The following is a 123,848-nucleotide window of genomic DNA, read 5'->3' on the forward strand; positions in this document are numbered from 1 at the left end:
ATATACGGATGCTGCCACATCATACGTCAGTTTCTGTGAAGATGTGTGTCTACCAACAAAAACCTTTTGCACATTCAATAACAACAAGCCATTCACATTTGACGACTGCGTTCGCGCCTGCGCGCCATCGCACTCGCAAATCTGCACAGTCGAGCACGAAAAATAACGCATGTAAAATTTATTACGAGTAGAAAAAATAGATATTGAAAGACGTCGCTTATTTTGTGTAGTCTTGACATTAATTAACAAGTTTATTTCATAAACGTTTTTAACAAAACAAGCCTGCTCCTAAACAATCAGTAAACAGCAAGTTAATTGTACTGAGCATGTGTGTGGAAGTGATGCCAAAAGCGCATGTTCCGAACTGCTTCACTTACTGCCAGAGCATTTACGTCGAAAGTCATCAACATAATGAGCCATGTCAAAGCAAATGCAGTTACGTCAGGGGTGCTCAATGCGTCGATCACGAGGCAGTTTTGGTTGATCGTGTGACGGCGAGCCCAAAAAAAAAAGAAAGATGTTAGACCATCATCCACCTCGTCGCTTGATTCAGGTGTGGCCAATACGTCGAGCACACGTACATAAAGGCGCGTTCTAGCAAGCTGGCCTCCAATTTACAGCAGTCGCGGCGATGCGCGTGTGCTCCCCCACTCCCTTGCCCCGCCGGTCGATCGCAAAAGGCTGGCTGCTTGAAAAGTACATTTTAGGAGGTGGGTGGGTGAAATCTGGGCACCCCTGAGTTACATTGAAAACATTTCTGGGATATAACACAGGTAATGTTTCAGTATCTAACTATAATGAATATGAGATTGTGATTTACTTTGACTTGACTTTAACTACTCTGTCCAGATATCTAAATGTGAACGGTCATTTTCCCTGTGGTACGCGTTATCTTGAAGTGAAAAATTTTCCTCTCTTGATGCTTTAGGAAGATATAATCTACTGCTAGCTTTCATCAATGGATTGACAATAGATGCCGGAAATTACGCAAGATTATAACAATACATCACGATGAAATAAAATGATCTGATTATATGAATATTTAGTTTTGAAATTGAATGTCTATTGACCTCTAAAAATGTCTGTCTCAGTCTGTGCAGTGTCAATCTTCTTCTTCTTTATCTTTCGGCCTGTCCCGTTAGGGGTCCCCGCAGTGTGTCATCTTTTTCCATTTAAGCCTATCTCGTGCATCCTCCTCTCTAACACCCACGGTCCTCATGTCCTCCCTCACAACATCCATCAACCTTTTGTCACGTCCCATCGGAACGAGAGGTAGGACCCAAATGCAGGAACTCGGAAGACGCAAGGTAGTTCAAGAAGAGACACGTTTATTGTATGCCGAGATCGGGGATCGAGCAGGCAGTCCGGTGCTTCAGCGGTTGTTGGGGCGTCGGGCGAAAAGAGCAGATGAGTGGGCAGGCAGTAGTCGGTACACGGGGAAACAATCAACGCAGGCAGAAGTGTCAAGGAGTCAGGCTTACAAGGTTGGTCAGAGAACGGACGAAGGTCGGTACACACAGGTTCAGTCAGGAATACGAGGGTGCTGGAACGGGACATAAAGCTCAATGAACTGGCCGCGGACCAGTCGTCACCGGGTCCTATATATACAGGGATGATCAGCCCGCATGAGGAGCAGGTGTGCGCCTCCCAATCAGCGCAGCCGCGCGGGCACCCGCACAGCTCATGCTGAAGCGGCAGGATCATGACACCTTTTAATTTGGTCTTCCTCTCGCTCTTTTGCCTGGCAGCTCCATCCTCAGCACCCTTCTCCCAATATACTCACTCTCTCGCCTCTGAACATGTCCAAACCATCGAAGTCTGCTCTCTCGAACCTTGTCTCCAAAACATCCAACTTTGGCTGTCCCTCTAATGAGCTCATTTCTAATCCTATCCAACCTGCTCACTCTGAGTGACAACCTCAACATCTTCATTTCTGCCACCTCCAGTTCAGCTTCCTGTTGTTTCTTCAGCGCCACCGTCTCTAATCCGTACAACGTGGCCGGCCTCACCACTGTTTTATAAACTTTGCCTTTCATCCTAGCAGACACTCTTCTGTCACAAAGAACACCAGACACCTTCTGCCAACTGTTCCATCGGATTGGACCCGTTTCTTCACTTCATTACGAAGTCTATGCAGTGTCAATAAATTAGGATTATGGTATTAGGTAACAACTACATACTTGGGTATATCAACTCAGTTATTTTTAGAGCTCGAGATTCCATCCCTAATCACACCCGCAACTTTATATCTGCGGGCATGACTGGTGGACCACACCAGTAACTTTATATCTGCGGGCATGACTGACCACACCCGTACATTTTTCAAATGTGAGTGACTGATGGTTCACTTCCAGACTTTGGATAGGCTAAAGAGGTGGCATATCGTCGTGGGGATAGGGCCCTGCACAATCGCTCTATAACTACCTGACTAAAGAAATTAACACCGCAAAGAGACACATTACAATCACTAACCAATTACAAGTGACAGTCCTCCCTAGTGGACAACAATAGAAGGCTTGTCGACGACCTCAACAGCATTTGAAAAGGACACTTTCACCCCACACACCCACATAGTTGCACCACCGACCATTCCAAAACCTCCAACTTCTGCGTTGACCATCCATGAACAAAATATGAGACGCATTTTCAAACAACGAGTTTTTTTTTTTTAAAAAAAAAAGGGTTCTCTGTCAATTAACTTATCTGCTGCTGTGTCAGCCTTTCTCTTCAGGCAAAAAAAAAAAAAAAGTTTGGGAACCACTGTGTTAAGCCGGTGTATTTTCCTTTCATTTTTATTTTACGTACGTCTTAAAGTTGAATATGTTTTGTTACTTTGGCCTTACACTGAAGGAGCACTTCATTTTTCTTGTATAAAATTGGGACATTGTATTGTTCATTTTGTATGCAGTAATAAACCGCGTTTTTTGTTCATCCCATTTCCTTCTGTCTTGGCGTTCCATGTTGCGCCTCCCTACTCCATGACTAGGCCATAACACGCGGCATGAAAAATTCATTGCCAATTCTTCCGGTGCATGTGATGTGGGCACAGCTGGGCAGTGTCATTCAGACACAAACAAAGAAGAGCCTGGCCTCCAACTTGAGCCATCCCTCTTTGATGCTGGTTTATCAAGATTTTTCAATGTCCTCCCAGGTGTTGGTATTTATCTGCGCATACCGCATGTCCATGGCCAAAACACCGGATACATCTTTGCGTGAGAAATGCAGGGATACTTCCCAAAGCCGTACGTTCAAGGATCAGGGTGTTGGGGGCTCTGTCCTCCCATTTAACATGTAGAAGACTGTAGGCATAGGCGGCCCATACGTCACTGCTCTGAAGAGATGTGGACAGGATATAAGCCTGAGAGATCGGTAGTATGCTCCTTTCGCTCAACTGATTGTTGTTGTATACTCACTTGTTGAGCTTTGCAATGACAACAGCTGCCTTGGCAATTCTGCACCTGCTCTCGCTATCATGTTTTTGTTCACAGTGAACCCTATGTAGGAGTCATCCACAACCCCTAATTGTATATTGTCAATGGAAATGACAAAAGGGGAGTCAGGATCATCCACCATGGTTTTAGTTTTCTTGATGCTGAGTGTAGCATGGTTTATCATCTATGCCTTCCTTGTTATGCGATCATAGAGCAACATTGTCTCCTGACAGCAATTTCAGGTGTTAATGCAGGAGTGACCTTTAGTCATGGTATGTGGGTGGTCTTTGGCTTCAGCTTCACTGTACTTGCAATGAGAGAATGGTGTATATTGCAGTCGGGATTGTGATAAGTTCTTGTATGGAGAACGTTTTTGAGGTCCACTCTTCCGGTGATGGTAACATCTAGCTGGTGCCAGTGATGGGAGTGGGTGTCCAGCAATTCTTCTGTCGATCTTGACACCAAAAGTAGGAGTTAGTAATGCAGAGACCATGATAGCGGTAGAGTTCCAATAGCCTCTGTCAATTTTCATGGACCTTGCCAACGCCAAACTGGCTGGGACAAAATTTGTTCGTTTGCCAAACTGCAGCTTGTTGTAAAGTGAGTTCACTGCTACCATCTAACTCATATTTAAAAAATAAAATGTGTCAGTCGGGTCACTCGTACCCTTAAAGCGTCACTGTATTTATTCTCAAGGCCAAGAGAAAGTTAAAGGGTTCATTTGTGCTCTTTTTTTTTTTTACTGTTTTTACAGAATTGTTCATGTCCCCAGTTAAAAACATAATTTGGAACAGTGCAACATGTTAACGTGACAATGTGATACATGTACGCAGTAAATGCTACATTACATTAGATTAAAAATATGTCGACTTGTAGCTGTTAAAGATTAACCACAGAATAAAAAAAACTTTTCCATTCCCATTATCCACACAATAATAACAGATACAAACCACCTGCTGTTCCCAACACCTCAGAAAGCGAAGCAGCTCTTTTGAATGATTTAGCTTTGAATTGGGTGCCACACATGCATGCAGACACAGGTGCACACACACACACAAACACACGCACATGCAACCACACACACACTAACTTCTGAGATAGAGCAGTGTTACCTAGCAACAAGGTCCCACCCTCGATGGAAAATGAGCTGCACTTGTTCGTGTTCATGGTGTTGAGAAATGAAACTGTCCAGGTAAATCCAGAGTACATGGTAGCAGACAACTTTGAGTGTGAAGGCACTCAAAATGTGATCGAAGCCATTAAAATATCCGAGACACCTCTGGGGGATAAGGGTCAACACCCACACTTTTCCTGCTCTTATCAACATCCCCATTATGGTACAGGCCCACCCCACATTCTCCACACAAACCAAACCAAACCAACCAAAAAAAAAACAAAAATACAAATGGCCTTACTTCCCCTCAGTTGATACCCACAGTGGAAAAACTAAGTTCATCCGGTTTGCATGTGTATATTTGTGTGTGTTTGTGGATGTCTGTAAATGCACAAGGGATTAAGGGCGTTCGTATGATGGCGAGATTATCAAAACTGAGCATTGACAGTCAGCCTCACCATCATCATCTCCCTCCATCTTCATGTTGAAATCATCATATTCAGATATAAATAAATGTATTCCTTTTAATCTCATGAACACAGTGGTGGATTACAGTCAGGCTGTGGCGGGATTTGGAGCAGACGCTCTGAAGATGGATGAGGCCAAAGATGTTGAAGATCATTCACTGTGTGAGCAAATGTTGCTGGAATGAGATAAAAGACATTTAACGCTATGAGACACACAATGGTGAATGAAGACACACACGTACAATCATGTGCGTATGTTGTGTGTTGTCAGAATATCAGGGCAAGGGATTTCACTGAAGCCTGTTTTACTCAATCGGACCCACGTGTTGACGGGATTACATAACTCCTCATTCCCTCCTCTGACTCTTTGCCATTCAGTCGTGTGTATGTGTGTGTGCATGCACATTTGTATGTGCATGTGTGGCACCAATCACCACTTTGAACAGTGTGCACGTGCACAATACAACAATCAGATCAGCCCCTTCACAAAAGTGAACACTAAAACAAGCAAGCACATAAAAGTTTGAGTGGTTCTCGTCTGTCAATTTATTCTTTTCTATTCAATTTATACTTAAATTCATGAAAGATAAACAAATCCCCATGATCATCATGGATCAACATCACAATAAGGTTCAGGTGCCATGGACCCCAGGACCCTATCACCAGGTTCTTGACGTTTACCGCTGCAACATCTCTAAAGTGGTGAATCATAAATTGTCTTAGTTCACCTGTTATCACAATTAAGCAATAACCAAAATGTATCTTTGATCATTTTTCTATGACAGTGACATATCGAAGGCGGCAACAATAAATCCAATTCCACTAGATGCCAACTGATTGGTGTATCTACTTTTTGGAGGTTCAAATGAGAATGTAAACAGGCTTTAATACTGTCTCCTCATTCACATACTGGTAATGCAAGAGCGGCAGATACTTAGGGTTCAATATCTTGCTCAAGGACAATTCGACATGGTCACAAGAGCTGAGGATTGAACCCACACGTTGGGGAGATGACCACTCTACCACCTGAGCCATGTGGCCCCTTAACACAGGGACGTATTAGCCTTGGTCCAATAACGATTGGGGAAAACTCTTCTGAACCACACTGCTTGTCACAAAGCATAAAAGTTACAAAGTGAGACCTCAACGAAGTGTAACTCCAGACTGCATGAGAGTTCACGCGAAGGACACCTTTGCAAGCCTGCAAATTGGTTACCATGGGAACAGCAACCTCATTTTTTTTTAAATTTTGGTGGGAGGGTGAAAAAAGGAGGTCATCACATATCTATGTAACTTTCCTCCATTCATATAATCTACACCTCCGCATGTGCACACTAACTAACACACAGGATAAATAATGTGGCGCTAATTAGACTTGAAGGTTACTTCAGGCCGATTAACAACAAGACTTCACGAAAAGCAGCTGTGTTAGTGAGTACTTGTGAGCCAGTGATTGTCATATGCAGGAGCTTGCCTGGGGGCATGCGCACATACCCACAAAGATACACGCCTCCCTCCAAATTTAGTACGATACAGAAACAATCTTACAACTGCAGTAACAGAGCGGCAACGCAAAGGAGGTGGCAGGAGAAAAACATTGGCTGAAGGTCAGCAATGAGAGCAGATGGTTGCCAGCAGCGACCAGGCAACGTAGACAACATCTACCCCTCTCAGCACATCTGCTCTCCATGTGTTTGTGTGTAATTGACATGCACTAAAGCACTTTAGATATTGAATGACTGACATGAGGACAGATCTCAGGGTGTAAGGTAACTCTCAAGTTGGCTGCATGGCGGTCAGTTGACTTCTAGGACATGCCTGGCATCGACTAACATCAAACGTTCTGCATGTGGACACAGGACAGTATCGTTCATGCATTTTCTTCTGATAATCCACGGTTGGTCTTCAAATCGAGCAGTTTTCAGCAGGGAAGCCTTCTTCCCAGTCCTGTTCCCCAGTTTTTATGGGGGGATCACATGGGTTTCCAAGCCAGCCATGAAACATAGTTTCTCTTCCATGTCCTCGGTCATCCCTGGGGCCTGCTCTAAGTAGTACATGTCTAGAACACCTCAGCAGGGAGACGTCCACCAGGAGGTATCCTAATCCTAAATAGGTACCTGAGCCACATCATCAGGCTCCTCTCAATGCAGAGGAGCAGCGGTTCTACTTTGAGCCCCTCACAGATAACAGAGCTTCTCATCCTATCAATCAGGGGGATCCATGACACCCTGCAGAAGAAACTAATTTGTATCCGTGATCTTGTTCTATCGGTCACAACCCACAGCTCGTGACCACAGGTGAGGGTGGGAAAATAAATCAACCAGTAAAATTTCTTGATCACGACAGACCAATTCAAAGTATGTACCGACTTGGCAATAATATACTTGAACTCTTTCACTTCAGCCAGGAGGTTATCACCAACATGTAGTGGGCACACTAACTTGATCCTCTCTACACTTGACCTCAGATTTCACTGTGCTGCATCTTATCCTAACAGCTACAAACTTGGCCCTGAACCATTCTAGCAAAAGTAAAAGACACAGTAACAAATTGATGAAGCCAAAAGAACCACATTCTCTCCAAAAAGTAGAAATGTGATGCCAAGGTCACCAAACAGGACCCATTTGATCTCTCAAGTTCTCCACAATGCCTTAGTTGCCTGTTCTTAAAGGTTTTGAACATAATCAGTCACAAGGGGCAGCCTTGGCGGACTCCAACCTTGGAATTGAAAGTCACGTGTGAGGTGGTTTGTGCAGGGGTCAGCCAGTAGAAACTGTTCTTTTTGTAATGAAATGACACACTGCAATATCTTCTTTTTCTTTCGGCTTGTCCCATTAGAGGTCGCCACAGCGTGTCATCTTTTTCCATCTAAATCTATCTCGTGCATCCTCCTCTCTAACACCCACTGTCCTCATGTCCTCCCTCACAACATCCATCAACTAACTCCTGAGCTTTTCCTGTCATAGTCCCAACATTCAAAGTCCCTACACACAGCTGTATGATCTGTGCATTCCTTTTCTTCTTCTGCCGATTAAGCCACTTTCCTCCTCTTTTTTTGTCTTCGACCTACATTATCTGAATTTCTACCCACGCCTTGCAGATTAACAGTTCTGGGGGCGGGCGTAGGAAGCCCGGGCCACAACCTAACCATTATGGAATTCATATGATGAACACTCATATATGTTTGGCGCAGTTTTACGCCGGATGCCCTTCCTGAGGCAACTCTCTGCATTTATCCAGGCTTGGGACCGGCCGACAGGTAGCTCAATATTGCAGATAGTCAAAAAGAGGACGCAATCAAATAAACAAAGTCAGCACATAAGATAACAGAGGAATTACAATAACTTAGTTTAATGAGTTTCAATTGGCCCAAAACGTCCAAAGTAGTTGCAGAATGTGCTATGGCAGCACAGCATACACACCAACTCACACTGCAATATGACATCCTATAATTAATATTACCTCTATATTCCCTCAAAATAACCAGATTGTTGTAATTTGAGAATCCACAGATGACTTTGGATGAGAGACGAGGGACCCCCGATACTGCGGAGCAGCCAACTGTACTCTTTTGGAATGTGGGAAGAAATCTGAATACTTGGAGAAAACCCACGTATGAACATGCCAACTCCACACAAAGAGGGCAAAGGTAAGATTCGAATCACATTCTAAGAGCTGTGAGGCACATCTGCTAACCACTTGTCAACTTTTTTTTCTGCATACAGGGAAAATTCCTCCCTCTCTTTCCCTATTCTTTGTTGTTTTCCCAGCATGCTGGAAGGTTTCAGGGTGACTGTGAGGTCAAAGGTCACCTGACAAAACCGTTATAACGTATCTGTCTTTGCGTCACTTCGCAGACACGCACCTAAATACCTACAAACGGTGAGACGAACATCCAGCTCAAATAATTAGTTCTCTGGCGTTATCTAGTGGACAGATTGTGTAACACATCAATTTACCCCCCTTCCGTCCCCCCATTCACTCCTCCCACATGAGCAAAAAGGAATTGCTCCCACATGGAGTCACAAGTAAAAAATAAACTCAACGTAGTTGTTGGACATCTGGTTGGATTCTCTGTCCTCTGATGCTGAAGTCGAAGCTGGTTTTGATTCCTGGAACTGATTGTCATGCCAACAGCTGCTAGTGAGCGTAGGGAGGAGAATGTCAGTGACCTTCAAAAGAGTTTGTTGTCCATTAAACAAATAATCTGAGCTCTTATAAATATGTGCATTAGTAGAGTTGTAATTTCTTGTCTCAGAGAGATTAAAATAATGACGAGAAATACATTGTCATAATTTAAATGACTAAATACAACATCCCCCCAGCAAAATTATTTATAAACCTAACCATTAGATTAACAGAAATATAAAAAATTATGGGGACAATGCAAGATTTTCCACAGCAAAACCATCCGAGCATGCTTTCATGGAGGTTGGTTTGTGATTTTGCACACACTCATAGCTCTGTACTGCGGGGTTAGGAATCAGGTTCTTTTTCAAGAACAAAGGCCTTTCAGCCAATAGCTCATTTATTAAACAGTTATTATTGGCCTCTTCATGCCATGAGAAATCAAAAAGCTGTCAATGCCGGATGTTAACTCTAAAGTGTGGCGTCATTGTCAACATGTTAAGAGTGTTAATTCCAAAAAATTTAGCAATCCTCAAAGCCTCTTGGCTTCATTCTTAAATACAAAGATACTATAAGTGTGTGTCACCTACAGCATAAAATTGGATATGAAAGCAGCATGAAAAATGATTTATTTACAAAGATGTTAAAGCTCATTTTATAATGGGACAGTCTGCAATAATTTAAGAATTTATTTAGAATTGTAGATCTGCATCACAGCCCCATGACCATATGAGCAAATCAAAGATGAACACAATAATAAACAGTGACATTCATAAATCTATTAACTGAACTGTTTAAACTGAGCAATGTTTTTTGTAAATGTAGTTTAGACTTTAGACTTTCCTTGCTCTCATCAAGTTGCAGGTACGCCAAATGAAGTGTCCAACCAGTGTACTCATGACCATCCAAGTCAAATTAAATTTTTCTATACTGTCTGAACCAAAAAGACTCCCAAGAACTGGCAGCTGTGATGTCTCTCCTCCATCTGTGAGGTGGAAGTCAGGGTACGTGTTTTTATCTTGGCTTCCTCGCTATCTTTAGTTGTAGTGGACGGCGTAACATTAGCCTATCTGTCATGGAAGCGGATAGTATTTTTAGTGTTGGGTGGGGGGGTGCAGTCCGGTGGAAACAGCTGCTAAAAAGCCCTCACACTATCAGCGCCCTTTCTCCAGAATGCATCTCTCTCTCCCAGGATCCCAGACAATGCCTGTGTCTGACGCACACACTGGTCATTCACTTGTCAAGGCACAGGGAGACAAGCAGGACAACAAAACTGACCACTGACTTCCCTCCTTTATTAATCGCAGAAAAGTGAAGAATCTTTCATCATCAGGGAAATTATCAATTAAAGAAGGGACACAACATCAGCAGAATTCAAATGTTACCGGCCTGAGAAGTGGGGACCATAAGGCCCTGCAGGAAACATCTCATAAGAAAGGTAAGCCTAATTTGTGGTATTTCGATCTCTAACATTGTACATAACAGCACTCCTAGGTCATAATTTGCCTGGCATGTGCCCACACTCAGCATTCTAGAGCGGGCACTCTTTTAGCCACTAATCAGTTTGCCAGACACATGGTCAGCTCACTAGTCCCTTTTTATAGACACACTACTTTTCTGAGTCACACTGCCAACTGAAACTGAAAGACCTATTAAATTGATAAACATTAAAATAAGCAAACCATTAAATTTTAAAGTTGTGTTAATTTCCCATTAGATCTGATTTTCTCATTCAACGACAAAAGAGTGACATCATGGACATTTTTGGAGGCGCGCCTCGGGTTTTGGGCTACCCGCGACCTGTGGTGGTACAATGCGGTGCTGATGCCACTCTTAAGTGCCAAATCGGCGGAGAGCCTCGTCCTGATGTTATATGGGAGTGCAAAAATGTCCAGATCGTCACTGAAGGACGCTACAAGCTCTCCGAGGAAGGAAAATTCTACCTGTTGAGCATCAGTGGTGTGAGCGTGATGGATGCTGGCCAATACATTTGCAAAGCCAGAAACAGTGTCGGGGAAACTTATGCTGCAGCCTCCCTCAAAGTTGTGGAAAAGGACAAGCAACTGGAAAATAATGGCATCAAGCAGCACAAGACAGAACATGGGCATGTAAATGGAGTCAGCAACTTGGAGAATGGAGACCACAGTGAAGAGAACGGAGCACAGGATGTTGACTTCACATCTGATGATAGACCGAGGTTCCTCATCAAACCCCTATCATTGCGAGTGGACAGAGGACAGGACGCTGCCTTCTCTTGCAAGGTTTGGGGCACGCCTTTGCCAGAAGTAGTATGGGAAAAAGATGGCAAGAAATTGAATGACATCTTTGAGAGCTCTCACTTCTCTATTAGCGTTCAAGACGGAGGATGGTTCCAGCTTAAGGTTTACCGAACACGCATTCCTGATAAAGGCGTCTACACCTGCAAGGCCATGAACCGCAATGGCGAGGCCCTGGCTGGGGCCGTCCTCCTTGTTGACCCTGTGCCAGAGCGAGGGGACAGCACAAAGTCCAGCCATTGGTCACCAAAAGACAGAGGGGGGAAGCTCAGTTTGTCAAAGCTCAGGGAGGAGCCACCGGCCAGTACAACAAAGGTCAAGAAGTTTGTCGTGGCAGAAGGGAAACACGCCAAGTTCCGCTGCTTTGTCACAGGGAAGCCCAAGCCAGAGATCATCTGGAAGAAGGATGGATCACCCCTCGATCCTGGGAGGCGCCATCGCATATTTGAAGACAGAGAAGGTTATTACACGCTGAAGGTTTTGTATTGTAAAATTCAGGACACGGGACTGTATGCGTGTGTAGCATCCAATGCTCTTGGAAACACTCTCAGTGCCGTTCATCTGTCAGTCAAAGGTAAGATACAAGTGATTTAATCATGATTAATAGTGAAATGTTACATTAGTTCATCTAGACAATTGCTCATTATCTTTTTCTAAAATATCAGTTGCACTGATTTGTTTCTCTTACGTCAGTGTCTCTATTTACAATCCATGGATTTTAATTCCGCTTATCATAGGAAAGCGAAAGCCTATCCCAGCTGCAATTGAGACGTGGGGTGCACCTTGGGTTAGTCATCTATCAATCACTGGATTCACATATAAAGACAGTCATTCACACTCACTTTGGCCCACATTCAGAATTTTAAATATTCAACTTAACGTACACTGTAGATTTTGGACCGTCGGAAGGGAGGAAGTGGACTTACTAGTAAACAAACTTACGCAAGCAAAAAGTGAACTTGTAAACTCCACACAAGATGCGGTTCAAATCCAAATACATACATTACATGGAAAGGGAAATGTGTGTTGGCACATCCATCCATTTCTTTACCCCATATTCTCTTTAGTGTCATTGCGGACCTAGTATATCCCATCTGACCAACAACCATTTTCACTCAAATTCACAGTTACAATACCTATACAATGTATACTGTAGCCTCTCCTGTGTGCATGCTCATTTGGAAAGTCCAACTTCCTCCCACATTCCCCCAAATTTTATTTTAGGTTAATAGATGAACATGTGAATGTGATTGACTGGCAACTGTACATTCTCAGGTGTAGCCTGCGGCCAAACATAGATAGATAGATAGATAGATAGATAGATAGATAGATAGATAGATAGATAGATAGATAGATAGATAGATAGATAGATAGATAGATAGATAGATAGATAGATAGATAGATAGATAGATAGATAGATAGATAGATAGATAGATAGATAGATAGATAGATAGATAGATAGATAGATAGATAGATATAGATAGATAGATAAAATCTGGCCATTGAAAGTTGAATAAAATATGGTCCTCTCTTTGGTCTTGAGGTCCACATGTGAGATTTAAGCATCCGTTAAAAGATGTGGAGGCAAAGGAGAGGAATGTTGCTGTTCTGGAATGTGAAGTTCCTAATGAGTCAGTCCTGACCACCTGGTACCGTGAGGATGAAAGACTGATGCCCAGCAATAAATATGGGATTGAGCAGCAAGGCACTAGGCGAAGACTCACCATCAAAGATGTGGAAATAGACGATGACGGAGTGTATTTCTGTGAGATGCAAGATGGGGGAAAGAGCATAGCAGAACTGTCAGTCAAAGGTATTCGCCATCAGGTCAATTTTTTTTTTTTTATCTCAGTGAGCATCATCATGATGATATCGAGCGGCCTCATGAATACTGGACTCACAATAACTGTTTGGTCTCTCAGGTAAAATCCTACGTAAACTTCCGCGAAAGGTGGAGGTGTTGGAGGGTGAGAATGCTACATTCTTTGTGGAAGTAGAGGACGATGACATGGAGATCCATTGGTTCAAAAATGGGCAAAAACTGCATGAGACACACCAGACAATTCTTAAAACTTTTGGAAATACTCACGTTCTTGCCTTTGTTAATGTGGTCCACCAAGACTCAGGGGTGGTGACTTTTGTTACTGGACGATCCAAGACATCATCACGTCTTAAAGTCAGAGGTATGATGTCACTTTATGTATTCACACTTTGTTTCTTTCTTTGTGGTGGCCTGGGAAAGTTCTAAAAAAAAAACAAAAAAAAAAAACGTTATTCTTTATAATGACAAAAAAAGTGTACAATGTGTATGCATCTGTGTGTGGGAGGGTTGTTCCTTTTTCTCATGAACAAATGTTGGAGGTCTCCCATTTTATAACCCTGGCAGAGATCTACAAGTTCTTTAGCTATTTGAGGTATTTGATTGAAAGAAAAGCATTTTTTTTCTGTTACAATCCCCCTTTTCTTGAAGACACAAGACACTGCCCACCAATCTGTCCGCTTGGAGTCAAAATGGATCTGGATGGGCCAAATGGCGCTGTGCTATCCTGGGTTCCTGCACCAAACAACCAGACAACTCGCTCCATTTTTGTAGTGGAGAGACAGGAAGTGGGCTCACAAGAATGGCAGAAATGCTTTACCTCTGAGAAAGCCACCTCCACTGAGATCTCCAGTGACAGTGTACCATACAAGGCAGACTACCGCTTTAGAGTCTGTTGTATCAACAAGTATGGCCGCAGTGGCCATGTAGAGTTTCCCAAAGCTGTCCATCTGGGTAGGATGCACTTTTTTTCTGTGGGTAAACAAAAGAAGCTTATGACAAAATAATATATGAAATCTGATCAGAAATCGTGATGTATCGCTCTTCATTTAGTTCCAGGGACAAAGATTTGCAGTCCCCTTCAGGACCTGGAGGTTACAGAAGGAGAAGATGCTGTCTTTTCCATCGTGTTGTCAGCCTCACTCGTTGGTACCTGGTTTTTGAACAGTGCGCAACTGCAAGACGGTGGAAGATACTCAGTAAAACAGTCCAAAACACAGCACACATTGGTTATCCATGAAACTTTCAGTGCAGAGGACAAGGCAGAGATCACATTTATTGCCAATGGGTTGCGAAATTCAGCGACGCTCATGGTTAAACGTACGTGATTGTTATTGTCAAACTGAGCCTTCTATGAATTCCTGATGTTTTGTATGTGCTTATGCCTTTGCAGCCGCAGTCATGAAATTCAACCCTTTGTTGGAATTTGACAGTACCAAGAGGGTACAGACCGGTGACATCTTTGTCCTCTACTGCGAAGTATCACATCCTTCAGCTAAAGTATGTTGGTACAAAGACGGTGAGGAGCTCCAGATGAGCGATGTCCTGAACATTCAATCAGATGGGAATATGAGGAGAATTGTGATTCAGTCAGCTGAGAAACATCATGCTGGAGTTTATACGTGCCAGACATCAGGCGATGTCATCACATTTATGGTTGAAGTTACAGGTAAAGTTTCTGAACAAATACTATGTACTTTTTAATGTGTATACTACAACCTATAATTAATTTTCTGGAGATTAACTTTAAAATTTAAATACTGTCAGCACATCACTATCATTTCTGTGTAGTCCATCTTTGCTGCGGATGTTATTTTTCTCTCTCTCCTCCTTCTTTCTGTCCCGTATTAAACCATCAACCATTTGGTGGCATTACCCCAAAAATCTTAACACAAACTGCATCTCTCCTGTTCTGGCACTATGAAGTACAAAAATGTCATATACTTAGTACATACATACTAAGATGCCAAGGAAGACGGAGAAAAATGTGCATTGGAACATCTAACTGGGACCTTGGGGTCTTGGCCTTCCCTACAATGATCATTAAAAGAGCGATACATCAGTGAAACCTTCCTCCTCTGTTGTTCCAGGCCCTCCTGTGGAATTCATTCCAGGACCTGAGGAAGACCTTCATAAAAACAGCATGGAGCTTGACCCTGTGGTGCTGCTCTGCCGTGTCTCCAGAGAGGATGCTCAAGTTATGTGGTAAAAAGACAAATTCATCTGGTGCATCTTTAGGCTCTGCAATGTTATAATTTTCTTGATTATTAAATTGTCTGTGGGCGGCATTTTGGCCAACTGGGTAGTAAATTTACCTCACAGTTCTGAGGACTGGGGTCCAAATCAAGCCTCGCCTTTATGGAGTTTGCATGTTCTCCTTGTACCTGGGTGGGTCTTCTCCGTGTACTCCGGGTTCCTCCCACATCCCAAAAACATCCATGATAAGTTAATTGAAGATTCTAAATTGCCCATAGGTGTGAATGATTTTTTTAATTTAAATGTGCCCTGCGATTGGGTGGCGACCCCCTCAGGCTGTGCCCCATCTCTCCCCTACAGTCAGCTGGGATGGGCTCCAGCACGCCTGTAAACCAAGTGAGGATGAGCAGAATGGAAGATAAATGGATGAATGAAAGTCACCTGTTACTCTTTTATTCACACTGTAAGTCTGTACCTGATATTATCTGGTTCAGGTACAAGGACGGTTGTCAAATTGAACCCAGTGACAACATCACTCTACAGACAGAGGGAACCCTAAGAAGGCTGATTATCCGCTCTGTTGAAACCTCTGATGCAGGCAGCTACACCTGCCAAGTGGAAAACAACACCATGGAGTTTTCTGTCAATGTCAAAGGTGTGTTGCAGTGGGGAAAATAGTGTGACAGAAAAAGAAAAGGTTTTTATTCAAACAACAACAACAAAAATATCCGTAATTCCCATAGAACCCCCAGTGATGATTGTGGACCCTAAAGATGACGTCATAATGGAGCGATACATTTCGGAAGACATTCACATGCAGTGCGAGTTGTCCCGCACAGGCGGAAAGGTGCAGTGGTTCAAGAATGGTGAGGAGGTGGAGGAGGGCGGCAATATCCAGCTGACAAGAGAGGGTCCCTACAGATGCCTGACCATCCTCCGCAGCAAGGTGGAGGATGGGGGGGAGTACATCTGTGAGACAAATGGGGACTCTGTATTCTTTCAACTGATTGTCACAAGTAAATACTCAAATTTGACTTAACAATACATATACTGCATGATTAACATACAGGTTCCACGTTCTTTATACATATTTTCTTTATGCACCAGAGCCTCCCGTACGAATCATTTCCCCCACTGATTCGGAGCTTAAAATCACCCACCTGGCGTCCACCAAGCTACAGCTCAGCTGTAAGATCTCGTGTTCTGACGCTCATGTCACGTGGTACAAAGACAGTCTGGAGGTAGAGGAGGGTCCAAACCTCATACTGGAAGTGGAGGGGGCAGAACGTCGGCTGGTTATTCCTATGGCCTCCATAAAGGATGCAGGAGAGTTTGTATGTGAGACTGAACATGACTCTGTTGCCTTCATGGTGACAATTAAAGGTAGGAATTAAGGGAGCCGTTTATGTGAATGTAAAATGTGAAGTAATGTCAATTTTTTATTTTTATTTTTTGATCATTTAGAGCAACCAGTGGTACTTTCCCGTCTTACAAACACATCGGAGAAGCTGCAGTGTTTAGCAGGGAAAAATGTTGTACTGGAAGTCAAAGTATCACGCCTCAATGCTGAAGTGAAATGGGTGCTAAATGATCAAGAAATAGAAGGGAGTGATTTTGTGACCATCACAAAGAATGAATTACTTCGTCGTCTTGAAATGCACTCTCCTTCTCCAGCGGATTCCGGCACATACAGCTGCGATGCTGTCGATGACAAGCTTGACTTTGAGGTCACAATTTTAGGTATGGCATTTAATCATCTTAAAGTATTGAATGACTGTTTAGTCTTTATTCATGTAATTTGTTTTATCTGTAATTCCGCGACCTCAGAGCCACCAGTGAATATCTTAAAGAAGTCCGAGATTGACACAAACCTCAAAATTCTGAGGTCTGATGACGTTGTACTGGAGTGTGAGCTCTCCAGAGGCAATGCCAAAAGCAAATGGTACAAGGACGGCTGTCGTATTGAGTGTGACGGAAGATTCTGTGAGGAGGAAGAAGGCGCTTTTCGCTCTCTTGTGATTCTCAATGCTGAGCTTGAAGACTCTGGGGAATACTTTCTGGATGCTGAAGACGATAACATCACCTTCCAGGTTACAGTTCAAGGTAGAATTGAATTGACTGTAGCAAATCAAGGCATTGTATTTGGAGAAGTAAACGTACAACCTTTTCTATGCCTCAGAACCTCCAGTGACCATTGTAGGAAACTCTAAAGACGCTGATTTCCAGGAGATGGCATCAGGCGAGGAGCTAATCCTGGCTTGTGAGGTGTCCCATGAAAATGCGCCTGTCCAGTGGTACTGCAATGACAAGGTGCTTGTCAGTGACTCCCGTACCAATATAGAAAGCTACGGGACTCTGAGGAAAATCATCATTTCGAATGTTCAGCCTTCGGATTCCGGAAAGTATATATGTGATGCAGTCGACGACAAGATGATCAGTATTGTTAGAATCCAAGGTAAACCCATCCCCTCAAGTACTTGGACTCTTGCGCATCATACAGTAGAGGGAACTAACATACTCTTTTCTGGTATTCTTGAAGAACCTCCTGTAACATTCCTCAGCAAGGAAGATGACATTGTTGTGACTGGCTATGAGGCAGAAAGTGTCACCTTGACTAGCTTTGTGTCCAAGGAGAGCGCTCTGGTGCGCTGGCTAAAAGACTGGACACCGGTTGAAGGTGAGCGCTTTCAGGCACTCATGGAAGGTCACAGGCGTACCCTCACCATCACACCTTTAAGACGCTCGGATGCTGGCGAGTATACCTGCGACGTCAACACAGACCAAATTCACTTTAGCCTGCTGGTAAAAGGTACAAATCCTTTTTATGACTTTTGATATTGTTCTGTAGAATCTCGGGGGGAAAACAAAACACTTAAATGTATGATTTTCAGAAATGAGAATAAAGTTTATTAGGCCGATGCAAGACACTGTGGCCCATGCTGACGGAATGGTGACCCTTCGCTGTGAAGTGTGCAAGCCCAAAGCAGATGTGCAGTGGCTGAAGAACGGTGAGGAGGTGGTTCCAAATAGGAGGTTCTCCATTCGAGCAGATGGGGTTGAGCGATGTTTGACCATACATCGTTTGACAAGAGAAGATTCAGGGGAGTACGCCTGCGAGTCCAGAGATGACCGCACGGTGGCGACACTTACTGTAAAAAGTAAGCATTCCGTCATGTTTGCCTTATACCCAGAGGTAGGTGGCGTAGTCGAATACTGTACCATGCTTTTACTTTAGAATAACATGACTCAAGTAAAAGTCAAAAGTAGTGCTCCAAATGAATGTAAGAAAGTACTCAGTGAAAAATAAATTATGTACTGTGTAACTAGTGAATAATCAGTATCAGAGCATCAACATTAAATAAAACAAACCGTGCAACTCAACTAATTTATTTGTGTATCTTTTTGAGAGGGTCATTTAAAAAATAAATAGCTGAAATAAACATGCATGTGATTGACATGGATTATGTTTAACTTGCTGCCATCTTGGCTAGGTCACCATTGCAAAAGAGACGCTCTTTTTTAAGTAGTCTTTTACCTGGTTAAATAAAGTTTACATGAAATTAATATAGCTCAATAAGAATTCACTCCTTCTTCTAACCAGCATTTGGCTGAGTTCGGAAGTAACAGATCATGTTCAATTTCATGTTCAATGGGAGTCCACAAACACACCTGCCACCATTTTGATTTTAGGTGGGAAAAAACATGTGTCGGCCTTTACAGAAACATTTTCTTTATCCACTAAAATGACTAAATGATGATGTGTGAGAGAGAAGATGATGCAGAGACAGCCAAAGAGAGAAAGAGAAAGAGAGAGAGAGATAGAGAGAGAGAGAGATCTGCAACGTACCGCAAGATGTTTTAACAGTTTCTCATTTTTACAACTGGGCTAAAATATCCATGTTTCGGTGGTGACAAAACTACGCTGGATGTTAAAGCAGTTGTTTTTCATATTCTGTAATGTTAACATGAGTCACGACTCACTTTGATTGGCCCGCGAAGCCCAACATAAGACTTTGTGTGTGGATGAAATTTTTTTGAGGTGTTTGATTGCTGAATTAAAATTTCAAATATTATTATGGTAATCCCAGTAAATTGAGACAACTGTGCTCAATGCCGGAGTCAAAAGTTAAAGTCTAAAATTAGAGTCCGCTTGCAATTGGGTGATAAATGAAAATAGCGAACGAATAAAAGAACCGTTTCTTTTAATAAAAGTACTGAATGTACTCAAGTAAAAATAAAAAGTATGCTTCATTAAAAGTACTCTGACAAGTACAATTTGTCCAAAATGTTACTTGAGTAAATGTAACAGTAAATATAGCACATTCCTACCCACCTCTGAATGTACCTCACATATAGTAAGTAATTTATACACATTGTTCTGTCACCTCAGTGCCTCGGGTGGTTGAGTTCCTGACTGAGCTTCAGAACACAACTGTTCTGGAAGGAGAAGATGCGACCTTTAAATGTGTAATTTCACCTGAGAATGTGCAGATGGTCTGGTTCATGGACAACGAGGTGATCAACCCCAGCGACCGTGTCCAGATCACACAGAATGGTCTGTGCCACACCTTAGTGATAAGAAAGTGCCGCATGTTGGACTGTTCCAAAATCACAGCTGAAGCCGAAGGGACAACAAGCAAAGCTAGCCTCAGAGTTCAAGGTATTGGAAGCAAAATGTGACAATAAGACCCTCCGTCTTTAATTATCTAAATTAGCTTGCATGATTTTGATGTCTCCATCCTCCATGATCAGAGGCTCAGGTTATGTTCACAAAAAAAATGGAGGCTGTCACGGCAGAAGAGTTCGCTGATGCCACCCTGGAGACGGAGATCAGCCTTGAGACGGGCGAAGTGCAATGGATGAGACAGGGGGTGGTTATCCAGCCTGGGTCCCGATATTCACTCAACCAGAATGAATGTAAACGCAGTCTGACCATCCACAATCTAAATCTCTCAGACCGCGGAACCTACCGTTGTGAGACTCTGCATGACAGGACGCAGGTCAAACTAAACGTAGAGCGTAAGTGGTCAAGTGAAATGATGTCAGGATCCAGGTGCATTTCAAGACTTTTGGGGTAAAAAAAAATAAAAATAAAAACTCATTCTACCTTCTCGTCCAATGTAGCCCGTAAAATCTCCATCCGTAAAGGGCTCGCAGACCAGGAAACCTTAGAACGTGAGACGGCATCCTTTGAGGTGGAGTTGTCTCACCCTGACGTGCAGGGCAATTGGCAGAAGGATGGTATTCGGGTGAAGCCAAACAACCAGTTAAGGGTGAGTACCAATGGGCGAGTCCACGGACTCACCCTTTCCAATCTCACCCTGGAGGACACATGTACCATTGCCTTCTCAGCAGAAGGGGTGCGCACGACTGCAAGGCTCACAGTCAAAGGTATCAAGAATATTATCTGTTTCCACTGTTTCCTGTATAACCGATTGATAACATTAACAGAGACTCCAGTTACCATCATAAAAGCTCTGGTCGATGTACGTGTAGAAGAAGAATTTCCTGCCACTCTGGAGTGCGAATTATCTCGACAAAACACTGAAGTCAGATGGTTCAAGGTATTTTAAATACAGAATGAACCTTAAAATGGACAAAACCTGTGAGCAACCTACAGTTGAAACCAGATGTTTACAAATGTACACTAAAGGACTCCTACACATACAGTTGAAACCAGATTTAAATACATTATATTAAAATATACATATGCTTTTGTTCTCACTGTCTGACACAAATTCAGACTAAAATTCCCCTCATTAGGTCACTTAGACTTATTTATATTGTTATTATTAGATTATGTTATTTATATTGGGTAAATGCCATATTTAAGAATTACTATTTTTTTTTTTGTTACTTTATTCACAGCGAGTTTACACACATTTAACTGATATTTGGTACTATTGCCTTTCAACTGTATTACTCCGCTAACAGCTTCAGCCAGCCACAAGGTCTTTTGCGTTTGTAGTTGGTTCATATTCGCATTCAGGACCATAGCTCGTTACTCTCTGGGACTCAGAACCCATCTCCTTCTTTGGCAGTGCGATGGCTGGACATTCCCATGATGTTTATATTTGAACAAATGACCACGGTACCTTCAGATATCTGGAAATTGCACCCAAGGATGAACTTGAACTGGGAAAGTCTGCAATTTTATTGCTGACTGTTTAAAGGCATAGTACTAGTCATCTATCTGTATTTAAACTTTAGGTATAGTTTGATTTTGTTTCAGACAGTGAGAATAAAAGCATATGTATCTTTTAATATAATGAATTTATATCTGGTTTCAACTGTATGTCCATCTTCAATGACAAATCAGAGCGGGACTGAGTTGAAACCAGGCAGGAACTGTCGGATCTATTCCATGGGGCGAAACAAATTCTGTCAGATCCTGCAGTGCTCTCTGGCGGATTCTGGCATCTACACTTGTGATGTGGGGGAAAGAACCTCTTCCTGCTCATTAGACGTTTATGGTGAGTCTGAAAAAAATAACCCTGCAAGCATAAATATTCATGACGAATGTTTCCTCTGATAAATCATTTTTACTTCACAAAAAGAACACGAGCTGAAGATTCTGCAAGATCTGGAGGACCTTCACATTCAGGAAGACCAGAATGCAGTCTTCATGTGTGAGGTTTCTCTGAAGGATGCGATTGGAGAATGGTATAAGGATGGCTACAAGATCCGGCCCACCAGCACCATCAAAACCCGCACAGAAGGTAATTTTGCATTGCATACATTATTGTCAATAGCTGCGAAAATTATAATTATTTCTTCCATCCACTTGGCCTGTTTTATTATTCCAGTTGTAATATGGTCAAAGGTGACATACATGGACTGATCACCAGTCTATCAAAAGACTCGCATAAAAGCCTCTTTCACACTACTAAATAAATTTTAGGGTCACCTATTTCAGCTGACAGTAGCACGAATACTTGTCATATCAAAACTAAGACTCATCACAAGGGCTCGGTCTCACCATTTAAATTCCTAATTGCTCTTAGCAATGACAGCAAAGAATGAATAGTGAATGATAATTTCATCTTTACTCCTTGTACTATTCTAAAATACCATAAAGACTTCATTGTCCAACAAATGAAAAATCCAACATGAGTTTCTAAAAACAATCCATAACCTCTGATTCAGTCATGGTCGCAGTTTTTTTTTTTTTTTTTTTTTTTTTTGGGGGGGGGGGGGGTCGCAGATGTTGTCACAACAACGAGCAACCCCTTTTCCCTCCAGGCTGATGTCTGCTTTTACTAAGAGACCTAGTTGGCTTTGTAGCCTGCTTGTTCTCGTCAATCATCTGCCACAATGTGTTGAATGAATCTTGCATAGGGCAGCACGGTGGAGCAGCAGGGAAGTGTTGGCCTCACAGTTCTGAGGACCCAGGTTCAATCGCAGCACTCCCTGTGTGGAGTCTGCATGTTCTCCCCGTGCCTGCATGGGTTTTCTTCGGGCACTCCGGTTTCCTCCTGCGTCCCAAAATCATTCGACATTAACTGGACACTTTAAATTGCTGGGTGTGCCCTGCCTCCTCCCCGTTGACAGCTGGGACAGGCTCCAGCACTCCTGCAACCCTTGTGAGGATAAGCGGCTAAGAAAATGGATGGATGGAATCTTGCATAGCTTTATCCAATTCATCTGGCACAGTCACAGTCATGAAGATCTGTGCAGCTCTTCACAGACATCGGATGGTAACGATTATGATCTCTCGGGTAAGAACTGCTGTACATCAGACTAGTAATCTCTGAAAAGTGGCTACAACTGCGCGTATGTGCCGTAAGGCAAAATGGCAGTGGAAGAAAGACAGTGTTGGAGGACTTGTTGAAATAAAACACACTTTGATTCAGGTTTCCTTTTTCAATTAGGACTCCATTGTCTCTCCAAATCCCAACATCTTTGTTCATAACACTACACAACACTTTGAAAAGTATCTTCTTTTTAGACCATTTTCACTTGTTTCAAGCATTTTTTTTTAAATTAGTGTAAAAAAAAAAATTTGTGCAGAAAAAAAAATACTTGCCCCACTGACGTTTTTACTACTCAGACTGTATTTCAAGTAAAAATCAGCTTGATACAAGTGATAACACTTTTAAAACAATTTGTTTTTAATGAGGAGTTCAGTAATGAGACTAGTTTTCAGACGTTTTGCTAAAAATCAAATATTCTTGGTAAGATTTTGAGGTTTTAAAGAGTGGGCAACGGGCACATTACTGCTCAGTCACAATCTGTGACTGACAAGTATGCCTCCATCACAATCCCTCAACCAGTCACAGTCACACTGTGACTCATAGTACGGTACCTTTAGACATTGTTTACACTGTGACTTGTAGTGATTGTCGCATTAATTGGAGAAACCCTAACCCAATGCAAAAGTTAAATATGTTAACCACTATATTGCAACTTAACTCAAGGCAATGAGATCTTGCATTCTTCTCTTTCAGGGACCAAACACTTCCTGCTGATGTGCAATGTCAAAGCTGAGGATGCTGGAGAAATACGCTTTGTAAGCAGAGACACTGAATCTACTGCTTATCTCGAAGTCGAAGGTACAACTCCCAGGATAGTCCTCCTGTGGTGTGGAAGGTCAATAACTTCAAAATCTCTTGTCTTGTTACAGAACCCCCAGTATCCATTGTCAAACCATTGCGGGACAGGACAGCATTGGAGAAACACCGTGTTATCCTAGAGTGTACGGTTTCCTCGGCTCGCTGTACTGCTACCTGGTACCGCGGCAAAGAGCGACTTGTCCCTTCCGATCGAGTTGATCTTGTAGTCGATGGTTGCTCCCATAAACTTGTGATCCAGGAGGTGGAGCTGGAGGATGAGGGCATCTATAGTATTGAGGTTGGGCTGCATTCCTCCAAGGCCAAACTCATGGTGGAAGGTAAGAACAGTTTACTGATTAATTGCAATCAATTTTACATTACATTTGGAAGGTTTTTTGTTTTTTTTGTCATCATCAATAACAAACAAGAACAAATTCTTCATGTGCAGCCCAAGAGCTTGTGGTGGTGCAGGAGCTAGAGGACGTGGAGGTAGACGAGAATGAACCAGCAGTTTTCCAATGCGAAGTCTCTGTAGCTATCAGCAGAACCCCGGTTTGGACGCTGAACGGCGAGAACATTAAGCCTGGCCCCTCGATCCGCCTGGAAAACCATGGCACTGTGCACAAACTCACGCTGAAACACACCAAGGTGGACTTAAGCGGTGTGGTTAAGTTCAGTGTAGGCAAAGCAAAGACCAGCGCCATTCTCAATGTGAGAGAATGCAAATGATCTGAAACTCAAAGCTGGACTCTATTGGCTTGATTTATTTTTTTGCATTTTTAATTTTGTAATATGCATACTCTTGACCAGCCATATTTCAAGTTGACACTATTAAACAGGGGTGGAAGTCAGTGACAGTATACACTATGCAAACCATAAATATCAAGTCTTAACATTAAGCAAGTCCCAAGTTGCGTTAATGTGGGGGTAGTTAAGTCAACTTGAGATTGAGTCCCTGCTAAATTTAAGTCATTACTTTGCTAAGTCATAAATCAAGTTCTAAAATCTTTCTCAAAGTATTTCTCACATTAGCAACCTTAGACGTAGTAAGCCAACAAACACTTAAAACAATGGTACATTTTTTAATTGTCCCTACCAACCTCTGTATTGTTTTGTCTTTGCAATTAAACCCATATAAGACATGAAGCTTTACTGTATGCATCCATCCATTATCCAAGCCGCTTATCCTCACAAGGGTCACGGGAGAGCTGGAGCCTAACCCAGCCAGCTTCGAGTGAAAGGCAGGCAACACCCTGAACTGGTCACCACTCAGTTGGAAAGCAGATATCAACACCATTACTAAGCGGGAGTCGATCTCACGCTGACCGCACCCGCTATTGGTGAGCTACATTAATGCAGCTTACGTGTTCTTGAGTTTTATTGTGATAGATGAAGTTACAGTAGATGTCATGCTTGTTGTCTCTTCCTTGATCTACGGGTTGCAAACCTTGTTTTTCTGCCTCACGAACTTTTCCAATTGAATCAAAAATCCATATTTACTTATCTTCAGATCTCCCTCCATTATACTGCATCACAACATATTGATGGTTTGCCAGTTGTGGACTACAGTACGGTGTCTTGGAAGTGTTTTTGTGTTTCGACTTTTGTTTTTCCAAGCCACCGTTAGAGGAAAGAAAGAAAAACAAAAATTTAATTTGTTTGCATGACAGTGTGCCATTTTGTTATTGCAAGAAACAAAACGTTACACTGTAATGTAAACAAGGCAAAATGTACACAGGCAAGACTTGCAAGTTTAAAATCAGGTCAGGAAAGTCCATTAGTCTGCATGACTTGGGATAAATCATGTAACTTTAACCTCCTCCAACTCCATTTTGAAATGCTATCCATTTTCTACAGCTCGTCATGGGTAACTGTAGGAACTGAAGATTGGGGCTCTGAGCTGTCTGGCCAGCCAAGTCACTTTAATTGTTTTGTGCATTTGAATGCAATCTTGTCCCCACAACCATTAAATCTTCAACTTTTGACTTTAGGGGTGAAGGGATTCATTTTAGGGGATTTTCAGCATCCACAAAAAAAGGTTAGAACTATGGCTCTTTTCCTCAATGAGCTGGAGCCTATCCCAACTGATTGGGCAGGATTCAGGTTACATGTAGGACTGGTTGGCAGTCAACCGCAGGGCACATGAAGATTCACCGTACCTGCTGACCCTTTCGAAGGAGTCCCCAACAAGTTCCTCACAGGCACCAGTTAGCTCCCCACGGACAGCATGAGTCGCCAGGAGCCAGCTCTAAAAATACCTCACCAATGATGCCACATTGTGATTTCCTAAGTCCCGGAGAGGTCATCATTTGAAAATGTAAACTTGCACTTGCAGATATTAATACAAATTGGTCATTGCCTTCATTTCCTCATAAAATTACGCTAACATGAGCAGTCTTGACATATTGTATATGAATAGCAGCGATCTCAATTATTCTAAAGGTAATTCCAGCAGATGCGACTTTTCTGTGTAGCGTACGTATATCAAACTGGTAGCCCTAGTGCCTTTGCATAAATCTGCTCCAAAGAAGTAGCTTTCAGTTTCAAAAGATTGGTGACCTGATCGTCTTCAATGAAGCTAATGTGAATGCGTTTGGAACCTGGGAATTGACCCGATTTCTGGAAAAACCTGAAATATGGATACGGAGAACATCCAAACTCCACACAGGTTTTCAAACATAAGACCCCCAGACTGTGAGGCAGAGGAGCAAACCTTTAAATGTTAATACCAATCTTTACATGGTAATGCATTTATTCCTTTTGACCTACCAGACAAATACAGTACATTGCCCCTCACCTGATGTAAAAACAAAACGCAAAATGACAAACATCATTGTTCATTTAGCGTTTATGATAGAAGGGCATTGTTACATACAGTTTTTTGTATAACATAGCATGATAAAACAGGTCAAAATTAGATTACATCTATTAAATCATGAGTACAGTAACATGGATGTTCCATATATTAAGAATGACTTTTGCTTGCTTTCTTCTTGTGCAAAACACGTGAACAAATCCACTGAACGTGTGAGGTACAGTAGCAGCCCTGTAGTGAGTGACACTAGAGTTTTAAACGGCAAAGCCCTATAAATAAGTCTCCTGGTATATCCCCCCCTCCTCCAAAAATATTATGTGCCGAGAAAAGCAAACTTAATTTTAGTAATTTGCTGGTGTTTCTTAGCCAAGTTTGATGCAATGTTCAATATCACTGAAACGTTTGTCAAATAGCCAACAGCCATAAATGTGATAACTAAATGCATCGGAGGACAGACACCTCATGGGCCAGGATGAAAGAAATCAGTAATTATTTAGAAAATGTAATTTGATTGAAAGGATCTTCAAAAACATACAGCAATACTGTAAAAATATAGATATGATGGGTTTAATTGTCATCCCTGCTCGTTCCCTGTGGAGTTGCTGCAAACAATCCACAATCATTCATCTGTGTCGTCATGATTTTATCATTTGCATACAAGGGGGATAAAAACAGTCCAGGAGGCTTGTTGGATGCCACACAGCTCCTTGAAACTCACCTTACATGTCAAGCAACATGAATGATTTCTCACAATACCACCCTGAAACAATGCACTTGGATTCCCACTGACAGATGAGGCAGATACAGTATATAATTGTAGCTGCACTGAAAGGTCAAAAAAACAATCAAATGACAGAATTGACCAAGAAGTCTTGTGGGGTGGATTGTTGCTTTAAATATGGACAACACGTTTTGCCCCCTGCATGAGAATGTTTCCAGCCAATGTGTACCGTTTAGCAAAAAAAACGAAAATGACAATGTACTTTGATAAACTCAAACAAGCCACGTGGTCACGTTCTGCACTTCTGATGCTGCTCAGAACAGTTCAAGTTTTACTTTCGGAAGACGAAAGCGTGCCTGTCAAACACAAAATAAGTGTTAAGCAGGAAATGTGACGTTGGTGACATGGAAAGCTACATCCACAAAGCTGTTGTTGTTTCAAGGGCTCTGGCAGGTTTGTTTGTCTTATGTGGATTGGCTAAAATAATGCAAAGTTTAAAAAGGCACCTTTGGGACACCGGCTAATTAGTGAACTAATAAATCTCGGGAGTCAAGAGCGTTCATTCCCAATGACAGGGTAAAGGTTCCTTAACCATTTGCTCATTTGTTGATCTGCAGCCGCCACTTCCTGAAACATGGAAAGGGGACGTTAATGTACAGTATAGCAGTTTTCTGGCTGACCAGGGGGTGGGAGCCCCAATACTATCAAAGACTCCCCTCACTTGCTGAAGCCTGGGAAGACAGGGTGGGCAGTGAAAGCTGTTGTCTCACTAAGATGAGTGTGTTTTTGTGTGTGTGTACGTGTGTATGTGTGCGCTTGCAAGCACACAGATTTGCACACCATTCTGTTCGAATTCTGTTAGCTTGTGGCCCCTCCTTGATGCTTAAGGACAGTATAGACATTATCCACTTTGCTCAGCCTCTCAAAGAAAGGAATGAGGTCCAACAGCTCAGTGTCGGACATGTCGTCAAACCAAGAGGCCACTGGCACCTGTGAGTTACCAAACAAATTAAATACAAAATAAATGAGACAGCATCAACATTTTTTTTCCCTACATCTTCAAATAAACATTTGACCCCAACTCTAAAAACATGATTTAAAAAATCATTATAGTTAAACTGGAAAGAGAGCTGAAATGATCACTAAACATTGGCTAACTGAATATTAATATCCAGAGAAACATTTACCACCCAAAGGAATGTGTGTGTGTGTCTAGGGGGGGACAATACAACCCACACCTGGCTCCCTTCATCTAATTTATCCAGCACTGAGGCCTCCAAAAATCCCTTTCTATTTTTTTCCATATAAATTCTTAGTTTCCTTTTCTTGCCCCCAAAAATTCAACACTCCTTAGCACAACTCTATTTGTTGTATAATAATGTCCCAAACTGTTCTACACCCTAATTGTCCTGTCATGTGTGCATGTGTTCAATTAATAAATAATAATAATAACAATAAATGAGAAAATTACTTTCCAACAAAAATGACTTACTGCATTGTCGGGATGGAAGATATAAGAGGCAGGGGAGTTGTCCACTATGATGACCTTGTTAAGGTCGCGCCCAAGGCGACTGAGATCCTTGACATAATTTCCCCTGTGAAAAACACAGGACTCCCGAAAGAGCCGGCAGCGGAAGGCTCCCCACTTGTCCAGGAGGTCAGAGACGGGGTCGGCATACTATGTAATGGATAGAGGTGACAGATAACATTAACAATGAATTGTATTTTTTTTTTTTTACGTCGTCATGTTTGGCTGCTTGCTTTATACCTTATGGTGAAGCTGTATCTCTTTCGATACCATGAGTTATTATGGCAAAAACAGGAGTTACATGTAATCTCCCTGTGGTTGTTCTTATTGTGACGGATATTTTATTTTCATGACGTTGGACAGAAGAAGACTACAGACCAGAAGGTCACATAAGATTATATTATGTGGACTGGGAAAGCAGTGCTACATGTTGTAAGGAACGGAGTGAAATGAGGCTGGTAGTGCAAGTCATGTGTGGTCGGAGGGGCTACGCATAAATCCTTTATACTGTATGTACAAACTGCTTTCGCATTCAACAAATTGAGTAAGACTGATTTGTCCTCACTTGGGTGAATGGGGAAGGGGAACATTAAACATCTAGAATGTCTTTTTTTTTCTCTTTTAAAAAAAATAATATAGAAGACGTCACCACAGATACTATAGACGTATTTAGGCTTTGTTTTTGTTTATCTATGTTTGATAAACACATAACCAATCATGTTTGAAATACATTGCATACATGTTTTCGACTAGTGTGAAGACAATAGCCATCAAGTAAACATTTTTGCAAATTCAGCTTTAAACAATGTAATTGGTCCTAGTGAGACTCGTTAGCATAGCAGACAGGAAGTCAGCGATCCTGAGTTTCGCAATGGTACCTGATCCTCTGCATACAGAGAATTGTAAAAGATAAGTAAAGCATCGATCCATCCATTTTCTTAGCCGCATATCCTTACAAGGGTCATGGGAGTGCTGGAGCCTATCCCAGAGGAAACGGGGAGGAGGCAGTGTACACCCTGAACTGGTTGCCAGCCAATCACAGGGCAAAATAAGTCAAGCAAAGCAAATTAATTTATGTAAAGCATTTAATACACAAGGTAACTCAATCTGTTATCCATGACTTAAAGCATTGAAATGAAAAAAAATAAAATAAAACTGGAAATGTTCTAAAATGCATAAGCATTAGAAAAAAGGGTATTTAAAGGTCAAGTGTCATGAAATGGATGATTTTTATTATGTTATTAATGAAAAAATGTCAGCCAATATGGGCCCATTCATTTTTTCACCACAAAACGTGATTTTGACGTATACAGCTTCTTGTAAATCCCGCCATGAAAATCCTCTCGAGGGATTTGCTTTCGAGAAGAAGCAGGAAGTTACGTAAAGGACAGCGGCACCCCCAAGTAGACTCGTATGTTTCCATTAGTTTTACCTCCAGGAAGGTAGCTTGTTGTTCCTTCGTGTTAGTCTAAATGCTGGCTCATTGCATTGCTGGACATTGCTTGAACACTCGGGAGAATGGATTTAGCGTTCATAAATTTGCAAGAGACCCGGTTCGTTGTGAAAAATGGATTGCGCGGGTGCAGAGGACAAGAGCTTTGTGGGTTCCAAATCACAGGGAGGTGTGTATTCAGCTACTAAAAAAAAAAATAATAGTTTGGGGCAGACCACGTAATTGGTCTCTCATAACGTAACAAAAGAACCACGTATGAAATATGTCGATGTGCGCGTCGGATGGTGTCGGGCTGCTGCGCGAACAGGGTGAATCTGAAGAACTCAGCCAACAATGTCTCACTCATCCTCGTGCGCGCAGTAATGCGCCCCGGCTCGATAGTGTTCATCGCGTACTGCGGTGGCTGTGAACCCTCTAAAAGCAGCAGGCCTCGGCTCCAGTATATGCCACCACGGCGCCGAAAATCAGCCACACCGGCTGAGGCGCTGCGTTCGGCAGTCACAGCTTCTGCGAAGGCTGCGCGTCGGGCTTTGCGGACGGGGGTGGCTCTGAGGAACCCAGCCAAGAATGCGTCACTCAGCCGTGCGGCTCGACTGTGTTGTTCATCGTACTGCGGCGTCTATGAACACCCCCCTAAAGCAATACGGCTTGGCTCCGTTATAAGCCACACCGGCCGGCTGTGATGAGCCGCGATTGCTCATCTTCGACGCGGAAGTGGATCGGACGGGGATGTGGTTTGGCCGTGATCGGATATCATCTGAATATGGCTCAAAACAATAATGTTTGTAATATTGCCCTGAGGGCTCGAAACAATAGTGTAATATTGCCCGGTAACTTCACTCAGTTGTGTGGTGTTGTCCTTTTGGAAAAGAGCTTCCTTGTCAGAAGGGACGTGTTCGTCTCCCATAGTTAGGGTGCACCACGTGTTTTCATTGGCAAATGTCCAGGTGACGTCACTGACAGAGGATGCAGCCAATATGGCGACCACTTGAATATCGTAGAATGACACTTCTGCAACTTTGCGCATGGATGATGCGCTCTCCGCTCACATTTATTTTTTCGTATGGACATTGAAGTTAATAATGTTATATGTATTTTTCATTCTAATATCTATTTATAGGGATGACACTTGGGCTTTAACAGTGACTTAAAAATGTTGATACTTGGGGTTGACTTCACTTCTGGTGACAATGTTCCCCATTTTTGTGCACCACAGCAGCTAAAAGCTGCTTCAGTGTTTGCCTTGGATTCTTTTTTTGTAGATCTCACAGGAAGTCACCTATCCTGTGTTCCAAAATCATTTAGTTATTTATAGACCTGTAGCAGAAGTTTAAAGCAGGGGTGCTCAATGCGTCGATCGTGAGGCAGTCTTGCCGAAAAAAAAAAAAAAAAAATGCCAGCAGTGTTTTTCTGACCTTTAGCTTACTGCGTGCGCATGTGCAAACAATGAACTGAGTACAGCAAAACACACCAGTCAGCGAGTTCCCCCACTATTTTAAGCCCTCACTTTTTTCTTAAACCAAAGAAATCTTATCAAACATGAGTATAGATGCTAGAGTAAAGAAGACAAAAACGTATCACTTTCATACGGAATGGCAAGTGGACTTTTTTTTTTCCACAATGTCATTTTCGAAGTGCGTTTGCCTCATCTTCCAGTGTTGTGAAATGTGGAGTGGCAAATACAACACCAACATTCCGCCAAAAAGCGAGCTGAGAATGAGAAAAGTGAACGAACTAAAATCCCAAGTGGCCGCACAGCAGTGAAAGCTGTCACTGAAGCATCGTTCCGGATTCGTCACATCATTGTTAATAACGAGAAGTCCTTCCAAGACGGAGAGACAGTAAAAGAGGCAGACTCATTGCTCTGACCTTTAAAAAATAAGACGGAAATATTATCTACAAAAAAAGCTCTACCGCTGTCAAGGAGTACAGTTACACGGCGCTGTGAAGCCATGGCAGATGTGTGGAAGGACATCGGAGCTTGTGAGTGTTTCTCACTGCAGTTGGACAAATCCACTGACGTGAGTGACACAGCCCAAATGTGCATTTTCATCTGTGTGGTGATTAGTCATCACCGTGAACTTAGATAGTTACAAAAAATGTTCATAGTTATGTTATGTTGTGCAATATTGGCTCATGCGGTTATGCAAGGCACACAAACATACATCTACACATAAAGAGTCCTCAATATACTTTAAAATATGTTTTGCATTTTTGTAGTGGGTAGATCTTTGTGACTTGGTCATTCTATTTCATTATTGGTCATTCTAAAAAAACTGAATAAAAAACAGACACCCCCCGTCGATCGTGAGAGGCTGGCTGCTTGATATGTAGATCTTGGGGTAAAAAAAAGTCTGGCCACCCCTGGTTTAAAGACTATTCTAACGCTTACTCGGGGCCAGTGTAAGGACGTTAGAATTCGAGTAATACGTTCTGATCTTTTTTTTTTTGTTCTGGTCAGAATCCGAGATGCAGCATTCTGAATGACCTACAAGTGTTTAATGCTCCTCGGGGGAGTCCAGTCAGAAAACTATTACAATAGTTAAGTCAACCCGAGATAAAAGCAGGAATGAGCTTCAACACAATAAAACAAAAGAGACACAGACAGACATCTCACCTTGGCTAAACTGGCAGTGAACAGGACACATTCGAACATTTCTCCCATCCTCTTGAGGAACTCATCTACATGAGGACGCTTCAGGACATACACCTAGAAACCATAGCGACTGTTAAACCAGGATGCACTTTTAAAAAATCTTGTTGCAACCTTAAAATGTAAAACATTTATGCTTCTAAACAGCCTGTCATCATTGTCAGACAGACACATTTCATTTTAGTCTTTTTTTTTCCTACAGTACAAATCCATACTTTTGAAAAGTGACACCAGGAGTCTCTAAAGTACGTCCAAGGGGCAATTTGATGCCTCCCATCCAATTTTTAATTAGCCTGTGGCATATATAAACATTAAGACGAGATATGTCCTCCATTATTCCACTTTACTTACTTTCTACACTGGGTGGCAGGTCACGAGAAGAAAAAAAATTGGATTTCTCCCTTCATTTTCCACCAACCAAACACCACTAAATGTAGTAGTAAGTGCACAGCCCATTCTTAAGTCTTGATGAATAAAGACATTTCAGTTATAGCTGCAAAATGGGTGACCTATGACAGGCATATAGGTTATTTCATAGTGCTCTTATTTTAATTCTCATGTGACTTTATCCAAATATTTTCAGATCAGGAATAGGGGATAATTACAGATGCCCAACAAAATTTTGGTGATGACATTTTTGTGACATTAAGCAACAGTAAGCTTTTTACAGTGTGTGGACAGTCCCGACAAAGAAATAAAAAAATTAATAATGGGGGGAGACAAAGAGAAGACTTACACCAGCACTCGCACGCACAGCAGAATATTTTGAAAAACATAACGTACAGATAATATTTGATTTTTTAAGCATATGGAGGGCAGCACATCCTTGGTGTGCATTATAAATAGGTAAAAGGGTTTTCCTTAATTTGGGGGTCCATTTATAGGGGTTGTGGTTTAGACGAGACTTTATTAAAGATGAGAAATAGTATATCAAACACTAACTACTCTGCCGATCTTTACAAATACTAGTTTTAGCATGCTAAACAAATCAATGATAATGAATGTCAAAGGTGCCCCTTGAATTCTTCCATTTTTCTGTATGGTTCCAGTGAAAGAAAAAGTTTGGCACTACCATTCTAGTGAGCTGAACATTGACATGGAGCTAAATATAAATGTGTAATTCACAGACATATGCAAAAACCGTGACTCATTCCTCCATGTTTCCCCCCCTCTTTGCAACAATAGTGTTTGAGGGCCACGTTCCTGAACCAAGTCATCCGGAATAGGCTGTGCTTCTCTGAACAAACCTATCCTGGATTACTTGAATCTGGCCCGGGCCATGTCTTCGGTCTTCTAGGGGCTTTTTCCACATCCCAGCCGGCAGCACCTTGTGCACTCATAAATTTAAATAATGACAGTGGAGGAGCAGGGGTGTGGTGCTACCTGATGTACGGTTCCATCTATTTCCACAGGAATAATGAAATCTGCATTGTTCACAGGCTGTGTAAAGAAAGTAAAAAGTATTAGAGGACGATGACAGAAGGTGGAAACATCTACCTTATTTTCTTCTGTATAATAAACATTTTTTGATCCAATATGCTACAAGGACAAAAATAGTTTTATGTTCAAACTGATAAACTCATTTCTTTGCAACTTTTAACTCCTTTTGAATTTGATAAAGGTGGGACAACTGTAGAGCCATGGCCTCACAGTTCTGAGGACCAGCCCACCTGTGTGGAGTTTGGATGTTCTCCCTATGCCTGCGTGTGGGTTTTCTCCAGGAACTCTGGTTTCTTCCCACATCCCAAAAACATGCATTCTTTCGAAACTAAACTGCCCCTTGGGTGTGATTCTAAGCACTTGCGCGACCCTCATGAGGATATCCGGCTCAGAAAATGGTTGGAGGGATGGATGGATGGATGAATTTGATGAATGCTGTGTTCCAAAAAAGCTGGAACAGGGGCTTGCTTACTACTGTGTTACACCATCTCTTCCAATAAGTATTTAGGAATTGAAGACATTTGTTGAAGCTTTGCATGTGGAATTCATTCCCAGTCTTCCTTGATGTACAACTTTAATTGCTCAACAGTCCAGGGTCTACGTTTTGCGCTTTCAAAGTGGCAGGACAGTTGAGTACTCAAACTCTTTTTCTACGAAGCCATATTGTTGTAACAAATGCAGGATGTGGCTTGGCGTGGTCTTGCTGAAATATGCATGGACATCCCTGAAAAAGATGTTGCATGGATGACAACATGGGAGTGAGGATGGAAAATGAATAGACGTTTTTTTTCCAATTCCGACTCCATTTCCGATACTGCTTAACAGGGATGTAGTGATATCTACATCTCACGGTATGCTTTCATCACCAACTGCAATATCATGGGAAAGCTCACGATATTGCAAGATTCACAGTATTGGCGGAAAGTTCATGATATAGGTGGGGCAAGGAGGCAAAAGCAGGAGAACCAACAAACCTCTCTTCATTGCGCTCATTCTTGACTTGTAGGCCAGTCATCCAAGTGCATTTTTTGTGACGTACCCACGTGGTCACATGGGCAACCAATCTGATCGAATCCATTCACAAATTGTGGTGTAACTCGCCCGGCGCTTAAGTCTTAAGAAAGTCGTGTTCGCAATTTCTCATCCATCGCTACCCCGCCGCTCACAACTTTACTTTATGTACACTGTTTACACCGATGTCCAGTGTTTGAAGTTGCTTCATAAAGCCTCCTGGAATAACAGCAAGCTAAGAGTTAATTTTGCTGTACTTGTTTTTTCATGGTGGTTGTTTGGTCTTTGATCATGAATCCATTGCTCAAGTTGCTCTACTAACTCGGACAACCCTGCCTTGTTTAAGCGGGAACTCAGTTTCATCTTCTTGACTTTGCAGAGCCCATTTTCCCGCTTCATCCACCATGATCTTGAATTCTCTCGCGGCTGCTTGAGTCCCATGTTTCTCCGCGTAACTGATAGCTTGCAGTTTAAGCTGTACTTCGTAAGTGTGTATCTTCGTTGGTGCCATTTTTGAGGGTCCTCAGCCAAGACGATGTTGTTTAGCGGCATTATATACCTTGTGGTGTGCGTGCTTTTAGCGTCCTCTCCCATGCCCCCAGTAACGTCCGCATGCTGCTCTCACACGTCCGCTTTTCCTTTATATAAGAAGCGTGTCAGCAGGAAATACTCCAAGTTAGTAACAGATTTTGGACATTGATGCTCACATTAGGTGCTCCACATTATATGGTGCCAGTCCATTTTTGAGAAAATGTAATACTTTTAAGTGCGTCGTGTAGTCGTGAAAATACATTACTTGCATTACATCTGGTTGTTTTGGTCAGGATTATACTAAAACATCCATCCATCCATTTTCTTTGCCGCTTATCCTCACAAGGGTCGCGGGGAGTGGTGGAGCCTATCCCAGCTGTCAACGGGCAGGGGTACACCCTGAACTGGTTGCCAGCCAATCGCAGGGCTCATACAGACAAACAGCCGCACTCACAATCACACTTGGAGGCAATTTAGAGTGTCCAATTAAGGTTGCATGTTTTTTTGGGATGCGGGAGGAAACCAAAGTGCCCGGAGGAAACACATGCAGGCACGGGGAGAACATGCAAACTCCACACAGGCGGATCCGGAATTGAACCCGGGACCTCAGAACTGTGAGGCCAACGCGTTACCAGCTGATCACTGTGCCGCCATGCTAAGGCATACTTTCCCCAAATATATAATTAAATTCCTACATCGGAATTTAGTTAATTTCTGGTTTATTACTATAAATTTCCATTAATTCCTTTGCAAAGTTTCCTACTGAAACTGATGATAAACAATGTACCTTAAAAGAGCTGTGAACTAGTGTCTCATCCAGGTCAATAACCACGCAGACCTTTCCGGCATCTTTGGACTTGACTGGTGGTAGCAAGGGTTTCACCTGGATCTTAAATGACCACAACACCACGCATGAGAACAACAACCAAATCGAAGGACGACGACCTCGGACTCACCTTGGAGATGGTGCCGTTCTCCTCAACTAAAAGGGGGGTGTTGTTGTTGACTGACGGGGGTTCTGGCTGGTCCCGGCAGAGGCAGCAGGAAAAGATTGAAAATAAGCCACCACTTCGAGGCTTCTTGGTGGAGAGTGAGGGCGTGGAACCTGCACAGGAAGATGAGTTGCTCAGTAAATGACAATGACCCAACCTGATAATGATGCAGAGTTGACACACATGCTGTTAATAAACAAAAACTCTTCAGAATTTCTGCGTTTGGAGTTTCTTTATCAATTTTCCTCACTTATTGTTCACATACTAATTGTGACCCCAAACACCCCCACCGCCAAACATGGCCACTCTGTTGAGCTGAACGTGACCGCATTACCAAGAAACCAAAGTTTTTCATTCCCACCACCTCTGCTTGTGCATTCTAATGCTATCTGCCCCTCTGGTGGCCTCAGCATTACCGGACAAAACAGGAAGAGGAAGCAGGCGGGTGTTCACACAGGAAGCGGCTTGTTCTAGCAGAGCTTGTAGCGTCCTTAAAGTAGGCAAAACTGGAACTTCTTTATACATGGAAACACTTGCGAAATATCTCTGGATTGCTAGCATTAATTGAATAGACAGTTTTTATATTTTTATCAACCGCTGTACAAGATGAGCGTAAATCCAATGTCAAACTCATGACATGTGCGAAATGACCAATTTCTAGTCACACCACTGTCCGTATGTCAATGAATCAGAATTTATTCTTTATGATGGGCTCGTGCTTGAAAACTTCAATCTGCATAAAGCACGTCCCTATGATTCCCCTATCCAGAAGGCCTCCGTCTGACAAGTCTCTGACGATACGGGTGGTTTACGTCACGAAATGGCTGATCCAAAACTTTTATTACCATTCTTAATCCTCAATTATTCAACTGCTCTACTGTTTTAGGTTTTTGCCATGATATCGTTTGAGTATCGGTATTGAGGTACTTTATATGGGTATTGTCATGAAGTCAGAACTTTAGTGTCATGACAAGACACCAAACAAGCTTAAATCGTGTCAGAAAATTATTATTAACACTATGCAGAAATTGTTTAAGTTAAAAATTCAGGTGACATATATTTAATGTTTCCTGTGTGACTTCTGATGAAGTCATTGATAGGATGAGAAACATACAACAAAATGATTTGTCAGATAAGCATGCTCCGTAAGCAACTAACCAGGGATAAAATCCATCCATCCGTCCATTTTCTTAGCCACTTATTCTCACAAGGGTCGCGGGGATTGCGGGAGCCTATCCCATCTGTCAACGGGCAGGAGGCAGTGTACACCCTGAACTGGTTGCCGGCCAATCGTAGGGCACATTGAGACAAACAGTCGCACTAATATTCACACCGAGGGGCAATTTAGTGTCCAATTAATGTTGCATGATTTTTGGGATGTGGGAGGAAACCGGAGTGCTCGGAAAAAAAACCCATGCAGGCACGGGGAGAACATGCAAAATCCACACAGGCAGGGTCCGGGATTGAACCCAGGACCGCAGAACTGTGAGGCCAATGCTTTCGAACTGATCCACCGTGCTGTTGTATAAAATCCATGTAAAACAAAAATTACTGGCCACTTAATTCGGGACACTACCACACACAAGTCTTAGGTCATTAAAACATTTCTTGTCTGAACATTTCTACAATTCTCACATATAAGTAATATATTACTTGGCAAAGGCCACACTCATAACAAATATATATAACAAATAAATATAACTATGTGATAAAAAAGTAGAATATGGTATTAATTTGTTTCATGTTAGTTAGCTGACTACTTCCTGGCTCATAAAGGATGACGATGACAATGATTATAATGAACTTACTGGCAGTTCCATTATAATTCTCATGGTTGGGGGTGCAGCTGCAATTTCACTTGTGCAAAAGTTCTCTACATAGTTTCACAAAAATCAGTTTTGTATTTAGTTCTTTGCATCATCTTTGCATCTGTATGTGCTACTTGCTACTCTGCTATTTTACTTTATGTAAATTACTGCAGTGAAAAAGGTCAGGGACTCAACAATGTTTGAGTCTGCAAGTTTAGACAAAGACACCCAATACACACACATGATAGGATGGTATGTGAAGGTGTTATTTGGCCTTGATGGTGGGGGGGCATGGATAATGACTGATAGGTCACCTGATTACTCAGTAACCAGTGTTGACACTCAGTGCTATCTACTGCGGTGTACAGTGAACAGAGAGTAGATTGTGAATCAAGCATGCACACTTCATAACTAAACACACAATTTGCTTATATCAGGTATGTCAACCTTGTTTTTAGCAAGGGTCACATTGTAGTTATGGTTATATGTCTAATCACTAGAGGGTGTTATGTTAAACAAAACACGACCATTTGGTATGTACTTTTGGTTAGAGCCACAAAACAAAATGCAATTCAGTGCTCATCTTTATTAAAACGGGGCCATAATCCTGACTTAATAAAGGATCCTTCCACAACGCTCCCCCTCACGCTGTCCAACTCGCCTGTGTTAATCGGTAAAAACTTGAAGTTCATGAGAATTACAGTCTCGCCGGACCTTACGTGGGAGACCAACATCAACTCCATCCTCAAAGATGCTCACACAGACGATGTACTTCCTGGAGCTTCTGAGGAAGCACGGCCTGTCACAAGAGCTGCTGAGACAGTTCTACACAGCAGTCATCGAATCCGTACTGTGTACCTCCATCACAGTCTGGCTTGGAAACAGAGAAGGACAAAAAAAAAAGGGGCAAACTCCAACTGCAAAAGAAAATCAGGACGGCTGGAAAAATCATTGGTAACATCGGCCCCACCCTTGATAACTTGCACGCTACCGGAATTAAGACAAGAGTGAGCAAAATCCTCTTGGACCCTTCAAATCCTGGTGTTCGTTCCTTCCAGTTTCTTCCCTCAGGTATGTGCTATTGAACAATCTAAACTAAAACCAGCCCACGCGCCAACATCTTCTTCCTTCTTACCATTAAATCGGGAGCGGCTAAGGAACTCTCCGCAGTGAGGTTTATTTTTGTCTTAAAAGTATTTATTGTCAAAACAGCAAGCTATTGTTTCACTGAAGTGGTTCCAACTACCGGAAACAAATTCCTTGTGTGTTTTTTTCATACTTGTCAAATAAAGATGATTCTGATTCTGCATCCAACAGTAACAGTTTGAAAAGTGTGAATTACTATGCCCTTAAAACAATTTACTTGCTTTTGCTTCATCCGAAGAGAGACGCTGTTTGAATGCTGCAGGAAGTTGTATTTGTATCGTGCTATTTCTTTTTCTTATTCAGACATGGATTAAAGAATGTCTGCTAGCCAGAAGCTGAGCTGTGCTGTGTTTGTTTACTGTCAAGCGTGTGGCTAGACCAAGAGGCAGTTAAGACTCTACCACACTCCATTTGGTTTTGTCTGCACCATCCAAAAGCTCGGGCACAGGAGCAAGGGTAGTAAGCTTGCCATATTTAGTACTGGCTGGTAAGCGAATGAGCAGGAAGCAGCTTGGTGCTTTTACCCACTGGTTTTGATGTAAACAGCTACATGTGGAACCCTTCAAGGTGTACTTCAAGTTGAGCAGAACGCCGTATCTTATTTACCACATTATGGTATGACTTTTGTCCTGTCTCCGAGAATAAGACACCACACGACATTTTCTTGATGCCATTGTCAATGTACAACTCCACAAAAATCTTGTTAATCGGAAATCAAAGTTCTTGCCTATTGGACATGCCAGAGACGCCCACACAATAACGTCTGTGACTGATTTTTTGGAGAGATGAAATTCCGCCCCTGGCTACTGTAAAGGTAGGGACGGCACAATTATCGGCACCAATATTAGGCATTTTGATGCATGTTGGCAATGGGATATTTATTGTTTGGTTTTTTTTTGACAGCCAATAAGAGATCAATTTAAAAATGAAGAAACTTCAGATAATTATTTACATTTTCAGTTAACCTTATGAGATGGTGCAGACCCTAGGAAAATCCTACACTTTTCATTTTTACCTCAAATATAAAGTAAAAGATGAACATTTCTGTTATCTTGAAATGTTGTAAAACTATTTCCATCCTTTAATTTTCAGTCCTGCTTCTGATGGCTTCCAGCAATGCTACCCTGAGAACGCCCGATGTCGTCAGGTCTCGGAAGCTAAACGGGTTTGACCCTGGTTAGTACTTGGATGGGAGAGCGCCTGGGAATACCAGGTGCTGTAAGCTTCTCTCCCCGGCTAAATGCAGAGGGGTTGCGTCAGGAAGGGCATCCGGCGTAAAACTCTGCCAAGCAAATATGTGTTCATCTAAGATTACATGCTGTGGCGACCCCTAACGGGACAAGCCGAAAGGAAAAGAAGAAGAATTTTCAGTACTGCTTCCCCTACTAGGATTGCAGGCGTGCTGGAGCTTATTCCAGTGATCCTGGACAAGAGACAGGGTAGAACTGATCACCAACTGTAGGGCACATATAGACAAACAACCATTCATAGTCAGCTTGATTGTAGATAATTTTAGGGAGCTATTTATACATTTTCATTTAACTTTGTATGACGTGCAATTTTTGTTGGAATCTTAAGGCAAACGTCAGGGGGCTAAAAACTCTGAGTGACCCCGGCCTACTCGTTTTGTGGGAGTGAATTCAATCCACTTCACAATTAGCAGCAGTTTAGAAAAAAAAGTGAAAATTTCATCAAAGAGCCTTTGAGATTTTTATCGCCACTCCGAGTTTAAGTTAACTGTCAAATGAAAATAAACACAAACAATCATACATTGTGTCCCAGTAGTGCCCGAAACGTTGGCACATCTGCTTCACATGTCTGAGGGTCTGTGTTCAAATCCGACTCGCCTGTGTGGAGTTTGTATATTCTCACCATGGCTACAGTATGTGGGTTTTCTTTAGGTACTCCAGTTTCCTCCCACATGCTACAATCATGCATAGTGGGTTGATTGAAGGTTTTAAATTGCTCGAAACTGTGATTGTGACTGGTTGTTTATTTGTCTGTAACTTCCGATTGGCTGGCGAACAGTTCAGGGTGTACCTTGCCTCTCGCCCAGAACGGGCTGGGATGGGCTCCAGCATGCCCACAAGCCACGTGAGGATAATGCATAAGGAAAACTGATGGATGGATGGATGTTCCGCCAGCTACAGTAAATCCTAATATGAATAAAATATGTCATTGGCATGCTAACATTAGTGTAATCATCCTCTCCGAAAAATAACTAATTCTGCTGGAACTTACTGAGTAGTAATGCAACCGAATAAGTGTACTATTCGTGACTCTGCAAGACAGTATATAGTACTGTCTCCTGGTGGCCAAGGTGGGCACACCAGAAGGTGCTGCACACTCACTGAATTGGATCCAACTTTTAAATGTTTCAAATTCTATTTACAGTACAATATTCTTGAGAGCAGTATTTCCTGATTTAAAAAAAACACAAGCAACACTTTTGGGGGGTAGGGACTGCAACGGTTAATGGCTTTTTCATTCAATTTAGTGGCAAAAGACTATTTGGAATGATTCGTGTTTAAGAGCTTGGTCACTTTAAAAAAATAAACCAGCACATGCCACCACAGTATTAATCCAAATTTTGACAGCAGTAATGTCCCTTTCAACAAATTAACAACAAATTAAGAGTGCCCCCAAACACTGGTGATTGGCCTGCTTGACAAGTAATAATTGTACCTGTCCTGAACAAAAACATCAGTCTCTCTCTACCCCGCAACCCCACCCACCCCTAAACATTATGTACTTCAATTGGATTGTTCAACACACACACACACACACACACACAACACACACACACACACCACACACACACACACACCACACACACACACACCACACACACACACACAAAATCCCATTGAAGGATTGTAGTAGAAATATTAGTAGATTGTAGTAATAAATAGATTCAATAAAGTGATGCGGACCTGTGAGGTGTGGGTTACATGCTCAATAACATTTCGATAAGTATGGAGAGACAAAGGATCTCTGTGCTTTTTTGTTTTTTCCTATTTTTGTTTACTCAGGACTTGTGAGACTCGTAACGCGGCGGCTCTGTCGTCACTTCCGCCCCACAAACTGAGGACCGAAGCTACGAGCAACAAGATGCATAAAAGTGACACTGCCACTTTTGCAACTTGGTTCCCCTCCTCTGTGGTCGGCAACCCACAGTTACATCACTCCCTTGCAGTCGTTAGCGCATTTGATTTGGTTAGGGCAAAGCCAAGCAAAACTTTCCAAAAGTTACATTTTCGGAAGAATTCAAAGCACTCACCCACGTCCCCTCTGTCCGCGGCTTTATTTCCGTCTTCATCCCGACTGACCTGCGTGATGACCGAGGACGGGCTGTCCATGACGTCCGACTGTGCTCACGCGTCAAACTTGAGGAATTGTGCGCCGCATTCACGAAGGCTGAAGCCGAGCGGAGGTTCGCCACTCGCCGCCTACAGCGCCTCCATCCCAGGCGTACAGGCCGGCCGCTGGTGTCGCTGCTTGGAAAGCCCCAACTTGCGGCACATTTGTCACAAAGTTTGGCAACTTTGATTCAATATGGTGCTCGGGCGCCCGTCGCAGCTTCAAGATCCAAACACGGAGGTTTCAAGGCGTCCCATTCCACTTAAAGTGGCGCAGTAAAAGTGAGGGAATGTCGGAGCGAGCCGCGGCCTCTTCTGGCTTTTAGCAACTTTGACGACGATCCCTTAAAAGTTACTCGGCGCAAACTCACTCAAAACTTTTCCCTTGCCATTTTCGCACAAAACAAACCTATTCCGACGAGTAAGCGAGTGCCGATCCCCGAGACTTTGTCCGGAAAACAAGAGCGCCACAACGAAGCTAATGTTGACAAGACGTCGGGTGCTTCCGGGCAACAAGTTAATCGAAAGTCCTCGACGACAACGGTAGAAGAATCTCAACCGCGATCTGTGTTCGTGGAACGAGTTCCCGGTGATGAATTTGGCGGTGGGCAAAGTTTGCAGGCCGGGTGGAAAGACAGATTGTCCGTGGCCCCCTTTGTTTTTTTTTTCCGTGGGAGTTGCAGTTGAGAAACGCCCCAGTTCGGGTCCCCTTGAAACTGGCTAGATCCAGACAAGGGACTGTCGGTAAAGTGCAACGTGTGGTATAAAAAGTTGAACGGAAAACACCTTTTTTTTTTGTGCGTCTACTTATCTATAAGTGGCTGAGGTGTGTTATTCCTTTGTTCTGCTCTTCCAGAGTCCACCCATCACATTTCAAATAATCCATGCACAAAATACAGAAACACGCACTTAATGTGTAAGTGCTGTTTGTCCTGAGGAAAAGTGTAACTAGCTGTAGGAAAAGTAATCACTTTTGGCCTATGATTTTTTTTAAACTTCAAAATAGCTCCTCATTGAGCAAGTTCTAAAATGCCTCTTATAACCTATTTACACTTACAATCAACTTTTTTTGTGGCAATGTGGTCAATGGTCAAAATGTGTCGTTGAAACTTCAATACTGTACTTTAAATAGTAATAATGAAGTTGTGTCTCTCAAAAGATACACAACCGAAGATGTCACTATTATTTTCTTTTCTTTTTTTTATTTGCATATAACCCTGTGACAGCTTTTTGTTTTAAATGTGTTGCATCAATAAAATTCCAAGTTAATGATTACTTGCTAAAAGCAAGTTTATCAGTTTCAACATAAATTGTCTTTGTAGTGTATTCGGTTAAATATAGGCGGATTATGATTTGCAATTCACTGTATTCTGTTTTTGTTTGTTTAACACAACGTCCCAACTTTATTGGAATTGGGTTTGTACATTGACCTGTCCTCACAACAGGAGAACATTTGTAACACCACCACAAAAAGGTGCAATCTATTGATGACATTTTGAATTCTCAGAGATACCGTGATGAGATCCTGAGACCCATCGTTGTGGCGTTCATCCATGGCCATCTCATCTCCTGCAGCACAATAATTGAGGCCCCTATCCTGCAAGGTTCTGTGTACACAATTCCTGGAAGTTTAAATCATCTCAGTTCTTGCATGGCCAAGACTGAACATGTCACCCACTGAGAATGTTTTTGACGCTCTAGCTCGGCATATACAATAGCACGTGCCGTTTCCTGCCAATAGCTCGCAAATTTGGAGCACTCCTCAGATCATGTTAGCTGGATGTGGAAATAGCTTTTCTATACTTGAATACCGACTGATACATTACACTTTTTAACATTTTGCTTGCGTGGGTTTTCTCCGGACTCCATCTTCCTCCACATTCAATGCATGTAACCTTCATTTTTGACTTATGATAGTCCTCAGGTATAAATGTGAGTGTGAACGGATGTTACTACTGTATATGCGGCCACAGATTGGCTGGTGACCAGTCCAGGATGCCTTCCACCTGTCTGGCCCAAACAGAGCTGTGATAGTCTCCAGATTACCTATGGTAGTAATGAGAATAAGCAGTATAGAAAACCGATGGTCGGCTTTACTTAATTACATCACACTAAACTTGTAATTGAATACAAATCATATGTTCCTTTATTTGTGGAACCTAACACCAGCAAGTGATATTTTCACGTTATTTTGCTGTAACCTAACATTTTAGGGATATTTATATATAAAATAGTGTAAGAACCAAAATACCACCGTCACAACAACTTCCATTTTAAAGACTTTCGCTGTGCTTCTATTTTCTGTTCTGTTTTCTTTTACTATTTACATTTGGTCTTGAAAAAAAAAAAAAAAAAAAACAAGTGGTAAATTCAGAATGATTGTACTCATTAAAAGGTCCAGCACCCACACTGATGCAAAACCTGAAATGTACAGTATTTAAAATCTGGAGAAAAAAGGACAATATTCAAATTTGTGGAGAACTCACAAAAAATAGACAGTTTACTTTATTACATACTGTATCTGAAAAAAAAATCCCACATATAAACACAGCAAATTGGCACATTTACAAATATGCAACCATCCAAATTCATAGAAAAAGTAGTGACGCGAGCGTAACACGACTATTAAATGCTATTGTTTCTGTCAGAGTCTGTCCTGTTAAACTGCAACAGCGGTGTTAATGGTTTGTTCAACTAAGTCATCACAGGAATTAGAACCATCATCAGACAAATTAATATAAATTTATTGAGGATTTTACTCCAATCTAGGCACTGACTGGGCAAATTTCACCAAGCTCAGTGTAATACTGACGAACCACAGCAATTAACCAGTGTACATCCTACCTGGAATACATCTTCAACCACAGATGCATAAATTGCATCCTAAATTTTTAATGTGTGATCCTTTTCCAGCAACCACAAATACATACCATTTTTTTAGCCTTAGTGAGTCAAAAAGTGATTCAGAGATGCTTACATTCTCACACGCATGCAAATAAATTAACATGAAAAAGTAAACAGTTTTAAGGAAAAGTTATTTGGTTTTGAGATCTAAAATGTACAATGAAGAAAATGAGTATTTGAACACCCTGCTATATTGCAAATTCTCCCACTTAGAAATCATGGAGGGGTCTGAAATTTTCATCGTTGGTGCATGTCCACTGTGAGAGTGATAATCTGAAAAGAAAAATCCAGAAATCACAATGTATGATTTTTTTAACAATTTATTTGTGTGATACAGCTGCAAATAAGCAAATAAATACTGAAACACCTGTCCATCAGGTAGAATTCTGACACTCAAAGAGCTGTTAGTTCGCCTTTAAAAGTCCACCTCCACTCCATGTATTATCCTGAATCAGATGGACCTGTGTGAGGTCGTTAGCTGCATAAAGACACCTGTCCATCCCATACAATCAGTAAGACTCAAACTTGTAACATGGCCAAGACCAAAGGGCTGTCCAAAGACACCAGAGACAAAAATTGTACAACTCCACACGGCTGGAAAGGGCTACGGAGAAATTGACATACAGCTTGGTGAAAAAGGGTCCAAAAAGGGTCCACTGTTGGAGCAATCATTAGAAAATGGAAGCAGCTAAACATGTTTCAATCGGGGTGGAGCCCCATGCAAGATATCACCTCGTGGGGTCTCAATGATCCTTAGAAAGGTGAGGAATCAGCCCAGGTCTACAAGACAGGACTTGGTCAATTACCTGAAAAGAGCTGGGACCACTGTTTCCAAGGTGACTGTTGGTAATACATTATGACGCCATGGTTTGAAATCTTGTATGGCATGGAAGGTTCCCCTGCTTAAACCGGCACATGACAAGGCCTGTCGTAAGTTTGCCAGTGACCATTTGGATGATACAGAGGAGTCATGGGAGAAAGTTTGGTGGTCAGATGAGACCAAAATTGAACTTTTTGGTCATAATTCCAGTAACCGTGTTTGGAGGAGGACGAATGTTGAGTTTCATCCCAAGAACACCATCCCTACTTTCAACATGACAATGACCCAAAGCACACAGCCAGGAAAACCAAGGCGTGGCTCCGTAAGAAGCATTTCAAGGTTCTGGCATGACCAAGCCAGTCTCCAGATTGAAAACCCAGGAGAAAATCTTTGGAGGGAGCTGAAACTCCGTGTTTCTCAGCAACAAACCAGAAACCTGTCTGATCTCGAGAAGATGTGTGTGGAGGAGTGGGCCAAAATCCCTCCTGCAGTTTGTGCAAACCTGGTGAACAACTACAGGAAATGTGTGAGCTCTGAAATTGCAAACAAATTACTGTACCAGATATTAACATGTTTTTCTCAGGTGTTCAAAAACTTATTTGCAGCTGTATCACACAAATAAATCGTTAAAAAAAAAAATCATACATTGTAAATTCTGGATTTTTCTTTTCAGATTATCTTTCTCACAGTGGACATGCACCTATGATGAAAATTTAAGACCCCTCCATGATTTCTAAGTGGGAGAACTTCCAATATAGTAGGGTGTTCCAATACTTATTTTCTTTACTGTAAGTAAGTAGTATAAGTAAATGCAAACATAAGTTAGCAGCTCAAAGTATGGTTTACATTCCCCTAGGTGATGCATGAAATAAAAGTTGGTTGATGTTTTGTGCTGAATGGGAGCAGTTTTAGAATTTGCTTAACTGGGAATGGGAGGGAATAACTCAAATGTGCAGTCAACCCAGTATTATTTAGGTGTGATGAAGTCTTATTCCAAGTTGAAACTCTTGAATGTCGATTTTGGAGTCTTTTCACTCGAGAAAAGAGCAGTGAGTGATGCATCATGCGACAATTCCAAATGCAACCAACAGGAATCACATCATCTCCATGAATTTCACGGTAAGTTGGAGAGTTGCGGCTCGGGCCCAGATGATGGGGCTGTTTTCTGGTAGTTGCGCAACAGGACTGTGTGCTTGGTTGTGTTCTCAGCACGATGGCACTGCTGCGCCACCAGGAACTCTTTGAGTCTGCCCGTGGTGAAAGTGAGGGTCTGTCTCCTCAGCTTCATCATGTAAGTGTCCTGCAGCCAGGCATGTGTGAAGCAGTCACGTGTGCTTGGCCTAGCCCTGGACACACACACACACATTTATGTATAATAATAATAATAATAATTTGATATCTTGCTGGAAGAGCTACTTATTTCTATGCTTGCAGAAACATTTCTGAGGGGAAAGAATTAATACATTGAAGCTAGAAAATTTAATCCCTTTGCCGCTGTAACTGTTCTCTCAATTCGGGGAAGACTTCCTATCTGTAAGGTTACTGATGTTGTAAGTGGATCACTGGCTTACAATATCTGTTCTAGTACGTTACAATTTAGCATTAGGGGTAAGTATGGTAGTGCCCCCAGATAAAGTGAGTGATACTATTGTTGGATAACATATGTTTGAATAACAACATATTTGGCAATCTTGTCAAGATGTACTTAATTTAATGAGTTTTAGTGACTCATTTTCCAAATAAAAAAGTCCTAGAATCTTGGTGTGCGTTTCTGTCTGAGTAGATTTCTGTACCCTTTTTTCGTGATGGCATATTTAAGCTCCTTTTTATACAGAGCTTTCAAGTGTAAAGATTTCTCACCAAGCAAAGCTGCTCAGCATCTTCTTAACAAAGGCTGTGGCAGTTTGGGACACGTTGGGGTACAATCTCGTTGGGTCAAACTTCGCCATCAGAATTCTGGTTTTCACACGCTGAGGGTCTTTTTCTTCAAATGGCAGCTGGCCGCTGAGCCTTCCCATACAATATAGAAACAATTTGGCGTTTATTGTGTAAGAGCCAAAAATGGGTCAGAGTGAGTCATGAAATTCAGAAATTAAACTCACATGATGTAAGTTACAACGCCAACAGTCCAAATATCTGCAGGTGGCCCTACTACTTCGCCTTTCACAACCTCAGGAGCTTCAAACAAATTTTTCAGATGGGTGAAATTGTGTAGTTCATACGTGTCAAACTGTAAGAGGCCATTGCACAAGAGCTGGGCCTCTAGACGATTTTGTGTGGAAATTTTTTTCCTTGACTTTTGTCAAGTATGCTGCCTTTGCCTGATGGGGACAACCGTGAAATGTGTAGTGAATGGAACTCTAGCAAAGGTTACAACATTTAGTGACGATCAAACAGTCTCTCTGGCTACTTCAACTGAGTTATGACCTTAAAAACAAGCTTGTAATTTTCGGCATATCGTTTTACATTTATGTGGTCATAACTAGTCCCCTAAGGGTCACAATTACTTTAAAGGGAGCTGTGATGAAAACAACGACATCTTTTATAGATAAATGATTGTCCTCACCCATGTATTCCAGTGTTATAGCACTCAAGTCCTGTTGCTTGAGACTGAGTGGGTTGAAGCTCCGCGCACTGCCAAAATCCACAATCTTGATGGTGTTGAGGTTTGTCACCATAATATTATCGGGTTTAAGGTCCAGGTGAAGGACCCGACGGTTGTGCAGGTACTCAACTCCTTGAAGGATTTGGACCAAGTAATGGACCACGTCATCCTCAGAGTAGCGGAACCTATTGGGAAAAAAAACAACATGAGTGTGTACTCGTGTACACTAAATTGACTGAGCGTTTGCAACCTGTTTACCTTTCAATGAGGCTGCGTAGTAGCTCTTTGCCAGTGCAGTACTCTGCCACCAGCACGACATAGCGTGGTGTGACATAGGCCTCATGAAGAGCCATAATTTTTTCATTGTGGAGAGATTTCAGAATCTCATACTCTTTTAACACTTCCTTTTTGTTCTCCTGGCTGTAGGGAATGATTTTCGCCATGTACATTTTCCCTGTGGCATTCTCACGGCACTCGCGAATGACTCCAAAGCGACCTCTGTCAAAAAATAGTTGGATTCTATATGTAGGATTTAAAGTTTAATGGTAAATATTGTAAATCCAAGTAGTTTTCCCTCACCTGGATTTCTCTTCCAGGAAGGTGTAAGGTTTCTGTGGAATCCCTTGGCGCAAAGACGAGGAGGGCATAGCACCACCAGCTGGTGTTCCTCTTGTGGGTGTACAGGTCCCTTCACCAATGGGGCTAAGACTGGATGTCTGAAGCACTTTAGAGGAGAATGAGATTGGAGATGGGACCATAGAGGCTATTGTGGTTGGGATGTAAATGGGTCCTGAGGCAGGTTTGGTGGGAGTTGAAGGAGGAGTTCCAAGAGTGGTTTTGCTCTGTGTCATAGGAGACACAATATTTACTGGACTCTGGAGCTTTGGTGCTACAAATGGTGCAGATGGAAGTCTAGCGCTTATTTTTGGAACATCCTGCGTGTTTGTGATGGAAGATGGAGATGACAAGGTCGCTATCAATTTAGAAGCCCTGTCGGATGATGGCAGTACTCCTGGAGGCTGGGATGCCACAGATGAAGTTGCGAATTCAGGACCTGTCATGGTGGCAGTGGTAATGGTAAACATGGATGTGAATGGTGGAGGACATGAGGAGTCCACCAGATGCTCAGGTATGACAGTCTTAACATCAGGTGCCATGGGTGAACCCTCGATAGCTGAACACACAGCAGTACTTGTATTTACACACATATTTTGCTGCTTCGGCATCGTTAGCCTAAAATTTGAAAAATACCTGCTGAGTCCAAACTGACTGGAGCTGAACAATTGCTATGTGGCCCTTGTCCTGCCTTGTTCACGCAGCACACGCGAAATTGGAACCAGACACCTTGTGGTAAGTCTGTCACATTGTAGTAACAGTCAACCACGCCGGTAGCAATAGTTTTCCACGTTGAATCTCCTATAGAAACGAGATGTAATTCATGTCTTTTCTGAAAAACTTTACAACATAAAGTATATTAATGCTAGACAAAATAAAAGTATATCTATTTTTTTTTCATTGTGTTGCACAGGAAAATTATGTATTATCTCCAAAGACAAATATGAAGTCCACAGTTTCACGTCTCCTTATTGGTAAAATTTCAAATTTAAGATGTTATTTTTCACCTTCAGTCTTTCTTTCCAGAGTGTAGCTGCACGGAGGCTTGGTATCGGACGGCTTCCACAGCACCAGGGCTGTGTTGTCGTACGTCTGAGGGACTTCAGGTGTTCCAGGCCGCTTGGGAACATCTTTAGTAGTTGTGGAATAGGGGAAAAGTACCAAATGAGGTGATGGTTACTACTGACTGAATATATTCTTGTTATGAAAAACAACAATGTTTGTTTTCCTGAGTTTTCTTATAGTGTGAATAAGACAGATAACGCCATTATGTCAGACAAGCACTGGCTTACTGACACACTCATGAGTCGGCCATCTGTATTAGTGGTTCAATAAAGAACAAAAAATTCCAACACCCTCAACACAAATTAATTCAAGAACAGATATTGCATCATATGGGACATATAATTTCAAGACAGAGTTAATTTCAAGCGTTGTGGGCGCATGGAGAAAGTCAATCTCCCAAAAAAAGGGGGGTGGGGGTGGGGGTGGGGGGGTGCGCCCAAAAAACATTTGAAAACCACTGCCTGAATCGCAGCCTGGCTCAGTCCATCTCCTCCGCGGATAGCTCGGGCCATTAGTACTTTATTTGTATTCATTCCATTCCCTCTCCCAGTTTTAAGTCCACCATAATTTAAATGCAATGTCGGAGTGATGCTGACTGTGAAAAGTCATTTGAAAAATAGCAGGGAGGTCAATGTTTGATGAATGCTGTGTAAAACAAGCCACTTACAAGCTATCGTCAGTGTACAAGAAGTGGTGATGGAGGCGATGGGGTTGGAAGCTACACACTCGTATACTCCAGCATCTATTTGACTGCACTTCTGGATGGTAAGAAGCTGCCTGCCGTCTGGATGGGAGATAAGACTGATTCGGTCGTTTACATCCACAGCTTTCCGATCTGCAACACAAAAAACAATGCATATACTGTAACACAGAATTAGAATTTGTAATGTTTAATACATGATACAGCGTGTGAATGCCACCAGCACTTAGAATGGAAGCAAGAGACCTTTCATCCATGCGATGTGAGGATGCGGACTTCCGGCAGGGAGACAACTGAGATTGAGCTGCTCTCCCTCCAGCAGGATTTGGTCTTTGAGCTTGATGTGGAACACAGGTGGGAAATCCGAAGCGGAACGGACAAATGTCTTAGTGTGGGAACTGTTTTCCTTTTCTGGGGTGGGTAAAAGGAGTTCACCCTGACAAGGCGCTTTGTCTTTTTTGTTCTTGGTCAAACCCCACCTGTCCCATCTAGACCACCGATCATTCTCTTTCTCAGAATGAACACTCGAAGCGGATTCGATCGACTCCTTCGACATGCCCTCGCCTGCCTGTTTTGCAAGTTGATTCTCAGGCACACCCATTCCTTCCAGTCCTCTCCCCTCAGAGTGTGAGTGGCGATGTCGAGAAAAGAGGGGGGTCCTCTTTTCCTCTGTCTTCTCGTGTCTTTGATCTGACAAACTGCATATTTTTGCAGCATTTCCTCTGACTTTATTCTCAAACTTTTGTCGCATTGCTAAGATGGGAGAATCTGTAAGTCTCCTCAGATCAGATGCTTTCTGACTTCTCTCTGAAACTTTATTCTTCCTGTCCTCAGACTGGCTTCTTATTTTGGCTGAGATACCTGCAACTTTGGACTCAAACACACGCCTCATAGTGGAAACTGCAGACTCTTCAGCTTTTGTTCGTTCTCGTTCTGTCTGTTCCTTTGTATCCAGGGATTTACTTCGACCAACTGCCCAATAAACCCTCTTATGGGTTACGCTTTCCTGAGCACCCTGAGACTGTCTTTCCTTTGATTTTTCCCCCTTTTTGTCAAGTGATATTGATCTCTTTCCCCGCATTGAAAACCTCCCAATAAGACTCATCCCTGGTTCTTTCTCCTTATCTTCCCTTAAGTCTTGAACTGATTTAGATTTCTCCTGTAGCTCTTTTGAGAAGATTTCAAGCGGGGCTCCGATCTGCCCCGGTCTGTAAACCTCATCGCCTCCACCACCGATCTTTCGGTTCAACGTAGGTGATTTTTCCTCAGATTTGTTTCTGGTTAGCTTTCTGAGGCCACGGGACAAAGATGACTCGCGCTTCTTGAATCTAGCTTCAAAGACCTCCTCTGAGTCAATGTCTTTGATATCTGTTCTAAGTCGTGGGTGGTGCGGCATCCCAGGAATGTCTGGGTTTAAAACTGAGGATATGGAAGCAGAGGATCGGTCAGCAGTTGCCACTTTGGCAAACACAGCTGGGTGTTGAGATGTTGAGGTCGCTTTAGGGTCATGTTCTTTCAACTTGTCAGGCACTTTGTCATATGTTCCAGATGAGCCTCCAACAGCCTCAGTGATATTTTCATGCACAGAGGATGCTTTTGTGTTTTGTTTTGTTTTTTCATCTTCAATCACTTGTGCTTTATGGTTAAGAGAGTCCAGATATACTTTCATTTTTTCTTTTGCTTCATCATCTTCTTCTATCACAATTAGAGGAGTCACAAGTGAGGATGAGCTCTGTTCATATTCAGCCCTGTTCAGTTTTTCATCATTGGTCCTTTTCTCTTGAGTGTTAAATTTTTGCTTTTGGTCTACTTCGCCTGCTGTTGGGTATATAAATGAGCCACGGTTTATGGGTGACTCCAATGCTGTTTGCTCTGTTATTGCAGACATGGATGTTGCTTCCTGAAGCTTCTTCCCATCTGAGCTGCTAATCCTAATAGATGGGATTTCTAAGGGAGCTCCATACCTGCGATGAAGGGGCATAGGTTCAGAATCTCCTTGAGTGAAGGAGGCGCTTTTTTGAAAAACTTTGGTCTTTGGTGTGTCCTGTTCGGCACTGTCAGAGGATGCAGCTCGCACGAGTGTCGATGGCCCAGCTCTGGATCTCCTCAGGTTGCGATCGAGAGACCCCGTCTGCCTTTCATCTTCCATTCCAAGTGTTTCAAATAAGGGCCCACGCAGGCCGCTCATCTTTTTGTCCATACTTCCTCCCCCGAGTAGCCGCTGTCTCATGAGCTCCAGTTTCAAGGCATAATCCTCCTGGCTTAGTTTTCCCATTCCAGGGCTTGGGCTACGGTTAGGCAATTCCAGAGAAACTGTCTTTTTCAGGCTATTGCCACTCGTTTCTGTAGCTTCATTGATATTGCCCTTTTCAAGGTCTATGTGAAGCAGCAACGCAGAGTCGGCAGAGCTGCCTCTTCTCATGGTAGATCTTCTTGCTTTTGTCTGAGACTCATCAGTCTCTGCACTGGATCCTTTTATAAATGGAGCTCTTTTTGTCTGTTGAAGCATGTCTTCATCTGGGATACTGCTTTTGTGTGTCACACTTTTACCAATTTCTCCTTTGACACCAGCTGTGTCAGAGTTTTCCTTAGTTCTTTCAGCAGTATCATGGGACCCCTCTTTAATGTGTTCATCCCCAGGAATTTCATTCAAGGAGACTCTGGAACCGGAAAAGAACATAGATAGTGGCATAGGAATGAAAGGAATCTCATCCACGTCTGCATCTGAGTCAGAGGATGATGAAGAAGGTGGGGGTGAGCCATCTTTTAAATGCCGTGCCACAGCAATCGACACATGGCTAGTCACATCGTTAAGTAGCTCTGGGATTGTCCTCATCACCATTTTTGATTTGTAACTGATTAGGGAGCGCTGAGAAGAAAACAGAAGAATAGTAGTGAAGAAGTAGTTTTTGAATATGTATAAAAATTAGATAAAAATCTGACAGTTTGTGTGGCACACACCAAAAAATATAATGAAACATGTTTGGATTTTTGTGGTTAGAGTGAGTCATATTCAGAGATCTATCAATCAACTTCAATATAACCTCTTGACTTCACTGGTGTCACAAGTAACTGCAGCCTCTCCCAATGAATTCAAGATGGTGGCAGAAGGATTATGGACTGCCAGTCAAATGCAGGGCACATTTATACCTGACTACAAATTTGCTACCTTCGTGAAGTCTAGTTTCACACCAGCACAAAAGGCAACTACCATAAATGATGATCATCCAATCGAGTGAAACATTGGTTAACAAACGATCCGGTTGATGAACATTTCAGCTTATGAATTAAATTTTCAAAAAATATTACCTCCCTCCATGCACTTGTATTCTTTGATGAACAGGAATGAATGTGCATATGGCTCAGGTGTGCTATTTTCTCACACTGAGTCAACCATCAATGCATTGTGGCTGCATTGTAAGTACAGTACAGTAATATATCAATCATCTTCCAACCTGCTTGTCCACAAGGGTCAGCGGAGTGCAGCCAACTTTGAGCGAAAGGTGGACTACACCCTGATTTGTTTTTTTTAAATATTTTTTAGTTTTATGTTGATTACCTCAAAGAATGGCTTCTAAGAAACAAAACTGCTAGTGAAAGTGTTATCAGGCAGCTTAATTTAATCACTTGCACAAAAGAAGGAAATAATAGCCAATCACAAAGTTTATGGTTACGATTTCCTTGTGCAGTTTAATTTGGTGACTCAACCATTTACACTATTCTGAAGAGCAAAGAGGCAATAAAGGCTGTTGCTGTAATGAAGCAGAGCTAAAATCATGGAAATGGGTTAACAAAAATGTTGTTGATGTCACTAAAAAAGAAAGCACTCGCTGGTGAAAGGATGAGGGAGGTAATCCACTCAGAGCAATGGTGAAAAAGATGAAAGAGAGGGCAAAAATTATGTTGAGACCCAACATGCTGGATCCTGCTGAATGAATGGTCAAAAAGAAGAGAGAGGGGGAGGCTAAAAAAACATTTTTTGGACCACACACCAATAAAAAGAACGTGCCTGGTAGATTAATTGAGGACTCTAAATTCCCGTCGGTGTGAAAGTCAGTGCAGATGGTTGTTTGTTCTATGTGCCTCATGATTGGCTGGCAACCAGTTCAGGTTATACACTACCTTCTCCACGAAGATGGATGGGATAGGCTCCAGCACACCTGCGACACTTGTGAGGATAGGTGGCTCAGAAAATGGATATGGGGCTGGAACTTATTAATTTTAGTTCTATTAGTTTCAATGGAAATCATTACCCGTTTGTGAACAGAGTCACAAAACTAATTAATCTTGTATTGTTTGTATAATAACTCACCAACAGCATCAAATTGGTAATTATTGTCCATGTAGTGGTAGATGCAAATATTTGATTAAATGTCATTATATTCTGTAGGTGTACCTCACGCTGTGGTCAGTCAGTGAATATTTTAAGTGTTTTACCTGCCATCGCCTTCTAGACAAAACCTGCTTTAGCCTTGCTGTGCAGATGGTCTTGTTACTTTCGGACTGCATGATAGAGTCATCAATGTTTTTGAAGAGCCGTACTTAAAATTGTAAATGAAACACACAAGTCTGACAGCTACCTTGAACCAAGGGTGACGAAGGCATTCAATGGCACTCGGCCTCCTGAGAGAACAAACACAAGTATGCCACAGTTTAGTCATAGTGTTTAAAAGCGAGAACGATTATCCAAAGTAGATAAATACATCTGAGTACTTACAGCTGGTTGACTACCAGGAGCTTGATGACAAACCCCTTTGCCTCTTTGCAGAGGTCAGAGAACATGCTCTCGTCAAAGGCCACATTATAGTTGCGAATATTTAATACTGTGGCTTTGTCATTTTCACCAGTGAATGGTGACACACCTGTCAGACTAGGATAGTGCATTTATACATAATATGAACTACTGTATGGAAAATGTGTGCACTTGCTGAATGACTTACCAGAGATATGTAATGACCGCCACCGGCCTGCAGGAGACAGCACAAACACGTAAAACAAAACCAATGGGACTGCTTTGTTGCCAGTAGTGCACAGTAAAAGTTGGCCCACCATATGTCTGTTGCTGTCGAGACGGGGGTTTGGTTCACAATCTCTGGTGCCACATATTCTGGTGTGCCATACTTGCAGTAGTGGTCCTCTTGCGACTCCAGTTTGATGGCGTTACCAAAGTCGCAAATGCGGATCTGGTTACTGCCGGCAACTGCCATCAAAATATTTTCTGGCTAATAGCAAATGCAAAGAAGAACAGTCCATTTTCATGTTCCTAAACTCATCCGCTAACATTCTGTGAAGGCAGTTACCTTTATGTCAAGGTGGGCAATGTCTTTATAATGAAGGTACCGAAGGCCTTCCAATACTTGGTGAACACTTTGACGAATCTGTGAAGATGCACAAATGATGATATAATACGAGGTCCAAGTCATGACAGGAGTCCATGAGGGAAAAGCAGAATTCAACCCACTTCCCCCTCTGTGACTGTAGTTCTTCTGGAAATTCGCTCCAACAGTTCTTCGTGACACCTTCGAGCCAAAGCTGAGGAAAAACGCATTGTAGATTCCAACAGATGAAGCACCTAACAACCCCTTTTCTCTTTTGTTATTTGCATTAAACAGTGAGTCAGAGAGGATGTGTGAGACTGTACATGAAAACATGAAGAATTAATGTTTTGGATCTTTCATGTCCTTGGGATGCATTTAAGTACTCCATCAGGTCATTGCCAAATGCATGAAGAACAATACAAAAAGGATACAACTCTGTTATCAGCACCACAGAATTCTTCTTCTCAAAGGCGTCATGGAAGTAGATTATCCGCTCGTGGTCTAGCTCGGACAGCAGTTGCATCTCTTGCAGTGCCGAGGCTTTCCTCTTTCCACGTGCAGATATGAACTTGGCTGCAAAATCCTTCTTTCCCTTTTTCTGGGTCACTCGCTTCACGTAGGAGAAGGTCCCCCTGTTACAAACAGTATGCATATCTGGCTGCATTTTATATTACTTCTGCCAATAACGTTATAGTTCAATAACTATTTTGTTTGTACAATAATGCAAAAACTACTTCTAACAATAATTGTTATTTTCTCTAGTTTTGTTCCTGACAGAGCGCCACACTCCTGATTGCAGAGCTGTTGACCACAGTGTGGTCAGAAAATTGCTTAGGCTTAGGGTTAGCCCTAACCGTTATATAATGCATGTTTTCCCACTATTGTTAACAGCTTCCCATGGTGTTCTTGCTCTTCTCTGTGTTATTGTACTACTATTTATTTTACAGTCAATGGTCTGTTCATTACTGCACTTTGGTTCAGAAACATTACAGCATGCATTGACTCATCCCTCTCAAGGAAGGACACCCACACCTTCCAATTTCTTTGTGGAGATCATAGTAGTCTGTCAAGCGTCGCATCTTCCTGAGGATGGTTCCCTCATCTTCCATTGGTTCGATGGCCTCTTTTGGCTCTGCAGAGAACATGTAAATGTTTACTTTTCTGTTACCTCGTGTGTGTGTGTGTGTGTGTGTGTGTGTGTGTGTGTGTATGTGTGTGTAATGCCTGGAACATGATCTAAATTCCCATGCTTTGTGTAGACCTGTGTGGACTGTCAATTCAGCCTTGCAGGAGTTTGATGCGGCTATATTCTTAGCTGTACAGGTGTACACGCCAGAGTGTTCAGTGCAGGCATTGAGGATCACGAGAGAATACTCTGGGTCATCGTATACAAAGGTGAAGTAACTGCTCTCGGAGAGAAGTAGATCATCCTTTGAAAGATTTAAATAAAACATCAGATATTCAGAGCTGACTTTCAGGAATGCAACAGCAGCAATAATTACCTTGTACCACTGAATGTCTGGATCTGGTTTCCCTTCAACCACAACCGCCAGACGACACGTTTCTCCAAGATACACGTCCACGTCTTCCATGATGGTTTCAAACTTTGGTGGGTCTGTAGAATAGAGATGAAAATAAGTCCTGCCATTTTGAACTGAGCTAACTATATATGCTGTGGTCCAACCTGCCATGACCAGCTGCAGCGTGCAGAGGTCACTGCCAAACTGGTTGCTGGCCACCGCCACTAGCTGGCCAAGGTCCAATGCCTTCATGCGCTGAAGCTTCAGGGAGTGTTGATTGTCATCCGGCATGCTCATCTCACACACCCCCGGTTTGTGGACCAATACCACGCCCCTCCTAGAAACACAGAAGCGAAATCTCGCAACACATTCACTTAAAGTGAGTGACGATAAAGAGGAAAAATAATTACTTTTTCCAAGTGACAGTGGCGTGCACATGGTTCAGGGTGATGGTGATGCTTACAGGTTGATTCTCAACCACATAAACAATATCAGGTTTGTCCATGATGACTGGAGCTTTTCTCAAATAAGGTCCTGTAAAAAGATGATTTTTGTGTAAATGCTTAGAAATGACCATTCACGATCGTGCCATAACCTGCTAAGGAACAGTCTTTCTTGATCCGTTCCCAAAATCATTCCAATTGCTGTGTCTGCCTGTAGCACAAAAGTTCACCAGATTCACACAGAAACTAAGACAAACATGTTCTGATGGGTTAGGGTTATGATTTTTTTTTCCAAGTTAAAAAAAAAAAATCACATGTAATTTCTTTGTAGCGACATGACACGACTGCCATCTTTGTGGATCTTTCTAAAACAAACAAAAAATAAAATACAATGAGCACTTCAAACCATTTTAAAATCTTCCATGACAAATACATTGACAAAAAAAAAAAGAAAACAGTTGATGACTAAAGTACACGATCAAGTCTACTGCATACACTGCTCTTCTGTACACACTGGTCAAATGTTCCATTTGTGCAATTTAAGTGGCGTTTTTAGAGCAAGAAATACTATTTGAAATGTCACAGTAATTTTGACACATCAAATTGAAGAACCCCTTATAATTTCAGCCTGTATGATCTATAGAGCTCGTGCACCTACGTCATAAAATCACGTGACTTATTTACGTCACCATATTGCTGGTCTCACAAAGCATTGTTCAATGCCAAGTCGATTGGAGACAACACAAAAATATATCTTATAGCACAACTCCCAGAGTCTTGTCCGATACCGTTAGACATTTAGAATGTGAAAATAAACGAGGGTACGTGGAAAAATTAGATAAACTCTGCATAGAAGACCCATATTTAATGCCGAAGTCGATGTTTTTGCTGATAAGAAATTCACTTGCCTTGGAAACCTGGATATGCTCTTGTATCTGTTGAGTAAGTCGTCGAGCTTTCCACGAAAAAGTTTGAAAGCGTATAAAAGTCTGAACGCATACAAATAGTTTGTCGCTGGTTCTGTTCTCACCAGGAATAAATCCCAGATAGTGACGGGTTGACGGGTCATGAACGCAGAAGCCTGTTCGGCCACATGTTAACTTTTTCCGGAATCCATTGATCTTTTCAGCTAGTATTCAATACAAATACCAATATCTAAATAAAGGACTCCTGGTTTTAGACAAACTTGCATTCATTAACTATCATTTAAAAAAAAAAAAAAGACAGAGTTGTCTCCACGGAACGTACACTGAAGCGATTGCGGCCACACTTAATCTCTGTAAACCTCTGCGACAGACATTTTTTTTTAAAATATGCATTGTTTTCAAATGAGTCAATTTGGCATTATAAATACTTCATAATTTTAGATTAAAAATAATTCCTACCTCAAATGAAGTGATCGCTACACAGGCATGTGTATTTGGTTGGGCACCATCCATCATGTTTAATTGCAGAAATCCATTGATCTTTTCTGGTCTTTTCAGTTGGTATGCTATAGAATGATCTCTTTGAATATCTGTCTCATCTGTTGTGACAACCAACAGCACATCAGGTCTCGGGTATTGTAAATATTTTCCTCCGGTTCATTATCTCCCACAATGTCGAGCAGCTCTGTTTGACCGGGTACATGGCGCCGTGAAAACGGTGACGTCACGTGCACGAGCTCTATAGGTGGATATCTTTAACTGAAACTTCTCAGCCATGAGGAGAAGCGTTTCCTCAAGCAGCACATGAAACAAAATGAGTAAGGAAATATGTTGAGGGGAAAAAAAATCAAGTTATGCTGTTTTATTCTTTTTTTAAAGGCATTTTTGGGCCGATATTACATAAAAAGTCCGCCTTTTGCCCGAAGCTAGCTGGAATAGGCTCCAGCACACCCACGACCCTTTTGAAGATAAGCAACTTGGAGAGTGGAATGGAATAGAATGGAATGGCTCCCAAAAATAATTTTTTCCCCTCACACAAAAACTCAATTTCTATGGAACCCATCAGCCAATTCTCAAACTTTAGTGGAAGTGGACATTGCAACCAGACTCAGCATTCTGACTGACTGGCCTTTTGGGGAAATCTTGTCACATTGTGATTCTGAGCGAACAATTTCAACGCAACTGAGATTTTGGACGAGCAGAAAATTCGAAGCCCTGAATACCTCTGTCCAGGAGCTGGACTAGATCTGTGGATGGTGAAGGCTTGCTGAGTGTCTTGCCAGTAGACGTCAGTATTCTGAAAGCATATCGGACACCCTTGGAAAGGCAAGTGACGGTGTAACTGGTTTCTGTCAAGTTAGATGCTACAGTAGACCACTGAATGGAGCCCAGAGGTTGCTGCTGGAGCACATAAAACAAGGAGCCAGGATCTGGAATGCAGCAAGAAAAGCATAAAACCAAATAGCCTACCCTATAGATTGTAGAACTATTGGGTTGATAAGAAAGGCATTTAATGAATGGTTACAATCTAAGATCCAGTATTGTATTTGGATTTAACAACTAAAGCAAGATCTAAAAAAGCAGAGCAAACAACAATAATTTAACAAACTAACAGATGAAAACAAATTTTCACAGGCTTTCACAAAGACTGAAAAAATAAATATGTTACCATGATATGGATCAAATCTTTTTGATTTGTTCCAACTGAGGCTTATAGTTTTTCCTGTGATGGCCTCTATGACTGGGGGGCCATCAGGTGGATCTGGAACAATATCTGTTCAGAAAGCACAAAAGTACATATTCACATGTTGTGAAAGGAACAACTCTTTCAACTCTATGGCATCTGGAGCTACCTGTAACATATAAATGTGCGTAGCAGGCTGCTTTGCCAACTTTATTAGCGATCACGGCCTTGTAGACTCCACCATCAGCATGACAAGCTGTCTGAATCACCAGACTGTGGATATCCCTGTCTGAACAAGACACAGAATTCTCATTTGCCACTTTGCACTCAAATATCGGCTCTTGCATCTTGACTTACTCTGCGTCATTAAGTGCCGCTCGCTGCTTTCAATGCGCTTCCCGTTGTGGTACCAGCTGATAGCTGGATAAGGTAGGCCCGCCACCTTGCAGTTTAGGATGGCCTCTTTGCCTTCTATCACTTCAAGATCGGCCAGAGGTTTGACAAAGTCTGGCATAGTTTTCTTCACCACATCACTCTCCAACTGCTCTGGCTCCTCTGGGATAGATGGCATCTTCTCAAGTTTGGACCTGGACCGTAAGAGATCATAAAGTGCCAAGATTCCACTCTCTTTTTCTTCTTCCCCTTCACTCCACCCAAAAAAAAACTGTTGCCTTGGCCACATAGTTTTGGTTCATCTTATATCATTTTCCATGAATAAGGAAATCAACCCAATTTACCAGAAGCACACAGACAGACAAACTAAAGCTAGAACCCAATGTAAGATGCAACTCAAGGGTCTTGATATTGCAGACTCGAGTGGTGTAGTTGTCCTAGTGCTGACCATAGCGTCTAAATTTCTTAAAACACCTATTCAGTTTTGGTGGATGACTCTTTACCGCAACTACCAAGTCAGGACCTACATTATGTAATTCATTGCCCTCTATATCAGACAGAGCTCTTCCCTTTCCACATCAAATTATCTTCTTAAGGTCCACTTGCAATATATGGCATTTTTTTCACTTTGATCCACTGTATTGCCAATAGTATTCACTCACCTGCCTTGAATCATGTGATTTTAAGTAATATGGCCTTTAAACCCCATGTGGTTTGATATGATGTTAGTCTACCATTTGCAGCTATAACAGTTTATTTGTGGAAACACATTCAACAAGGCTTAGAAGTGAGTTTATTTGTTAGGTCATTCATTAATTTTGGACAACACGGTCTAGCAAAGTGTCCACTCAAAATCAACCCAAAGGTGCTCTATGAGGTTGAAGTCAGGACTCCGTGCAGGCCAGTCAAGCTGTCATCCATGTCTTTATAGACATTGCAATGACATGTTGGAACAGGAAGGGGTAATCCACAAAGTGTTTGACCCATCCAAAATCTCTTGGTATTCTGAAGCATTCCCAAGAGTTCCCTTCCCTGCAGCTCAGGGGCTAATATTTTGGACATTTCGAGGTTTGTGGGAACAGTTCAGAGATGGCCCCTGTTCCAACATGACTGTACATGAGTGCACAAATCAAGGTAGTAAAGACAATGATAAGAAAGTTTGTTGATTAACTTCTTGGGGCTGCAAAAACATGACCTCACCCCTATAAAACAGTTTTGGATGAATTTGAATGGAGACTGAGAGGCAGGCCTTCACATCCAACACAACTTCATAAATGCACTTCAGGAACAAGGGTCTAACGTTCTCATGAACAACTTCCAAAACCTTGTGGAAAGCCTTTCCAGAAAAGTTCAAGATGGCAAAGGGCAGACTGATTTCATATTAAACCCTATGGATAAAGAATGGGATGTCACTTAAAATCATACCTGAATCAAAGCAGGTGAGAGAATATTTTAGATGATGTAGTACAGGGGTGTCAAACATACGGCCCGCGGGCCGGATCTGGCCCGTCTGGTGGTTTGGTACGGCCCGGGGAAGAAAGCTGCATTGTATAAAAAAAATATGAATTTTCTTTAAAATTTGTAGTTCTTGTATTATCCGCTAGGGGGCGCCGTGTTTTAGTACGTGCAGACAACGTGAAAGCAACACTGCGGCGGAACTAGGACCACCTTGACCTGGTAAAATTGAACGTCTGTACAGCGTCTATTGGCGACAATTGCATTATCTACTTTTCCGTTTGCCTCGCACCCTCATCAGCAAAATGTCAAAAAAGGAGAAAAGTCGACACAGAGTGTCGGACTTTTCAAGAATAATGGACATGTTCTTATATGTTCACGGAGGTGAATGGGAAACCCGTGTGCCTGGTGTGCCAGCAGCAAGTTTCGGTGCTTAAAGAATACAATATTCGGCGTCATTACGAAACTCAGCATGGTGAAAAATACAACAGTTTGCATGGAGAATTGAGAAAACAGAAGGTAAATGAAATGATGGCGCGTCTGAAGAAACAGCAATCTGTTTTCACCCGGAGCCGAGAAGCCAGTGACGCTGCGGTGAAAGCCAGCTACCTAATTGCGAGCCAAATAGCAATGGCATCAAAGCCGTACAGTGATGGAGAGTTCATCAAAAACTGCTTGCTGACGGCTGCTGAAATTGTGTGTCCTGAGAAGCGACATGCTTTCGCCAATATAAGATTGACAAGAAATATCGTGGCAGACAGGATTTCGGAACGCTCTGCAGATTTGGACCACCAACTAAAACGCAAAGTGGGGTCATTTGTGGCATTTTCTGTTGCGATTGATGAGAGTACTGATATCACGGACGTCGCTCAACTGCCCATATTCATTTGTGGAGTTGACAAGACTTTGAATGTCACAGAGGAGTTTCTCGAGTTGGTGGCGATGATCGACACCACAACAGCTGAGGACATTTTCAGCTCCGTCGTTGGAGCGCTGGACAGAGTCGGAGCGGACTGGTCACGTGCCGTAAGCCTGGCTACTGATGGTGCGCCGTCAATGATCGGTAAAAAGGCAGGTGTTGTGACAAAGTTCAGAGATAAAGTACAAGCCGCAAATGGGGGAGGTAATTTTTGGACATTTCATTGCATTTTGCATCAGGAGGCATTATGCAGCAAATCGCTAAGAATGGATCACGTCATGGAGGTGGTTGTCCGAACTGTTAATTTCATCCGAGCCCGAGGTCTCAATCATCGTCAATTTGACAGCTTTCTCAGTGGCTGTAACATTATCCGTGGTGTGCCTTATCACACGAACGTACGATGGTTAAGCAGAGGTGCTGTGCTAAAGCGCTTCTTTGATTTACGTGATGAAATCGGACAATTCATGGAGAAAAAAGATAAACCTGTTCAGGAATTACAGTGCCATCTGTGGCTGCAGGACCTTGCGTTTATGGTGGACATCACTGAGCACTTGAATATTCTTAACAAAATGTTGCAGGGACGCAAAAATATCGTAACACAGTATTATGACAGCATACGTGCATTCAAGTTAAAGCTCGGGTTATGGGAGACGCAGGTGGCAAGCGGTGACCCTGCTCATTTTCCCTGTTTAAAAGATATGTGCGCAGCAAGCGTTAATTCTGACGTGAAACGGTACAAAGAGAAGATTTCAGGCCTGTTGATGGAGTTTGAGAAAAGATTTCAGGTTTTTAGCGAACTCGAAACAGATTTTGCAGTTTTTCGCTCACCATTCACAGTCAAAGCTTCTGATTTGCCCGTTGCCATGCAACTTGAAATCATTGATTTCCAGTGTGATGTAGAACTGAAGGACAGATTTGCCTCTGTAAGCTTGGACACATTTTACAAGTACCTCCTACCAGGCTATCCCGCATTGACAGCACTAGCTGCTAAAACATTGTCCATGTTTGGGACAACCTACCTTTGTGAGCAAGTTTTCTCACTAATGAACATTAATAAAACAAAGCTGCGCTCAAAGCTCACACATAAGCATTTGAATGAGATTCTGAAATTGGCTGCTTCTCAGGACATGATTCCTCATCTTGATGCACTTGTGCAGGATAAACGATGTCAAGTTTCAAGGGCAAATTCCAAGCAAGACGAATAATTGCTGTGAAAGTTATTCATTTGTTCAAATTGCTTTCCAGATGTTGAAAAACAGTGTTTTTAAGTTCCACAAGGCTGGTACTAAATGTTTTTGGAACATTGTTAATATTTCTGTGATCAGTTTTATGTACAACACACTTAAATATATCTTTAACTGTGTAAAAGTGTTGTTAAAATTGCACATACTTTATTTATGTTCTTATGTTATTCTCTTGTTCATAATATATTGTTCATAATGTAAAAGGAAAATTCTGTTAATAAACATTTTGATAATTTACTCATTCTTTGCACTAATTATTAGTATTAGTGACTAATACAAAGGAAAAAAGTGGGCTTATTGTTAGTTCTATGTAATTTTGCAATGAGTTTACTGGTCCGGCCCGCTTGATCTCAAATTAAGCTGTATTCGGCCCGCAGACCAAAGGGAGTTTGACACCCCTGATGTAGTAGGTTTCAAAAAAATTTTTTGGTCACATTTCTGTTTGATCTTTTTATTTGTAGTTGTGTATTTTGATATTGTTTCTACTCGTGGCCCATGTCCTTTGTACATTTCTTACCCATATTTTCCAGTCTGCTTGTTTCGTATTTTGTATTGTACACTGATGACGGCTGGAAAATCGTATTAATGTTGAGATTTCGATGTATTTATTTTGAGCATTTTTTTCCCTCCAGACCGAAGCTTTTATATATCTATAACAATATTTAAGTTGTAATGGAGTACATAAGTTTAGAATCATTCTAAATTCATTTTGAATTTTCCCTTATCGCTACGGGGTGAAATCTTACATGCAGGCTCAAATATGTACGTACACCCCATTAGTATTTTGTCAAGGAGAAGTAAATTTACCCCCAAAAAAAAACATGTAAATTAGACATACCACAGAGCAATGTTATTAAAAAAATTGGTGTGTTTTTTTTAGGTGGTCTGCTGTGAGATTTAGTTTAAATATATCCCTTGGTTAACTAAAGTTTTTGAAACGCTAGGGTAAAGTACGTAGAGTACAGGTGCAATGGAAAATTTGCGTCTGGGTGATTTTTTGGCTGATGACAAAAAAAAGTCAGATTATGTTCTACTTTTTCATGCAATGTAAATTACTTGATTCTGGCATCTTACATGTGAGAAGAGACAGCACCTCTATGTTCTTGTATATAAAGTTCAGCAGTGCATTCCGACTTTCCGTGAATGTTCTGAGCCACGGCCGTATAGAAGCCCTCTGTTTCACTGCTGACGTTGGCAATAATAAGGGAGTGGCGCCCCCCCTCTCTGAGAATGCAAACATTGTCGCTCTCCTCCACTCTTGACTCTGAAGGCAGGGAGAGGAGAAACACGGTATTGCTTGGAAGAACGTGTGAAAGCTTCATAGAAAACCGGAGCAAGTCAGTAGCTTCCCTACCATAGTGCATCCAGGTGACTTGTGGTGCTGGTGACCCGCTCACCTTGCAGTCTAATCGGGCCGTGCGACCTGCGATGACCTCGAGGACGTCCAGTTTGCGTGTGAACAATGGTTCCTTGGACGGAGTCACTTTTAGGTTTGCACTGGAGGTCACCTCATCTAAATATGTCATGAAATGCTTTTATTTTCTTATCACCAGTGTCACGAATCACAACGATTGGGTTAGTTATTCACCTTTAGCTGTGCTCAATTTACAAGTGTACGTTCCACTGTCATCCTCATGAACGGAATTCAGCAGGAGATGGCATCTGAGAGAAAACATGGCATCCAAAAGGAAAATAGACGTGTAAAGTAATGGAATACAAATATTTTGTTGCAATATTTAAAAGGCTTCTGAAGTCATTTACATGTTTTGTTTCTAAATATATTAAATGTGAATTTTACAGAGATTGCATTAAAATGTTTTACACCATCTCAGTCATTGGGGATGAGACCCTGGGGAGAATCCAGGACATTCTGGGGAAAATGGGGTCTGGTGGCTGGCCTAGGAACAGTTTGGGATTCCCTGGGAAGCGCCGGATGATGTTAGCTGGGGAAAGGAAACTCTAGGCTTCTCCTGCTGAAGCTAGCGTCCCTCCGACCCGACCCCGGAGAAGCGGCAGAACATGGATGGATGGAAAAACAAGCCCATGTAGGAACTTGGCCTTTCTGGCATGAATCAGTCCTACTCCAAAATATAAAAGTTCAGTGCCTTCATTCCATTAGTAACTATTCAGAATAACTGTATTTAAGTGGTTAGAACGGACCCGTTTATAACACTACACCATGTAGTTATCCACCAGCCACTTGTACTTTTACCCAATTATTTCCGGTGATTCATACAAGGCAGAAGAAGACACAAACGAGACTGTTGGGATTTTAACAAGAAAAAAAAAAGGGAAAACGATGAACTTGCCTCCGGCCATCGAAGTGCATCTTGCAGTTTAGCAGCGCTGGCTGGATCAGCTTCCCATTGGACAGCCAATCCACATCGACGTCTGGAGGTCCAGTGATGTGACATTCAAACCTGGCAGACTCACCAGCCTGCACCAGCAGATCTTTGACTTCTTGGATAATTTTCAGGAAGGTCTGTGTCGCAGCTGTTGATCAATAAAAATGAACATAAACACAGGTACTATACACTGTTTGTACTGATACATTAATTTAAATGTGAAATACCTGATGCAGAGCAAAGTATTCTCAATAACCCTCTGAATATGAATACACAAAAAAAGAAATTGACTTTTTGCATGGAGTGAGATAATCTTTGTGGGTAAAATGTCAAGAGATGGATAACGTGGACACCAACGAGAAACAAGAAATTTTGGATAGGGAAATGTGGCCACTAATGAGCAATTTTGCCACCATCCAGGGGAATAATCGGTTGTTATGAAAATCAGTGAGCCATCTGCCACACTTGGCAATAACAACCCTTGTAGTATATAGAATACACAGTACAGTACCAGAGTGCACACCCACCAGAGATAAATGGGACTCCTCAGCTAAATTTTAGAGCTGACGAAGCCTTTTGCATGAAAGGTGAAACGTCTCCAACAACCAAGAAGAGTCCGGTGTCCTTGATTAAGTTTTTTTTTTTTTTTTTTGTGGACAGGATGCTTGAGAATTTACACAGATGAATTGGTCGGGATCCCGATTTTTTTGTTAATCACTCACCTTTGACCTCAACTTTACATTCCCCCTGCTTTGTTCCGCACTCATTAATAAGCTTGCAGGAATAAACCCCTCCGTCAGACCTCTGTGCTGAGATGATGCTGATCTCACTGGCCCCGTCCTCCGTCTGCCTCAAGGAGAGGCGTCCTGCTGTCTTCACAGGGACCTTATCCTTTTGCCTGGGTCATTAAAACAATGACGTGGTCAGTAGCAGGTAATTAAACAGAACATGAGCTAATGTCTGGCCAAAGCATGAGTAAAATGTCTCACCAGTAAACCATCGGTTTGGGCTGCCCAGCGACCTTTACTGAGATGAGAATATCTTGGCCCTCCATGACTGCTTGGTCACATGGCGTCACCTTTTTAAAACATACCATGTAGTGGGTAATGGGTGATAATTTTGCTGGATGATTGTCTGCTTTGCGAGTCCCCTACCTGGAAGGAGGGAGGCTCCTTGAAATGGACACTTTTAGACAGACCAGAAGCACCTCCATGGAGTTCCATCACCCCCACCTGTGGACTCAGGTGCTTCTCATCTGAGTAGTGGGCAGTGCTTCTTACCTCTGGAGTTCTGAATACTCTCCCTCTTTGCCCTGAAAGAGTAGGAAATGCAAAATTGCAAATCCTATTTGAATTTCAAGCATTCTGCTCTTTTCAAAAAAGGCTCATGAAAAAGCCACACTTTGTTCATTTGCTCAATTTCGTGCTCATCAGTTTTCAAACATCAAATCACCAACAGGACCTCTTAAACCTCTGGATTGTAACAAGCTGTCTACTTTTCTTTGCTTAAAGTTTTGAAATTGGCAGAGGTAGCATAGTGACGTGGAAAGTCCACACAGCAGATAATGAATGAATCCCATAATTCCTGACTCATTAACTTGCTTATTCCCAGAGTCCTCCAGAGCAACTGCTGTGTATGGACCATTGTGTCAAAATACATTGAGAGCTGGGTGGAGCAGCATTGGTCCACTTGTGTTTCCAAATCCACCTCAAGGGCTAATGGCTGCTTTCTTGCAAGCACGCTGAGGCGTTCAGACCAGTGGGAAGCACGGGTTTCTGGCTAGTTCTCTTTTCTTTCCCCTGGTTCTGCTGCTCTCGACCCATGACTTTCATGTGACACTTCTTCATAAAAGTGAAACTAAACACTAAGTATTTATCAACTATCCATCCATTTTCTTACCCGGTCATCCTCACAAGGGTCGTGGGGGTTCTGGGGACCATCCCAGCCGTCATCGGGCAGGAGGCGGGGTAAACCCTGAACTGGTAACCAGACAATCGCAGGGCACAGACAGAAAGACTACAGTTGCACTCACAATCACACCTTGGGGCAATTTAGAGAGTCCAATTAACGTTGCATGTATTTGGGATGTGGGAGGAAACCAGAGTGCCCGAAGAATTACAATTTAACTTGTATAAGATTTTTTTTTCTATGTTGTCATAACCCTGCAAACACAGTTTTTATGTTGGTACTGCAGTTTCTAAGCCGTGTCAATATGGCTTTTAACAAAATATTTAGTCCAACCCTAAACATTTAGATTTCGAATTTCACATTTACATGTAAAATATAGTATAGTATAAGTAGTAGTACAAGTGTATTGTTAACATTTAGTTATAATATTTAGATTTAGATATACCGGTAGATTTATTATTTAGGGCGGTACAGTGGGCGGCAGCTGAGCAAATCTGCCTCACAGTTCTGAGGACCACGATTCAAATACTGGCCCTGTGTATGTGGAGTTTGCATGTTCCCTCCGTGCCTGGGTAGGTTTTCTCAGTGGGCTCCAGTTTCCTCCCACATCCCCAAAATATACAGGCTAGGTTAACTGAAGACTCTGAATTGCCCATAAGTGTGATAGTGCGTGCGAATGGTTGTTTGTTTATATGTGCCCTGAGATTGACTGGCAACCAGTTCAGAGTATACCCCGCCTTACATTTGTAACATAATTTAAAATTAGATTTTAAAATATATATTTAGATATAACTTAGCTGCCTTCAAGTGAAAGGTGGGGTATAACATGGGTTGAACATTGGCTATATGTATACAAACAACCATTTGCTCTAATGTTGACACCTAAGGACAATTTTGAGTCTTCATTTTTTTTCCCAGCATGCAGGTTTTGAACATGGAAGGAAATCAGAATAAACTTGTAAACCGCACACAAGTGCAGGGAGAACATCCACACACAGGAACAACAAACTGGAAGTCCAGAGATTTAACCTTAGAATTGTGAAACTGATGAAGTACATAGTTAGATCTTGACCGTCCCTGTCCATGGAAAAATTTAAAGAATCCCTCCATCCATCCATTTTGCAAGCCACCTATCCACACAAAGTTGCAGGAGTGCTAGAGCCTAGGTCAGCTAACTTCGGGTGAAAGGCAGACTATACCCTGAGCTGGTTGCCAGTTAGCGCTGGAATCGATGACACACTGCCCACACCAAAGACAGGCATGTGTGCCACTACACCATTAGTGACTGGAAAATTAGCAGTATTGCTGGGTTTGTTTGTTTGTTTGTTTTTTTTAACAGTTTAACATAGGACAGTTCATATTCCAGTGAAATGCAACAACATGTAGAGTCAGCTTTGCAGGGGATAAATAGCACTTGTGGTCTTTATGTACACCTGCCAAATCTTTAAAAGCTGCTACACACATCTGGGCCTACTTTCGGGAAATAAAACGTTTGATGTTTCGGGCATCCTGATGGCCTCACTGCCATTGACTCTTTTACAAATTATATTGCTCTCCGATCACCAAATGGACAGTAAGAAATGCCTCAATTCTAAACCCGTGTGATTTTATTTGCTGGAGGTTGGAAGAAAAGTTGTTGAGTCAGTTTGCTTCCTGGAATTCATTTTCGCTCGTGCTGCCTGGAGAACATCAAGCGAGATTAAAAAAAAAAAAAAAAAACTCAAACAGGGACACAAGGCAGAGGCCCTGAAGAAGGAGAGTGGCTAAAAATACTCCAGCAAGGTGGTCTCACTGGCCTAATATGGCAACAGAGGCCCAAGCTTCTGGTGACACCCTTTGCATTTGTGGACAAAACTGCATCATGCATGACTAGAGAAGATACATGATATAGACACATTTGGTTAACAATTTTCTCTCAATCAAAGGTTTCTCAGTCCTGGAAAGCCTGCTGTTCATTCTCAAGTTTTTAACTCTGAATGGTATTGCCATGGTAACCACCACTGCAATGAGGGGTAGGTCCGGTGCTCTCATGTCCATTACCTCAATCTCCTCTTTTAATATCACTTCTATTTCTACTTTTACCTTTTTTGACCAATTGTTCTTCAAATAACTTTCTTATCTTTAGACCTGGATGCAAATATTGGTGTATACATGGGTATTGAATGTAACAATAATAGTAATCAAGCATAGAAAAATAACCTCATTTACAGTACCTTTAGCAGAGCCGCTATTCTCTTCATTCATCTGCACTTGGACTGGAACATGCTCATTGTTTATGGTTGCATCCTCCACCAGGATTGCGGGAATGGCCACTTTCTCTGCCTTCTTCCTCTTGAGAAGAGGGCTGATGGAAGGTGTTGGTGACGGCGTTAGCCTTGGAGGCTTTTTGGGATACTGTGCCTCGGATTCCCTCACTGTGGTCGGTGACACGCTTTTCCCCTTTGGACTGGGGCATCTGTCCTTTTCCTTGCTTGAAGGAGATTGGCTTTCTGATGAGGTGATAAGCAGAGTGTTTGGAGAGTTCTGTGTGGTTTTCCTGCATTTGAACACAAAAAAGATGGAGTCATTTTAAAGTTGAAGACTTGCCTTAACACCTTCATCAGTAGTGATTATTCCCTCCAAACCTGGTGAGTCTGGTCTTTGTGGCTGTTGGCAATGGTTGCCCTGGCAACTGGTGAACTAGTGCTGTCTCCATGGTAACTCTAATATTCCCAGTTCTTCCTTGTGATGAGTAAGGCTCTGGGTTTATGTTTGGGCTCTGCTTATCTTTTTCAGGAATTTTACTCAAGGATTTCAGCTTCTCCACCTTTTTAACCACTTGAGGGTCACTTGGCTCTAACTTGCCTATCAACAGCTGCTCAGTCGAATATGCCTTTCTTATGCCTGTGCTGCCAACAACCTTTTTGATCCTTTCAAGTTCTTCAGTAAACTTGTTCTGGTACCCCTGAACCCGCTTGGAGTAGCTCATCCTTTCCTCCAAAGAGGAGGCTCGTTGCTTGAAGGCTCCTCGGTTTTGTTTGGCATCATTGCACTTTCCACTGTAATTCAACTCTGAAATGGATCCAACTTCTGGCAGATCCAAACTAGCTCTTTGCTCCTCAAAAGTCTTGACCTTATCAGAGCACTTGGGCCCTGCATGAGACAGTTTGGTCACTAATGTGTCACTAACACCTGATATCTGCTCTGTCTCAGGGAGAAAAATCTGATCTAGAGGTTTGTGTTTATCCTGGCCTTGATTCGGGGCTTCAGGATGTTTTGTGTGCAGGATAGGAGGTGGCTGAGGAGATCTTGAGGGCACAGTGAGAAGACCCTCATGTGATTCTTCATTATTTTGAATCCTGGAGGGATGAGGGTTGAAGGGAAATGAAACTTGAAGTTAGAGTTCCTGTAGATTTTCCAGAAGCTTTTGGAAGGAGCAAATGTCTGTCCGTGTCATTTTTAGTCATAATATGCAGTTTTCAGCTCCAGGACATATAAAAAAATAATGACACAATAAAATAATTTTAAGTTGCGACTTGTAGGATTTTGTAGGGATTTCTCAGAAATCTAATCTAAATTTACTGCAGTGAAGGAAAAAAAGTTGTTCCAATTTGTCAGTCAGAAAAGCGAATAAAAAAATTCATGCTTCAAGGGAGAACCTGTGAATCACAATTAAAAATTTGTGTTCATGCGAGTACTAACTTGGCCAAGGCCAGCATCCCACGCATGCCACTGCAAGTGTAAAAAGTGCTCATCCAAAGGTGAGACTCACAAAAACGTGCAGCAGGTACACTCACAGTGCATTAAAAGACATCAGTGCCTTTGTAACATGTAGAAGTTAGATGGACCCACAGCAACATCAAGTCAAAGGAAAGTGTGGCACCAAAACAGTCGATGAAAGAAAAGAATCCACAGTAACTGCTAAGGTGGAGATTTGTTTATGATGTCTTGGCTTGAGCGTCTTTTAAAATTTGTCTTGCAGATTGTTCGGACTCCTCTATAAGGGCATGGAGAATGTTCTCCCGCGGTAGAGGCTGAACATGCTGCCGTAGTAGTCGCTGCCAACAGAAACACTTTCCTCTGACCCCTGAACAGGCCGCGCCAGGTTAGCGTGAGATGCCCGGATCAGCGGCTCCACACCCAGGTGACGGACAGGCAGGGGTCCCTCCGGAGGACCACTACCAAGAGCTTGCCTGGATGGGTTTATGGGGTCCATGTTGGGCCCTGGTGGACGAGAGCCCAGCGCCTGGAGCTCCCGTTCTACGATGGGGTCGTAGGAGCCTGGAAGGTTAGCTCGGTGATCAGAACCATCAGGGTTACAGTCCATCATCCGATCCCCCTCACCTAGATGAACCCAGAAAGGATGTGGTTAGCACATGAATGGTGGATATAGGGTTAATAAATAATAGCCATCATTTTCACTTATGGGCGGCATACTGGACGACTGGTTAGAGTGTCTGGCTCACAGAGGACCGGGGTTCAAATCCTGGCCCCACCTGTGTGGAGTTTGCATGTTCTCCCCGTGTCCATGTGGGTTTTCTCTGGGCACTCCCACATTCACAAACATGCATTAATTGGGGAATCTGAAAAATATGGCCTTAGGTGTGATTTTGAGTCTGTGATTTGGATGGCAATCAGTTCAGGGTGTGCCCTCCCTACTGCCCGAAGATAGCTGGGATGGGCACCAGTACTCCTGCAACCCTTGTGAGGATAAGCGGCTCATATAATGGATGAATGGATGGATTTTGTCAAACTTATTGCTGGGTGTTACACGTGAACCAAGTCTCTTTCAAGGCCGGTTCTGAGGCTGACCTTTTGAATCGGGATCGATTTTCAAGTTTTGTAGGGCATCATGAATGACATTATGAACTATCCTCTGCAACCATACCCCGGTGGATAATGATTGACAAATGGAATTACGTACCGGATAATCCTTGACTTTGCTTTACTTTTTCAATATTAATTTCCTTTCACTTTTGATTCATGGTGACACTGAGATGCTATGTGAGGAACAGCATTATTTATTATTTTTTTTAATTTGTATTTTGTCTTTTAAACCAACATTTCTTGCATTCATATTGCTGTGGAGGCGACTGTACGCTACTCCTTGAAGAAAACAATGATGGATCACCTCCTCCTACCCTCATTGCATATTCTCTTTCTATTCTTCCAGTTCAGTTCCCATTGGGGACATGTAGGGTGTATGTCCGCCAACGCAGAACCTCCGAAAGCTCCAACACAGAGGGCAAGTGAGGGAAGTGTCCTTGTGAGGGAGGAGGAAGAGGAGGAGTATGAGGAGGAGGAGAAGGGTGTCAATACTGAATTTTGGGATCTAAATTCAGACATGCTGTTGCCGGGTTTGGAGGACTGTAAAAGCAGGCAGTTTCTCACATTGAGTGATACAGTATACTTTAATTATTAGAGCCGGAGCATCGAACTTCTCTTGAATGAACAAATGTATTTGGTAAATGCTGTAAGTTTGATGTCAATGTTCTGTCAATGTGTCTCATGTTAGGAGAAGGAAACAGCCGCTGTAAATAAATATATATATATATGTATATATATATACAGTGAAGAAAATAAGTGTTTGAACACCCTGCTATTGCAAGTTCTCCCACTTAGAAATCATGGAGGGGTCTGAAATTTTCATCATCGTAGGTGCTTGTCCACTGTGAGAGAGATAATCTATAAAGAAAAATCCAGAAATCACAATGTATGATTTTTTTAACAATTTATTTGTGTGATACAGCTGCAAATAAGTATTTGAACACCTGAGAAAAACAATGTTAATATTTGGTACAGTAGCCTTTGTTTGCAATTACAGAGGTCAAACGTTTCCTGTAGTTGTTCACCAGGTTTGCACGCGCTGCAAGAGGGATTTTGGCCCACTCCTCCACACAGACAGGTTTCTGGGCTGTCGCTGAGAAACACGGAGTTTCAGCTACCTCCAAAGATTTTCTATTGGGTTTAGGTCTGGAGACTGGCTAGGCCACACCAGAACCTTCATATGCTTCTTACGGAGCCAGTCCTTGGATATCCTGGCTGTGTGCTCCGGGTCATTGTCATGTTGAAAGACCCACCCACGACCCATCTTCAATCCTCTGATGAGGGAAAGAGGTTGTTCCCCAAAATCTCATAATACATGGCCGCGGTCATCCTCTCCTTAATACAGTGCTGTCGTCCTGTCCCATGTGCAGAAAAACACCCCCAAAGCATGATGCTACCACCCCCATGCTTCACAGTAGGGATGGTGTTCTTGGGATGGAACTCATCATTTGTCTTCCTTCAAACATGGTTAGTAGAATTATGACCAAAAAGTTCCATTTTGGTCTCATCTGACCACCAAACTTTCTCCAATGACTCCACAGTATCATCCAAATGGTCAATGGGAAACTTAAGACGGGCCTTGACACGCGTTGGTTTAAGGAGGGGAACTTTCCGTGCCATGCATGATTTCAAACCATGACATCTTAGTGTATTACCAACAGTCACCTTGGAAACGGTGGTCCCAGCTCTTTTTAGGTCATTGACCAAGTCCTGTCGTGTAGTCCTGGGCTGATTCCTCACCTTTCTAAGGATCATTGAGACTCCACGAGGTGATATCTTGCATGGGGCTCCACTCCGATTGAGAGTGACCGTCATGTTTAGCTTTTTCCATTTTGTAATGATTGCTCCATCAGTGGACCTTTTTTCACCAAGCTGCTTGGCAATTTCTCCGTAGTCCTTTCCACGCATGTGGAGTTGTACACTTTTGTCTGTGCTGTCTTTGGACAGCACGTTGGTCTGTGCCATGTTACAAGTTTGAGTCTTACTTATTGTATGGGGTGGACACCATATTTATCCAGCCAACGACCTCACACACGTTCATCTGATTTAGGATAATACATGGAGTGGAGGTGGACTTTTAAACGCGGACTAACGGGTCTTTGAGGGGCAGAATTCTAGCTAATGGACAGGTTTTCAAATACTTAAATTGCAGCTGAATCACACAAATACATTGTGTTTTCTGGATTTTTCTTCTTAGATTATGTCTCTCACAGTGGACATGCACCTATGATGAAAATTTCAGACCCCTCCATGATTTGTAATAGGGAGAACTTGCAATATAGCAGGGTGTTCAAATATATATACACACACACACACACATACATACAAGCATGCACACGCACACACCTAAGGGTCCTCCCCTGGTGGTCTTGTCTTGGTGTCTTCCCAGCCCTCCTTTGGGTTCCATCTGGGGCTCAGTGGTCTCATCCTCTGTGGTCTCAGAGTCTGGAATTAAATTAAGAAAAATACAAAAAGGGTTTAAAGCCAGGGTAAGATAAGAAACCATCTGACCCTATTACAGTATGTGAGGAGCGGACCAAATAGATCCATGCATCTGCTTGCCTCGTTTTTTTAAAAACCAAAATCACTTAAGACCACCATCTAAACAAAAACAAAACAGGGAAACAAGTGAGCTGTTGGGGTGTGGAAAGTCAAAAATTGTGTTAAGGAAACTACAACCAAACGACATGAAAGATAACATCAAAAGAAAGATGCCAGCCACCTGAAACCGCATGTGGGTAAAATCACATCACCATGGCAATGAGATTAAACCTCGAAGGATGATAAAGAAGTCAACAATGGGCTGGTGATGAATAAAAAAAAAAAAAAAGGTTTACCGTAGCTTTGCTTTCGGCAGGAGCGGAAAACTTCGCTTCCGTAGTGGCAGCAAGAGAGGGCAGACGGGAGAGCACTGTTACTATGGAAACCAGCATCCCTCTCACCCACACGACCAATCCTCTTCGTACCCATTCGAGGTTTAAAATCAGCGGTTGGCCTGACACATATGTTTACTGGTCAGAGCGCTCAGCTGCAGCTCATTGCGTTGTGCACCATCAAGCCAGATCCTGATTAGATAATTCCAGCAAGTCAGCCTAATGGTAGGAAAGCCGTTGCAACAACAACAATTAGCATTAAAGTAATGACTGCGTCAGTGTTTCCCTTTTTTTTTTTGCAGCGAAATCTAACTGGATCATTAGTTAAAAAAAAAAAAAAAAGCAAAATACAATTTGCCGATGAAATCCTGTGCCCTAATCCTGATTTGGAGTGAAGCAAGAGAAACTGAACAAAAATCAGCACATAATATCCCAAAGGGGCCGACACTGTTCACATGAGGGTTTTATGAAAAGGCTAAATTGCAAAGGTATTGTATTGTGGGGGTGGACGTGCACTTGTACGATCCACTCTTGTTGATAGCCACTTGAAGGCAGACAGGCACATTGAAGCGAAGAGTCATTACTGGGATGATGCTAAGGCTGGATGACAAATTTGGAATACGCTGAAGAATAGAATGTGAGAAGAGCTCATAATGACAACACACCATGCGTAAATCTGCCAAATGTCCTTGTGGAATGGCCGTTTCTCTGCAATAAGACAGAGAACAAGTGTTATTCAGAAGTGACAAACATTCTGTTGCTTGCTCACAAAAGGCTGTAAACTGCAATGTTGCCTTGAAGATGACATGACTTTGACCGTTTCCTAATGTTTGTGAACAAAAGGCACCAGGATACTTCCAGGTGGCAGAAAAGTGATTGACTACGGCTGAAGTGAAAACCATGGCAACAATATTTTTTTGTTTTGGCTTGTGCCACCAAATATACACCTGAAGGGTTTACATTTTTATCAATTGTCTGAGAAAAAAATAACCTCAAAATAAGTCCATCCTTCCATCCATAGGTGAGAGGGATGCATCCAATGGATGTCCAAAAAAGATGTACAGCGAAGATTTCAAGAGTGTCTGGTAGCATAGTAGCCACGTCTGAAGTGGCAGACTGGGAACCAAACCTCCATCTCGGGTTTGTGGAAGATATTTTCTCACAGTTCCATATAAAATGTTTGGTCAAGTGCGCTTTTAGTAATTTAGCAAAAAAAAAAAAAAAGGCTATAGTGCCATTTATATGCCTTTGGCGTCCACTTCCATTGAAAAAATGCCAATTTAATGACTAATTTGGGGTATTTTGGAACAGAGTTCCACTGCACATATTTTTGAACCAATTTAACTATTTAAATGTGTCCCTTAGAAGCAAATTACCTCTCGTTAGCTCATATTTTCGACTGATAATTCACACATTCAAACCATGGCATTAGAGTAGAAAGATGAGATTATCATTCAAGCCATTTTCTGTTTTCTCAATCGACCTGCCTTCTTGAAATGGACATAGAAGAGCGTGTTTACTTGTGGTGCCTTCGAAGATTGCTAAGCCTTTGCCTTTACCCGGAGGTTCATGTGACATATTGGTGGAATGTCTCATAAGCATAAAACTTCACACACTTACATACAGTATTTGTTTCATAATCATCTGTAGTCTCTATAAGCTAACCAGCCTCGATATTCAATACAGATGGGCAATCTAAGAATGTAATGTTATATTAATGGTGCCTTCACAGATGAGTAAATTAACCATGTTGTGGGCACTACCACACCCCAATACCATCACTGGTGCTCACTATTGAACTTTTCACTGATAATAATCTGGATGGTCCTTTTCCTCTCTGGCCTGCAGGACAGGAAGTACAGTATATATAGTAGTTTCACTGAAACCATAAGAAATGTGGAGTCTTTGGACCACAGCGCATTTTTCCACTTTTCATCAGTCCATCTCAGATGAGCATGGCCCAGAGAAGCTGGTGGCTTTTCTGAGTGTTGTTGCTATAGTCCTTTCACTTTGCATGGTAGAGTTTTAACGTACATTTGGCGATGTAGCAATTAACGGTGTTAATTGACAACCCTTTAACCCTCACGCCAATATCCTTTATATAATGATGCCATGTGTTTTTTTTTTTTTTTTTGCACTCCTGCAGGAATCAGGAATTGCAGGAATCAAGAGAATAATAGCCTGCCCCCTAAAAAAAAACTTTATCAGTTTGAACATGAAATATTCCATCTTAGGGGTGGTCTATTCAATTGAACATAGGTTGAAAAGGATTTGCAAATCATTGTATTTTTTTTTTCAAATTTTACACAACATCCCTACTTCATTAGAATTTGGGTTTGTACAGTAATTTAACAATTGACTGTGGCTTTACTTTGCAGTGGTGTTGAGTTGTACTGCGCCATACTCAAGTACGATAATAAGTGGGCAAACTAACAGTGAGACAATTCAGTTCTACTGCCCTCAAACCATAGTGATAAAACCAGTTGTTTGTGTAGGGCAGATTTTCAAGCTTCTATTTAACACTAACATAATTATACCTTTGGACACTGTCATTTGCAAACAAAATAAAATAACTGATTTAAAAATATATATCAAGGGGACAAATTTCAGACATATATAAACAAAAAATGATGCGAAACAGTTATAAAATAAGCGAGGAGAGTTGTCATTTTTAGTGTGTGTGTCTGTGCATGTTTGCGCATGTGTGAAAGAACAGGCCACATTCTGTCAATCAGAACCATGTAGAGTGACCAATCATGACTCACCCGAATGGATGGAAACTAACAAAAGTACTCCTACACCCCGAGCCCCTCCCCCAATATGGAATGACTCATTTTACTCTCAATTCCCTCTTCACAATTTCTTGTTGCTTCAATTGGCTGAGGTTTTTGTTTGTTTTGTGTGCGTGTGAGGCAATTGTTGCCTGGGTGGTTCTCATGATCATCTGGAAGCAAGTTCATCTCTGTTTCTGGAACCAGAACCATATCGTAGCAAAATACAGAAAGGCAGAGACTTGAACAAACGCATCATCCTGGCTGTGCCATGAGCAGACAGCACCATAGTGTATAGCCTACTGACACACTTTTTGCCTTTTACAGGAATGCCTTGTTATTTTGTATTTCACAACTGCCATAGCAACATTCATGATATTCTGGCTCACAGCACATCAAAATTAATTATAACCTTATTTTGGTCATTTTACCTGCAATGATCATACATGCACCAGTTATTAAAGTCAGACAAGACAATGAAACCCAAATACAGTTCTGCATGCAATATTTCTTATCTGATATTAATTCACAAGGTATGCCACCAATAAATTCATCTGTGTCTCCTTATTTGGTGAAGGGTGTGGCGAGACAATCAAAAAGGGGGGAAAAAATAATCACACTAACATCATGATAACAAGTAGAATATTCTGTCCATCCCACTTACTTGAAACCTCTTCTTTGACCATATTTTCTTCATCCTCTTTCCTGTCTGATGGACAAGATTACCTGTAGCATCCACACGCTTGGACAAAGCTGGAGCACCAAGGGTGTGGCGCAGAATGTGAAACACACAAAAACGGAATAAGATTTATTTATGCTTCCATGTGGCGTCACGACAATTGTGAGAAGCGAGCCGGAGGGAGGAGGAAAAAGCCAGAAGGAGCCGGACTCGGGTGTCTTTGTGTTTGAGCGTATCCGACTGCTAATGTGAGCAACATCCTGCACTGACTCCGCACCCTCCCCATCTCTAAGCGTTGGCGGGTCCAGAAACACGAGAGGAGGAGGCGTGCAAGCAGATGAAGCAGATTGGAAGAGGGAAGATAAGAAGCAAAACCGCTGGCTTCAGAGCAGGGAGAGAAAGCAAAAAGGGGTGGGAAATGGAGGAAGGGCCAGCGAGTGACTGATGACGGATGAGAAATTGAGGGAGATTACAGCATGAAAGGACAGAAAGGGCAAAGCGCAAAAGAAAGTGGAAGGTCGAGAGAAGCATAGGTCACAAATGCAAAATGTCAGGAATGTAATTTACACTGCCCTCTTTTCATTTATGGGACACCTTGTAGCCATTACCATCCATTTTCGCGGGAGAGCTGGAGCCTATCCCAGCTATCCACGGGCAGGAGGCAGGATACACCCTGAACTGATTGCCGGCCAATCGCAGGGCACACGGAGACAAACAACAGTGACACTCAACAATCACTCCTACGGGCAATTTAGAGTCTCCAATTAATGTTGCATGTTTTTGGGATGTAGGAGGAAACCGGAGTGCCTGGAGAAAACCCACATGGGCACGGGGAGAATATGCAAACTCCACGTACATGGGGCCGGGATTTGAACCCTGGTCCTCAGAACTCTGAGACCAACGCTCTAACCAGTCGTACCACTGTGCCGGCCCACCTTGAAGCACATTGGATATTCGATGAAAAGAAAAAGTTCAATGAAGAACTAAGGAGAATGTTGAGCCTTTAATCGTGGGACACACACAATTCCTCAACCCTTCCCTCTCTTTATCTTTATTCCTGCTCTCATTTTCAATTTAATCTTTATCACCCACCCTGGATTTCTTCCACTCTGGTATCTCAACGACCCTGTGAAGTGAACTCATAGGTTTCATTCTAAATCCAAATGTGCATGTTTGGAAAGTCTGTCTCCATTTGCTCTTCGATTAGCTGGCAACCAGTTCAGGGTGTACCCTGCCTTCTGCCCGATGACAGCTGGGATTGACTCCACACCCCCGTGATCCTTGTGAGGATAGGTGGCTCAGGAAATTAATGGATGGATGTTTGGAGACTGTTAAAAAAAATGCAAAGACTTCAGTCTCACCATCCATCCATTTTCTTAGCCGCTTATCCTCACAAGGGTCACGGGAAGTCTGGAGCCCATCCCAGCTGTCAACGGGCAGGAGGAGGGTACACCCTGAACTGGTTGTCAGCCAATCGCAAGGCACATAGAGACAGTCACACTCACAATCACACCTAGGGGCAATTTAGAGTGTCCAATTAATGTTGCATGCTTTTAGAATTTGGGGGGGAACCGGAGTGCCTGGAGAAAACCCACGCAGGCACGGGGAGAACATGCAAACTCCACACAGGCGGGGCCGGGATCAAACCCGGGTCCTCAGAACTGTGAGGCCAACGCTTTACCAGCTGATTCATCGTGCCGCCGACTTCAGTCTATGTAATACTTAATTGTGGAGCTATAGATTTAATCTGTTTTGGGACACAGCTAAAATTGTGTCTCGTGATGAACTTTGAGTCCCCCATTTTTTGCTATCTAAGAACGTGAAAATCCTTGATCGCCTCAGTGGCTAACCGGCACTACTCATTTGTAATGACTCAGTCAATTTCTACCACAATAGCACACAGTTAGCTAGTTAGCCATGCTTACACTTTGAAAATGCATAAACCCTGGATGCCATAATTTACAGAACAGTTCAGTGTTGTTGTTTTTTTACATTGTCAGGTGTGATAGACGTTAAGTAATTCAGGATATCGTTATATGGTGGAAGATAAAGCATTGTGAATATATAACTGGACATACCGGCTCAAACGCCTGTCACCTCGTGTGCTACAGGCCGAATGACCAGCAGCTGTGTTTAACAAACTTACCCTGAAGTAGCTCTGTCAAGTGGACCTACACAGCAACACAACACCTAGCAAAGAGGTGGAGGCACAGACAAGGCAAACTCTGGAAGCCCCTTAGCTTAGCTCGCGAGGTGGCTAGCTCCTCTCGTCAGAATGAGGAAAGCCCATTGAGGACTTTTCATGCCTTAATTTAGAAATGTTTTGACAAAAGAAAGATGGCGCGTTATTTGATAGATTGTAAACAGGTGATGTGTTAATGTTTTTTTGAGGCGGGGGGGGGGGTTGTTTGGTTGTTTTTAGCACATTCAGCAGAAACGCCGACAGTGATTGAATTGTCACAATTTTCAACCCTCATTTTATATATAGTACTTGGGATTTTTTTGTAATCATACAAATTTATGATGGTTGTTGTTTACAGGGACTTTAATCTTCCTAGTCATCCAACACATACTCTTTCCCTTCAACCTTCCTTCATCCTTCCCTCCCATCTGATGGCCATCACATCTTCCTCCCTATCCTTGCCGCCACTTTCTCAAGTCTTTCCCGCCACCTCTCCATTACGCACTCAGACTTAATTGTCCTTTCTGACACATCAATGCTTTCCACACCTCTGCCTTCATCAAATAAATCTAAAAATAATCTGGAACCACAGAGGCTGCTTTATTGCACTGTGGTGAGACATATTGCCGTTTACAGCAATATAGAAACAAAATCAATGCAGATTTACTCTCGTTTTGAATTCCGAGTGACTCACCAATGTGGTCTTTTTTCAGCTATTCATGACCAAGATGACTGCGTCTCTTTAAAAGGATCTAGTCTTGACGAATGCTGTGATGCTGAGCAAGGCCCTGGATTGTACATTGACTTCTCCACCCCTCTCCCCCTTCAGTCTCATCCTTCCCCTATCAGTGCTGGGCGGGGGTGGAGGGCTTAGCAATCGATGCGAGCGCTTTTATGACTGATACAGGGTACACCCCCAGGAAACAGCTCAAATGCTCCCAAATCAATACATCCGTCATCACACCAGCTCTTACAGCAATCGACCAATGAGAAGCTTAACACTATGACATTTTGGCTATTGTATCTCCTTGTAACGACTCACATGAAAAATGTGTTAGTATAGACCAAAGAAAGGACAAGCACTTTGAGAGAAATGCAAGGAATAATTTAAAATGTGCATGCAAGGAGACTGTTCAAATACACCCAGGCTGGCACTTGGTGACTTTCCTAAGAGTAGTCATATCCACAAACGTGAACGGGCTGTTATATTCCACAATGACACAACTGGGACCACAAGTAACATTTTGTCTGTTATTGTGTTTCTATAATATCACGGAGTGAGCGAAAGAGGGAGGCGTAAGGTGATACACATCGGAGCAGATGTCATATGTTATAATTCATATTATAGAATGCATATATTTTCTAAGTGCAAAAAAATATTTTCTAATATACTGCAAGTCCTAAAAGCAATAATCTCTCATGTCACTTGGAGTCAAAGATTGCAAAACTCCATTTAGGTCTAATTTTCTGTTTAATTAGCTTAAAGACCCAATAAAGTCGTTTGAATTTTTTTTTAATTACATTATATTTGAATGTAACTGCTGAAAACATGTAAAGACTGACAACACTTTAGTACAGCATTTTCTTCCACTGTCTCAATTGTCTGGATAATTTTGTACGGGACTGAAACGGGGGAACAGTATGAGTCGCCCACCCCACCACCACCACCCCCACCACAAGTGGGCTCACTCCATGCAGCGGCCATTTGATGTAATTGCCACTTCCTTTTTCATAATAACTTGACTCGGTCCTATGACTGCAGTGTGCAGTTAGCCATCATCCTCCGCCCACAACTCAGAAAGAAAAAAATCTTCCTTGAAGTGTAACGCGTTTTGTGTTATTCGGGGTACAGTTTCTCTGCTGTGGTGTGTTCTGAAGCACGAGGAGTAGTGAAGCAATGGCATAAGAGACAGCTCCCCGGCCCCAGGCCAGCGGCTACAGTAGCCATTGGAGGTGCGGTGCAATGAGGTTTGGGCCATCAGGGGTTACCAGCAAAAAGTAAAAAACTTATGTGGGATTGTGGGAGAATTTAACAGCTGCTATTAATTGTATCGATCGGAGAAAAGAGTAGTCTTGAAAATAAAAATAAATGGTTGGACCTCAAAGTCAATGTCATAACGTGTCACGGCTCTCTGATGAGATTTACCTTTAATTAGCTGGAGAAGGTCAGGCAATTATGGATCCCCATTTCGAAAGTTAACGGGAACATCTCACTCTAGTAAGCCATCCTCAACCAGCTCCCATGGAGGTGCGGACGGATCCATGAATTATTCTTTACAATGAATGAATCATGTGTTCCTCCATGCGATGTGAATTGCTGATTATTTGTGCATTGATTGAATAAAATCCTTTCCTGTTCATGTAGCTGAATTTGATGCCTTATAGCGCTTGCGATTGCGACACAAGTTTCCAATTTCCCGTAAATTGTATGAGTGGTCACAAATGCCGTGACACAACAGGAGCTCGATGTGCACTCTGAGGGCTTTAGCGACTCTCTTAGTACATTCTATTTGTAGTTTCACTGTTCAACCACAAGGTTTTGTCCAGGGTCAGATCTGTGTTTAAATTTAGGCACCTGCCCACGCATAGAGTCCAAATTGATAAATCCCATACTTTGCATGGGAATGTTCATAGGTTTGTGTTTTACACACTTCTGGGTGTACTCATGCTTAATAGAAGGCACGTGTATGACAGCTGAACGTTTCAATGGGCTTTCGCAGACAGGTGATGTGCAGGTATTTCATCAGCACAATGTCTGACTCAACTCCTGCTGCTGTGACAATCACATTAGCAGTTGGAGCACCACCATGTGACCGAGAACAAGACCAAACTGGACAATGGCAAACCAATTAAAGTTGGCCGCAGAGCCTTGCACACCTGGCCAGCGACTGCGAAGGAAAAACTGCTACCAGTTGTGTTCTTATTGGGAAACAATGGTTTTAGAAATTGTTAAAAATGAACCATAAATAACATGGCCGTATTCTCAAGAAAAGCAAGGATTTCCATGGACTCTGTAGCTTTATTTGAGTAATTCAGAGAGGAAATGGGCCAATATGATGGCAAGAGTATAGATATTTGAAAAGCTGTTGGCAATGAAAACCCTCATGAATAGACAACACTCATGCATTGTGACAGAGGCTTTCCACACTGTACTTTTTAGCCATAGTATCATCCAGCCATCCATTTTTTGATCCGCTTCTCACAAGGGTTGTGGGACTTTGTGCTGGAAGGTGAGGGTAAATATATACTGTATGTACTCCTTTGGTACAACTTAGCGGCTGCTTTCTGTGCCCAGAAACTTCATCTTTCTGTGGAAGCTTACGCTGTACAAGATGACATTTTTAAATGGCCATTACACCTGTAATATTGTGACACTGTTCACACCAACTAGTTGCCAATGGTCAGCTACTTCTGAAAGCTAGTTGCAGGACCCTACACGTTGCACAACAGTTCAGTCGCATTCAGTCGGGTCGCTTGGCGTGCAGTGGCCAAAACCTCCCATTGGAGTAGAATAATAAGGAAATAAGGAAAAAGTACTGTATTTATTTTGCACATTTCATACACAAGATTTTGGAAAAAAAAATACAGAAAAGTTCAAGGACAGCTTAAATGCATAAAAAAGATAGACTAAAACGACAAAAAATGCAGTGCAGTGTGAAGCACTTTGCAAAACATCTGGTACCAGGCTGAGGCTGAGGAATACATACTTAATGATCTGATCTTGGGGTCATTCAAAATCAATGAAAACTTGTTTTTCCACTGTGCATTAGCAATATTCAATCCAAAATATATATATATATTTAAAGATTGCACCAAGCTTACGTGTGATATTTGAGTCCAGTAACCATAAGTGACACATTAAACACTAGGCTTTACACAATCAGGATTTTTTTTTTTTTTTGGGGTGGGGGTGACCAATCTGATCACAAGATGGAGCAATGAGTAATTTAAATAACATGTTCATTTACTGTATAGAGTATACTTGTGTACTTAATTTTTATATATATATTTATTTACAATAACTAATCTATATATACTTATATATCTAATAACTCTTTGTTGATTTATTTATGACAGTGAGGCATAGTTACAGATAGAACAGTTTAATGGTCTTCTATTGGATGGTGGTAATTATGACATTTTTGTTTGCCGGTGTGCCGGAAGATTTTTCAACTCTTAAAGTATGTGGCTTGGCTCCATCAAGGTTGGAAATCATTGCTCTGGTCAGATCATGTATTCTAATCAGTGAGGTCCAACCAAGAATACAAAATGAAAGAAAATGGGTGCCAGCTTACTGTAATTGAATTACTTTATTGTAATTAAATGACTTCATCTACACCAAAATTTTACAGCATGATTCGACTGAACGGCAGCATGATTACACACAACCGCTAACACTAGCACTATCTTGAGAGGCTACACAGTGTTTTGTTGAACATGGTTCCCCCCTTTTGCTTCTTATAATACAGTCAGATCAAGCCACTCATGTTGTCATCCCCACGGTAATGAGTTTATCTTGACGCATTTGAGTTGATAAACGAAAGCCGAATGATTGTAGAAAATGGAATATGATGATATCAGAGTAGAAGATTTTATAACAGTAATCTGACATAGTGCAATCTTGAAAGAGCAAATTTGTCTTCTCGTCTGATTCAGGTATTACGTGATATCTGTCTCAGATGTCTCGTCTCTCCCATGCTGCTGACATTTCTTTTCTTTTATAACTTTATTGATCGTCAGATATTTACAGTCTTATTCTTTTTCTTTTGGCTTGTCCCGGTAGGGGTCGCCACAGCGTGTCATCTTTTTCCATTTAAGGCTATCTCGTGCATCCTCCTCTCTCACGCCCACTTTCCTCTTGTCCTCCCTCACAACATCCATCAACCTTCTCTTTGGTCTTCCTCTCGCTCTTTTGCCTAGCAGCTCCATCCTCAGCACCCTTCTACCAATATACTCACTCTCCCGCCTCTGAACATGTCCAAACCATCGAAGTCCGCTCTCTCGAACCTTGTCTCCAAAACAGCCAACTTTGGCTGTCCCTCTAATAAGATCATTTCTAATCCTATCCAACATGCTCACTCCTAGCAACAACCTCAGCATCTTCATTTCTGCTACCTCAAGTTCTGCTTCCTGTTGTTTCTTAAGAGCCACCGTCTCTAATCCGTACATCATGGCTGGCCTCACCACTGTTTTATAAACTTTGCCCTTCATCCTGGTGGATACTCTCCTGTCACATAGAACACCAGACACCTTCCGCCAACTGTTCCACCCCGCTCGGATCCGTTTCTTCACTTCCTTACCACACTCTCCATTGCTCTGTATTGTTGACCCCAAATATTTGAAATTGTCCACCTTCGCTATCTCTTCTCTGTGGAGTTTCACTCTTCCTCCTCCCCCTCTCATCCACGCACATATATTCTGTTTTACTTCGGCTAATCTTCATTCCTCTCATTTCCAGTGCGTACCTCCAGCTTTCTAACCGTTCCTCCGCCTGTTCCCTGCTTCCACTCCAGATCACAACATCATCTGCAAACATCATGGTCCAAGGAGAATCCGGTCTAACCTCGTCTGTCAGCCTATCCATTATTACCGCAAACAGGAAAGGGCTCAATGCGGAACCCTGATGCAGTCCCACCTCCACCTTAAATTCTTCTGGCACACCAACGGCACATCTCACCGCTATTCTGCTGCCCTTGTAGATTTCATGTACTATTCTAACATATTTCTCCACCACACCAGACTTGCGCATGCAGTACCACAGTTCCTCTCTTGGTACTCTGTCGTAGGCTTTCTCTAAGTCTACAAAGATACAATGTAGCTCCTTCTGATTTACTGTGCTACGTCAAAACTCACTTTTGTACTCAAATATTCCGGGCACGATGGGGACGCGAAGTAAGTGTCTTTTTGGAGCTGATCAGTGACATCGTTGTTCGGCTCGGCAAATGATGATATTAAAGCTGATCACCATAAAATGGTCATTGTCGGCCAATACCAAACTCACCAGTCAATTTGGGGTAAAGTCTATTAAACACCATTAAAAAGTTGGAGTGATGTCTCTGAGATTGAATACTGATACTGTCAATGTTGAAGAACACTGGCAGAGTAAAAATGAGACTGAGATTGAGCAACAAGAACATAAAATAAACACTTAAACCTTGCATAAGGCATTTTTCTCATCACCTGGTTCTATTCACACAAAGCAGACTGACGAGATTCCTTTCAGCAGCGGCATGCCAATATGTGTCACGTGGAAAACCATCCGATCCTACCATCTAATCCTGACTAAATCCCAAAGGGTCCCCTGTGAACCCCCAGAGAACAGGACACAAAGCGAATGATACAGAAGGAACGCCGCCCACAGATGTTGCCTCAGCTGCCTCGTCACAAGAGGGAATCTAATTAATGGCACAGTAATCCACTTTGAATGTAACATTTAGAGACTGTGAAGGAGCAAGTGGGCAAGATCACACAAGAGAATTGGGGTGTTTCTGAAAATATATACATGTAATGACGGGGGGAAAAAAATTCTTGGAATACTGTCTATCAGAGGTTTCAAACCCAAGCCTTACAGACCAGAGCCAGCCCTTAATGTTATTTTATATGGTTCATGAAAGCGAGCCACACATTCTGCTTGACCTCTGTTCAAATCTAGTCATCAGAGGACAACAAACAAATCCAGTGTCAGTTATTTCATGTTATGAGGGGATTACACAGCACAGGTTACTACACTGACTGTACATAGCACACCGATTGCCTCAATTTCTAACCATAGCTTAGTCAGTGAATAAACACAGGCCACTCCATTTCTGGCTAGCGGATGTCATGGCTAGCCAGAGATTTGAAAAGACAACAACTTAAAATCAAAGTACGTAGAGAACAGTGACTTTTGGCAAACTGTTGCACCACAAGCAATTATAAATTTATGCAGTTTCACTGTTAAAAGTGACCCCCTGAGGTGAGTCGCATGAAAAAAAAAAGGTTGACACCACTACATAATGTTTATATAATTTATACTCATTGCTCATTTGTAGAAAAAAAAAGGAGGACTTCCACTCAACATTTGACATGAGAGCTTTGGCTGAATAGAGAACAGGACCGAACAACAACTTACCTTGATGCAATTTACTCCTAGGTCCACTGGTACAGTCTCTCACACTTCTCAATGCCTTGCGAGCGTCAAGCAGTTCCCTCCTTAGCATGCCCCCAACCAACACACATACACGGTAAGGGCCACCAGAACTTCTTCTGTGAGTCCACAGTGATCAGAATACCCTACCTCCCTACCTCCTCAGCCCATGACCCGTTTTTTTCCCCATGTTCTCCTTGTCAACACCTACTTTGATTCCAGCTGTCTACTCTTACACTGGACTTTCCCTCTGCACCCCCAATAGCACAGAACCACCCCCCTCTGACCCCAGAAAGAGTTTAGATATACTGCGACCTCTGCCGTCCTCTGTCGGCTCATTCTGTTTTGGCCCAGAGCGGTCGGGGACCTGAAACTCTAGCACACATCCAGTATGGCAGCTATCTTGAGAAACAAGCTTATAGTCGGAGCTGGCTCATGCTTGTCCTGGTGTCAACCCGGAGTTGTGCCACGTACAAATACTTCATTATTTTACTTAGAAGAATTTGCTGTTGACAATGCTGCTCCCATAACATGCCTGAATAAAATGCAAACTTTGTGTGAGTGAAAACGAGGATAAGCGTGTGGCCGTCCTTACAGAAATCGTTTTCGCACATCAAATTGAAGTGTCTGGATGTACTCCATCTATAGAGTAAAATATTGGCATTCAAAAATTACAAGTCATGCCTGGTTGGTTAAATGAATTGATATTAATAATAAAGTGAAGTCAAGTTCTTTTGGTTATAATGTTTAGATATATGGATAATGTGGCAGTCAGGGTAACACGCTAGCTAACTTCACTCAGAAAACCAACATTACGACCTACTAACGACTATGTTAGTAAATTGAAAATGTGAAAATTTAGCAAGCATAATCACAATTCTAACCACTCACTTAAAATATACTTCATTAACTTACTTTTAATACCGTAAATATTTACTATGACAATCAGAGGTGGAGCAAGGCTGTTGCAATGAGGTGAACGACTGTTTGATACATTTTCTGTGACCTCAGCGTTTGCTCACATGACGTTTTTATAAGGTCTATTCATATATAAGAAGTGATATGCATGATCCTAGACCTGAGGATTTGAAGTAAGACAACTGTTGTTGTGATTGGGGACTTTATAAATGAAACTGATTGAAATATGACCGGCTCTATCTGAGCCGACATGATGGACCAGAAGGTGATGCACTTCAGACAAGCCGGGGCAGCATATGACACCCCGCGTGACGTCAGAATGTACACATAAACCCATTCCAACTACAGCAAGCCCTCTAGCAGCAAGACTGGAAATGTGTTGCAGATAACACCAACATTTGTTTTTCACTATTCCTATTCAATTGTGAGTGCGGCTGTTTGTCTCGATGTGGCCTGCGATTGGCTGGCAACCAGTTCAGGGTGAACCCCGCCTCCTGCCCGTTGACAGTTGGGATATGCTCCAGCACTCCCCACGACCCTTGTGAGGATAAGGGGCAAAGTAAATGGATGGATGGACTTTTGCTATTCATGTTCATGGGGTTTGTTATTACAGATATCTACAGATCAACTGCAGGCCTGTTGTATGATGAATCTGCGACGGAAAAGCGACTCCCTCTCACTCCATTTTAAATATTGTTTTTCAACTTTTTTTTAAATAGCCAGTTTTAAAGCAACTTCAGGCTGCATGGCAGCTGAGCTGGAAAGCATTGGCCACACAGTTCAGAAGTCCCAGGTTCAATCCCGGAACCACCTGTGTAGAGTTTGCATGTTCTCCACATGCCTGCATGGGTTTCCTGCGGGCACTCCGGTTTCCTCCCATATCCCAAAAACATGCAACGTTAATTGGACACTTTAAATTGCTCCTAGGTGTGATTGTGAGTGTGGCTGTTTGCCTCCATGTGCCCTGCAACTGGCTGGCAACCAGTTCAGAGTGTACCCCGTATCCTGCCCCCTTCACTCTCCGTGACCCTTGTGGGGATAAGCGGCTAAGAAAATGGATAGATGGCTATATTTGCAAATATAGAAGACAACTCAAGAGGGCAGTGATAGGCTGACAGAGGCCCCATTAAGAGCACAGGTTCTCCCATTCACTGAAAGAAGCTGGAAAGTAGTTCAACTTTTATCAACACTTATTGTTGACAACACTCTTCATTGTCATTTCTGATTGTTTGTTGTCACGTACATTCCCATCATTTTAGATTGAGGAACTACGCACAGCTAACAGAGATTGGCATTGAGGAATGCCACACACTTTCCTAGTAGGACATGGCCTGCTTCAATATTACTGGCTCAAGGACAGGCGGCGGTGCACTATGATAGATGTGTGTATATTTGTATACTCTAGATGGCATGAGTGTTAATTTCCGACCCTGAATGCAGATGTCTTTAAATCCGTGTTGACTAGACACAAATAAATTACAGATATCTCTGGCTGCCAATGTCACCTCTCACAATTCTGTTCAAGATATCCTGAATGAAAATGTCAACTCTTGTGAATGTAGGTGTGACTAGTTAGAAAGATGTTGTTGACATCTACAATAATTCCAGATAGTCAGACTACCCTCTGAATTGTTGCATCCCATATGCATCCTATGTTTGTTTAAGTTACATTTTTAATGCTCATGTTTTACCTTGTAAATTCTCTACGCATGCCTTTTCCACATCATGTTTAACGCTGAGGTTCAAAACAAATAAGCCCATTTTGACAAAGTAAGGAGTAGGAAGTAGAAATATGAATCCATCCATTTTCTTTTGCCACTTATCCTCACGAGGGTTGCGGGGAGTGCTGGAGCCTATCCCAGCTGTCAATGGGCAGGAGGCAGGGTACACCCTGAACTGGTTGCCAGGCAATCGCAGGGCACATAGAGACAGACAACAGCCGCACTCACAATCACACCGAGGGGTAATTTAGAGTGTCCAATTAATGTTGCATATTTTTAGAATGTGGGGGGAAACCGGAGTGCCCGAAGAAAACCCATGCAGCCGCGGGGAGAACATGCAAAATCCACACAGACGGGTCCGGGATCAAACCCGGGACCTCAGAACTGTGAGGCCAACACTTTACCAGCTAATACACCATGCCGCCTCGAAATATACATTTTTTTTTTCAAATATAGAGAGTAAAAGCCAAAAGAGAGCATCACAACAAATTGTCAAATCAGATAAAGATCCATCCATCCATTTTCTTAGCCGGTTATCCTCACAAGGGTCTCGGGAGTTGGGGGCCTATCCCAGCTATCAACAGGCAGGAGGCAGGGTCCACCCAGAACTGGTTGCCAGCCAATCACAGTAAGTTACAGATATTTTACACATTCATGGGCAGAGTGGCAATTTTTTGCCTTAATGAGATAAAAGTCTTCTAATAGGCCACAATCATGGAAATAAAACTTTTTTATTTAACGCATAAAACAAAGGGCAAAAAAGATCAACCCTCTCCTGGGCAGCGTCCCAAAACTGGGACGGGTATGTTATCAGTTCTGTGAAGTGATACATACAAGACATATGTTTATTAATTACTTCTTATTCTAGAACGACACTTATGCATTAATAATACTGATGGATTAGCATTTTAAAGACAAACTTGGTTGCATACTGGCCATGTGTACTTGAGGCAGGCACATTGGGTCAGGAAGGAAAGGGAAATAACTCTGTGCTAACTTTGACTGATGAGTTATCCTCTCCTGATACCAAATTATGGCTTCAGATTAAAACACTTAAATATTTTCATATACTGAAGGATATAATGTGTGAAAATCATGATGTCTCAAAAATGGGACGCTGCCCACGAATGGGTTAAGTAATTGTTACTTCTCGCCGCTGTTTAAGTTTCAAAGCCCACAAAAGTAGTTGATCAGCTCCAAAAGCACCCATTTAAAAAAGCGCCATACACATGGAAGGCTCATATGCAAATACACATTTAGAGGCCTTGCTTTCATGGCGCTGGATGTGATTGAGTGTGACAGCATCACGTCTTGACCGCAGTGATGCTATAATTATCTATGATGTCTGCCAGTGCAATCAGAGACGTGTATGTTCACATCAGAGCTCTGAGCTCCCCCAAGTCAGCGAGGGACATACCGTGCTGGAAATAACTACGCAGAGTGGGGGGCCGTTAGATAAATGTTAGCAATATGGGAGGACCCAAATGTAGGGCTCAGATAAAACTTCATGATTGTTGTTGGTGGCGTTTTTTCATCTATTGAAATACTTTTTCCAAAACTAATGTCACTTTCAAATATTGTCATCAAGGATCTCAACATGGAAGACTGAGCTTTTCAGCTGAGCAAAAAACAAACTGTGAGCAGGGGGCACATTCGCAGGATCATTTATCTCTCACATGCTTGTGAATTCTTACCAACTAATTTTGGTGATGCAACTAGGCCATAGCTGCACAGGGGGACAAGCACACAAAAGACAATGGACTCACTCCTTGATGCTTTCATTATCCGCGTCAGAGAAAGTCTCTGGAAATGTATGTACAGGCTTTAGGTAGGTAGGTAGGTAGGTGTGTGGTTGTAGGTAGGTAGGTAGGTAGGTAGGTAGGTAGGTAGGTAGGTAGGTAGGTAGGTAGGTAGGTAGGTAGGTAGATAGATAGATAGATAGATAGATAGATAGATAGATAGATAGATAGATAGATAGATAGATAGATAGATAGATAGATAGATAGATAGATAGACAGACAGACAGACAGACAGACAGACAGACAGACAGACAGACAGACAGACAGATAGATAGATAGATAGATAGATAGATAGATAGATAGATAGATAGATAGATAGATAGATAGATAGATAGATAGATAGATAGATAGATAGATAGACACACAGACAGACAGACAGACAGACAGACAGACAGACAGACAGACAGACAGACAGACAGACAGACAGATAGACAGATAGATAGATAGATAGATAGATAGATAGATAGATAGATAGATAGATAGATAGATAGATAGATAGATAGATAGATAGATAGATAGATAGATAGATAGATAGATAGATAGATAGATAGATAGATAGATAGATAGATAGATAGATTGGATGTGGCTGTTCAGAATTAACCAATGACATTCATTCATTAAATGGGGCATGTGCCAACATAAATGTAAAGTGCTTCTGACTTCTGACTGATTTCAGATGTCGCCTTTGCATGACATATCGTTTTGCTTCAAAGCAGAAGCCAAAAGGTTGCTGTGCTAACACTGACAGGTGCAGTATTTAGAACTCTTCATAACTCCTTTCACTTTGTCTAAGGCGCCAGGGTCAGCTGAAGAGTAAGATACATTAAAGCATGCCGCTGCTACCATAATCCTTCACTCTTGGTATGGCACGCTGTTGGTGATGAGCGGTTTTGTGGTATTTAACTAGCAGCTGAAGATCTTAAACATGGGGGGGAGAACTTGCATGCCCAGGGTAAAAGAGGAAAAAATGTTTTTTTTACCTTCTCCAAGATCCATAATGGCAAGGCAGGCGCTGCAGCTGGCCTCCCCCAGTTTATTGACAGCCACGCAGGTGTATAAGCCAGCATCCTGCGTACGGCAGTCCCGGATCCACAATCCTCCTGGGTCTTGGGCTTCTGTGGGAGGCAGGAGTGTGTCGTTGTGGTACCAGGTGAGCGACGGTCTTGGAAAACCTGCCACTGACACTCTCAGGCGGATATCGCAGCCCGTTCCAACAGCAGCCTTGCGGAGTTTCCGGACAAAAACTGGAGGCATGGGCTCCTGGTTGAGGACATCCTGGTTTTTCGAGCTGGTAACTTTGGCCGTTTTGGGAGAGCCATTCAAACTGGGACTGGATACTGCATCTTCAGTCATCTTGAGTTCCAGATAAACTCTGTACCAGGCTGAACTTTATATCGGGGTGGCACTTGATGCGGGCCTTTTGCCAAATACTCCTCCAGCGCTCACACCTTTGGGCTCACAGGGCACACCGATGATGACCCAGCAGTAGACTGAAACACATACGGTATAGTTTCACATCGTCATCTTCGTGTTTCAGCTGCATGTTTAAATGAACAGCATTCTGAATTTTCAAGGTCCAGTACGAGCATTTTCAAAATACATTTTTAAAATTAGAGCTCTAGCAAATTACATATTTTCATTGGGTAGTGTGTGTGCTTGTGTGTGTGCATATACTCTATGTACATCCTGAACCAAATTAGATATTTGCATATTCTGTATATTTTTATTTCTTCATATAACAAGCAGTCATCAATCATTCCGAGCCCTTTTAAATATAACGGTACACAAAACAGTGCTTGAGTTTAACATTAACCAGAATTTCATGCACTGAGAAGTGGTTACCCTGAAAGAACTGACAGTAAACAATTTCACATCTCCTGTCTTCCAAGCTAAGATTTGTTTGATTAAAAATAACTCGCAACTAACTCTTATGTGAGAAATAGCCACAAATCACAAACCTACACACCTTGAGGTGCAAGAAGGATTCTTTTGTACATCCCCACAAATTCTGGGTTCAAGTTACGAGATCCATGGGGGAGAGAGAGTCCATCTCTGCGTACCCTTCTGCAGGTGTAAGTCCACCCTGGATCATGAACCATTAGCAGCCATCATCGTGGTCCCTTTTCAGGACTTTGACTCCCCCCTCTGTCCAGTGACAGAGAGGGAGAGAGCAAGATCCGAACTGGCGTGTCACCAATTTGTCTTTGTTTTAAAAGTATCCTGTAATAACTCTTCAGAACTTTGGAGCGTTGATGTTGTCCGCCGTCTATCGTCCTCGTGTCTAAAAGCTCAGCTTTGGGTGACAGCTGCACACCCACTGATAGGTCACATTTCTCAGCCCGCCACGTTTGACCTGCACACAGACATACTCGCATGCACGCAAGAACACACACACACACGCACACACATGCACACGCATGCACACGCACACACATATAACACTCACAGGCACACAGCCCTTAAGATAATGTTATCAAGCTAAATGTGTGTATCAATTACTAAAAATAGAAGGTCCAAGAATACAGATGGCCATTTATAGTGCAACTTGGCACATTAAACGAAGTACAAGTACTGTAACCCCAGAGTTGGGTTGGGTTACATTAAAGAGTAGTATAAGTAATCCAAGTATGATAAATTGAATCCCACTTGATTATTGTGAATTAGTTTTGGATCGCTAAGAAAATGAGAGAGAAGGAAGAGTTGAAGAGGCAAGATTGAAGGACCAGGAAGTGGAAATGATTACCAAGGGGGGAAATCAGAAAGGCACTACAAAGGATGAAAAATGGAAAGGCAGTTGGTCCTGATGACATACCGGTAGAGGTATGGAAGCAATTTGGAGAGATGGCTGTGGAGTTTTTGACCAACTTATTCAACAGAATACTAGCGGGCGAAAAGATGCCTGAAGAATGGAGGAAAAGTGTTCTAGTTCCCATTTTTAAGAACAAAGGGGATGTTCAGAGCTGTGGGAACTATAGAGGAATAAAGTTGATGAGCCACACAATGAAGTTATGGGAAAGAGTAGTGGAGGCTAGACTCAGGACAGAAGTAAGTATCTGCGAGCAACAGTATGGTTTCATGCCTAGAAAGAGTACCACAGATGCATTATTTGCCTTGAGGATGCTCGTGGAAAAGTACAGAGAAAGTCAGAAGGAGCTACATTGTGTCTTTGTGGATCTAGAGAAAGCCTATGACAGAGTACCAAGAGAGGAACTGTGGTACTGCATGCGTAAGTCTGGTGTGGCAGAGAAGTATGTTAAAATAGTACAGGACATGTATGATGGCAGCAGAACAATGGTGAGGTGTGCCTTAGGTGTGACAGAGGAATTTAAGGTGGAGGTGGGACTGCATCAGGGATCAGCTCTGAGCCCCTTCCTGTTTGCAGTGGTAATGGATAGGCTGACAGATGAGGTTAGACTGGAATCCCCTTGGACCATGATGTTCGCAGATGATATTGTGATGTGCAGAGGAACAATTAGAAAGATGGAGACATGCACTGGAAAGGAGAGGAATGAAGATTAGCCGAAGTAAAACAGAATATATGTGCGTGAATGAGAAAAGTGGAGGGGGAAGACTGAGGCTACAGGGAGAAGAGATAGCGAGGGTGGACGACTTCAAATACTTGGGGTCAACAATACAGAGCAATGGAGAGTGTGGTCAGGAAGTGAAGAAACGGGTCCAAGCAGGCTGGAACAGCTGGCGAAAGGTGTCTGGTGTGTTATGTGACAGAAGAGTGTCTGCTAGGATGAAGGGCAAAGTTTACAAAACAGTGGTGAGGCCGACCATGATGTACGGATTAGAGACGGTGGCACTGAAGAAACAACAGGAAGCTGAACTGGAGGTGGCAGAAATGAAGATGTTGAGGTTCTCGCTCGGAGTGAGCAGGTTGGATAGGATTAGAAATGAGCTCATTAGAGGGACAGCCAAAGTTGGATGTTTTGGAGACAAGGTTAGAGAGAGCAGACTTAGATGGTTTGGACATGTTCAGAGGCGAGAGAGTGAGTATATTGGTAGAAGGATGCTGAGGATGGAGCTCCCAGGCAAAAGAGCGAGAGGAAGACCAGAGAGAAGGTTTATGGATGTGGTGAGGGAAGACATGAGGGCAGTTGGGGTTAGAGAGGAAGATGCAGGAGATAGGCTAAGATGGCAAAAGATGACACGCTGTGGCGACCCCTAACGGGACAAGCCGAAAGGAAAAGAAGAAAGAAGTTTTGGATCGCTCCAATGCAAATGTGCTCAATAAGAGTTAGGGTTTACAATAAAAATATTGTAGAAACAGTCAAAAAAAATAAAGTCATGCCTGTAATAAAAATATGAAATATATCTGGAGCATGAAGGAGGTACTGTGATGTAACATAGGATTACTGTACATGTATTCTGTGGTGATAAATATCGGGGACACGTTGTTCCCAGGTTGGGACTCATTGCACAATTGTTAAATGATCTATGGTCATTCCTTTTGTAGTTTTTTGTTCATCGTTAAGAGTACTGCTTTTCCTTTCGGCTTGTCCCGTTAGGGGTCGCCACACCGTGTCATCATCTGCCATCTTAGCCTATCTCCTGCATCTTCCTCTCTAACACCTATTGCCCTAGTGTCTTCCCTCACAACATCCATCAACCTTCTCTTTGGTCTTCCTCCTGCTCTTTTGCCTGGCAGCTCCATCCTCAGCACCCTTCTACCAACATACTCACTCTCTCACCTCTGGAGTGAAATGACAATAATACATCAAGCTTTACACATGCATGAACACACAGACGTAACTCGAAATTCAGCATGACTACATAAAAAAAACTATTTTATTCTCAGTGGGAAGTTTAACTATTGGGATTTGTAATACAGGAAAGTCTTTAAATAAGTAAAGCAGTGGGTGATCTCTGACTTGATGTAATCCATGCATCCATTCATTTTCTGAGCTGCTTATCCTCACATAGTCGCAGGAGTGCTGGAGCCTATCTCAGACATGGCAACGCCGCCTTCGGGTCAGGGGACAAGGCACAGTACACTGCCGCTAAGCCGACTTAAAAAGGGGCATCAGAGTAGCCAAGGCGGCCTACAAAAGAAATATCGAGGAGTGCTTCACAGAAAACAACTCCAAAAAAATGTGGGAGGGATTACAACACATCACAAACTACAACACTAAGAACACGATGTGTCCCGGAAACACAGATGTCTCGCTGGCAGAAAAAACAAACCATTACTTTGCCCGTTTTGAGATGGATAGCTCAAACCCAGGCTCATCACAACCACCTCCCATCAGCAGCACACTAACGCTTCAAGAACATGAAGTGAGAGGTGTGCTCAGGACTGTAAATACCAGGAAGGCTGCTGGCCCAGACGGAGTGTCGGGGAAGGTGCTGAAAGCCTGTGCTGATCAGCTGACAGGTGTTTTCACAAAAATCTTCAACAGAACCCTGCAACAATCAAGCATTCCCTCCTGCCTGAACTCTGCAACAATCATCCCCATCCCAAAGAAAGCAGCCATTGACAGTCTAAATGTATACAGGCCTATTGCACTCACACCTGTGATCATGAAGTGCTTTGAGAGGCTGGTTGCACGCCACATAAGGGGCTCACTTTCTCCCTCACTCGAGCCCTACCAGTTTGCCTACAGAGGAAACCGGTCCACCGAGGATGCTATGACAATAGCTCTCCACACTGCACTGAGCCACCTGGAACACCGAGGGAACTACTGTACGTCAGGATGTGTTTCATAGACTTTAGTTCAGCCTTTGATACCATCATCCCAGGTATTTTGGTCGACAAACTCTCCCTCCTTGGACTATCTCCTTCCATCCTTCCATCTGCTGCTGGATTAAAGGCTTCCTCACAAACCACCCCACACCTCTCTTCCTCAATCACCCTCAGTACCAGGTCCCCCCAAGCCTGTGTACTGAGCCCTCTGCTATACACATATGACTGCATACCAGCCCATCCCAGCAACTCCATTATCAAGTTTGCTGATGACACCACCGTCATCGGGCTCATCTCAGAAGGAGATGAGTCTGCCTACAGAGACAAGACTGGTAAATTGTCAAAGTGGTGTTCTGCAAACAACCTTATACTGAACACCACAAAGACAAAAGAAATCATCCTGGACTTCTGGAAGTGCGGTGTCGACCCGGTCCCACTGTTCCTCAATGGGGATCGTGTGGAGAGGGTCCACTCCTTCAAATTTCTCAGAGTCTACATCATGGACAAACTCACTTGGGCTGGAAATAACACTGCAGTGGTGAAAAAGGCCAAGCAGCGACTCCACTTCCTGAGAGTGTTCAGGAAGAACAAGTTGGAAGCGAAGCTGCTGCAGGCCTTCTACAGAACAACCGTGGAGAACATCCTCACTTACTGCATCATAGTGTGGTATGCCGGATAAACAGCAGCGGACAGAAAACTCTGCAAAGAGTGGTCAACAGTGCCCAGAAGATCACCGGCTGCTCTCCGCCCTCCCAAAAGGGCATTGCCAACTCCCGCTATCACAGCGGAGCCACTAATATTGTCAAGGACTCTTTACATCCTGGTCATCACCTGTTGAACCTGGTGCCCTCTGGTAGGTGATCCAGGTCCCACAAAACACTGACAACCAGATTCAAGGACAGCTTTTTCCCCAGAGCCATCAACTCCTTGAACTCAAACCACTGAACATAACAACAATGTAATGTAATATTTTGCAACTGTACTTTTGTGCATTGATTTATTTATTTTAACAAGAACTGTGCATTGATGGGGTTTTTTTTCTAACTACCCAAGATGTTCTTTGATTTTTATTGTATTTTATTGCACCTTGTTGTATAACTCGATCTCTGTTACTGTTTTGATGAAGGTTTTAGCTATTATCGTATTACCTTCCTGAATATTCTCATGCTCTTTTTAAAGAATTTTTTAAATTTGATTTCAAATTTATGCCAAGTATTTTTTGTTATCTTTCTGGGTGTGTAGCGCTTGGGCCCTTGGGGTAAGTTAATATTGAGACAAAATCTAACTAAGCAGCAGTCTGATGACTTGAGTTGAACTCTGCAAATTAAGCTATGATCAAAACTGCAGACTCATTGATTCACCCTCGTTGTTGTTTTTCGTTTTAAATAGAAAATCACTTTCATGTATGTTCATTGCTATCCCCTTGCCTCCCCCAACAAGTAACCATGCCATAAATGTATTTTAAACTAACATTTATTCAATCCAAATCATTTAGCATTAATGGCTCAATTGCACGCTAAAAAAGAGCTATATCATCTCCATTCTTCTCTGCAGAAGAAAAAGCCTTACCATACTTTCAAATTGGCAGTATGTAACTCTTTTTTTTTTATTTTGCATGTTTTTCCAGGGCTCATAAAAATGTTTGTATGAGTGAGAGACTCATTGTTAAAATTTTCAAGTATTGATATTGTACACACAACTACACTCTCAGATTTTAAGTGCATGTGTACGTACCAAATGAATGGTCATGGTAGAATTTAGAAAGAGTGAAGGAGTAAAATAGCATAAAAAATGAATATAGTTATTAAACAGAAGGCTAAGAAGGCATATAGAGGTCTGAGATCCTCACCTGAAAAAACAAGTACCTTCCAAGCGGCAGCAAAAACAACTAAACAAAAACAATAATTTTTCCTGAAACATTGTTGAGCATCAAGCTTTCATTTATTAAAGTCATACAAACTATAAATATATTTAAAATAAATCTTTATTTTACATTTGATTATTGTGAGGATACTGCTGGCATTGATCACAATTTACTTGGGAAAGAAAGAAACCCAGAGTGATCTCATCTTGGAATGTGCAGGAATAACAACAGTCGATACACCGGGTCCAGTGTTCACCGAGGTTTTTTTTTTATTCTTAAATTTTGGGATTTTTAAATATGCAGTGGTTTACATTGTCTGAAGAATGTTTTGGGTGTACCTGAAAATACAACTGAACACAAACGGGTACAGCAACACGAAAACCTCAAACTTCAGGCTGTTGAATTAATAGCAGGTGTGTTCCTGAAATGGTGCTTTGAACAGCAGATATTTGCGTTATTTTTCATACATTTAACATTCAAACACAAAGATGAAAGAGAAGTATTTAAATCAGCAGCAATGTTCCTTATGCCCTGCTCGTATCATGTTTGCACAAGTCTGAATAAAAAGCCGTCAGTTGTCAGCTGTAAGCACAATTATCCGCCAAGATGCTCCCTGCAAAGTTGACTGTCATTGCCTGTAAGTATTTAGTTAAAAGCTGCAAATGGATGGAATTCTAGAAATTAATGTTGTTTTATTTGACAGTCCTGGCTACAGTTTGGTGCTGTGCATCACATACAGGTAATAGGAGGATTGTTTCCTGATGGGAACAGTAAAATGATCTGTTTTTGCTGCCTGTTTGGGGTCTTGGTGCTTTCACTTATGCCATCAAAATGTCTGGAGTTCCTTTTGGCAGGACGTCTGTGGCTAAATCTTCAATATGATCCATCTGCTTTGGATCACCAGCTTTTCCTTTCTCTATTCATACTTTTCTTTTTACATCCAAAAGATTGATCAACAGCTTCTTTTGTCTAAATTACTTTGATTCCACAAACTAAATCTTGTTAACCCCATTTACAGTGCCTTGTGAAAGTATTCGGCGCCCTTGAACTTTTCAACCTTTCACCACATTTCAGGCTACAAACATAAAGATCCATCCATCCATTTTCTTTGCCACTTATGCTCACGAGGGTCGCGGGGAGTGCTGGAGCCTATCCCAGCTGTCAACGGGCAGGAGACAGGGTACACCCGGAACTGGCTGCCAGCCAATCGAGACAAACAGACACACTCACAATCACACCTTTGAGCAATTTAGAGTGTCCAATTAATGTTGCATGTTTTTGGGATATGGGAGGAAACCAAAGTGGCCTGAGAAAACCCATACAGAGAACATGCAAACTCCACACAGGCGGGTCCGGGATTGAACCCTGGACCTCAGAAAGAGAAAGAAAGAGAAAGATAAGAAAAAAAATATATATATATATATTTTTTTTTTTTGTCAAGAATCAACAAGTGGGACACAATCATGAAGTGGAATAAAATTTATTGGATATTTTAAAACTTTTTTAAATAAATACAATCCTGAAAAGTGGGGTGTGCAATATTATTTGACCCTCTTGCATTTATACTTTGTAGCACCACCTTTTGCTGATTGTTGACCTATGGACAGACTCTCCCACCTCAGCTGTAGATCTCTGCAGTTCATCCAGAGTGATCATGTGCCTCGTGGCTGCATCTCCGATCAGTCTTCTCCTTGTTAGAGGTGAAAGTTTGAGGGACGGCTGGGTCTTGATAGATCTGCAGTGGTCTGATACTCCTTCTGTTTCAATATGATTGCTTGCACAGTGCTCCCTGAGATGCATAAAGCTTGGGAAATCTTTTTGTATCCAAATCTGGCTTTAAACCTCTCCACAACAGTATCTCGGACCTGCCTGGTGTGTTCCTTGGTCTTCATGATGCTCTCTGCACTTTAAACAGAACCCTGAGACCATCACAGAGCAGGTGAACTTATACGGAGATTGATTACACACAGGTGGATTTTATTTATCATCATCAGTCAACATTGGATCATTCAGAGATCCTCACTAAACCTCTATAGGGAGTTTGCTGCACTGAAAGTAAAGGGGCGGAATAATATTGCACACCTGACTTTTCAATTTTTTGTTAAAAAAGTATAAAATGGCCAATAAATTTAATTCCACTTCACGATTGTGTCCCACTTGTTGTTGATTCTTGACACACAAAAAAAATGAAAATTTTGAAGCCTGAAGTATGGCAAAAGGTTGAAGGGTTCAAGGGGGCTTAATACTTTCACAAGGCATTGTACATTCTGAAAACATCCACCTCAGTTGTCTTTTGTATCTCTATGTGTGGCTATCACAAAGCCTGGTCAAACTCGAAATAGAGCTAGATTAGTAATGCTAAAACTTTAAACCCTGACCTCTTTACTCTATTATGTCAAATGAATGAATGACTGAAATTGTTTGTGTTCATTCAATGTAGAAAGTTTCTTCAGCGTGGCATGTCCTGGTGAAAACAACATTCTGGAATGTCGTACGTAATCCGCCTTAACTGTCAAAGTAATTTTTGTTTCAAATTGTTCTGTTATTCCAACGTTGTATTATGCTCTGTGTACAATGCACATACAGCCGACAATCACTTCATCATCATTGAGAAAATGGAGTACGGTAAAGCCAGTACTATCAACTGTGGAGACACAACCCAACCCACTACAGTCCGAGGCGATATCTGCATCCATCCCCTCATGAGAGGATGGATCCGGTTTATGTAAGACTACTATAACTTCATGGGAGATTTTCTTTGGTCTCTTTCCAATAGCAACGTCATTGTAAATATATTTCTCCACCATGTCAGATGTGATGGTCTTCAGCGCTGCCGTCTTCCAAAGCCAGACCCTCAAATGTTCGTGTGTGACAAATCGGACAACTTTGTACAGATCAAATATAAGTGTTTCGATTACCCGTCCGGTGAGATCTTTATTCAGGGCAAATTGATTATTATATTTGTTAAAAGCTCAAATCTCTTGACACCTGGTATTTCAACAGATGTAAAGGAAGTCATTGCCTGTGAAAATGAAACAGCACATCTCAAATGTGGTAAGAGTGCAGCTTTGTAGTGATACTACGCTGGTAGCCAGTTATCATCCTTGCAGCTAATTACTTCCTGAAAATTAATCTACTATTCAGTGAAGAAAATAAGTATTTGAACGCCCTACTATATTGCAAGTTCTCCCACTTAGAAATCATGGAGGGGTCTGAAATTTTCATCGTAGGTGCATGTCCACTGTGAGAGAGACAATCTAAAAAGAAAAATCCAGAAATCACAATGTATGATTTTTTAAAATGATTTATTTGTGCAATACAGCTTCAAATAAGTACTGGCCACGGTCATCCTCTCCTTAATACAGTGCAGTTGTCCTGTCCCATGTGAAGAAAAACACCCCCAAAGCATGATGCTACCACCCCCATGCTTCACAGTAGAGATGGTGTTCTTAGGATGAAACTCGTCATTCTTCTTCCTCCAAACACAGTTAGTGGAATTATGACCAAAAGGTTCCATTCTGTATCATCCAATTGGTCAGGGGCAAACTTAAGACGGGCCTTGACATGTGCTGGTTGAAGCAGGGGAACCTTCCGTGCCATGCATGACTTCAAACCATGTCATCTTGAGTGTATTACCAACAGTCACCTTGGAAACGGTGGTCCCAGCTCTTTTCAGGTCATTGACCAAGTCCTGTCGTGTAATCCTGGGCTGATTCCTCACCTTTCTAAGGATCATTGAGACCCCACGAGGTGATACCTTGCATGGGGCTCCACTCCGATTGAGTTTGACCATCATGTTTAGCTTCTTCCATTTTCTAATATTCTCTCCAACAGTGGACCTTTTTTTCCTCCAACCTGCTTGTCAATTTCTCCGGAGCCCTTTCCAGCCGTGCGGAGTACTATAATTTTGTCTCTGGTGTCTTTGGACAGCTCTTTGGTCTTCGTCATGTTCCAAGTTTGAGTCTTACTGATTGTATGGAGTGGACAGGTGTCTTGATGCAGCTACCAACCTCACACAGGTCCATCTGAGTCACGATAATACATGGAGTGGAGGTGGACTTTTAAAGGCGGACTAAGAGGTCTTTGAGGGTCAGAATTGTAGCTGATAGACAGGTGTTCAAATACGGATTTGCAGCTATATCACACAAATGAATCGTTAAAAAAATCATATATTGTGATTTCTGGATTTTTCGTTTTAGATTATCACTCTCACAGTGGACATGCACCTACGATGAAAATTTCAGATCCCTCCATGATTTCTAAGTGGGAGAACTTGCAATATAGCAGGGTGTTCAAATACTTAATTTTCTTCACTGTATGTTACCCTCAGAGAATTCAAAGAGCATCAGGATTATCATGGCTAAATATGGACGCTTTGATGAACAGATCTGCTCTAAAGTTCCCACAATGATGACTTTCTGCTCAAGCCCAAGAGCCTTGTCACTTGTTAAACATGAGTGAGTATTAGTCTGGTGATCAGCATTTATTGAAATTATAGAAGGAGCGGAGTACACAAGTGAGTGTTAACAACCATGAAATATTGTGAAGGAGTGACACATGTATCCAGAAGCCTTTCAGTTTTGGTACAAATCTGTACCAGAGATTTTCTCTTTTCGCTGCTTGATTCCTGAACAAGGGCGTGAACTAACTTTTAGCGGGAGAGATAAAAATTGATGCTTCTGCCCACTAATTCTTGTCAGAGCAAAGGCTCCTGATTGCAGAAACTTCCATGTGCCACAATTTAGTGGCATTAACATGCATATGCAGGACACATTGGCAGAGGTTTGCGTTTAATTAACTGAGCTCTACTGTATTCACTGTGGTGTACTAATCTTTTTTTGGGGGGGCTGACCAACAGGTGTGGCACTAAGAATCAGTGCACCCTAACTGCAGACAATTCCCTGGGGGTTCCGTATCACTGCGACGACATTCCCAACTACCTCATTGTGCAATATGAGTGTCTTTAATTAGTGAGTGGAACACACACCTGCAAATAAGCCCAAAGCCTCAAACCCATTCCATGACTTTTGTCTTCCACTTCATGTCTTAAAGGAAATCAGTACTTGGAGTGACTCGAACAGGAGGAGTATCTTCAACAGGAGTTTAGTGATTCTCTCCTGCTGGACATAACATAAATTTAAAAAAAAAAAAAAAAAAAAAAAAAACATGCGACAACTCGAAAGCCTTGTGTCTTTTTTTGCTCATCTTGTTTTTTTGTCTGCATGTTTATGGATGGTATTTGCCCCAACTGGAAAAAACATGTTTTCCAGAAAATTACAGGATCAGGCCCACGGTGTCTTGTCTTTTGCTAAAACAGTACACAAATGAGACAGAAGGAAATCTGTTTTTAAATTAAAAAGTAAGATTGTATATAATCTAGTTGACACTTTACAGAAGTAGTTGTCATCTATTTTTAATAAACACTTGAAGAGACATTTTCACTGCATCACAGGATGCCTGGAGAAGGGCTGTCTGCTTCAAGGATTTTTCTTTCAACTTTCAGATTCAAACAAGGAAATTGCGTTACTGAACCCAAATGCTTACCCGTAGACAACCCCAACCCCCCACCCCCACACACACACACACACACACTGCAGTTTAGAGAACAATACATCCCTTTGGGTAAACAATGAATCCCGCTATAAACGGAGGCTGCTGGTATAATACCAAAGATTACGATCACCATTTGGCATCCGCCGAGAGGGCCACCCATCCCCGGTGTCTCGGGTGTCACTGACATGGTGGATTCGTCCACCATTCCTGCTGCTGCTTATTTGACGATTCATGTCCTCTTCTGTCCTGCGATGTAGATACAAGAAGAGATGAGGGCTTAGGTGACATAAATGACCACCATGATCATTTAATAGGTGGAGTCAGGTTTTGAACCCCAGTCCTCAGAACTGCGAGGCAGATGTGCTAGCTAGTCGTCCACAGATCTGCCTCTTTTTTAAATTGATGAGATCAAATACTTTGCATGAAATATTCATCACTGCTCATGTGTCTTTGATGTGCAGATTTAGATTTACAATAACAATTTCGCAACATCACCTCGAAGTGTCGCCAAAGGAACAACAGCTTTAAGAACCTGCACACGCCGGCCAGGAAGTTGGGGTCAGGCAAAGCGCGATCATTCACTCTTGATACCTCTGAACTTTGCTATGAAAAAGAACATACCCTATATTTTTGTGTGTATTTACCGTTTGTACATGAGGCCCCTAGCAGTGACGACCACACCTACTTCACCAGATCATGGAGAATTTGATTGGAGTGGACACCAATGACACCAGTCCGCTCAGGTAGTGTCTCTGGGGATGCCCTTCATAGTTATCTGGACTTCACAATACCTGCCTCCCTGAACCACCTCTTAAAAAAAACTCACAAGGGTATGTGGACATATGGTTATGTGTGTTGGTTATCCCAATTACCCCACAAACTACAAGAGCACGAAGATCACGCATGACATTTTTCCCCCACTTTATGTACAGGGTCTTTTATGCTTTAAAAGATGTTAAAAAGAATTGCGGCCAGCATCTACCAATTGCAATACCAGCATGTGGCTTGCAGAATCAGCTGCGTAGTCACAATATCTTAGCCGAACAGTGTCAAGACCAAACAGGAGGCAGTTCCAATGGGGAAGTGTGTGTTATGGTAGACAACGCCTAGTGGCATGACGACGTCCAAAAGATTTTGACTGCATTGTGATGCACACACATATCGGTGCTTGGATGAGTGTTAGCAGTTATCCGGGTCAAAGCACATGCCAGAAAATCACAGTTTTAAAAGAAGTGCAGACACACTTTCCTGATATTGTGTGAAATCCAAAGAGGTCACATAACATTCCGAGCGTCAAGGTCGTACTTTCTTATGAAGAGTTGCTTGTTCCATACGCACTTGAACCCACAGTGGTGCAGAATGGAGAATTGTGTTGTTGCGATGTTGTGCTTCTCCTGGGCCCTTGGTGGATCAATTTCTTGATACATACACACCCGGCAGAGGAGATTTCAAGAGAGGAGGTTTTGTTGTGGTTCAAAAACCGCATTCTGGATGCTTTGGATCTGCAGGGACCACCACAGGTCCCAATGAAGACAGAATGACACCAATCCCTTATTGGGTCGTGGAACCAGTCAGAGTGCGGACAGATCACCCAGGCCAACTGGGCCTGGAAACATTTGAGATCATGCATTTCCACAGATCTGGTGAGAAATGTGAACTTTACATTGAGTAATCCATTCACAACCAGTACAGAAAACTTGCATTTGCAGTAGATTTCCTTCTGGGGCAGCAACAGCAATCATTTTTCATAATATGAGTTCTTACCATATCATGACAGTAATATTTTTATAAAGACATACACAGCCAAAGTTATGATAAATAAATTCAATAATTGTACATTAATCATAACATTACAATTGTGACTCTCAGTGTCAGGTGTAAAGTCAGGTTTGAATTCTACAATAAGCAAAGCTTTATTAAATTCCCTTAAGTCATTTCTTTAAAAACAGGGTCATGAGCTGGCATCCATTAGTGGGTCGTTAAAAATGTTAAATGCAGTGGATATTGAATATAAACTAAATATGTGTCATGTTTTAATCTTCAAGACTCATCCTGTGGCAGATCTGACACACCTGAACAGAACAGCTTCAAATATTACAAATATTTTTTCAGCCATCTGGAGACTGCTGACGTCGGCCCAGTTCTGGTTCTATGCTGACAGAGGAGTCCCAGCGAGCTACCCGACCAAACTCTATACTCACGTTAGAAGGGCAGCTTTTCCACACGGCCGATGCGCTGTCAAAGAGCAGCCCAGATGGATGGACAACCTACATCTTGGACCAGGATCTGTTGGCCCCGGTGCTTGCAGTCCTTTCCGGCTCCATGTGCACGGTTTTAACTCCAAGTGTCACAATGAGGAGCCAGATTAGATTCCTTTTCTTCATATGCATGCTCAACCAGGGCTGGCAAGCAAACTTAGGCGTGTCCCGGACTCGACTCCATCCCACAGTTTGCCTCGGCCCTTAAGCCTCAAAGCACACGAGGACCATTCTTGCGATCACGCAGTGGTGAGCCCGTCCCTGGATCCATGACGTGATCGCACATCACCACCACATCTGATGGCAGCTACTCCTTCATCCATGAAATGTTGCCCAATACCATACCAGAAATATGCACCTGCACCTAAAAGTGCATGTTTGAATGGGCAAGTCACCTACATAGACAAAACATTATAGCCAGCATGCTGGGTTTGCAACCATTTCACTTTTATTCCAAGGGTGTCAAACTAATTGCCCCCACCCCACCCAGGCCTCGTTTTAAATTGTTTTCCCGTTCACAGATCCATTATAACTGTGAAACTATATTACACTCTTCGTATTGAGAGCATATTGAAAGCAGATGGTATCGATGGAATTTCAATTATTGCAGAATTTATTTTAAAATAGTAGTTTATTTATGCAACAGCGTGATATAATTTCGTAGTGCACACCAAGGTTCATAAAAACATTGGTGCAGTAGTACAGTATGAAAGAACTTGACTTAATCCATACTTCAGTGCTATTTAACCTGAGACTACAAGAAAAGTTTTTTGTTTTTTTTTGTCATTTTTGCAAATTTTCACCTCGTGTCAACATTAGATGGCAGTGTAACTCATCTTGTGGAGCGCTTTGCTTCCTTGTTACAAGCCCACAATAAAAACAGTACAACTTTCGGTTCAAATAGATTTACTCTCAAGATGCAAAAAAAAAAAAAAATAAAAATAAAATCTAGAAATAGAAAACTATTGTATGCAACAATATTTTTTGGAATGTAGCGTACAACTCAAGGGCAAACACTTGGCATGAGAATTGATTGATTGAAATTGACCATCTTTTCAAACAAGACACCAAAAAGCAATTGCGAAGCTAAGAATGTGCTGACCTCCACAGGACTCCAAAAACAAAAGTGGGTGTTAGCTGCTGACTGCAGGGAGAGGTTTTGTGAATAAGCATCCGTGCTGGACCATGAACAAGGGCCGCATATGTTGGGGATGGAAAATCATGTCTCACCCAGGAGGAATGCATTTAAGCATGATTTAGTTGGCACTGCTGATAGCCACAAAGTTCAATGAGGTCTAGCCGATAAGCCACCCCAAACCTCTTAAAAAAAAAAAAAAAAAAAGTCACTGTATTTCAAACCTTCGGCAAGGATGACATTGAATCATATCATTCCAGAAAGAAAAACTCTCACTGAAGCAAAAACAGAAACATCTTTCTAGGTCATGTTTTGGTCCACAAAAATATTCTGAATGAAATTTAGAACATTTTGGGGAAATTCATCAGAATGTTGCAAGCATAATGAATTCAAGCATTCCCCAGATGCACATTTTGGCCCCATGAAGGAAATATATAATAAGCCTTAGAAAAACAACAACACTGAGCACTGGTCCAGAAACATCATCTACTCAAGTTAGCCTCAACAAACCTTACACAAAAAGCACTCCTTTTGTGCGAAGGAGTAAAAGAAGTGGGCCAGCCGACGTGGCAGGAATGGATGGGAATGTGAGGCCAAATAAGCCACTGAATGAGCAAGCGGGAGCAAGAGTGGGAGAGGGAGAGGGTCTGTCTCCCTGGGGCATTGGGTTGAACAGCTGACGATGGAACTGCCATTAAAGGTGACTCATCATTCCTTTTCAACAAACATGTAATACTGCAAGGAACATTCTTTCACACATGCACACATCGTCTCTCAGTGGTCCAACTGTTTTCTCCAGATGCACCCCCACCCAACGTGATAAAAGGCTGGTAGGAACAACAAGATAGAAGCTTGGGCAAGGAAGCAGGTTCAGGCACGTATTCCTGGAAAAGGAGAGAAAAAGAAAAACACTCAAAACATGTATTTGCAATTTTCGCAAATTCAAATTACATTCTTGAAAGGTCCCCACTCTGAATAGCAAAAACTAAAGATTCAATTTAAAGCTTTTGTATAGTAAAAATGAACCGCTTGAAAATTTGAGCTCACAAAAATGTGAGTTTTCAAAAAAAAATATATATAAAAAATAAAAAAATCAAGTATGCAATATTGTATAGTCTGAGAGTTCAAAGTTGTGACAAATTAAGTCATTCATAAGCTCGCCTCTGGTTGTTAGAATATACTGCATCAAGCTGGATCCTCACAGGGTTTTCCCTCACTGTAGTGAGAGGCACTAGCCACCAGCTAGCTCGCAAACTAACGGGCTGCTTTTCAGCCGGTGGGCTCGTTCTGTGTCACCACCTCACTTGGGAAATGAAATAACAGGATGTTTACCTTGGGTGGCATTTTCCCCAAGTACTCAAGCGTCTTCCCATTTCTATTCATGTTAGTCTTCAATATACCTGCGAAGGCTAAACTGTGGATGACTTTGAATGGTTGGTGGTTGATACAGTCCGGTATGTGCACTGTGAGTTGACTAGCAAGCAATCCACGTTGTACACCACCTTTCACCCGAAGACATCCGGGCTAGCTCCAGCTCATCCGTGACCAAACAGTAACGAGGACAATCCGAACAGAAAATGGACGGATGTACTACATGCTGGATACCAAAGAAATTTCACCTCTTGATGAAAGTAGCCTTGAAATTGATGATATGAATTTGACATTTGAGTATTTACTTCACCCATTACTATATGAACGACGGCTCACTGTTCTTCAGTTAGTAAATGTAATTAAATCGACAGCATGAAAATACCTTTCTGACTGGCATCTCCCTGCTTCTCTTGAGCAAAATTGAGGCGGTTCTGCTCAGCTGGCGTTTGCGCCACAGTGTGAACCTCCGGGCTGCTGCTGCGTGAGGGACTTCCTTCCTCTGTGTGGTAGGCCAGGTCCAGGTGCTGCTGCGCCAGCTTTAAGTGCCGACGTAATCGCTCCAGGTCACGGGATGAGTTGCCCACATCACCAAAACTGTCCATGCCAGATTCACCTGCCGGCGAGATTCTCAGCTCCGCTTTGGATCCCTTTTTTATAGCAGCGTGATAGCCTGGTGGCGCAGTGGCTATGGCATGCAAAGAAGAGGGCCTATGTGATCTGAGGGTGGCCCGCCTGCGGAAGGTGTCGCGGATGCTGCCGATGCCCAAGTGCATGATTTCGAAGATGGTGAGGACCAGGCAGAGGAAAGATACCACATACATGACCAGCAGGAAGATGGTCTTCTCAGTCGGCCGAGACACAAAGCAGTCGACTCTGTGCGGGCACGGCGAGCGAGTGCACTCGTAAAAAGGGATCACCTCAAACCCATACAAGATGTACTGGCCACAAAGGAAGCCGACTTCGAAGGCTGAGCGCCACAGAAGCTGGCATATGTACACTCTCATCAGGCCGTCTCGCAGGATTCTCCGCCGTCCATCGTGCTTCTTCTCCTGCGAGCCTTGAAAAGTTACAGATGTACATTAGACCTTAAAGAACCCAATTTAATAAATGTTTGCCAGTGCAAAAATGGGGGACAATTTGAGAGCTCAGATGTGAAAGCGAATTAACTGGCCGCACCCTTAATTGCGCCTGCCAAACGGGTACAATTGCAGTGTTACATATTTCACACATTTTGGAAGGATTTAGTGCACGCATATTTGATGCTTGGGTCTTTAAAAGGTAAGCACAATCTGGCACCGTTGAGGTACAGGCAAAATGAGGGGCAAGGTTGACAATGGATATTTAATATTTATGTAAACAATTTTGAAATGGCTCATTTAAAAAAAAAATGTAATATATGGTTGATTTGGCAATGCAATTTGACATTCTCAATGAGGTAAAGGGCTGACTTGGAGCCAGTCACGAGGAAAAGTCAAGCTATAGAATCCACAACAAAACTGTGCATCAACAGCATCTGTCATTTCAGCGCAGTGCGGCACTGAGTACCGAAATCCCCCAAAACTGTTCAGTTTTCAATACAATTTTGGGTAGGATGTGCAGCTGCATCCAATTCTTCTGCACTTGTGACTTCTATCTTGTTGTTGGCTTCCAACATTATCAGAGATCCCCCCCATAATATTTCAGACGCTTCCAATTCCATCACTTCACATCCATCCAAATTTTCTGTGGTTAAAAACAGAGTTACCTAAATTTAAACAGCTGTCTCCAGCATATTCACATCTCAATACAACCTGTGACAGTCAAATTTTCAGCTTTCAAGCACAGTCAACCGTTAACTCTTCCAGCATACTGAAGCGGCTTTTCCAAATTTTTGTTGGAGTACTTTTTCCCCATCTTTGCCTTGTCTTTTTAGTATTTAGCATCCCACAATGGAATGAGGTTTACCTTTGTTCAAACGGCCTTTGCCCAGCGCTCACAGATTGGCAGGCAGAAGAGCAAGCAGTGGTGGGAAGTAAAATTGTACGATTTTTTTCCGTACTTAAGTTGATTTTTCCATCTGGATTTATTTTTCTGGTATTCATAAAAATAAAAATAATGGTTAAAAAAATACTAAATTGACTAGACTTTTTTTCATGTCTCCTACATCTGTTTAAGGTAAAGTTGAATTTGGAATTCTATTACACAACTAACTGTTTACTTCAGTATCGCGCGTGTACGTTTTCCACCCCTGACTGCAAGCGACTGTTACAATGCTACCTTGCACCTTATCCGGAACTCAACACTTTCAAACCTTGAAAAGCCAACAGTGAAATTCCAGGGCTTAAAGAATTCCATTCCTCTTGAGAATCCTCAAAAGACGTGAGCCTTTAAAATTTCATATGAATAATACTACATCAGTTGTGGTTGAATGCATACAAGTTCCTAAAATACATATCACCTTTGAAAATTCATGAATACTACCTAATTTTCATGTTCTACCTTTTTTAAATTATTTATATTAGGAAAGAGTAGTTGGATTTCAAGTCTTCTATATGTCCTGGATAAATAGAACATTGTCAATTAAACTTCTTTAAAATCCTTACAACCGAGTGACAACAGAAGCCTACTTTTTTCCTTCTTGTCTGGCTTTTCCTGTTCGATTTCCTCAGCAACCATTGGGTCTTCCTCGCCGTTGTCCTCAGCCTCCTCATAGTCCCGAACGGCACCACGACTGACGATGGGCATCCTCTTCTTTTTGCGTAGCGGCCGGTAGTCTGAGTCTTCCATGCGGGCGATCTTGTGCATGGCGAATCCCAGGTACATAATGGTAGGAGTGGTGATCATAATTACCTGCAAGAGACATCACATCGCCTTCGTCACATATTTGATGTGAGATGGTTATTAAACTTAATGCGACGAATACCTGAAATATCCAGAATCGGACATGTGAGAGTGGCGCAAAGGCGTCGTAGCACACGTTCTCACAACCCGGCTGCTGCGTGTTGCAGACAAACTTGCTCTGTTCATCATAGTAGATTGTCTCCCCACCGACTGCTGTCAGGACGATGCGGAAGATGATGAGCACCGTCAGCCAGATCTTCCCCACAAAAGTGGAGTGGTTGGAAATCTCATCCAGCAGACGTGTCAGGAAACTCCAACTCATGGTGTCGAGGGGACCGTAGAGCTAAATGGACTTTTTTTTTGGGGGGGGGGATAGAAAACAGCAACTGGATGAATATTGTGTAATATACTCCACAAAGATTAAGTTACTCTTCTTTTAAATCACTCCAAACTCCCTTTTACAGACATAGGATGTTATACAATTTTTAACATTGACATACTCTTAAATTTTTTTAATTTATATTATAATCCCACTTCAGCCCTTCTGATTGTTGCATTACATTTTTTTTTTCAACCCAAATTGGTTTCATATACTATTTTTGTATGTGCTGTTATTCAGTATTCCGCCAAAAAAGCTCAATTAACTTGCTCCTTTATTTGTACTCTTCACCCTTTATTCATTTTTCCATTGTGCTAAACAATTGGCATGATTACAAGTTTCAGCCTTGATATTTTGGGAGTGGAGAATATCAGTGCTGTAGGACTTGTTTATGAAGCTACAACAGAGAGGAGCTTCCCTCCCAGTATGGAGGCAGCCGACATCCCCTCATCAAGGAATGCAACCCAAAGAACTGAAGAGGCCTGAGAGTGGGCTCTAAAATTAAGTGAAGCGACAGAGACATCTAAATCGCACAGTGGATTTGAACTCTTCCTTCTGTGTGGGTGTTACTCCTACCCCCCAACGGATGAACTAACGGCTGTCAAAAAAAAAACAAAAAAAAAAACTGAAGTTTACTTGGATTCACACATGAGCTGCGAACGCAAGTGACGGCATTCAAGGCTGTGATTGTGAGATTACGATTTCAGCATCCTGGCTCCTCCGCTGTGATCACTGGAGACTTTATTCTTGTTCCCATCTCTCATCGACTAAGAGCTTCCCACACATGTAGAGTTTTCAAGAGCAAATAAAACTTCTGTATGTAAACGCCATTGAAGTGGGGGCACAGATTCTGCAGTAGGACCAACTAATACACAAAATCTGAATACCCTTAAATAAATAAACAAATTGGTTTGGGAGTGGCCTAGTCAAAGAAAGAGTTGAATCTGATTGAAATGCATAACCTTAAAATGGTCAGTCATGCTTGAAAAAAATAAAAATCCATTGTTGAGTTAAAAATTCTGCAAGGAAGAGTGCGGATAAAATATCAAAGAGTTGGGAAAGACTCATTGCCTAAATATATATAAATATATATATATTTTTTTTTTTTAAATTGAGTGAAAACATTTTATATTTCCTTTGATTATCTTCTATCTATCTGATGGTTTCAGAAATGTGATTACCTTAAACAGTGAATTGGAGAAATTATGAGAAACAAGAATTTGAGGAGGCGGCAATATTTATCACAGCACTGTTTGCCAAAGGTTCCCAAACATTTACCTTGAGTACAACCTTAAAACAAAATACTTGACTCTCCCAGTGACATGATGAACAATGATGGCCAACATTAAAATACAGGAGCCACAAGTATTAATAAAAAAATGAGCCCAAAGTGATATTCCCTAAAATGCTTATTATTATTATTATTATTGTTAGACCCAATGTGCACAAATTTGAACACTGCACTTATAGTAAGATTTATATATTTAAGTGAAAATGAATGGCACAAAAGTTCAACTCCCCCCCACCAACACCATTCTTAAAGATTAAATAAAAATGTTGTACTTAAAACGTGAATTTGCAGTTAAAAACAGACCAAAAAGTCACATGTTAAAATTGTCTAAATGACCAAACAGTAGAGTATGATTAAAAATTAGTATTTGAAAAATTCCCGAGTCTATTTATTTAGCAGTTTACAAACACAAAAAGTGACATCCTATACAGTTTGCTTGTGGCAGTATTTTCCACAGTAATTATTGAATTTGTTTTTACAAATCGTAGACGACGGGCCACACGCCATCAACTGCTCGATAAAATGCGTCATTTCCGGTACGCCATTTTTGCAGTGTCATGGAGGCGCTGTAGGAATGTCCGCGGTGGGCAATCTAAAACTTTAAATGTTCCCAAAAAAAAAAAAAAAAGCAGCAAACTCTTAGAGGATCTTGTTGGCTTGATCTGCAATGTTATCGCTTCTACTAGTGGCTTGGATGAAACTGAGAAAAAAAAAAAAAAAAAGTAACATTCCCTGGCAGACTTAAAAATTATATGGTTTCGTTGAACATTTAGGTTTAAAAATAGTTTGTGTCAATTTAACAATACCCCACAACTGGCAGTGCCAAAAAGTGTGATGGAAGCCCCTTTTGACTCTTATTTGGGAAAGCTTTGCGAGCAAGTGAGTACAGGCTCCAAGGAAAATGTTAAAACAGCTGTTTTTATAAGTTTAAAAAATACGTGACAGGGAGAGAAAAAAAAAAAGTTAAATACCATCTCTCAGACTTTCATCTGTGGTCTGTTCTAGTGCGTGTCCCCGACGACAAACGTAGGGTTGGGGGGGGGGGATGTTACAAGAAGGAGCAACAGGAACAAGAAGTAGCAAATACTCTACAATTACTAATGCTACCTTTTAAAAGAGCACAGCAGGGATAAAGACAAGTTTTAGAGCTTCGGTGTGACAGGGTTGTGTCCTCTGGGCCAGATGTGAGCATACCGTCCCTTTCAAATGCCACTTGTACCACTTCACTACTCTGATGGGAATCGCAGCTGAGGCCAAAACAAATTAAAGGACTGCTGAGTCCACAGCCTCCGTTTGACTGTTAATGCTTACAAAAATAGTGTAATTACCTCACGTGTGTGGTCAAGGAAGACAGTCCCTCGCTTTATCGCCATGAGTGGGAACAGAACACATGCATGCGTCCATTCGAGTCTCAACTCAGTCCACAACACAGACTTGAGCCAGTATTTAAGATGAAAAATTCCCTTACTTCCATCATCTGAATCTTTGTTGACTTTTCAACTGCCAACCACCAGCCTCCCCACGAGTTACAAATATTACACTACTTTTGGATTTCACAGCAAACATCACTAGTATTATCAGTGAAACTGAAAAATTACACTTTTTCTTTCAGCTTGTCCCATTAGGGGACGCCACAGCGACTGGAAAATTACACTATAGGAACAAAAATAAGAGGTGGCCGTTAAAATAGAATACATCAGCGACTTGTGCAATAAGAGCAACGTCAGCTTATGGAGAGACTTCTTACAACCTCTTTCAGTATGTCTGTTTTTTTTTTTTTTGCCATTCATTGTTATACCTCCGTTAGTGCGATGGACCTTGACCTTTAAAACAGTTTCCAAAAATTTCAAAGCAAACTATCTGAAATGTCACTTGGAAACCTCAAGAGGGAACTTGCGACATCTTGTGAAAACCTTGGCTGGTTAGCTATGATTCGTTAATTGAAGTGCATCTTCTAACATGGAACTTTAGGAGTGTAATAAACCAGTCATTCTACTTTAACATGCTTAAAAAAAAAAAAAAAATTACCGCAAACTTTCACTGATGGCAGAGATTTGCTTCTATCCTTGTTAGACGTCGTTGCTGTTCCTTGACAAGACACAAAAGGCTAAACGTGACCCCATCTGACCAAAGTCAATCATATTTTAGCACCCACTGTTGCTTACGGGGCAGGATTCGGGGGGTCCGGTCTGGTCTGGAAAGTCTGTACAAACAATACGGGCAAAGCGGAGGAGTTTTAACATTCCTGGTTAACCCAAAGCAGAAAGCTGGATTTTAGGGTTCAGCTTGAGCTGACACGAAGGCCACGCACGCAGCCTGCGCCGCAAGTGGGACCAGCAACCGGCTGGGAAAAGACGTGGAAAATGAGCAGAAATGTGGAAGAGCACACCGAAGCAATAGTTGGCTTGACTGCGCTCGGCTGGGGTTTGGTGGTTCACTAAATATGGCTATGGCGCCTTCCATTCGGCACTGAAAAAAAAGTACATTAGTGTCAAAGCGGTGCCCACGTACTCACCGAGCTCCAGCAGCCAAGCGTCGCTGGACCGGCCAGATTCCACTCGACAGACTTTAAAGCACACTTTTAAAACTTCACTTTCTGCATGGCCAACATAAGATCCAATTGGCTTCTCCGCCAAACTTTCAGCGGCTCCGAACACAAACAACCCACCTTGTGCGCTTAATTGCGCCACCAGGTTTTCCTAATTAGCTTGCGTGGCTGCCGTCAGTTCGCGTCTTCAGTCGGAGTCCATTCAGCCCACCGTGACCCCCGCGCGTCGGGGTCTTCAAAACAAAAGAAGTGCTGCTGGCTTCTGTGGGCTCCCGATTCTTCTTCTTCCTCCTCCTCCTCCAAGTCGTCGTCTTCGTTAGTCCTCCTGCGCAAGTGGCCCCCAGTAAGAAGTGCACTCCCCACCCCGCCTGAAACCTGAGACCCAGTTCACCGAACATTTTCCCCCCGTTGGCCACAACAAAAAATGGTTTTTTTTTTTTTTTTTAAATTGATGATGCTGTTGTGCAAGTGCCCTACAAAATTCCTTTTAGTCACCTTTTGGATGAATAAAAAAAAAAAAAAATCATCAGGGAAAAAATTTCTACTGGAATACATAACAGTTCTGCCTTAAGTTCGTTCCTTGAGCATGCATTCATCTCGAAAAGCTTGTACCCCAAGCCATATTTCCCCATTAAAATGAATGGAAATATTAGCCAAATAGTTTTGCAATTGAAACTGATTAGCACATCTGCCTCACAGTGACGAGGACTCGGGTTCAAATCCGGCTTCGCCTGTGTGTAGTTTGCGTGTTCTCCCTGTGCCTGCATGGGTTTTCTTCAGGGACCCAAAAACATGTGTGGTAGGTCGACTGAAGACTAAATTGCCCGTAGGTGTGATAATGCGAGTGCTGTTTTTACATTACATGCCCAGTGTTTGGCTGGTGACCACGTCAGGGTGTACCCGCCTTTCGCCCAGAGTCAACTGTGAAAGGCTTCAGCTCCCCCGTGACACTAGTGAGGATAAGCAGGACAGAAAATGGATAGATGGATGTTGATTGTTAGGCCATGTGGTTAGCTGTGTTTTTTGCGTCATATGCTTGATGATTAAAACACACGTGTCATTCCCTGTTTTATAGTTTTCATGTAAACCTCAACAAAAAAGTTACATCTTGAAGGTTCTTTTCTTGGTGAAAAGTCACTAATTGTCTCACCCAAAGTGTTGCTTGTTGTCAAGTGAGCAGAACCTCCTGCTGCCATGCAGCAATTGTTTCCGCTCAAGTTTGGCTACGCAACACAGAGCAAAAACTGAGCCAATTGTCGGTTTGTATCTTGAAAAAAATCTCAAGTCTATGTAAATGGCCCGTACATGGCAGGCCGTGGCTGCCATGTACTAATGGGCCGTCCCATTGAACTCCCCCCCTTCTGTTTTTCGAGGGAGAAAAAGTTTCACAGAGTGGCATTTCCCAAACTTGGGCCACCCACAAAGATTTCTGGCTGGGCCACTGTCTGAGTGGGCTTTGTTCATGATGCCCGTTTTGATGTCGGCAAAGATGAAAGATGAAAGCAAAATTTCAACTTGAACGTTGACTAGTAAGGCCTGGTACACATTAAGATAATCAGGCTGTTTTTGTCCCGATTTTGCCCATTCCCGACCAAAGGTTGACAGATTCCAGTCTGCCGAAGATTTGGCTGAGGTGTGTTAAGAGTGAATTTGTCCTGATAAAAGCGTCAGAAATGGGGCAAAGCACAATTCTTTTTTTTTTTTTTTTTTTAGTAAGGACAAAGCTTTCCTACAACACTCCCGCCTCCGGTCCCTTTGAAAACACTGTGCTACATCGGTGCAACACGTGTTTGCTCGTCTTGGTTTTTGTGAGATCACAAGATTTCTGGCTTGGAAGACTTGATTGAATCGTTATGTGTGTGCTGTTGTGTGTTGCGATTATTGGAGCACAGCGCGCACACACAGTAAGACAAACTGTTAAATGCCTGATATTTGTTTCCTGCCCAAAATTCCTTCCTCCAGATGCACCAACATGGCCCAATCCAGAATTTCCATAGCAGTTTGATCCATGTTCATTTCTGCTTCCTTTTTAAACTGTTTGCTGTGGTGCACCTTATTCTGAATTTTTCACCTCTAACTTTCACACAGACAGATCGCCGTTCAATTAAACAAGCAACGCCAACAACAATCAACCAAACAAACAACCAAAATTTGGACCACGTGAGTTCACCAGAAGGTGATCCAAGTCTTCAACAATCATGTGCATAACAGATGGTGGCAAGAAGGAAAATTAAACAACAGAGTTGGTTAACGTATTCCGTCAAGATACAAAACTTCACCGGATTGATCAAATAGCCTCATGAAAAAAAAAAAAAAATAGCCCAAAGTCAATAGTTTAGTGGTCTGTGGCACATTTCTAGGGGCCTCGAGCAAAGATTGAAGTTTGCCTGAATTGTTTTACAGTTTGACTGTCTACAAAGAAGGAGAAGAATCCCATTTATTTGTCATTTCTCACTTCCTTCTTTTCCACCAATCACACATCATTTGCATCATATGGGGTGAGTGTGATGGCTCGCTTGTTAATTTAGTACATATCACTCTTGTTTTTGGTCCTGAATAATATGCGATTCTGCTCTAGCTCAAAGTGAAGAGGGTGGATCAATTCAGAAGAGTTGCTGTACATGTTTTTTTTAAGCAAAATAACTCTCATATGCAACAATATAAAATGCCTTTGCATAGCTTTACTAATGTTGATAAATTAAAGTGGTCCTTGCATTCTGTCGTGTTTCGGTATGGAGCCCAATGAAGAAGGTTGGACATCTTGAGCCTGTACTACAAACAACAGAGGTGGATATACGTACTGTATTTTCTCCCTCTTTCTGACATTCAAAGTTAAAGGGGGAAATTTGCAGTTTTAACGAGTGCTGGCAAGATTTTTTTCTTCTCTTTAATTTGGGGCCATTTAGTTGCATCTTAGCGTATTAAAGCCACCCCGAGGTAACATTTGATTCTATTTTAACACTGAGATTTTGTGAGTACTGTATAATCCTGGGGTGTGTAAAAAAAAAAAAAAACTGCTTTTGTAATCTGTTTGGTGGAACTCTCATACCAAATTAGTTTGTGAATGACACTTTCTGGACTCCCACAGGGACTTGGATTTTTTCCAACTTTGTGCATTAAATATTGTAATAACTTAACCCACACTATCCCACCTTCAATCTTGTTTTTTTTTTTTTAACATCATGATTTCCAGGAAAATCAATTTCCCAACTGCAGGTTAAATATTATATAAAATTGCTCCCTTTATTTCTTTTCCCAATTGTCTTGCAACTCTCACTCAAGTGCTTCTTTAGCATGCCTTTTGTATTGTTTTACCATCCAAAAGCATTACATTTATAGACATTTGTTGGAATGTTTTTGCAATCCTATCAACAATATTGCCCCTACCATTCATTCAATGTATTGTTTTTCTTATGCAACCTATGCTTATTCACTTGAAAATTCATAGTTGTTGTGCTCCACTTTAAGATGCCACCAGATGAGGCCAAGCCTGGTTAATGGTGGAAGTTATTGCTGTCAAGGAATATGTCATGTCATGTCATTATCCAAGCCGCTTATCCTCACAAGGGTTGCGGGAAAGCAGGGGCCTATCTCAGCTAGCTTCGGGCAAAAGGCGGACTACACCCTGAACTGGTTGCCAGTCAGTCGCAGAGCAGATATCGACACCATCACTGAGCGGGAATCCATCCCACGCTGGCCGGACCAAAAGTAGGCGTGTGTATCACTACACCATCAGTGACTCTCAAGGAAGTATGCTCAAA

The 123,848-nt window shown here is 42.2% G+C and overlaps 5 protein-coding genes across 7 annotated transcripts; 2 read left to right on the plus strand and 3 right to left on the minus strand.

Annotated features, from left to right (window-relative positions):
• Nucleotides 1–10,894: 10,894 nt before the first annotated feature.
• On the plus strand, nt 10,895–24,715 carry obsl1a (obscurin like cytoskeletal adaptor 1a). The gene is made up of 22 exons (XM_061830439.1): nt 10,895–11,990; nt 12,960–13,229; nt 13,339–13,599; nt 13,887–14,189; nt 14,289–14,555; nt 14,629–14,904; nt 15,326–15,440; nt 15,926–16,086; nt 16,175–16,447; nt 16,539–16,814; nt 16,896–17,171; nt 17,259–17,534; nt 17,611–17,886; nt 19,822–20,091; nt 20,184–20,450; nt 20,556–20,822; nt 20,883–20,995; nt 21,751–21,904; nt 21,989–22,150; nt 23,879–23,983; nt 24,055–24,321; nt 24,432–24,715. Exons 1-22 carry the CDS (start codon nt 10,895–10,897, stop codon nt 24,710–24,712), a joined length of 6,012 nt encoding a protein of 2,003 aa, XP_061686423.1. The 3' UTR covers nt 24,713–24,715.
• Nucleotides 24,716–26,818: 2,103 nt separating this feature from the next.
• Nucleotides 26,819–44,661, minus strand: ctdsp1 (CTD (carboxy-terminal domain, RNA polymerase II, polypeptide A) small phosphatase 1). Its single transcript, XM_061830451.1, has 7 exons — nt 43,362–44,661; nt 37,092–37,240; nt 36,923–37,024; nt 34,537–34,593; nt 33,118–33,210; nt 29,012–29,197; nt 26,819–28,509 (listed from the first exon to the last, which is right to left on the minus strand). Exons 1-7 carry the CDS (start codon nt 43,438–43,440, stop codon nt 28,378–28,380), a joined length of 798 nt encoding a protein of 265 aa, XP_061686435.1. The 5' UTR covers nt 43,441–44,661; the 3' UTR covers nt 26,819–28,377.
• Nucleotides 44,662–47,852: 3,191 nt separating this feature from the next.
• LOC133506379 (striated muscle preferentially expressed protein kinase-like) lies at nt 47,853–90,919 on the minus strand. Its single transcript, XM_061830465.1, has 38 exons — nt 90,727–90,919; nt 77,457–77,555; nt 74,477–74,627; nt 72,518–72,840; nt 69,551–69,708; nt 69,386–69,474; nt 69,119–69,294; nt 68,361–68,544; nt 67,640–67,713; nt 67,406–67,564; nt 67,126–67,315; nt 62,398–62,627; nt 62,210–62,329; nt 62,026–62,130; nt 61,580–61,786; nt 59,398–59,521; nt 59,152–59,324; nt 58,970–59,082; nt 58,729–58,897; nt 58,500–58,599; nt 57,899–58,099; nt 57,611–57,668; nt 57,450–57,527; nt 57,199–57,371; nt 57,090–57,116; nt 56,867–57,019; nt 56,730–56,772; nt 56,587–56,652; nt 52,396–55,018; nt 52,117–52,284; nt 51,392–51,514; nt 51,021–51,185; nt 50,349–50,943; nt 50,028–50,267; nt 49,731–49,954; nt 49,267–49,342; nt 49,025–49,174; nt 47,853–48,510 (listed from the first exon to the last, which is right to left on the minus strand). The coding sequence occupies exons 1-38, from the start codon at nt 90,812–90,814 to the stop codon at nt 48,279–48,281; spliced, it is 8,427 nt and encodes a 2,808-aa protein (XP_061686449.1). The 5' UTR covers nt 90,815–90,919; the 3' UTR covers nt 47,853–48,278.
• A 12,321-nt stretch (nt 90,920–103,240) lies between these two features.
• Nucleotides 103,241–111,925, plus strand: inha (inhibin subunit alpha). The gene is given in 12 exon segments (XM_061808895.1): nt 103,241–103,369; nt 103,436–103,471; nt 105,173–105,223; nt 105,319–105,457; nt 105,545–105,657; nt 109,636–109,805; nt 110,235–110,256; nt 110,331–110,406; nt 110,408–110,476; nt 110,478–110,584; nt 110,587–110,609; nt 110,735–111,925. Coding segments are annotated over 12 exon segments (1,014 nt in total). The 5' UTR covers nt 103,241–103,338; the 3' UTR covers nt 110,912–111,925.
• Nucleotides 111,541–120,437, minus strand: LOC133506388 (gap junction gamma-1 protein-like). Of its 3 annotated transcripts, none has more exons than XM_061830486.1 (5): nt 120,208–120,437; nt 115,952–116,221; nt 115,656–115,878; nt 113,432–114,106; nt 111,541–112,562 (listed from the first exon to the last, which is right to left on the minus strand). In XM_061830486.1, the coding sequence occupies exons 2-5, from the start codon at nt 116,189–116,191 to the stop codon at nt 112,549–112,551; spliced, it is 1,152 nt and encodes a 383-aa protein (XP_061686470.1). In that variant the 5' UTR covers nt 116,192–116,221; nt 120,208–120,437; the 3' UTR covers nt 111,541–112,548. The 3 variants fall into 3 exon arrangements, with proteins under 3 accessions (XP_061686470.1, XP_061686479.1, XP_061686461.1); XM_061830495.1 differs by lacking the exon at nt 120,208–120,437 and adding an exon at nt 119,568–119,588; XM_061830477.1 differs by lacking the exon at nt 120,208–120,437 and adding an exon at nt 120,055–120,201 and having other exon boundaries at nt 111,543–112,562.
• Nucleotides 120,438–123,848: the final 3,411 nt, after the last annotated feature.

Source organism: Syngnathoides biaculeatus, chromosome 2, assembly GCF_019802595.1.
Source record: "Syngnathoides biaculeatus isolate LvHL_M chromosome 2, ASM1980259v1, whole genome shotgun sequence".
Classification (NCBI taxonomy): Eukaryota; Metazoa; Chordata; class Actinopteri; order Syngnathiformes; family Syngnathidae; genus Syngnathoides; species Syngnathoides biaculeatus.

Bases quoted from the DNA above. Each gene is read 5' to 3' on its own strand.
- ctdsp1 (XM_061830451.1), bottom strand. From the start codon at position 43,440: ATGGACAGCCCGTCCTCGGTCATCACGCAGGTCAGTCGGGATGAAGAC. The intron at 37,241-43,361 runs GTGAGTGCTTTG...CTTCCTGTGCAG, and splicing joins CGCGGACAGAGGGGACGTGG to GTTCCACGCCCTCACTCTCC. The intron at 29,198-33,117 runs GTGAGATGTCTG...TCCATTACATAG, and splicing joins TCACTGCCAGTTTAGCCAAG to TATGCCGACCCCGTCTCTGA.
- obsl1a (XM_061830439.1), top strand. From the start codon at position 10,895: ATGGACATTTTTGGAGGCGCGCCTCGGGTTTTGGGCTACCCGCGACCT. The intron at 14,556-14,628 runs GTACGTGATTGT...ATGCCTTTGCAG, and splicing joins AGCGACGCTCATGGTTAAAC to CCGCAGTCATGAAATTCAAC. The intron at 20,451-20,555 runs GTAAGTGGTCAA...CGTCCAATGTAG, and splicing joins GGTCAAACTAAACGTAGAGC to CCCGTAAAATCTCCATCCGT.
- LOC133506379 (XM_061830465.1), bottom strand. From the start codon at position 90,814: ATGCTAAGGAGGGAACTGCTTGACGCTCGCAAGGCATTGAGAAGTGTG. The intron at 58,100-58,499 runs GTGTGGGTGTCC...TGTTTGTAACAG, and splicing joins CTCCACAAAGAAATTGGAAG to GGGGACCTTCTCCTACGTGA. The intron at 56,653-56,729 runs GTAGCTGTCAGA...TCTATCATGCAG, and splicing joins TTCGTCACCCTTGGTTCAAG to TCCGAAAGTAACAAGACCAT.
- LOC133506388 (XM_061830486.1), bottom strand. From the start codon at position 116,191: ATGAGTTGGAGTTTCCTGACACGTCTGCTGGATGAGATTTCCAACCAC. The intron at 115,879-115,951 runs GTATTCGTCGCA...TGTCTCTTGCAG, and splicing joins TCCGATTCTGGATATTTCAG to GTAATTATGATCACCACTCC. The intron at 114,107-115,655 runs GTAGGCTTCTGT...TAACTTTTCAAG, and splicing joins GCCAGACAAGAAGGAAAAAA to GCTCGCAGGAGAAGAAGCAC.